The sequence below is a fragment of the Dysidea avara genome, chromosome 1 (genome assembly GCF_963678975.1).
Source record: "Dysidea avara chromosome 1, odDysAvar1.4, whole genome shotgun sequence".
Lineage (NCBI taxonomy): Eukaryota > Metazoa > Porifera > Demospongiae > Dictyoceratida > Dysideidae > Dysidea > Dysidea avara.
This window is the reverse complement of record NC_089272.1, coordinates 15,678,873-15,823,051: the sequence shown is the minus strand read 5'-3', so window position 1 is coordinate 15,823,051 and position 144,179 is coordinate 15,678,873. Positions and strand designations below refer to the sequence as shown.

The 144,179-nt window shown below is 37.4% G+C and overlaps 2 protein-coding genes across 2 annotated transcripts; both read left to right on the top strand.

Moving 5' to 3' along the window:
• The first annotated feature begins 34,003 nt into the window (after window positions 1–34,003).
• On the top strand, window positions 34,004–94,524 carry LOC136241690 (mucin-like protein). Its single transcript, XM_066032956.1, has 25 exons — window positions 34,004–34,087; window positions 36,640–36,924; window positions 37,740–38,028; window positions 45,981–46,196; window positions 47,774–47,983; window positions 49,023–49,082; window positions 50,479–50,516; window positions 53,275–53,397; window positions 55,275–55,559; window positions 58,188–58,458; window positions 82,227–82,360; window positions 83,804–84,151; window positions 84,272–84,944; window positions 84,992–85,188; window positions 86,634–86,976; window positions 87,030–87,281; window positions 87,330–87,695; window positions 87,753–87,905; window positions 89,269–89,394; window positions 89,463–89,585; window positions 89,639–89,758; window positions 89,811–89,930; window positions 90,031–90,147; window positions 94,278–94,448; window positions 94,511–94,524. Exons 1-25 carry the CDS (start codon window positions 34,004–34,006, stop codon window positions 94,522–94,524), a joined length of 5,118 nt encoding a protein of 1,705 aa, XP_065889028.1.
• Window positions 94,525–95,813: 1,289 nt separating this feature from the next.
• On the top strand, window positions 95,814–98,384 carry LOC136248727 (inter-alpha-trypsin inhibitor heavy chain H2-like). The gene is made up of 3 exons (XM_066040520.1): window positions 95,814–95,836; window positions 97,418–97,933; window positions 97,984–98,384. Exons 2-3 carry the CDS (start codon window positions 97,426–97,428, stop codon window positions 98,223–98,225), a joined length of 750 nt encoding a protein of 249 aa, XP_065896592.1. The 5' UTR covers window positions 95,814–95,836; window positions 97,418–97,425; the 3' UTR covers window positions 98,226–98,384.
• The last annotated feature ends 45,795 nt before the right edge of the window (window positions 98,385–144,179 follow it).

Genomic DNA, 144,179 nt, shown 5'->3' with positions numbered 1-144,179 from the left:
GTGGCATTGGCACAGTGATCACAGTCTATAACATTATGCATACAGCCATGCACAACATACAGGAGATAGTTACACATTGTTGTATATGCAGCACTGCATCGGCTTCTTGTTTAGCTATTACAGACTCACAGTAGACTAGTAGTTAAGCCGAGTGGAAAATAATTCCAGCCGCCAGCAAGCCAGATGTATCACTAGAGGTCACAACAAAAGATTTGTTACAATATCTTCAACAGTTAATAGCTATAAGTACAGTTTTTTTCCACGAGTAGTCCCTCAGTGGAATGCTTTACCAAGTGTCACTGTCAATGCACCAACTCTACAACAATTCTCTACACTTGTACACTAGTGATCTCTTCAATTACTTAATTACTTATACTTAATTAATTTACTTACTTATTTACTTACATTCTAATTTAATTTGTAACTAATCATTGTACTATGCTCATGCATATGAGTCTTACAATTATAAAATATAATAAGATGAAGGTGCCGGTATAATGAAAATAATTCCAGCCGCTAGCAAGCCAGATGAAGGATGAAGATGTAGACCTATAATACAACTACCGGTACAAGTATTACATTACTCATTACCTTGCTGTTCCAGCTGGTTGTTTATGAGCGCATCAGCTGGTATCCCAACAGCTGGTCCTTCACTGCATGACGCCTGGAGCGCATATCCTGCACACAAAATACACAGTTACAAACATTTAAACATACTTGTAATGTTGTTGCTTACCAGTAAAGTGGCGCCTGGCCTCTCCGCGGACGTTTACTAATCTTCTCCATCGAGCAATCTGTAATTAAACAAGGGCGTGGTGCCGGGCGTTATATAGAATTACACGTACGGTAAGGTCATCAGCACGAACAGGCGTACTTATTATACGGTTGTGCCTTCATTCACAGGCGAATCTATCCCCGCTTAGTTCATGTCTCTAGGCCTCGTAGTTTTCTCAAACATTATTTATTATTTATTTATTCATTCATATTAATGACGTAATTTTAACCGCATTTCGTATTATTCTTACTACTTGGTTGTATAATTACTAGGACCGCATCACATACAACCAAACCAACCAGAGCCTAGCAAGCTAGAAAAATATAGAATACAACACATATGTACATTACAATACAAACAAACATACCTGTCCTTGTGCAGCTGGCATGTCAAACCTATTCAGGTGTCCTGCAGCCATTCATACACGGAGCGCATCCACTGGCATCTGGCATGGCGACTTGAGACTTAGTGTGCCAGCTGGCAACACTTTCAAACACAATTGAACAGCAATTCACTTGTCTATAGCCATTTGAATCTGCTCGATTGGTAGTGGGTATGTCATGTGCTGTTTTGATCAGCATTAAATAGAATTGTTGTACCATTTCTATCTCCTCCACGGAAACCTTCACCCATTATACGATTATCTCTTCATACAACATGGATTCTATTCCCGGTGAGTGCGAAGCCTTAGGCCTTGTAGTTTTCTCAAACATTATTTATTAATCATTTATTTATTCATTATTAATGATGTAATTTTAACCGCATTTTGTATTATCTTTAGTACTTGGTTGTATAATTATTTTATTATTAAAATGGATGGATATACAAACAGGGTTACAAATATAAAGTTTGATCAAAAATAAAGTTTAGGCAATAGGCCTTTGTCCATATCCATATCCTATGTCATTCCAATAATTATCAAGACTTGGTTTGAAAGTAGAGATTTTTGGTGCTAAAACAGTTTCTGCTGGCAGGGAGTTCCATGTATTTATCACTCCACCCTCATCTAGTACCCATACCCACACACAATGCACCATACACATTCATATTGGTATGTAGCTGCCAAGCACGGCTACCAGTTTACTTAATACCATGTAGAAAGTACCACTAGCTTACAAACCACAATATATGAAACTATACCTACTACAAAACAAAGTCTAAAATATAATAATGTATGACCTAGTAGAGGGTGGGGGCCTGCACAGTGCAAAATTTTAGACTCTCTGTGCCCAAGTGAGCCTAAGGGAAAAAACCCAATGAGCTTTACACTTTTTTTTTTTTTTTTTTTGCCCATCAGGAAAAAACCAAAGTGCAATTCCACCCTCTAAAACAACAAAACTGTACTGTATGCGTCCAGTCAACAAATTCAACACCTTGATAATCATGATGGTCTCCAACTGGTAAGGATTCCAACAAACATGTCAATCACAAGTACATTCATCACCCCTTGCAAGGGTGGGTGGGTGGGGGTAGCCTACACTTTGAAATATGCAGCGTAGAATTGACATACATTCGCACCTTACACATTTAAATACCCTACTACCCGCTCGTGCAACAACTTCCGATTCCGGTTGGAGGTTATTTTCTGTCTAATTCACTTTGTTCAACCAACAGAAAATACACCTCCACCCTCATCTAGTACCCATACCCACACACCCTGCACCATACACATTCATATTGGTATGTAGCTGCCAAGCGTGGCTACCAGTTTACTTAATACCATGTAGAGTAACAAAGAGGGGGAAGTGTTGACTTAAAGCCAGAAACTCTGTTGAAATACCTATGTATTGCATCAACCCACACATCAACACACACGAATACTCTCCAATATGCCTTTTATTTATACTGTTACTTACTGCACTTTAATAAGGCTATACAGTTATGAGGGACTGTGTATGCAACTCCAATTATGAAAAGGATATAACTAGAATCCCAGGTAACAGACAGCCTCTCTGACAGGGAGTTCTAAAAGAAATCCATCCTTGGCTGTTTCTGATTTTCTGCAACCACGGTCCTGATCAGGGGCACTTGTGGCTGCCGCAGTGGTTACCTGCCCTTAGGCAGCTCCTTGAACCTGCTGTGGGATAACCCTCCTGATCCTCTCAACCTTTCGCATATTGCACTGGATCCCTGCTTAGCTTTACTAGTCTCCCAAGTACTTCCTTCATGGTAATGTGCCTAGTTACACATAATTGCCAGTCTGGGTCTTGTAGGTCCTCAAGTGCACTTCAGTGGTCTATTCGTGAATACAACTAGGAAGCATATGTGAAGTTAACGCAGCTTTTTTCCCAAATACTAGTACTGAAACAAATAACAATTTTTACTGTTCACATAGTTGTGAACAAAACAACTTAATATTCAATTATTCTTTAATCATGTTTTTCTGTTCAATAAGCACTGAAACCATTGTTAGGGAACACGGTAAAGCCTGAGAGTTTCTATCTCTTCTGAAATGGAATTTTTACAGCATAAATATGTCACTTTGTTCAGAATATTACATTTCTAGACTGGATTTATTCATCCGATCATGCACAGCATACAAGGGTGCTAATGAATATTCAACTAGTGTCTTAACAAAGCAAATTATAGTATCATGCTGACCGATTACCGAATAATTGTTTCAGCACTACTAAAGACATATTCCAAGTCAAAACAGCACAAATAACACTGTCAATACTCGGACTGACACAATTATCACTGTCAGTAATCCCCAGTACTCAGACTGGCACAAATAACACTGTCAATACTCCCCAGTACTCAGACTGGCACAAATAACACTGTCAATACTCCCCAGTACTCAGACTGGCACAAATAGCACTGTCAATACTCCCCAGTACTCAGACTGGCACAAATAATACTGTCAATACTCCCCAGTACTTAGACTGGCACAAATAACACGGTCAATACTCCCCAGTACTCAGACTGGCACAAATAATACTGTCAATACTCCCCAGTACTCAGACTGGCGCAAATAATACTGTCACTACTCCCCAGTACTCGGACTGGTACAAATAACACTGTCAATACTCCCCAGTACTCAGACTGGCACAAATAACACGGTCAATACTCCCCAGTACTCGGACTGGCACAAATAACACTGTCAATACTCCCCAGCACTCAGACTGGTACAAATAACACTGTCAATACTCCCCAGTACTCGGACTGGCACAAATAACACGGTCAATACTCCCCAGTACTCAGACTGGTACAAATAATACTGTCAATACTCCCCAGTACTCAGACTGGCACAAATAACATGGTCAATACTCCCCAGTACTCAGGCTGGCACAAATAACACTGTCAATACTCCCCAGTACTCAGGCTGGCACAAATAACACTGTCAATACTCCCCAGTACTTAGACTGGCACAAATAACACGTTTAATACTCCCCTGTACTCAGACTGGCACAAACAACACTGTCAATACTCCCCAGTACTCAGACTGGCACAAATAACACTGTCAATACTCCCCAGTACTCAGACTGGCACAAATAACACTGTCAATACTCCCCAGTACTCAGACTGGCACAAATAACACTGTCAATACTCCCCAGTACTCAGACTGGCACAAATAACACTGTCAATACTCCCCAGTGCTCAGACTGGCACAAATAACACGGTCAATACTCCCCAGTACTCAGACTGGCACAAATAACACTGTCAGTACTCCCCAGTACTCAGGCTGGCACAAATAACACTGTCAATACTCCCCAGTGCTCAGACTGGCACAAATAATACTGTCAATACTCCTCAATACTCAGACTGGCACCAATAATACTGTCACTACTCCCCAGTACTCAGACTGGTACAAATAACACTGACAATTAATACTCCCCAGTACTCAGACTGGCACAAATAACACTGTCAATACTCTTCAGTACACAGACTGGCACAGATAACACTGTCAATACTCTTCAGTACACAGATTGGCACAGATGATACTGTCAATACTCCCCAGTACTCAGACTGACACAAACAACACTGTCAATACTCCCAAGAACTCAGGCTAGAACAAAAATAACAATGTCAATATATACTCCCCATTACTTGGACTGGCACAAATAAAACTGTTAGTTCTCCCCTGTCCATACTCGAACTGATAGAAATAACACTGTCAGCACTCCTCAGACCAGTACAAATAATACTGCCAACTACTTCCAGTGCTCAGACTGGACAGATAACACTTCCACCTCCCTACACACCCTTACAACTAATACTGACAAAATTCCCATACACTTGTGCAGTCATAAGCACCAATTTCCATTCCTTAACATGCATTATAAACACATGCAGGAACATTAGCAGTAACATAAAATCAACTATCAGCCCTTTCCAATGTGTCAATTCTCGAAGTTCTTGTAAAGCTTCCAAACAAATCTTTTGAAAATGAGTTCAATGCCTGTTCTGGCATACCTGAGTCCTGTACTTGCACCAGGAAATCTATTGCTTCCATTGCATGCAAACTGTTAGTTGGGGCCTGTCCCCTGGGTTTGAACTGAAGCAACGTTGAAACCGGGTCACTACTGCTGACCCGGATGACCCACTGACCCGGATTGACCTGGATTAATTAAAGCCGAGACGTGTTTCGGCTAGTCTCGAGCGAGCGAACGAGTCTACATTTTGAGCGTTCGATTCGTGTTGAGTAAATATTGCAACTTCAGCCTAGCTGTAGGTTGAAGACAAAAAAAAAAAAGGTCTTCACCTACTGACAATAGCTACCCCTCACCATAAATACCCTCAGTTTCGTGCTACATACTGCACTTACTAGCAAATGGGCGTGGCTGAGCGTATGTTGGTAATGCGATAAGTGGGCGTGGCTCACGAAAGAGCTACGTGATAGCGTTTATAAGTTTCCACGTCGTCAAACGAACAATTTCGTTTCTCATGTGATCCAATCCGGGTCAAACCCGGATAAATTGTAAACCGGGTCAGACCCGGATGACCCGGAGAAAATGTGACCCGGATACCCGACCCGATTTCAACGCTGGTTTGAAGTAAGGGAACTGGGATTGTCATGCTGACAGGATGCTGTGGGAGTTGAGAACACAAAGGGTTGCTTTGTCACTATATATCAACACCTATAAGCTATCACAAGGAGAAGCCTTCTTGGTAGACCCGTCTGAGCTCTGCATGCTGTTAACACCATGCATAGGATACTTATGCTGAGATATTCACCACAGCCTTTGCAAAATCAGAGCAGGGGTCATCAGTAAGGCATGCAATATCAACACATACAATAGGCTGACACACATTGCATAGTTAACAGTACATATTACCACATGCTTTCTCTTGACCATCTATCACATGATGTCATCCCACATACAATACCTGATCTTACTTTAAAGGATACTGTGGACTTGTAGCCAGCTTAGGACAATTAGCCTCAAGTGACCTTACTCAATGCATTTAAACATGATCCTGGTGGCCTTGCATCCAGCCTGGCCTGCTTCCTTTATTAGTTGGTCTCCATTGCCCACTATACTGGTCAGTCACATCTCTCTCTATCCCTTTCACCTATTCTTCTTTGCTGATTCCATGCCCGACTTTAAACACCTCCAATGTTCTCCAGTGGAACCGTTGCTGAGTCTGCTTCTTGCAGCACCTGGATGGTTTCTTTAAAGCATACTGTGGACTTGTTCCCAGCTTATGGAAATTAGGCTCAAGTGACATTACTCAAAGCATTTAAACATGATCCTGGTGGCCTGCTTCCTTTATTAGTTGGTCTCCATTGCCCACTCAGTATACTGGTCAGCCACGTCTCTCTCTACCCCTTTCACCCGTTTTTCTTCTTCGCTGATTCCTTCCCCGACTTTAAGATGCCTCCAATGTTCTCCAGTGGAATCGTGGCTGAGTCTGCTTCTAGCAGTTTCCTTAACGAGCTTCCGACTCATTCATGTCCACATCCGGCGGTACATGTAGCCTCTTCACCTTCTTGGCGGCAGCGTCGGGTTAATCCTTCTCGCTTCTCCTTTGAGCTTATTTATTTATTTATTTATTAATGCTTTACAGTACAAGTGCTGAAGGTCTGTAGGACACCTGGTCCTACAGCCTGCTCAAAGACTTTAGCTACTTAAGATGTGTTTGAAAAGTTGGAGAAAGGAGAAAAAATCCATGACTGGACCTAGGTAGCCTCGAACCTGCAGCCATCCAATTTACGCTCGAACGCTTACAGAAGTCTACCAGGTGGTCAGGATGTTTTCTCCTTGTTATTTTCATGTAATTATATCCATAGGAATTCTAGAGAGTAACTCTATCTCTAAGTACCCCAAGTAGAACCAAATGGACACTAGTTTATTTATTAATGCTTTGTTAAATTGTTCAGGTTCTCTAGCTCAGACGTGCTGTCTTGCTTCGTCCTCGTAAGGGGACGTTCAGTTGCATCCTCATGTCCTGGGCGGCTCAGCCGTGTCCTGCTCACGCTTTCTTCCACTTCGCATCCAAGTCACATTGACGCAGTATTCTATCAACTTTGTCTTCGATTGACATCGCGCAACTGGTAGCCTACACTTTGAAATACGCAGCGTAGAATTGACATACATTCGCACCTTACACACAAATACCCTACTACCCGCACGTGCAACAACTTCCGATTCCGGTTGGAGGTTATTTTCTGTCTAATTCACTTTGTTCAACCGACAGAAAATACACCTCTCTGGGTGAAAAAAAATCAACCTTAAAAGTTACCATGGTGGTTTTTTGAAAAGCTTCATGTGGTGTCCTCTTGTGTGACTCACAGAGCTTAGAGTAAAGTACCTTGTCCAGTCAACATCATAGTGGCCGTGTAAAAGCTTGTAAACTTCAACGAGATCTCCTTGTTGCCATCAACAATTAAGAGGATAGAGTTCAAGTTCTTAACTTTTACTCATAAGGTAGTTTGACTTGTCCATTCACAAGTTTAGTGGCCCACCTTTGTACATTTTCTAGAGTATCAATGTCCCAGGCTAGATATGGACACCAAAGCTGGATGCAATATTCTAGCTGTGGTCTAACATAAGTTTTATACAGGAAGATAAACAATTATTTAGAGAATATTGTAAATGTTATTTTAAGCATTCCCAGGATCCTGGGTGCAGCAGCTGCAGCTTTGTCACAGTGCAAGGAAGGTTTAAGAGAAGATGTTATCCATATGCCTAGATCATCACTTTGCACTTCTCTAGGTTACAGTTCAGTAACCAGATTCCATTCCATTCTTGCATGTTCTTCAGTTAAGTCTCTTCAGACTTTCGTCACATCGCGTATGCTTTTAATCTTTATTCTTTATTATTAATTACTAGGCAGGCAGCACAGCTGGTTTGCCTAGGATGTAAATCACAGAACACGTTACAATCAATAAGTTAAAGTATGTATGCTACAATGTGTATGTTACAGTTACTAATAATAAACAGTGCATGTGTGCTTTAATCATTGAAAATATCTTTGTGTCATCTGCAAAAACACCTAATTCAGACTGGATAGCTTCAGCAATATTATTTATATATAACACAAAAAGCAGTGGCCCCAGTACTGGTCCTTGAGGAACTCTGTTAGTTACCCCAGACCATTGAGACACACTTCCATTCAGTACTACCCTCTGGAATCTATCAAGTAGGAAACTCTTCAACCATAACAACAGACTGCCACCTTTCCGTATCCCTTCAACTTTTCAATGAGCCTAAAATGGGGTACGTAGTCAAAGCTTTGCTACAGTCCAAGTAGATTACATCAACATCATAACCAGAGTCCACTGCATCCATCCAAGCTTCAAGTGTTTCGAGTAAATTTGTAAAACAGGATTTTCAGGGACAAAATTATGTTGGTAGTGAGTAACTATAGCAGCATTATAATTATCTGTTAGGTATTACATTATTCTGGCCCTAATCACTGATTCCAATATTTTAACTAGGGGTGATGTCAGACCTATTGGTCTGTAATTATTGCTATGTTCAAAGACTGAGAGTACAACAAAAATAATGGTACTGGTCTTGTGAGGAATGTAGCACAGTTCTTCAGTAGGTGCGGGTGCAAGCCATTGGGTCCTGGTGCCTTATTAGGATTCAAACTAAATTATCAAGTGATCATGTACTTCTTCCTTAGTAATACAAATCTCATTCAGTGAGAAATTGACTTTAGTTGGAAATTCAGGAACAGATAAAGGAGTAAATACTGACTGAAAATACTTGTTAAGCTCTTCAACTACCTCAATGTCATTGTTAGTTAAAGCTTCTCAAGTTGGCTGATGGTTACGTTTTGTTTTTTACATATCCATACAAAGCTTTGGGATTAGAAGTAAGGTTTTGTTTTAAATGTTGCACCTTTGCAGAGGTTATCATGTTTTAAACCTGATTCCTTTTAATAACATATGCAGCATGGTCAGCTTCTAGACAAGTTGACTTATATTTGGAGTACAGATTCTGTTTTTCTTTAATAGCTTTGCAAACTTTAGTAGACCACCACGTTGGTTTGTTGGTGGCACTCTTCTTTGTAGCTTTAGAGGTATACTTGTTGGAATTTTTTTCAACTGCGCTTTTGAAAATGTTCCAGTTGATGTCTATTGATTCATTACACAGTACTGAGTCCCACTCCACCTGACTTAGTCCATTTCTTATTGATGAATAATTGGCTTGATACCCAAGTATTTAGCATTTGCAACAGGATTAAGTTTTTTGCCATGGAGGGTGTATTCTGCAATGTGAGAATTGTGATTGTTATTATCATACATTCCTCTATATTGAATTTCATCCCCCAAGTTTTTTCCCATATTTCCAGTTTTCTCAAATCTTTGTTAAGCATTTCAGCATCAGCAGGCGTATCAATCTTTCTGTACAAACTGTAGTCATCAGCAAATAAATGACAGGAAGATGATAAGTTGGTAGTGATGTCATTGAATATAATATTATGCTAGAAATAATAGTGGCCCCAACACACTTCCCTGAGGTACACTGCTAGTTACATTAATAGGTTTAGAGGTGGTACCACCACATACCACATATTGAGTACGACTGTCTAAAAAGTCAGTAATCCAGTTCAAGATGTTACAACTTACACCATAATATTGAAGCTTAGTGAGCATAAGTGATGCAGAACTCGGTCAAAGGCCTTACTAAAATCTAGTGACACAGCAACAGTTTGGCCTTTGTTGCTTAGCCAAAAGCAAAATCATGAACTGGTTTCATTAACTGAAATTCAGCTGAATATTTTTTTTGCAAAATCCAAATTGGGATTCGGAGAGTACACCATGTTCAGAGAGGTGAGACATGATGTTTGTGTGTATAATATGCTTCAAAACTTTACAGTATATACATGTACAGTAAGTGATATTGGTCGATCATTTGAGGGGTGGGATCTATCACCTTTTTTGAACAAGGGTGTCATGATAGCCTGTTTCCAAACTTGTGGAATGGCGGGAAGCAGAGAATATCAGCTTCAAACTAGAAGAAATTTCAGCAGCCATGGATTCAGCAATCTAGCAGGTATCTCATCAGGGCCATGAGATTTTGATGATTCAAGATCATTTAGCAAGTGATTCCATCACAATATTGGATATGGGCTGGGTCCCATATCTGGGGGTGGTTGAAGATGTTCATCATACTTTAAGATATAATACTGTAAACAAACAATGATTTTCAGCTAAAATAGTTTTCCTGTCTAATAGAACAGGATGAATACCACTCCAAAATCTTTCTAAACATTATAACTTGCAAGTTGAATATCTTTTTATAAAAAAAATTGGAATAATTTTAAGAATAATGAGTTCATTTTGGGAGTAATAAAAGCATAATGATAACTTTTTTGGAGAAATTCGGATAGAATAATGATATGTACAATATGTTAGGGGTATAGATACGTTTTGCTGGATATAGACAATTCCATGAATTATTTTGTACATCATTATCAATTATTAGCAAGCGTATAAGTGCTGTACTGGTTTGTTGTTAGTAACTATGATAACATTTCCATATCTGGTTGTTTCCTCCATTGATTGATGGCTATTAACACCATTCTCTGGTTGTTATGATTTCAGTAATCTTGGTGACTCTTTTTAATAAGCTAGCTAACTATCACACAATGCCAGAGCAGCTGTAGCTATGGTAGTTTTCATCCAGTGCAGCATATTGCACTACCACGCACTTGGCAAGATGCTTAGTTACTGTTGCAATTGAGTAAAGATTATTCCACTAACTGTTCTTCTAGAGTATATAGGTGACTACTCTATTAGAGTATCTTGATCTCACCTTTTGTATAATTATGCCAATTATGCTCTCAAAATGTCAGAATAATTCCCAATTTTTTAAACCCATCATTATGCTCAAAATTATGCAAGCATAATTCCCTGACACCTACATCCAACTAGCCACTAGGATTGATTGTTACAAATGTTCATTTTTCCATCAACGATTACTATGTGGAACAGTTTACCAATATCAATAGTTACACTGTAAAAATGGAGGTGTATAATTACACCCTACATAGGGTGTTATATTACACCCACACCTTTAGGGGTGTTTCTCTGCACCATTAGGGTGTTTTTGTCAAAATTGGTGGAAACCCACAATCAAAAGTGATGCTTGGTTGTTAGATTATTAATACAAAATGCTAACTATTATAAGCAAGGTATAAATAAAAGCATGTAGCTGTGTTATGTATTGTACATGTGTTATGATTCTATTTCAATAGGTAGGTTTCCTTTGACATCAGAGATGGTAATCCTGTTAGCAACCTGTGACACCTATCCCAATACCCTCCCATCAAAGGGTCAGGCTTTTTAGTATTCGGTGTTATTTAACACCCTAGTGGGAGTTTTGTAACACCTTGATGAAGTGTAATAAAGTACCCACAAGGGAGCCCCAAAGACATAGTAGTTAGGACACCCAAAAAGCTGCTTTGGAACACCTTTGTTTTTACAGTGTATAGGTTAATGAATTCAAGGATAATCTTATCTCTAATAAATTTGTACGTTTATGCCCATATTTGAGTTCTGCACTTTAACAACTATACACTGTAAAAATGAAGTGTGTCTGACATACCATGAAGTGTGCCCTGCACACTAAAATGTTGCAATGTCTACACACACCAACTTGGCAAGTAGTGTGTAGACATTTTGGTGTGTCAGACACACCTCATTTTTTTAGAATGCAATAATACTAATACCAAGAGTGAATAATAAAAGAGAGAGTGTCTATAACTCCAGTATGGGCCATCAAAACTGACAGCCACAAGTCCACAGGTTTCCCTTGAATTTACAGGAAGGGTGTTAATATGCCTTGGCTTGCATATACAGTAAGTTTCAAGAGGCTACTCAAAGTCACCACCTCCTAAAGTATCAAGTTACTCAATCAGCACTTATATCATAAGTGTGAATTTGCTATGATATACAGAAAGACTTGTGGCTGTCATTTTTGATGACCCCATACTGGAGTTAGACACTCTCACTTTTATTATTTACTCTTGCTAATACTAATAATAATAAGTTACAGAAGAGTGTCCTGCTTAGTTCCTGCCACATTTTGAAAAGATTCATGACTGAACATATCTGAATCTATGGAATAGACTTAGTCCAATTTATTCTCATGTACGCGTATATAATGTACCGTATAGTAAAAAACTTTGGCGGTAAAAAGTGTGACGAAACTCCTCTGTTGAAAAAATTGGCGGAAAAACTTTGGCGATTGAAATAATATTCCCCGAAGTTTTTATTGTACGGTACGTAAGGATTTCGGTAAGGATAAAACGACAAGGTGCCAACTCATCAGTTAAGTATAGTGTAGTAAGTGTATAGGTAGCTAGTGTTGTTGTTGTAGCAGTACTTTTATTTATTTATTTTATTTCATTGCTTTACAGATACACAGCAAAATTACAAGGATGGTAGGTACAATAATAAGACAGTATGATTGGAAAGGTGATCTGAAGGACAAATGACAATCAATGCCAGATGCCTATAAAACTAACTACTTATACTTATACTTTTGTAGCTACTGATCTAACGACGTGCTAGCAAAGGCGTGCTTCTCTATCTCTTGCGATGCCGAGAGCGACAGTATTTGCTTCTCAGTGAACTCCATGCAGTAGCAGAGGTTATCACGCCGGTATGTCAAAGTATTTTGCCAAAACCATCACGAGACGACGAACTAGCTAACTGGCGTGTGAATGGGAAGCTGGTTGGAAATGCTATCCTAAGGAGTGCTTACAACTAGATTACCTTTAGTGCAATTGTATACGAACTCACTTTTATTGTTGTGCAACCATGTACACCTGTAACATTGCACTATAAAGCTAATAATTGAAGTGAATTGAATTGAACTGTGGGACACATTCTTAGGAAGATCAAGATCTCCAAAGTCAGCTCGATCCTTATTGCGTGGTGGTACGAGCAGACCTTCATTTCAAGTTTTAATTACTCAATGCGAGACTCAATGTGCTCGTGTGATCATCTAAAATAATTGGCGAAAAAGCACATGTTGCTGCAGACCTTCAGTGCTGGTCACTGTAAAGCATTAATACAATAAATACTTTAGGATTAAGGAAGAAAATCCATCCCTCCTGGAGGAGACTGAGTGTGGCCCCGACTAGACATTGGGTGACCTGCAGTTCGATTCCTGGGGTTGGAGGGATTTTTTTCCTTACTTTGGCCCCTTTTCTGTTACACCTTTTCAGCTATAAGTCACTACGTCTAAGTCCTTGAAATTAGGTTAGGTAATCCTAAGGCTACAGCACATGTTGCTGCAGACCTTCAGTGCTGGTCACTGTAAAGCATTAATACAATAATACAAAAACTTCGGCGAATTGAATGCTATTCGCCAAATTCGTCAAAGTTTTTTACTATACGGTATACACTTGTACACATAGGCGGCGGAAAGGGGGGGCTAGGGAGCTAAAGCCCCCCCTCAGAATGATATCACACCGAAATTATCTTTCTTGGAGTGGGGCTGAAAACCGTGATAAAGATCGAGATACTCTAATAGAGCAGTCACTCTAATAAAGTAGTCAGTGTGTAGCGAGCTATGGAAGGATTTTTATGTTGTTTATCAGCTAGAAATAGTAGCTGGTGAGGTGGAAAGCTCTTGTCAGTTGGTTGTGACCTTTTTTTTTTTTTTTTTTTTTTTTTTTGGTCTCACCTTGCCAAACTATAGAAATAAGTCTCGGTCAGCTCAGCGGAGCCCCCCCTCATATCAACTACTTCCTCCGCCGCTGCTTGTACATGATGTGTTTCCTACATAATACTAATAATAATGATTTGTATAATCAACATAATTTAACTTACATTGCATAGGTAGCTAATAAGCACTTTTAGCTAGTTACAAAAGAATTCAGGAATTAAATTAACTGTAATCTTTGAAATGTTACAAGAGGCCATGCAAATTTTATTTTCTTGACAGTATAAAAGTACAACTAGCTAGCTATAGATATTATCATGCACAGATACAATGATACTGTTTTGGACTATTGGAGCACTGATAGTGCAGTTCTGTTTTTGTGTACCATTGGAGAGCTTTTATCCATTTGGTGTCAATGAAAATGATTTAACTATGTCACCAACAGCTGAGTTTGAATGCTTTATTTTGTCGGAAGATTTCATTTTTTACAATGAAGTTCGCCGAATACTATACGTACGTAGCAATGTTTAGGTATACAATATTATTAATGTATGATTATAGGAACTATCTGTTATAGTTAAAGTATACCACCTCGCGAGTCGAATGTACGGAAAGCACGACTTATAGGAACGCGTCGAGAGGCTAATACAGCACGTGACGAGTCGCGAAGACGATTGCTGTAGCTAATTCAGTTTCGTTTGACAGTGGTTACTGAACCGAAAGTCGGTTCAATAACCTGTATCAACTTAGATTAAAAAGGTTACCAGCTAAAACGAAAACGTGCAGCATCCTGAGTTCGACCCCTAGACCATCGGTGTTACACTGTAAATTGATGGAATAACTCCTGCGGTCACTTAGTATGATGATCATACTTTAAAGTGTGATGCTCAAATTCTGAAGTATGATGATCACACTAAGCGACCGCAGGAGTCATACCATCAGTATGAACTTCACAATTCTGAATTTACAGTTCAACTTGGGGGTTTGGGGAACCCTCAAGTTGAACTCCATCTTCTCCGAAGTTGTCTGGGTGTTTGTAAACTTAATCATCTCTTGCGTACTATTTCCCCAAATTGTGTTATTTCTCAACTTGAACGTTTTGATTATAATCTTCGATCTGCTTTAGGTCGTATTTGCAAATCTTCTATATCTGACTTATCTTGGCTGCAGGCCACTCTACCGTGTTCTATGGGAGGATTGGGTTTGCGTGAAGCTACCAGTACCTCTTCAGCAGCCTTTTTAGGCTCTTGTTTCAGCTCCCAAGAATTGTGTTATCGTCTGCTCCAGTCTTTTAGTGGGGGTCCTGACGTGTTTCCTTCCATCCCGGATCAGGATGTTGCTACCTCAATTCTGCTGCCCTTGATTAACAGTGATTCCCTTCCTGATCTTATCCATCCAGCTTGTGGGCAGCGTGTTTTCCAACATGAACTTGATATTGCTCGTCAGACCCTTTTGCTTAATTCACTTACCATTCGGGACCAAGCCAGAATTCGTTCAATTTCTGCTGACGCCTGTACCAGTTCATGGCTTCGGGCCATTCCTTGTGATTCTTTAGGCCTATCCATGTCCTCACAGGAGTTTGTATGTTCTCTTCGATACTGGCTTGGTGTCCCTCTCTTTTCTGCCACTTCTCCAGTTCGCTGCCCATGTGGTAGTGTTGTTGATCAATTTGGTGATCATCTGCTGGGCTGTGGACATGGACCCATGCGTATACGTAGGCACGATGCTTTATGTGATGTGATATATCATGCTTTACTTCAGGACAACACCGGTTGCCGTAAAGAGCAACGGTGTGCTGGTTCCCGATTGGATCGCCCAGGTGATGTTTTTCACCCTGACTTTGTGCATGGGAAGCCTGCGTACTTCGATGTTACTGTACGTTGTCCATTACAAGAATCTCTGTTGGGTCGGTCTGCAGTTTCAGCGGGTGTGGCTGCTGCTAAGGGAGAAGAAGATAAGGATGCTCACCATGATGAGCTTGTACAGGCTGCTGGAGGTGTTTTTGTCCCCCTGGTGGTTGAGTCCTTGGGTTTGTGGTCTGCTGCTAGTCGTCCTGTTTTGCAGGATATTGCTTTGAGGACAACCACCGGAAGTGGCATTTCTCGTGGCCTAGCATACCGCCATCTGCTAGAGCAACTCTCTGTTTGTCTGTGGCGCCACAATTCCCGGACATTTTTACATCTATTTAGCCTGTTGCCTGGCAGTCCTTTGTGGGAGTTGAACTCTGTTTTATGCTCCCACCTCCTGCAGTTTGGCCAGTAGACTGCAGGGCTTTCTTGTTAAGGCCCCTGTCCGGGGGTTTTGCTGTGTGTATGCTGGCGGTCCATGCGGTGTTTTTGTAGGCCTGTGTAGGCTCTGTAGGTTTAGCTGCTTTTTCTTTTTTCTGCTTTTTGTCATTTATAAATTAAATTAGGTTTAACTTCTAGCTAGAGATCGGGGAGGATGGGAGTGCCATTAGGGCCGGAATAAAAAATAAATAAATAAATAAATAAAAAAGAAAAAAAAATTACAGTGTACGACTCCGCGTATAGCTACTACCAGCTGTGCTACCGCTGGTAGCTCCCAAATTCCCTTACTTTTCTATCTTATAAATGTGGTTCAAGAAGTAAGCTTAATATAGTAAAAAGGACGCAACCTAAAGGTGAAGAAGAAATCAATGCAGAACCCGACCCTAACGCTAATATTACTTGCTGCGTGCCCTAATAGATGCGTTCCCTAAATAAGAAAGTAGGCTCCGCAATCCAAAAAATCATATTTTACAAATCGATCCCCTATTATTGCGGGATGTTCATGGTAGTATCCCATTGTTAGGTCCACCATGAAACCGGAGGCACGCTTCACAGAAATGTCGATTCTACTTCTAGTAGCGATTTCCATTTTTCACACATATTTTTGCTACTTAAATTACACACCTTCAATAAATGTTTCACAAGCTTCCGTTCCAATTAATGGTAGTACTTCGTAATGCACTTTACTGGATTAAAATCCATACGGTATTTATTGAAATATGTCAAATCAAAGTTGGAGAAATAAAAAATCCCCATAGGAAGCCCATACAAATAATTGCAAACGTAATTCTAGAGTAAGCCACCGATGTTCGACCACCATCGGTTCGGACGCGATTTTTCTTCAAACCCGCAAAGAAAATTTCTGCTCTTGCTATGCTTTTGAAGAGGTCTAGGCCATAAACTATTGCATGCAAAATTTCAGACCTGCAGCTTTCTTTGTTTGGCTGCAGGAGCTGCAAAAGTGACCTGTCCGAATGTTCTCAATTCTCGGACAAAAATATGTATTATCGGTCGAGTGGCAGTAATGCTTGAAGCTGATCAAGTCTTTCTTGCTTGATATGAAAGAGCAACTCTTATACTCTCCAAGTATATGCAGATATTTTTCTTAGTCCTTATTGGCTGTGAATTACAAAGCTCCAAAGTCTATTATGCGGTTTACCAGATCATTATCACCAATCATTTTCAACTACAAGCTAAACAATCACAACTTGGGTACATCAAACCAACACTCCTACCTTGGTGTTATATTGGACGACAAACTATCATGGTCTCCACATATTAGTAATATAGCTGCTAAGGCCAATAGAACACTAAACTTCTTGAAACGCAATCTGAGTTGCTGCTCGTCTAACATCAAAGCAACAGCCTACCTTACGATAGTATGACCGTCAATGGAATACGCTGCAGTCATACCACCCATACCACCATAACAATATTCAACTGCTAGAGAAAGTACAGCGTAGGGCAGCTAGATGGGTCCTAAATGATTTCGATCGATTCATTTCAGTAACAGCTACGTTACAGAATCTTTCTTGGCCAAGCCTTCAGCTGAGACGTAAAATATCCAGATTACAAGCACTTTTTAAACTTATACATCAAGATTATTCACTGTCAATTCCTCCTCATTTTATTTCAATGACAAGACCCACCAGACTATATCACACACATCGTTTTATTCTACCAAACTCATCCACCTATTCATACCAACAGAGCTTTTTCTCCAGATCAATTAAGGATTGGAACAACTTACCATCTTCCATCATTGAGAATAACAATATTGACTCTTTTTCAGCGGAACTGCAAACATTGTATAGAACTCAATAACTGTAATCTTTGTAACTACGTAGCTAAATTCATTTTATTATTGCTTTTTTTCCTGAGCATATCAGCTGTGCTGTCTGCTCAGTAACAACAATAATAAAAAAAAGTCACCTCTGTCGCGCAATCTTAAATCCGGCCACATGTGAAGCTCGTGCAAATCAAATAGTTACCTATATCAAATTCATAGCTATTTTTTATGAACATTGAGAGCATCAGCTATCGTTCAATAGTAAATAGATACATGCACAATGACCGTACCTTGATTTTTGTCCGAATAGCTACATTGCATTTAGGCTTTTCTGACAGTAGCAGCCTATGGAGCATTTTCAACACGTGATCTACATTACGTAACTTCAAATATCGCCTACGCGTCCGCCATACTGGTGAACCGTATAATAGTTCGCTCAGTATTGCGTGTTTACAGTATTCTTCTGGCAGTGGAGAGAAGTCATGGTTGCTGTGGAAGAGAACTGCATCTTTGGCAGTGCTTTAGTAGGCTTGGAGGGTGATTAATAAGCACGAAAGGTGCCGGGACTGAACTGAAAGAAGCCGTTCTTTATAAAGAATCTCGAGGGAATTTCTCCGTGTTAAACACCCGTTTCTTGGTATCCCTGACAAGAGTGATCATTCCAGTGTGTAGTGGCTCAATGTCAAAGGACTGGGATGGTTCTTGAAGGCTGTTCAACATTTCCGCGTAAGGGAGGGCACTAGCTGTTGTCATATTATTATTATTATTATTGTTAATTAGCAAAGCCCACTAGGGGCAACACGCTAATGAGCATTACAATCACATATTATATTGTATTACTTACAGCGTTCTTAAATGTTTCAAGATCTATTGTGTCGATGTTAGGAATTTGAAGGGAGTTCCATTGAATAATTGTTCGAGGGAGGAAGGAGTATTTGTACACATCAACTCTTGTTTGCAATTGAGTTAGCTTGAGAAGATGTTGAGCACGGGTGGATATTGTAGTTGTTCAGCGAAACAACTCGCAACAACCTTGTTGGCCTTCTCTGCTCCATCTCTAGTTTGTAAATGTTTTGTTCATGGTACGGAGACCAGACTGTATACAGGCATATTCAAGAATGGGAAGAACACATGTATTAAAACAATAGCATTTAGCTAACTGCTTAAATCAGACATTTTGCTATGTTCAGTTACATTGTAAAAGGCCCCTCACTGATTTGCCTTTGCAGTGATCATGTTGATACCTGTATGCTGTGCCCATTTTAGGTTACTGTCCAGCAATAACAACACCCAGGTACAGCACTGAGTATGGCTTAATAGGTGTTGGATAGGCTTGGATTGTCAGAACTAACATGAAAGTGAGAGAACTGTAATTATGACTGCTGAAATATTCCAAGCAAATGCAAATCTCAATAAGCCGGATTTTACTGAGTGCCACATGTGTTCTGTTCTTGATAGCTATGCCATGGTGGCATGACTAGACACTTTGTCTTATTGGACAATTTACAGATAATATAGTAGTTGTTTCTCCATGGTGAGTGCTGCACACAACAGAAGTTGCGTGAAGATCTTCTGCACACCTGCACGTAAACTCAAGTGTCATGATCAACTACATGCAAAATTTGAGTAGTAGACTAGATAGTACAGTGGAACCTCTCTTAACAAACTCCCCGAATTAAGGACACAATAGAAAAAACCTCCATAATAAGGACAAAAATTTTGGTCCCAACAGGTCTTCTGATCAATAAATTTTTACCTCTAAGAACTATATTACAGCAAAAAGTGGCCAAAAATTCTCGATCCCTAAATGTCCATAATAGAGAGGTTCCACTGTAGATGTCCAGAAAATGTTTATACAACAGATGGATCAGTCCACACATTTGTGTCGTTTGTAAGATTTGTTGTTTTGTTATAGAAAAACAGCCATATTCTTGGACTCCATGCATGCACTGTTTACCAGAAAACCAGTAGCTATCTGCAATTTAATGTCGTAAACAGTACACACATCAGGGAAATCAATCACTTCTGATTAAATGTTGTCATGTCTGTCCATGTGTACCACAGCAGTAGTTTAACTTCTCACATCTATGTACACTGGATAAGCCACAGTTATGACAGTCATGTGAGAAAGGTTTATTGTATTAACCACCACTGAGACTCACCACTTTACAGTTGTGAAGTGGATCACCCAAAATTATAATTTTCATGAAGTTCTTGCATTTAGTATAATGATTATTGTACATGTTTGGTTTTGTAAGTTTTTGCATTTGTATACGTCTGAGGGGCAGAGACAATTAGTATAGTGACCCATCTATTATCCGAACCCAGAGTGTGTTCAGATAATTGGACTGAAATTGAAGTTCATTCATTTCTGTACAGAACTGTTCAATTAGTGTAATAGAATGCTCCCTTATTCTAACAAAACAATCATTTCTACAGTTCATGTATGGCTGTAGGACCACTAATAAGTCATCAAACATAAAGGCACTTTAAAATATTCATTCTCATCACCTCAGCAGTAATACTTAAAAGCATAGCATTGATTGCAAGGTCTGTGAAAGACACCTCCCAGAGTCTTCATTTCAGCCGAATCCCATTTGCAATATGTGCACTGAGTATTTCTAGGCATAGGCGGATCTAGGAGACACTGTCAGGGGGGGCCAAGGGGGGGCAAGAAGTTTTAGTGCACAACAGTGTTTATTCTACTATGAGCTATGGGGAAATTCTAGAACACAAGTTATATTCATTTGCATAACCTTATCCAGCATATAGGTGGATGAACGATGGACATACAGTTTGTAAAACTGTAGTTGGAGAAAATTTTAAAAATCAGACCTCCCAGGTTTGAATTTCAGAGCATTTTTGATAATGCTTAGCTTAAAAGTGTATGATTTGCAATGCGTACAAAGATTGGTTAGCCTATCTGAGATAACTTGTTTGATGGTAAAGTGTATACCAAATCAAAATAAGGAGTAGCTAGCATTGTTACGATTTGTAAAATTTGTAAATTGATGACATCAGAATTGCGACTATTCTATTAGAGTAGTGACTGCTCTATTAGAGTATCTCGATCCTTGCACAAAATTCAAATTTATTTGCCTCACTTTCTTTACAGTGTACAGTTTAACTATAAATGTTAGGCACATTTATAAGCGTTGTCTTCTATTTGCCAATTGGCTTTCTATACTTCTAAATGCAGTGTGAATGCATGATTCTAGTTTCTGGTATACATATGGTACTGTAGGTCCAAGGGGGGCCAGAGAAGGGCCAGGGGGGGCACAGCACCCCTTGGCCCCCCCTCAGATCCGCCTATGTTTCTAGGTGACAGCTGGCTACATATACAATGGAGCAAAGAATCATAGAACATCATAGCTAAGCATTTTCTATCATGGAACAATTAGTATAACATTTACAAAGACATAAAGAGCTTATATCTCACTAAAAATCAGGCTGAGCCTGACCATGCACTCAGTAGCTCGAACTCAGCTACAGTGGATCTGCTGAGTTAAATCCCGGGCGTTACTCAAGCCAAGCCAATACCTTTAGTAACAACAGCAAACAGAGTAACGAAACTTGTCCGGAATAACCTTTAAGAGAAATTCCGACTTGTTGAACGGCTCTATTTTTAGTCCACCCCTTCGTGCAGTTACTAATCAACCTTGTAAAGCCGGTTACCAGAGGTGTACTTCCAGTGGCGTAGCCAAGGGGGGCAAGGAGAGGCATTTGCCTCCCCGTCACTAAGTGATATTTTTTTTAACTTCCGTCACAAGCCTTCGACACGCATCCCAAATTACTGTTTATTATTATTATTATTAGTGCTTTACAGTGACCAGCACTGAAGGTTTAACAGCAACATGTTTAAGATTTAAGATTAGGTACTGGGCACAGTCAGCTCAGCTGGTTTGCCCAGGGGGTGAAAACCCCAAATGGTACAATCAAATACATACATACATACATGCAATTTGATAACTACGCGAATTTCAACTCATTTGTGAATGGTGATAATAATACGACGACTTCTTGCGCGTTACAAGCAATTAATAAAACGATGCGCTAAAAATAAGGTATGCCCTAATCCCCAGGGGTTCCCCCGTATAGACACTATTATTATTATTATTATTATTAATTAGCAAAGCCCACTAGGGGCAACACGCTAATGAGCATTACAATCACATATTATATTATATTACTTACAGCGTTCTTAAATGTTTCAAGATCTATTGTGTCGATGCTAGGAATTTGAAAGGAGTTCCATTGAATAATTGTTCGAGGGAGGAAGGAGTATTTGTACACATCAACTCTTGTTTGCAATTGAGTTAGCTTGAGAGGATGTTGAGCACGGGTGGAGGACACTGGAGTTGGTGACGGTAAGCAATGATCAGGTATTGCTAGTAAGTTCCTGGCAATCTTGAATAGGAAGGTGAGTCTAGCAATTGTTCTTCTGTTTTGAAGTGTAGGCCATTCAAGACTGGTTAACATGTCTGTGATGCTATGCCTTCACGGAACAAAAATATTAGACACAATTCTATATTTAGCATACACTACTCACGTGATAGTGCATTTTTCGAATCTAAAGACAGATGACCCGCTTTAAGTGACTTCGCAAGAGTCGCAACTCAGAAGTGACAAGTGATATGTAATGATGTTACAAACCTACGAGGTGACAAAGCGTTAAATGGACCAAATTTATTTTCCCCGAGTTAATCACACTGGATCTTCGTAAAGTATAGTGGCATACCAGTTTAATTTTTTTCACTTTGTCAGTCAGTCAGATGATCCGTCACAAGCTTACAAATTCTGCTAACAGGAAAGATAGAGTTGGGATTTCGTGCCAATAGCTACATGGCGTTTGAATTTAGCTGGCTGAAGTGAGTGAGCTCGTCATACTATGCCAATGTGCTAGGACTGCAGCACAGACTGTGGCTGACGTGAGTAACTGTGACACATTGTATTTGTACTAAAATATTCACGATACAGTTCTATTGGATTGTGGGAGAATTTGTTGGAGTACAGTTGTGGCACGTGCGATGATGCTCGACGAAAATATTTCCATTGATAAGTGATAACTGGTAGCAATCAGTAATGAAGTAGTTATGTAGCTAGTTACATAAGCTGTAATAATACACCACCGTATGTTGGCTAGCCCATCATTGGGTCATTAGCCTTTTGTGCAATTATGAACAGTGTCGAGTGTTTTGTGGGGCATGCCTGCCCCCCCCACCACCACCGTCTGGCTAGCTATGCCCCTGTGTACTTCTCTTCCACTTCTAGTAGAGCAGCTCATGTATTTTCGACCACCATGACTCTTCGGACGCGATATTTTCTAGAAGAGCAATGTGATCCGATCATTTATGGCACTATTATGAAGACCTATGAATATAATCTCCATGTATAAAATTTGAAAGGATTTGGCTTTATCGTGTGGCTGCAGTGACCTTCGAAATCCACTGTCCACAAAAATGGATGCTCGGACAAAATAACGTTCGTTCGGACTCCTCCATCTCTACCCTTCCCATGCAACTTATATGCTATTGTGTGGTAGTGATTGGTAGAGCTATCCTTGAGCTATCCCGTGATATAAGCAGATTAGATTTTTATCAGCTACAGTTGCAGCTATCGCCTTTTTCCCAGACGTGGTAACTTGACGAATCGTTGGACACAAAATTGCAATTATAATTCCGGACACAGCAAGTTATTTCGATTATTTTGGCATTTTTTGAGTTTAAGTATAGTATTAACTAAGAAACATTTGAAAACAGCTATTTAGGCACCTGTGTAGAGTGATTTTTTATCAATTCGAGATAGAAATAGTAGCTATCTCATATAGCTACAATACATTAGGTCTAGAATAGCTACATAAAATTCCTCACACTTAATAATTTTATATATTTGAACTTACTTGAGACAAGGGAGGTAAGAAATAAACCACAACAATAAACAGGAGGTCGCCACTGCTTTATAGCCTTAGTGACTGTTCTATTAGAGTATATTAAATGCTATATTAATTAAACTTAATTAATTGCATCCATAGTATAATTTTATGCATATGCAGACTATCTAAGGGTGCATTAGTGCGAAAACCAGTTTAAAAACTGCGTTAAATTAATATACTCTAATAGAACAGTCACTAAGGCGATAAAGCAGTGGCGACCTCCTGTGCATTGTTGTGATTTATTTCTTACCTCCCTTGTCTCAAGTAAGTTCAAATGTATAAATTATTTTAAGTTTGAGCAATTTTATGTAGCTATCCTAGACCTAATGTATTGTAGCTATATGAGGTAGCTACTATTTCTTTTTTTTTTTTAAATTATTATTATTTTTTTTTATTACTGTGCAGCAATCAAAAGATTATAACGTACAGGTGTGATCATAAAAGTTACTTAAGTTATTACAAAACTCATTAGGGGTAAAGGAATTAATTACATCAGCAGGGAGTTGGTTCCATAATTTGATGGTTGATGGAAAAATTTCTATCTCGAATTGATAAAAAAATCACTCTACACAGGTGCCTAAATAGCTGTTTTCAAATGTTTCTTAGTTAGTACTATACTTAAACTCAAAAAATGCCAAAATAATCGAAATAACTTGCTGTGTCCGGAATTATAATTGCAATTTTGTGTCCGACGATTCGTCAAGTAACCACGTCTGGGGAAAAAGCGATAGCTGCAACTATAGCTGATAAAAATCTAATCTGCTTATATCACGGGATAGCTCTAGGATAGCTCTACCAATCACTACCACACAATAGCATATAAGTTGCATGGGAAGGGTAGAGATGGAGGAGTCCGAACGAACGTTACTTTGTCCGAGCATCCATTTTTTGGACAGTGGATTTCGAAGGTCACTGCAGCCACACGATATAACCAAATCCTTTCAAACTTTATACATGGAGGTTATAGTCATAGGTCTTCATAATAGTGCCATAAATGATCGGATCTCATTGCTCTTCTAGGAAATATCGCGTCGGAAAACTCATGGGGGTCGAAAATACATGAGCTGCTCTATGAGTTCTCTTCACCGCCAGAAGAATTCTGTAAACACGATACACTGAGCGAACTATTACACGGTTCACCAGTACAGTGGTTCACCAATATGGTTTTTTTTCCTAACCCGGGCTTGATGGACTGCCCTTGCCTACCACCCCCAGCACAAAGGCACGTGCTGGACAACTGTAAAAGACAAAAGAAAAAGCAGAGTAACACAGCCAGCATGTTGCTCTGACAAGTGGGACTCCACTTGCACTAAATCCATTGGTGGTGGAGCCCTAGTGTAAGCACCAATGGATGAACGCGCACCTCGAATGCACTGAATAGCCGAGCGGAGCAGAGAAAAGCCAAGACAACACCGAAGCCAACCCAGGACTACAGAGTATTCATCACCCCACTTAGCCGATAGGAGGGAAGCCAGACGCTTATAGAAAACTGTGGCTTCGTGAGCCAACTCTCCTGTTGCCGACATGATGATAGGTGTAAAAGAAGCATGCTCAACCTCACGAATTCTCTGACCATAAGCTCGACGCTTGATATTCTCATTATTATTATTATTTGTTTACTGTACAGAAACCTCCATATGGAGTATATAGTACAACAGATTACAGGGGCGTAGGGAGGGGGGGGGGGGGGGGTTTCCGGGGGGTTCAGGAACCCCCCCTGTAAAGTTTAGACTTCTGCAAACAGTATCCTAACACACCATTTAGTATGGCAGGACAAAATGAGTGAGCAATATAGTGTAATGGCACAGCACCACAATTGATAAAACTTACATTTATCTCTCAGGGAAGGATTTACAGAGATAACATGAGCCCTCTTCAAAACTTGTTAAAAAGATCGATATACTCTAATAGAGCAGTCACGTATATACTCTAATAGAGCAGTCAGGTATACTCTAATAGAACATGCCTGTAAATATCCATGTCCATATGAAGTTTTTCAGACATTCCAACATTAAATGCAAAACTTAGCATGACATTATACTGCTATAGCTTTGGTGTGCAGTGTTTAAAGATATAGAGCTCAAGTAATTTATCACTTGTGTTATGCAAAATGAATTCATGCTATGCATATTTGTATAGTTATATTGTTTTGATTGTCATTTGTATCAGTGGATTCATGGCTCCTATACCACAGTGAGATATAACCATCACTTACAGATTACTATATGTGTCTCTATGTGTTATGCTGTCTGTTTCCACTAGGTGACTTTATCTAGTACTACCTTCATCCCAGGGGCATTTAATGCATCATAATTAGTGTACTTTTTGCATAATATATAGCAATTTGCTGAGTTTTGATTTATTAAAATATTGAAAGTCTCTCAGCTGCTGGGGGCTGCGCCCCCAGACCCCTGCTTCTAGTAACTCAATGCTGCTGCTGGAACCCCCCTTCAAAAAATCCTGGCTACGCCCCTGGAATATCATAGCACAAACATCCCACAGTGATAGTGGATCGATTTGTAAAAATGGATTTTTCAGATTGCGGACCGTACCTAAAGTCGAATTCGAATTCTTGGGGCATACCAACCCTAGCAAGTGTACTGGATACTCAAAGACTATCAGTAAATGTTTGTTATCCTCGAAATAAAACCTTTATGCTCAGTAACCACTTCTTTTCGTAGATACACACAAGCATAGGCGGTTCTTTAAGTGTTGTATTGTTGCTTCTTCCAGGTCTTCTTACTCTGAGTGTTCATATTGCCATAAAGTATATAACAAGGGAATAGAAAACTATCACGTGATTTATTAAAGGCAATTGCTACAGAGCTTGTACCGGTTCCAAAAAGAAAATTCTATAGAGCCTACTTTTTCCCTTGGGCTAGATGGACTGCCCTTGCCTACCACCCCTAGCACTGCCTGTCTAGTGCTGGACAGCTGGAGGTACCAGCTAGCTACTGAAGCAATTCACTCGTGGGTGCCAGACTCAAGGCTACCCTTGGAATAAGCCAGATCGACCATAGATTGTATAATCATCATCATCATTATTATTATTATCGGATGACTAGTCGATGACCCTGTAAGCACATCACAGCAGAGAAAAACACAACCGACATCAAACCCAGATTAAACAATGACTGTAATTCAGTTTCCATTTCTCAGCCAACGTAGAGGCAAGATTCCAAAAGACAGTAGTTGCAGTAGGTCCCATTCCTCCAGTGGCTGCAAAAACTAAAGGGGAAAAAATAAGCTCTCTCCACTTCAAATCCATTCATCATATACACAACCTTACTCCTGTTCAGGGGTGGATCCAAAGGGGTTCAAACCCTTTTTGAAACTTTCTTGAGATACTATAATAGAGCAGTCAAATCAAGATACTCTAATAGAGCATTCACAGTAGTCCATTGAGAAGCAGTGTAGCAAGCTATGTGTTAGAGCTCAGCGGTATTGAAATTTGAATACACGGTATTAGTAACAGGAAAATATTGTGGTATATGCGGTATATAGTTAGCTTGTTGTTGAAACTATTGCATCATTTCTTGGGCCTAGTATGAAGCAGTATCATTCCAAAAACCAAAAACTATAATAGTTCAGTACAAGTAAGCATGTGTTGTAATGTGACAACCTCAAGTTTTGTTTAGGGGACGTGTCTGCTAAACCATCAACAAATTGGATAATTAAACTCCAAATGCTGGGTTAAAAGCAATCCTATACCGGTATTCATCGATATACCGGTATTTTGATATATCGGTTATCAAATGCTGTCATGGTATGATAATCGGTTACAATAATTTATCATGATAAATGGTACTACCGGTATATCGCAGAGCTCTACTATGTATCTACTTATAAATAAGGAAGTATAGTTGGTGAGGGAATCTATGGTGAGGGGCAGCTGTTGTGAGCAGGTGATGACCTTTTTTTTGGTCTTCAACTTACAGCTAGGCTGAAGTTTAAATTCCAGAGTGAAACCCCCCTTTTCAAAAGTCTGGATCCGCCCCTGCTGTTCATGAATTTGGTAGCACCTTGGTAGTGGGGAGTGAGACTATAGAGCCGACACTAGTTTTTAGTTTTGCGAATAACACAAACTATAGTATCAAACACACTATTTGTATGAAGGTTAGGATTTTGGTGAGTAAAACTTAAACAAAAATAGTTTCTAAAACGAAAAAAGGAAACCGCAAAACATTTGGGGCTGGAACCCTGGACTACCAGTGCGTTAAGCAGGTGTGCTACCCACTGTGCTACTGCTTCTAGCTACACACTTTCCCTAGCTACTTTTCTGTCTTATAAATGTCAGTAAAGAAGTAACCTGTATATAGTAAGAAGAGGTGTAGAAGAAACCAAAGCTGAACCTGACCCTAACGCTACTTGAGATTTGTCTGTTAAGCATTATGATGTCAGCCCTAGCTCACCTCGAACTTACCTACATGCAACTAGTGTGTGTGTGATACTAGAAGAGTAGTTTGTGTTATTCACAAAAATAAAAACTAGTGTTGGCTCTGTAGATTTGTTTCTTTTGAGAACCAGTAGCAGGCTCTATAGCGACTGGGGTGTCCGACACCACCCAAAAATTGCATGTAAGATTCTGAATCTTACCTCTTTTATTTGTTGCAAAGATTCCAAGCCAAAATTCCAGATTCCAAATTTTAAATTTTACATAGCTAGCTACACAAATAGTAACACTTTTATGCACTCGGCTGGCTTCCAGACTAATTGGATCACTTGCGAGACTTGTACAAATGTGCTGAGACACATGCACAGCGCTCATGAAACTAAACTGATTGCACAGCACATGAGATATAAAATGCAATTTACAAGAATTCTATGGAAATAATAGGACATTGAAAACATTAAACATTTGTTGAGAAAAATTTAAAAACATTTGTTGAGATTCCAGATTCTTGCCCAAGATTCCAGATTCCGTTTTTGGATTCCAAGTGATTTGTGTTGGATTCCAGTTGGGGTCGGACCACTCGGTAACAACTATATACCTTCTTTAAGATTAATTTCGTTGTTAGTAATTTTTGTGATGGTCTGCTCTAACACCTTAATAACTTATCTTGAATTGTTGATAATATAGTACAGTTCTTAGTATAGTCCTTAGTATAGGAGTGCTATGTGTAGCTTTGTATATTATTATGGTGTTGCTATGCATGTAGAGTAACTCACCTAATATTGTACAGGGTGCAAAATTGGACGTGATTACTTGAGCTACAACAGGAATTTTTGAACAACTTATATGTCTTTAGATAGTTCAAGGCTGTGGGACTTCACACACTAAGTATCAGCTTTCTCAGCTTCTTTGTCTGGTGACAACAGCCCTGCAAAGTCATTTCTGATTATTATGTATATTCCAGAAAAAGTCGATTCATGGACACCTGCAGTTTACAATTTTTTAAAACTCTACTACTACAATTACAGTACCACTACTACAACGTACACATGTGAGCTAAAATAATAATTATACTAACTATACAGTCAAGTTGGAAGGAAGACCCTGGGAATAGCGGGGAAGAATGAATACAGGGTAAATGGGGGAAAGTGGGAACCGGTAGGTACTAGTGGATTGAATGAAGAGATGAATGGATGGTAATCATTGGGGTAGTGTGTGGCATTAAAGTCAGAAGTCAGTTCGTAAACAAATAGTTTGTAAATCAGACTTACATCCAATCAACTGTTTTATATGTTCACATTGTACATCAACTCATCTACTTTCTAAATATCCCCAGGTTATTTAATCAAATCATTTTAATCATGAATTACAAATGAAATGAGACATAGTTTATTTTTGTAAGTACACCTTCCTTGCCATGTCCATGCAAGTTCCTTTTGTGGCCCTATTTGGTCGCATGCATCTGAGGATTTATTACCTGCCTTTAATTATTTTTGTTTTTGTACACTTTCTGCATCATTTAATAATGATGGTTCCTTCCTCACTGGAGTAATAATCGCACCATGAATTTAAGTCTACGGAAGTATATGGTGTTTGTAAAAGTATACAGTGCACATTCCATAAAATTATCTCAAACAATGTATACTTAATCAAGTTTCCGTGTACTTAAATTTATGGTGCAGTGACATCTTATTCTATTTGGTTTGTAATTCATGAGTTAAAGGATTGATTTAATAAACTGAGAATACTTAGGAAGTAGATGAAATGATGTACAACATGAGCATATAAAACTGTTGATTGGATTTAAGTCTGATTTGTAAACTGTGAGTGTCCGTGAATCGACTCTTTTCTGGAACATATGTATTAATTGGAAATGACTTTGCAGGGCTGCTGCCACCAGAGAAAGAAGCTGAGAAAGCAGATACTTGGTGTCCAAAGTCTTATAGCCTTAAACTATCTGAAGACATATAAGTTGATCAAAAATTCCTGTTGTAGCTCGAGTGATCTTGTCCAATTTTGGAGCCTGTCTGATGTTAGGCGAGTTGCTCTATGCGTGTGTTTTTGTGTACTCCAGTACAGAAGAACGGCTTTGCTGAGTAAGCTTACTGTGAGTTTAAATAAATAATCAATCGATCAATTATTGTAATCAGCACTTACATGATTCTTTGTCACAAACTAGTGTAGTGCCATGAAATGGGGGTTAGTGTAAAACCGGGACAGGGACCAAAAGGGGTAACACTGGGACGGGGAAAGGGGAGCAACAGGACAGTGAAAATCAGACAGAAATAAGGAATAGCAGGGTTACAGTCAGGACTCCTACTGCATGTAGAGTGACTGTCACAGTGGATGGACAAGGCCAACTCAAGGATGGTTTTTGAGTGGACTGGTTTATGGACAATTAGCTAGTTTAGTAGCTAGCTAACAGCTAACTATTTCAAGTTCCAGCAATGGTTCTGGCTGTGTGCATCACATGGATATGTTTGTTATAGGCAGCAATTCTTAACAATTCTTAACTGATAGACTAATTTCATCTGCATAACAGGTCTTATTTCAACTGAAACTATGTAGCTGCTTCTGATAAAGATATCGCCAGCTCTAAGGCCATTGGACTTCCACTGCCTAGAAATCTAACATATATTCCTGTAACTGTTTAATAGCTAGTGTAGTCAAAGGGTCACAACTCCTTCATACAGACTCTAAGTGCCTCTTTGAAATCTTGAAAAATTGCAAAATCTCCACATAAAATCTCATCAATATAGTAGCTATTTTAAATCTCATACACAGTTTTGTGAATTTGCAGACCACTCGAGTGTAGTGGTGTAGCTAGAACATGTAATGGTATTATATGTTGGACAACATAAACTTTGAGCTACAGCTGTAGGAGCAGATCCAGGGTTCAGCAAAGGGGGTGCACCAGGGTAGTAAGCATATGGAGTAGCTGGGATCCAGTCCCACCCAGACGCTATAGGTATTTAACATAGTTAAAGACTGAAAATTTTGATTTAGAGCGGTTTTATGCACAGATATGCAGTGGCAGATCTAGGATCTTTGAAAGGGGGTTTCTGGGAGGTGTATTATAAAGCCATTGCATTAGTAGCTAGCTGTAACATTAGTATAACTATGTAGAGTCTAGCTACACTATCGTGCTACCATTTAGACAAGCTTACTTGCTCTATCTCTTACATCAAAGAAAGATAATTCCTTGCTTTAAGTTCTCATCAGCATATTTTCTCTTTTGTATTCTTATTTTGAACTCACACAGAAGTAAGCACTTGAAAAAATAATTATCGAGTGAGCAGACGAGCTGCTGTGCAATTGATCTCAAGTGATGAAAAAGAAGACATTCTGTAAGTTAAATGTTACTGTTATGATAAAGAGCTATTCACAACAGAAGAATGGCTCAATCAGCCAGTATCACTTTACAAGTGAAATTCTGAAAGGGGGTTTCTGTTGAAACTACCGAAACCCTTCTAGATCCACCACTAATAATATTATGTGGATAAATTTTGGGAAATCACTCTTATGGTCACACCTGAAACACTTAAAATATTTTGAAACTAACATGGTGCTGTCAATACAAGGAAACATTTTTCAAATATTTCTGAAGATTTTCTTGTAATAGTCCCATCCATCATAGGAACAGATATGCAGTGAAGCCATTAAGTGAGCAATTAAGAAGAAACCACTGCACTTGGAGTACATCTTTACAGCAGTTTACAGGATTCTCAATAGTAGCTATTAGAAATTTATGTAATTTTGATTGTCAATTACTCACAAATGCTACCGTATATTCTAATAATACAAAACCCACAGGAATGTGAATCTTTTGTCTCTGTTTTAGCAGAGGTTGCATGAAGGTAGGACAAAGCAGCTGAGAGTTATGGCATAGAGAATAGAGTGCATTTTAAACCTATCACAATCGCAGTAAAGAGTCATCTGGGTACCCAATTTAGCATACAGGGGTGTACCATCTGATAATACAGATGACCAATATGTACTTCAGAATTACATCTTAATAAGAAGCAATAGGCATCTATAAGCACTACCTTAATCTGGTAAAACAATTTTTAAGTGGGTAGATATATAGTTCAGTGGGTGATTTTTTAGAATTTGATTGAAAAAAACAGTAGTTAGACTAAGGACAAATGCCCTGAGCAAAGACTGACTGACAGACTGACCAACTGATTACTATAGTTGACTGACTTAGCTGGATCATCGAATTGAGCTGAACAGATGGCTTGATTAACTAGCTCAGCCCGTTGGTTGGTAATATTGTATATAATATAATAAGCTTGCATGGGAGGATCAAAGCAAAATAGGATTTTATAAAAGCCATACAAAATGCAACTGTTCTACATTGGGAATTTATAGAACACTTTGACAGACCCACATTTCAATATCAGGTAGTTTATAGAACTACAGGCCCGTAACCAGGATTTGTGAAAGGGGGGTTCTACTTTCACACGGTAGGTGTTTACAGCAGCGGGGTTCTGGGGGCGCAGCCCCCAGCTGCTGACAACATTTTAATATTTCACTTCTCCTAACTGACCTAAAATTGATAGTACACAAAAATGACTCCAAAGAGTAGTTGTAATTAGTGTATAATTCTGACTAATCCCTTGAAATCTGACATTTACTTTGAAGTTAATCTCAACTTCAGTATGTGCAGCAACTGCATAGGTTAATTTTAGTATATAGCCATATATAACTATAGATAACTAGTTTACAGAACCCTATGCACGCCCGCCCATATACAGCCCTGCACATCAGTGAAAGAGCTAGGGCTTTGCAAATAATCATGCAGATAGTGTTTACCGTGAACTTCCTTGCTATATAGTTAGCTGGCCAGCACTATCCCAATAACTATTACATGCACATAAGCATAAAAAGCAATAACTACCATTTGTTGCCTAGCAACTATATAAAACACAGCTACATCAATACAATTCATTAAGGAGCTACAAATTAATAATTTGGGTTGTCTACGCTTTACTAATAGTAATCTCATGATTAGCCATGACTACACATCTGAAAAATAGGTATAGCATGCAGTGTTAAGATACACACATTATAGAAGAAGTTCTTAAAAGTATTAATCATGCATGATTAAAGTATTTGAATGACTTTTGTTAGAGCATTTTAGTGACTGTTGTATTAGAGTATTTTAGTGACTGTTCTATTAGAGTATATCGATTTTTAGCGAATTTTCATCCCCACCCAGATCTTAGCTGTGTAGAGGTGGGGCTTAGCTCCACTTTAGTTAACACCTCAGAGCAGCCTACATTGCGCTACATATAGTCCTTCTCTACCTTTCGGGCCCCGCGTCTTATACGCCAGCTTATAAAACTTTATTTTAAAAATCAGTGGTAATCCTGGAAGGGGGTTCGTCCAACCACTCGAAACCCCCCTGGTTACGGGCCTGAGTAGAACTGCCAGGTCTATTTGCAGGCTAATAGCCTGCTTTGAGTGATCACTCACTCACTGTTTCTGGCCAGTACAACCAATCAACCAAGCCAGTCTAGGCCAATAGCCTGTACTGTGCTGGCTGACCAGTCAACCCAACCTGTAAGAGTAGAACCACTTGATTTAATTTTATAGACATACTTGAAGATTTGATGATGGTTGCTTGTATTCAGCAGCAGTGAATGTACTTACTATATACATTCTGTTCACATAAATGGACAAGTCCTTGGAATATCACAAACATAACAATGCTTAATAAGCACCACAATTTAAAACTTTTAGTCATTCAAAAGATGTACTTGACTCATCCTCTCGCTCATCCTAGTCTAATACAGGTGCAGCACAGGTGTAATGCCTATTCTACTGATGATAAGACCGTGAGTTTCTAACTGATTTGTGTGTTTTGTGTGTACCTCAAGTTGATGGTTCTCTATACAAGTTAAAGCACTGCTAGGCTCATGCTATATGTCAAACACAGCACTCGAAGAGTGATCTCAAGATGAAATATAGCACTCGGCTTTGCCTTGTGCTATAATTGTCTGTCGCGCACTCTTATGTGCTATATTTTGACGTATAGCACTCACGGCAGTGCTTTTTATTCTTACATGTACAGTATAATATATATGAGAACCTTCAAATTTTGAGGTACACACAAGGCACATGAAACTGATGGAGTAGTTTATCATCAGTAGAATAAGCATTGTGCCTGTGTATATGTGTTGTTCCTGTGCCATACCTAGAATGAGCGAGAGGATGAGTCTAGTATATCTAGATCTTCTCAATGACTAAAAGTTTTGGACTGTGGCACTTAATAAGCACATGTTTGTGATATTCTTAGGATTCTTCCATTTATGCGAACAAAACATAATAAGAACATTTACTGCTGCTGACCACAAGCAGCCACCATTGAAATCTTAAATTACGTATGTCTATTAATTAAATCCAGTGGTTTTACTCATGCTGGTTGGGTTGACTGGTCAGCCAGCTATTAGCCTATACTGGCTTAGTTGATTGGTTGTACGTATACAGGCCAGAATAAGTGATTAATCACTCAAAGCAGGCTAATAGCCTGTAAATACAGTATGCCTGGTAGTTCTATAGCTACCTGATACAGAACTGTGGATCTAACAAAGTGTTCTATAACTGCCGAATAGAGAACAGTTGTGTTCTGTATGGCTTTAATAGAACTACTTTTTGCTTTGATCTTCCCACATGAAGTTATGGTCAGATAGTTCATTGGTATATAATCATTCAGGATTTCCCTTAGTTGGTTCTAATTATTTACATAGATTTTATGCAATAAGAAAGTTACTCAGTGGGTGTGAAATTCAAATTTGGTTACAAATGCAACAGTTTTGTAGCATTGTTACATGATCTCATTGCAATTGAATGTAAAAATTGGATGCATAAAAGTATTTTAATTTGATCATAGTGTCTGCCAATGAAAATTGTGAAAATCACATTACCCAAAGTTGTAAACATTACAACCAGCCACTTACTTATTACCATCTGTGATGAGTGTGTTAAAATGGCTTGAGTGTAAATGTGCATTGGTGTACAAGAAAATAACTAGAAATTGAAAAAGAGTTGATACCTAGTGAGACCAGGAATGAACAAAATTAATACAAACAATGAAGATTATAATTTATCATTACGTCAACTCTAAGAAACGAATTGTGTTTAATGGGAAATTGGTGAAGCAGAGTGACTTCATGCTCTGCAATTAAATTCTAATCTTAAATTAAGTACATTTATGACACATTCTTGGTCACACAATTTAGCAAATCCTTTAGTCACCAGCTTTCTTGAACATATGTACCTATTTTCCACCCAGTTGTTTTTGTTCTATCATCATTAATTAATACATAATGTGTAAGATGCACAGCAGGGAATAGCCAAAACCCGGGCCACAAGGCCCGGTCATCAATAATTGTATAATCACTAAGATCGAGTTACTCTAATAGAGCAGTCAATATTAAGATACTCTAATAGAGCACTCATTCATCTAATAAAGTAGTCACAGTATTTACAGGTTTTTGCAATTGAATTCGTCGCCTTTGCAATTGAATTCGTCCCGTTTGCAATTGAATTCGTCGGTATTGCAATTGAATTCGTCGGTATTGCAATTGAATTCGTCGGTATTGCAATTGAATTCGTCCCGTTTGCAATTGAATTCGTCGCTTTTGCAGTTGAATTAGTCGGTTTTGCAATAGAATTCGTCGCGTTTGCATTACAATTCGTCATAAACAAAACGGCTCCAAGAAACCAACCCGTTCATTAAGAGATGAACTATTTATGCCTTGGAGAGTTACACTTGAGACACTAGAAGGTAATTGAAGCTGGTAGTACGCGAAGTTGATAGCTGTCTGACAAGTTAATTAGCTTGCTCGCGAGTGACCACACCCATCGCGAATGGCGTAGTAGAGTTTGGAATGTTGTTGGAGAGGCTGTAGAGGAAGAATTATTGCCTTATAAAGAGTTGTTTACTACTGTTGTACTTGAACAAGTTCTTGTAGCAGCTGCTACATCATGTTTTCATGTTTGCTCCAGCTGCTATTCTTGTTATGGACGAATTTAACTGCAAAAGCGACGAATTCAATTGCAAACGGGACGAATTCAATTGCAAAACCGACGAATTCAATTGCAAACGGGACGAATTCAATTGCAAACGGGACGAATTCAATTGCAAAAGCGACGAACTCAATTGCAAACGGGACGAATTCAATTGCAAAGTCGCCGAATTCAATTGCAAAAACCTGTAAGGAGGTGAAGATCAGCTACTGTTAGCAGGTGTTACCTTTTATTTTGATCTTGCTATACAGCTATAGGCCCTGGCATCACCAAAAGTCTGGCTACGCCCCTCATACATAGTTACACTGCCCTTTCATTTTCATAATGAATCACAATAATTTATTGTTAATCTTTGCAGGTCAGTGCTAATGGAATTATCAGCTTTAATGATCCATTCACTTCAATTGTTCCTTCACTATTTCCTTTAAGCAGTGATGATGAGCTGATTGCACCATATTGGGCTCATGCAGATATTTTCTCAGCTGGCGCAGTGTTCTATCGTGAAACTAATGATTCAGATATACTTTCCGTTGCTAATTTTCATGTAGAATCCTTTTTTCCAGAATTTTCAAGTTTTTCAGCCACCACTGTGTTTATAGTAACGTGGGAAGAGATAGGCTATGCTTTTGAAGGAGTTGACAAAGTAAGACTTTATGTGATTATATATGACAACTGGCTTATATAGTAATGCTTTCTCAGTTGTATACTGTACTGCATTTGTATATACATGAGAAAACTATAGTATGTAACTATACATCTTGCATACATACAGTTTAAGCGTGAATTACGCTCCTGTCAATCACAATGGCATAAATTTTGGGTATATTAGGTTCCCGAGGCATCAGCACAGCATAATAGGATGAATATTTATTATTGTTCATAAAAACATGTAGCAAATTAATATTGAAATACTTTAGTCAGTAATTCTAATAGAGCAGTCATACTTTAATCATGCAGTACTGTCTCATACAGTACTTTAATACTAGTAGTGATTACCTCAAAATATGGTTCCCCCAACTGCTGCCACAAAATTAATATAGAAATGCTTTGAGCGATGAACAGCACCTTTACAAAAGAATTTTAGCATTAATTTTAAAGTTAGCCAGCCAACCAGCCAGCGTATACCTACCATAACTATATGGTTTTTCTTAGGATAACTGCTAATGTAATTGATAGCAGAGACACATAGTAGGGTACTAGGTACGTTGATTTCTATATAGGCTATTATGTTCATATGTATATAGTAAAATTTTGATAATTATAATGTACAGAACCTAAGTTTACTAGTAGCTATACACTTAAGATTTAAATCAGTGGCCTTGCTGTTTATTGTTTAGGAAATGCTGCAGATGGCAAGGTTTATTTATCATTTATATAATGAGTATACATTATAACTAAAGCACATGTGTTAGGTGTAATACTGGCATTAGAAATTATTGCACTCATTTTGCAATCTAGACAAACACATTTCAAGCTCTCCTCATAACTAATGGATTACAATCATTTGTTGGATTCTTATATGCTGATGGATTAATACAATGGACCACTGGTGATACTGCTGGAGGTGTTAATGGGACTGGTGGATTGGCAGCACGAGCAGGGATTAATGTTGGTGATGGGATAACTTTTCTGACTATTCCAGGATCAGGGACTCCAAATATCATCAACATTGACCAAACTACCAATGTGAACATTCCAGGTGTTTGGGCTTTTCAAGTAGATTCATCTAATGACTTTGATAATTCAGGTTTGTTTAAATGAAATATCATGAATCACTGCTGCACTGCAGAATATTTTAATGTATATATATATATATATATATATATATATATATATATATATATATATATATATATGTATATGTAATATGTATGTAAAAGCCCCATCTAGAGATGCTGGCTTGAGGACAAGTGCACATAATTTATCATGTGGCTCACAGGCTTATGTATATATCAGACAAAGCACTTGTACCTGTACCCCAGCCTATTATGCTAGCTCATAAATCAAGCTTATTATGCTTAGAGTTATGTTTTCAAAATCAAAATTATGCTCAAGAACTGACTGTTTTAGAGTATCTCAATCTAATTTCTGCCAAGTGCAAATAACTGACCATAAAACAGTTAATTTACATGTTTTCAGCAGAAAGAATATGAATTGTGTTCATTAGTATTAAGGAACATTACAATATACAATTATAGGCTCAAGGCCTTTGAGTTTGTCCATATCCTGTTATAGTCCAATAATTATCAAGTCTATTCTTAAAATCATTAAGATTGTTGGCTGTCACTACATAATTTGGGAGTTTGTTCCAAGGGTTAATCACATAGTTTGAAAATACTTCTGTCTTATTTGTAAAATTGAGAAAGATTTAGCTAAACAGTTTAAAGTTGTGAACTCTGGTTGGTAAAAGAAAAAAAAAGAAAAAAAAAACAACAACCTTTGGTTGGTGTGTCTTTGTTTAGGGTAAAGAAGAAGTGTAATTAACAATCCTCTCATTATTCAATAATTTGTACGTGGCAATAACATCTCCTCACAATCTTTACAATAAAGGGAATGTAAGCCAAGCTGCTGTAGTCTAGATTCATAGGGAAGATTTGCAGGAAAAATTGAAAATTCCAATTTTTTTGTGTACTTGTAATAGTAGGGACCGCAAAGGAGTAGGCATGGCCCACAAAATAACATCACCCAAAAACCAGCCTCAGTTTTCCCAGATGACGTGAGGCAGTATTAGTCAGGTAAAACTAAGCCAAAACAAGTTTTCAGATCGACCCGAAACGCTAGTTGCTACAGAATTTAAAAAAAAATTATTTAACAGATTTTTCTACTGACTGAGTAAGTGACTGACTGACTGACTGACTGTTGCTTTCAAACAAACATAACTCAATAACGGCTAAGGCTACGGGCTTGATTGTTTACTGTTCGACTTTGCTTTGGCCCAAGAGGTGCCTTTTGGCGTACCGCAGTACATAAAATGTATTCTTCATGGACTTACCAGTATCCTTCTTTGTGTTCCATTCATCTTTGCTGACAGCGAAAAGTGTCCATTTGGTGGTAGCACGTAATGGCTTCCCTTCGTAATGGAAATCATCTGTATTTTTCATAGTGGCTATTTTGATTGCAGAGGTGTTTTTTGAATGGTTCTTGATTCATACTACTGTGTAACGGGTTGAACATAGCAGACAACGAAGCGTAATGGATACTTCACTTTTCAGACAATAATTGATATAAGTGGGGTGCACAGCATCATTTCAGATGTGGTATGCGTGGGTTCACCAGTCATAATAATTATTTAGAAAACATTATCAAACAAACAAGTACATGTAAAACATTTGGACCAGAGTAGGGACCATAGCACATCGATATTAAGTACTGAAACAAGCTGGAGTAGTGCACGATATTAGATCACAGCAAAACAATAGGAAGTGTTATATCCCTACTGTGCATTTTTATTATGGTATCTAGAGCACAATAGGGATATAACACTTCTTATTGTTTTACTGTGAATTAATATCGTGCACTACTCCAGCTTGTTTCAGTACCTTTTATCAATGTGCTATACAATGTAGCTGTTGGTTGGCCATTTGTGCCAATCAAATTTTCACAACTGTAATTCTTTATTATTAGTCCTTATAACATGTGTTATTATTGTTGTCATATCGTTACCTTTCCTTACCAAAGCTATTTAATTGCTACACGAAGTCTTGATCCCGTTGAAGCATCGACTTGATGTGTATACGTAAGCTAGAGAACTGCACCTCATGTTTACCCCAATTGTCGATTGTGAGTTACAGTTGGTGTTGTGAAGAAGCGATCACTACACTGACTACTTGAGTGGCACTGTCTAGGAGAAGAAAAAAGTAATGTTTGCGAAGTGGGGGTACGATATTAAGTATAAGATGACCTTTCGTGGTTAGAATAATTATGTAGAGAATGCACTGGCTGGAGAGAGTGGAATGAAAGTCAGGTGATAAGAGTGTTCTATACATGGCAAGTTCGAGAGTACATAAGTTTTGATCTATTGCAATTTTAAGAGAAACTTTAGCAATAGCTAATTGGATACTTATAATTCAATCTGTGCTGACTCAACACCACTTGTAACAAAGCATTTAGCCCAGCTAAGTCTACAAACTGGCTGTACAGTACATCGATTAATTAATTTTTTTTGTAAAATATGTATGCAGCAATCAGATTCAACCTCAGAGTGATCCTTTTTCAAAACTTTCCGAGGGGGCATGCCCCCAAGACCCCCTTGTGTTTCGCACTGTGGGGTGTGCTTCGCATACCTGGATAGTACACCTCTATCTTATGGCCATGCAATTTCAGAAATAGCCAATCAAATTTACTTTTGATTGGCCATTCTGTCCAAGCAATAATTTTCCTTTATATTCTACACTATATATATACTAGTGTAAAAGTAATTTTAAAAATTAAAACATGGAAATAGAGATTGCTGAAAAAAGTAAAGAAACAAGAGACAAACAAGCCAGCATGTTATACAAACAGAGATCTCTATTTGGACTCAATGGATATGGTAGAAAGTAGTTTCTCCCATAAATCAGGGACAGATAAGTACTGAGAATGCTTCTATATAAATGTTTATTTGAGTCCATATAGAGATCTCTATGTGATTAGCATGCTGGCTTGTTTGACTCTTGTTTCTTTACTTTTTTCAGCAATCTCTATTCCCATAATTTAATTTTTAAAATAACTTTTACACTAGTTTGTTTACTTTTTATAAATCCATTTATGGATAGCTAACATGATAATAAGATGTGCTGGTGGTGCTTGATATTACACAGTACTAAACTTGTATATCAAAGTCAGTCATGTACAGTTGCTGTTAAGTAGTCAGTTAATATAATCAGAGGTAGTGTGTTGTTTCCATACTATTGAATGTACTTTGTACTATATAACTCTGACATATCCAACTGTAGGCAGTGTACAGCATGCTGTGGTCAGCAATAGTATTGATTGAATAGATTGGATACTAATTAACACAATTAACACGTTGGTTACCCTTGCAAACACTAAGTCAGAAGCAGTGGCAAAGTGAACCTACAAGAAGCAAATTTGCTTGAGAATTATTATTATTATTATTATTATTAGTACTTTACAGCGACCAGAATGGGTTTTATCATTGTAATATACATTTAAAAATAGGTCATGGACATGAAGAATGACATAGGAAGGAAAGTTATGTAGTTTTTATCCCCAAAAAGTACTCACATTTTGCTCTAGCCCTGTGGGGAAAACAAAATAATAATAATAATAATAAGATGAACAAAATCAAAATGGCAGATTTCAGTTCTTTAAAAAAGTACTTTTATCAAGTCCTTTTGATTTCATCTTTGCTAGTGGACCTGAACTTCTTCCAAATTAACTTTCTAAGGTTTCTTTTGAGATTGGAAAAGGTTTCTAAGGTGGTGTTTAATTGAGTGTTCTATTAGGATTTTGGAAAAAAACATAGGTGATCTCTATTATGAACCACTACCGTGGTCCATGACACTACCATGGTTCAATATATATATAGATTAAAGCAAACACAGTAAAAACAAACTAGTGAAGGTCACTACTAAAATGTAGTGATGGTCACTACTAATGTCTGCCACAATACTCACTATTAATTTTATGTAGTGGCATTCACTAGGCTTGAGCCAATTTTGGTTTTAATAGTGGCCTATTATACTTTTGAGCAGTGCTCAAAAATCCACCCTATTATACTCAAAACTATGCTTGCAAAATCAAGATGATGCTTTAGAGTTGGTTGTTATATGACAGTATATCAGCTCCTGACTGTAGAACAAGTGACTGCTCTATTATCAATTTTATTTCCAAGAAACAAAAACAATAATAACATTGCACATTTTCTTGATATGAGATGCAGTAAAATTGGGTATATAGTGTGTTCATGCATTCTTTGCTTACATTTGGTGTGTGCATTGCACAAATTGTCCATTATGCTGGCATAATGCTCGATACTTTTGCTAGCTTATTATACCAGTGTTGGGAGTAATGCGTTACATAAGTAACGCATTACGTAATATTATTACTTTTGCGGTATCTAAGTAATATAACAAAATACGCTATAAAAACGGGTAATATAACTCAAGTTAGACTATGGTACAGCTCATTTAGAGGGTTACTAAATCACTTAGTCACCTGACATGCTCATTTAGTCACCTACACATGTTCATTTAGTAACCCACCCTCAGGCAATTTTGTACTTGAAAAATAATTATAACACGAAAGGTGCACTGGAGTACTTGATAATACTGTAATACAATTCTTCTCCGTGTTCTGCGAATAATTCTGGACAAATAGTAGACTAAGCGGCGTATCTACTGTAGCTCTAGCCATTATTCTGGTTACCGGTCACTGTAAAGTGCTAATAATAAATACTTTAGGTTTAAGGAAGAAAATCCATCCCTCCTGGAGGAAGACTGAGTGTGGCCCCGACTAGACATTGGGTGACCTGCAGTTCGAATCCTGGGGTTGGAGGGATTTTTTTCCTTACTTTGGCCCCTTTTCTGTTACACTTTTTCAGTCAGTCAGTCAGTAAGTCAAGTCATTAGATCTAAGTCCCTGAAATTAGGTTAGGTAATCCTAAGGCTGCAGCACATGTTGCTGTCAGACCTTCAGTGCTGGTCACTGTAAAGTGCTAATAATAATAATAAATAAAATAATACCGGTCAAATAATTATTTTTGTGGGCGCTGTAAGGACTTTAGGAAGAAACCGTTCTGCCGTTCTACGTTGCTCTTTCACCCCATCCTAATGCTCTGGGTATAAAGGTATGTACTTTAAACCATAGTCTAAATAAGTTAGACACCGCGACCAACGGGAACTAAGCAATTTAGTAACCCCTCTGGCCCTTAGTAGCGCCCTCGCTGCGCTCGGGACACTACGGGCCATTGGGGTTGCTTAGTTCCCTTGGTCTTGGTGTCTAACTATTATTTACTTTACTTACAAATGTAATGCGTTACCTAAGTAACATAGTTACTGTAATGAGTCTAATATTATGTAATATTATTACTACAAGTAATGAAGTCGTTAGTTATCCTCTGAGTAACACTTAGCCACAACGAAGTAACGAAGCCTAATGAATGAAGCTTATTCACCAGCTTCTTACTTATAACCAAGATTTGCACATTGTCCAACAACGCAATCATGTCACGTGATAAAGTGGTAGTTTCACACGTGACAGCTTAAGGCTGTGGACACAAAGAAATATAATATGTAATATTATTATAGTTACTTTATTTTATGGGTAATATGTAACTGTAACTAAATAGTTCAGTTGCAAGTAATAAATTATGTAATATGTAACTAGTTACTTTTACAAAGTAACTTGCCCAACACTGATTATACAAGAAATTATTTGCAAGACTAACATTCACCACTACTTTTTTTAGTGACCCTCACTACCATGCATGTAGTGAATGTTACTACTTACAAAAACTATTGTGGCAGAAATTAGTAGTGAAATTCACTACAAACTTTTGCAGTGAAGTATATGATTGATGGTATAATACCTCCATCTGTTGAATTCCAAATTAGGGATATTTCCACAGAGCTATATTGTATTAGCATCACTCTTATATCTTGTGTCGTACAATTGAACATGCAGTTATCATGCAATAATGCAATTGAACAACACGCCACTTTGCAATTGAAGATGAAGGAAAGGCAAACTGCAGAAGGCATACGCTCGTCAAAATCAGAAGAGGCGCATGCCACAGGTGAGGTTGTTATAGTGGCATGAAATGATGGCAATGTGCTGCTTCAGTTAGCCGCTAGCCTTGTGACTATGACAGGTAGACAAAAAAAATTGGTTTTGGTGCTGTTTTTAAAATCCATAATCAGCTTTTTGTAAGCATTTTCTTGCTTTTAAAACTCTCTCATTGCCAAATTTGTAGAGGCTCCAATCTACTGCTTCTAAACTGCTATAACTTATAAACCATACCATATAATCCTATAAAATTACATACAGTATGACATAACTCATTATAGAATAAGGAATTCGATTATCAAGATGTTGTTTACACATCAACAACCGCAAAGCCACTATATAATTTCAAAGTTCAAAAATCTGCCTAAGCAAACTAATGTAAAATTTTACTACTTACAGTCTAGCACTTTTTATTTTAACCATATAAACTTTGCTAACCTGCTTATGGTTGAAGCGATTATCTTCTAGTCTGGTTTTCAGACATTTGAGCAAGTGTTCATGTACATATTGACACGAGGTCACTGGTTCAATGCATTCAAAAGCAGCAACATGCCTATATAATCCCTGTCCTTATTGTTTCTCTTCGTTAATAACATAAATCAGGAAACATTTATCATCAAAAAGTTTTTGTCGCTGGCTGTATTGACAAAAATTAAAACCACGAATTATTTTTAACTGTTACATGGATAATTTACGTATGTAAATATTATCGTATAGCTAGTTATTCCATCAAAAAATTTTGCCAACTATACAAGCGACGAAAATATGTAGTGTCAAAATTTTAATAGATGAAAATTTTCTACATCAAAATTTTCCTGATTTATGGTAGTGCCATTGTCACTTTGAAGAATCGTCTATAATGGTTGTTATGGACCTTCTGTAACCGTGCAGTGTGACATCATTTTCACCTGCAATAGTACACGAGGGACCGGCTATCCCTGTTCCCATTCACTTAAGGGCATGACCATTATAGGATAAGTGCAGGGACTACTAAAATGCTCGACTGAAGTTACAGAGTGTTGAGAATGTGATGCTATAAATCAAAACCACCATATGGCAGTGGTGGAGGTGAGAGGATAGGATGCTAAGACTCTTATGTAAAAAAGTGCCTTTACCACACATGATAGTTTTATACTGTAGGCTCCAGATATTAGGTACACATGGTTATTAAGTGCATACTGCCTGTTAAGCGCATATGGTAGACTTGTGCTAGACCCCCATTTGTTAAGCGCATGTGGTTGAAATTGCCTCTGCCACCTTGTACTACATAGAATTGTTGTCAGAACGAATGTCAGAACGAATGAGACATGTCACAGCACACTCGATGCCTCATCAGGCCTGTGTCTAGCAGATACTGCCGTCTGTGATAATGATAAGCTGTAGCTGCTACCTGATTTCTAAAGATTTCCATTCCACAACTGAAGCAAATTATTTAGCTATTGTTCAAATCACTTGAAAACTGTAGTGGGCACAACTAATGCCCTCCTAGCAGAAATTCCTTACCGTAATTTATAAGCGCATGCGCTTAACAAGCATAGTAATAATTGCTCCGAAAATTATAAGCGCATGTGTCTAATGACTGGAGTCTACGGTAACTGAATTTAATGAGTGCCATTTTTTAAAGGTTGAATCCTACTATTGTACTGTTTTGACACCATTGCACAAATACATATGTACGTTTGAATAATAATAATAATTTCTTTGTCAAATGGCATTCTCTTCACTATCTATTCAAGCATGCATGTTCAGTCTCAATACTTTAGCATTGCTTGAAATGACACAATATCCAATCTCACAATGACTCCGCTATGCACCCATATAAGGTACCCAGATGGAGACCACTGCCTCAAATCTTTGTATTTTAAAACCTCAGCTTTGCATCAGTTTTTAAGTTCATAAAGATCCTTGTGCTAGGTTTCTAACCTACGGTGTACATATATGAGCTGTGATGTTTTGTTATCTTTTGAATAGGATTTGGATCTGGATTCGGATCTGGATTTGGATCCGGAGATTCAGCAATCACAACTTCAACAACTGTAACACCAACTACAATAGTTATACCTCAAATTACAACACTGGTTGCATCATCTACACCAGCTACAACAAAGGTACCATCATCTACACAAGTTACAACTCTCACCACAGTATTTTCTACTGGTACTATGTCACCTTCACCAACTCCCATTGGTATGCCAATCATAATTACAGAACATAAACATGCTTAATTAGAGGAAATTGTATTTGTGTTACCCATTCACTGCAAGCAATAGTTATAACGCACCCATGAGAATTGTTTATAAATTGCCAGCAGTTTTTGAACTTCCCACACATATGTGATCGGATTTAGCAAAATCAACCATATGGGTGCAAAAGCCAAAAGTGAGATAACACCAGCATGAAGTTGCTGCACTATCAGGGTAATAAGTTCCACATCAAACTCGCCTTCAACTTGTAGGATCTGCTTTTGGTGGACTGTTCTTTGGCGGCTTGTATAACCACACCAGACATCTGTACAGGTCTGTGAACAATAGGGAAGTACTTTGTGGGGTTCATACGCTCTAGATAGATGAGCAGGGAGCTGAATGTGGGATGTATGTCTGTTTTGTGAGATTTCAGTCTATGTCCTGCCTCTGACAGGCTGTTTTGTGGTATGGTGTCTTCAATTACCATTCTCATCCATTTTGTAGTCTATCTCTTGCCTGCCCCACTACCTCCACCCTCCACCCCTTTTTGAGGACTCATGATACTAGCAACACTGGTGAAAATACTTATCTAAAATGGCGGGAAACTCTATAGGGATTACCTTGGCCACTAGCTTCTCGTAAAGGCTGTGAATTGCTCCATTTTTGCTAAAAATTCCATACATGTAGCTGCTAAGGCTGGTGAGTAACAAAGCTGAAAATTATCATACAGTACGATAGTAACTGTATAGTAGGGACCACAAAAGAGTAGGCATGGCCCATGAAATAATATCACCCAAAAACCAGCCTAAATTTTCCTTATTAAAATACGTTTTTCTCTGAATCAACAATGCACCCATAAGGGTGATTTTCCAAAATCCAGTCACATATGTATAAACAGAATACATTGGTCATTGGTAGGTATTAAGTTTATTATAAAGTCTTAATAGTAACACAATATCCAATCTCACAATGACTCCACTATGCACCCATATAAGGTACCCAGATGGAGACCACTGCCTCAAACCTTTGTATTTTAAAACCTCAGCTTTGTAGTGGCAGATCTAGGAATTTTCAGGGGGTTTCAGGTTCAGGAAGTTTTCAATAACTGTGATCCCACTTAGCTATAGTCCAGCTGGGGTTGTTAACTCAGTCTTATACCTCAGTGGCCTATAGCTACATAGATCTATAGTGAATCATATAAATCACTCCAAAACAGTTGAACTAGGCTTTCACAAAACAGTTTGATAATTATTTTTAGAGGTGCTTAACATGCGTCAATGCCGTAATGTTATTCTTAGTGATTTCAAAGGCAGAAGTATGAAGTTTGGCCAGTAGAAAAGTTCCCAATGTGATAAACTATGCATAACTGTTGGTGATTCTAACACTCACACGAATCGTGCATAAAATAGGGGCGCGCACACTTTTTCAGAGGGGGTTTCAGCTGAAACCATTGCAACCCCCCTCTATCTGCCACTGCTTTGCATCAGTTTTTAAGTTCATAAAGATCCTTGTGCTAGGTTTCTAACCTACACTATAAGTGTACATAATATATGAGCTGTGACATTTGTTATCTTTGAATAGGATCTGGATTTGGATCTGGATTCGGATCTGGAGATTCAGCAATTACACCTTCAACAACTATAACACCAACTACAATAGTTATACCTCAAATTACAACACTGGTTGCATCATCTACACCAGCTACAACAAAGGTACCATCATCTACACAAGTTACAACTCTCACCGCAGTATTTTCTACTGGTACTATTTCACCTTCACCAACTCCCATTGGTATGCCAATCATAATTACAGAACATAAACATGCTTAATTAGAGGAAATTGTATTTGTGTTACCCATTCACTGCAAGCAATAGTTATAACGCACCCATGAGAATTGTTTATAAATTGCCAGCAGTTTTTGAACTTCCCACACATATGTGATCGGATTTAGCAAAATCAACCATATGGGTGCAAAAGCCAAAAGTGAGATAACACCAGCATGAAGTTGCTGCACTATCAGGCTAACAATTTCCATATCAAACTTGCCTTCAACTTGTAGGATCTGCTTTTGGTGGACTGTTCTCTGGCGGCTTGTATAACCACACCAGACATCTGTACAGGTCTGTGAACAACAGGGAAGTGCTTTGGGGGTTCATAAGCTCTAGACAGATGAGCAGGAAGCTGAATGTGGGATGTATGTCTGTTTTGTGAAATTTCAGTTTATTTCCTGCCACTGACAAGCTATTTTGTGGTCTGGTGTCTTAAATTACCATTCTCGTCCATTTTCTAGTCTATCTCTTGCCCACCCCACCCCACCACCCCCACCCTCCACCCCTTTTTGAGGACTCATGATACAGCAACACTTGTGAAAAAATTTATCTAAAATGGCGGGAAACTCTATAGGGATTACCTTGGCCACTAGCTTCTCTCAAGGTTGTGAATTGCTCCATCTTTGCTAAAAATTCCATATGTGTAGCTGCCAAGGCTGGTGAGTAACAAAGCTTTAAATTATTAAAATGCGTTTTTCTCTGAACCCACAAGAGTGATTTTCAAAAATCCAGTCACATATGTATAAACAGCATGCATTGGTCATTGGTAGGTATTAAGTTTATTATAGAATCTTAATAGTGACACAATATCCAATCTCACAATGACTCCACTATGCACCTATATAAGGCACCCAGATGGAGACCACTCCCTCAAACCTTTGTATTTTAAAACCTCAGCTTTGCATCAGTTTTTAAATTCATAAAGATTCTTGTGTTAGGTTTCTAACCTACACTATAAGTATACATATATGAGCTGTGACGTTTTGTTATCTTTTGAATAGGATCTGGATTTGGGTCTGGATTCGGATCAATTACGATTACACCTTCACCAACTCCCATTGGTAAGTCAATTATAATTACAGTACGTCAACATGCTTAATTAGAAGAAACTGTATATGTGTTACCCATTTACTGTAAGTAATAGTTATAACACACCCATGAAATTTGTTTATAAATTGCCAGCAATTTTTAAACTTCCCACACATTGGTCATTGGTAGGTATTAAGTTTATCATCGAGTCTTAATAGTGTCTTGTTTAGCAACTTATTATTATTAATTATTACTAGGACCGTGTCACATACAACCTAGTGCATACACCAACACCAACGTGACAGCCTCCTGGTGAGGCTATTAGGTGGTGAAGGCACGATCCCCAAATCATCTCAATATGTCATAGTAGTGACAGATACAACACAATAGTGGCATCGTAACTAAAGGCCACCAGTAGCTATGTGCCAGTACATCATTGGTGTGGTAATGGCACAGTGATGCAGTTTTGTACACAGTATATGTAATTATGTATACAAAACATACAGGAGAGAACTATACATTGTTGCAGTATTGTATGCTGCAATACATTATAGGCAACATCAACAGGTAAAAATTATTAGCCAATATACAGTACAGTATCAACATCAACTAGACTGAGCTAAATAAGGTTCATCAGTGGTGTAGCAATGACACAGTGACAGGTGACACACTATAATTATGCATACACAACTTGCAGGAGATAGCTACACAATACTGTAGGAGTATGCAAGCCAGATGAACCAGATAAAGGAAGACAACCAAGCCAGGTGAAGGCAAAAAGATTAAGCATGTATTGAAATGCCTGACAGTGGCTGACACCAACACAAAGGAAGTTTGCCATGCCAGCTGCACAAGACAAGATTGTTTACTTGTATTTTATATGTAACTGTATTGTAAAGAGCATAGCATCATTGGCATGTGTTTTAATGTTTTCTTGTATTGTTAATTAATTACATATTTTATGTGACTGGCAGCTGGCATGGAGACTTGAGAGTTACAAACATAAAAACTTACTTGTAATCTTCTTGTTTACGTGTAAAGTGGCCTCTGGCTCCCCTGCAGTCACTCCACGGACATTTGCTATTCTTCTCCTTCGTGCAATCTGTAATTAAACAAGGGTGTGGTACTGGACATTATATAGAATTACACATATGGCCAAGTCATCAGCACGAACAGGCACAACGATTATACATTTGTGCCTTCGTTCACAGGCAAATCGATCCCCGGTTACTTTATGTCTCTAGGCCTCGTAGTTTTCTCAAACATTAATTATTAATTATTTATTTATTAATATTTTTATTTATGATGCAACTTTAACCGCGTTTCGTATTATTCTTAGTACTTGGTTGTGTAGTTATGTACAATAATGTGTATGGTGTGTTGTATATAATTGTTTACAAACTGTCACAATCAATTTTGTTGTTTCAGTAAATTGTAAACCAGAAATGGAAACATGCTTATCTGAGGTATGTGCGCATATCATAATACAAGTGTGTTTAGATCTCAAGTACATTAGAAAATTACTTGTACTGTTGTTTTCTTACAATGCTGCAATTACTGACTTCTAAAATTCATCATGCTTAGTTAACACATGACTACTAGACAATATATACTTCAAGATTGTTCATGCACACAAAAAAGTGTCAGTGTCAGTTAATCATGATAAATAGAATAGTTGCTAAATGCTACATAATTCATCTACAAATGCATATCCACTCTTACACTTGTGGACATTTTTTTGTGTGGAATTAAATGTAGTTTTTACTACTCTATTAAAGCATCCATCTTTTGTGTTTCATAATACATTGTTAGCCTTGTTCTTTCATGCAAAGCGACTTCAAGGTTAGTTTATGCCACAGTTGTTAGACAATTATTATTGTGGAAATATACAATAGGAATAAAACAATCATTCCAGCATAAATTTCAGTACCTGAGGAGGTGCATAGGTGTAGGCAATGTAAACAAGTATAAGAAAAATAGGAATTTTAAACTAGAGTAGGGACAATGTAGTACCACTGCAATAAAAATCCTGAAAAAAGCTGGATTGGAGTGGTATGTAATGTCCAGATACAGTAAAACAATTAGAAGTTAATATCTCTACTGCACTACAAAGATTCTACAATCAAAATGCACGGCAGTGATATTCACTTATAGTTGTTTTACAGTATCTAGACATTATGTACTACTCTGATCCAGTTTTTAGTACTTTTATTGCAGTGGTACTACATTATCCCTTCTCAAAATTCCTAATTTTTTTCATATAGGTACTCCTTTGTGAAGTTTTGGTCAAATCATGACCACTATTAAAAAGCTACTTACCATCACATATTATGTATTATGATTATAATATTAATCGTATTTACGCAAGGGGTCAGCAATGAAGCGTAAATCTCGTAGGCCATTGAAGAGAATCTGTAAATCTTAAATCTCAAAATTAGTCCAAATTTCTGTAAATTTCTGATTATTTACATATGCTAACAGCATGACAAAATCATTTAGCTTTTTGACAAGGTTTTCAGCATAAATTTAACCATTACTATAAATCTCTGTTTAAATCTTAAAACTTGTAAATCCAGTAAATCAAATTTTTTGTTCGTTGCAAACCCCTTGTATTCATGAGTGAGATCATGATCTGCAACAATCATGAATCTAACAATTATATTCATAAAAGCACAAGGGCTGTCCACTTACATTCCAGCTGCACCTACAATTATACTGATAAACACCAATGGCACTAAAATCTGGCATAGTTGCCAAAGGACTAATTCACTTACATGCAGCTACGCCAAACTAACGCACAACAATAATCTACTTTCATACATATGCTTGGTGCATACCATTCCACATTTCCTGGTAGCAGGAAAAATCTTGTCTACAATGGAGAACAGGTCACTGAAGTATCTGCACACATATTCCAGTTGGTGCAATAACATAGTGAAATGTACATGCCCGAAGATCAAAGCCATACTATGCTATGGCCGCTATAGTATAATTATGGAAGGATTTGAGTAAGACAATAGTGCACGTATTGTATGGCTATCAATATGCCAAAGATTTCTTCTTAAATGGATTCGAAGTGTTTTGTGAAAGAAGTAGGATCTTAGGTGTAGCCACTTCTGTGCTATGCTTGACTGAATGCATCAAGTAGGCATGCAGGCAATAGAAAATTCCATTGAATATTATTTTTATAATTCTGTAACAACCTAATGAAAACATTTCAAGTCTATCTGAAGGCACTTTTGCGCTAGATTTAACCCAACCAATACTGTCATGTCATCATGAGGGAAATTAAGGCAGGTTTTTGGGTGATATTTTATCACTGGCCACACCTGCACCCTTTGTTGGCTTCATTAAATCCTAAACAAAATTGCCATCAAGAAACTACTCTTCACTCTCCCTCCCACCCAAATGCACACTATAAAAAATGTTGATACTATACCAAGAGTTTATCGTGTGGGAGGCAGAGTATCGAACTTTGCTATACCCAGTGAAAATGAGCCGGTAAAGTATTCTGGATATCACATTAAGTTTGCATAAACTCACCGGTTGTTGATTACATGTATTGGGGATGACTTTGAGCCTGCCCGCATGTGTCCACTTGAAGCTTCATGATGGATGAAACTCATTCAAGATGAGTGTCCTTTGCTGGTGAACTTTGTTTTTCTCCAGTCCAGGATATCTCAGATAACTCTATGGAAGTGATAATGTACTGTGATGCTGCACCCACCATTTGGCTATACATCATGAATCCAAGTACCAATTGCAGAATTTGAATATGAAGTACAAAGAAATGGGTGGGTGGGCGGGCGGGCAGGCAGGCAGGCAAGCAGTCAGTCAGTCAGTCAATCAGTCAGTCAGTATAGAATTCCATTGGATATATATATATATATATTTGTAATTTTGTAGCAACCTATTTGAAGCATATCAGGTTGTACTGAAGACATTTTTGGGCTAGGTTATGATAATTAACCAATACTGCCAAAGCACCATATAGGAATTGTTAGGCTGGTTTAGGGTGATAATTTTGGCCAGAAAATTCCAAAACTTCATGACCCATGATCCCTAATGTACTGTATGATTCTTGATTTTTTTGCATGTACACTCTGCAATGATCAAAATTGACTTTACATTTTGTTGCAATATAACTGTGTAGTACATACATGTATTGATGTGTCTCAAATCTTTGAAGTGTTATGTGTGATACATTCTCATTCTTTCTAATAGTTTTACCCATTTGGGTTTGACAGAAGTGATGATATTGTAGGACCAACTCTTGATGGCTCTTCACCACCAGTTGACCTGACAGAAAGCTTTATCTTTTTTGACCGAACTTTCAGAAGATTATTTGTAAGTGAATCATGATAATTATAATGACTTATGCAGCTGTGTGTACTAGCATACAATGGGGTTTCATATCTTTTATTTGAATCAATAGTTTTTTGTAATTTTCTATAGAAAAGAGATTCTCTATCTTAACATAGCTAATCACCTATTTTCATATATAGATCAAGACTCACGGTAGTGAGTCACGTGGCCAAGGAAAGTAGGATGCACAACTACCATGAGTTATTTACATGAACGACTAACTCTAATAGAATGCACACCTAAAACCTATCTTTAAAACTATTCTTTTGTAAAAAAAACAAAACAAAAAAAAACTTTGCGATACAACAAAACCTTTGGTATATTGTTATAGTAAGCAATCCCTGTTATATTTTAGTAACACCACATGAAATTTTGCTGAATACTCCATATTCTTCTCCTTCTCCTTCGCATACTCGTTAGCACGAGCCTCCTCATATCTAGACTGTGATAGTTTCACAACCTTGGATTTACTACGTATCACAAGTTCTTTGGCTAGTTAAGTTCCTTCAGTACAAATCTTGGAACTCCACCTCTCTTGCGAGAGCCACCATAAGAGATTTTCTCAAAGTTTGACTTGCGCTTCATGGGACAATCTTTGATATGTAATCAAACGTTTGGAGTAGTTTCGCTTGATTATGACCTGCCGTTTTTCTGGGAAGTGGTGAGTTGATTTCCATAAGTGCGCTCATAGGATAATAACATTGCCTATGCTAATTGCTGATTATTTTTGTGGTCTTTTAGAACCCTATCTTAAATTTAAGACACCTCTAATTACAGTAGCATTTACAGTCAGTGATGATCTCAGTGCAAATTCAGCCATAAACATCAATGCTAGGTGAACATGATCAGCGTGCATTATGGTGAACTCAGTGAACTTGTTATCCTGTGCTATTCTTGTAAGTGTTTGTTCATGGGTCTGAAGTAGCCATGTAGCCACAATACACTTTTTTGTGCATTTCAAGGGATAATCCAGTATAATAAGAAGTTTGGGGCACATTCTCACCTGCTGGGGAAATGGCCTTATCCAATCTGTTCACTGATGGTTTTAATAGTGCCTAGAAGCCATACCTTATTGAGGTTGCAACACCGACAAGTACCTGCCTACTTGGTTTTGCCACTTCATGTCCCTGGCTGTGATGCAATACACACAATAACTGTTGAAGCTGTTGTGGTAACCAAAGGTGCCTTGTATGAAACTATTAGCTTTATGTATTAATTATTTTCTTGTTCAGTGACAAAAATGTGTGATATCCTAAAACAAAAATAGCCTTGGGGCTGTAAAAAAAGGATGCTGAATAATTCTAATCGAAGGAAAATACGTAGAAGGCACAAATTGTAACAGAATGGCTCTATTTATACTCCTACAACATTCTAAGACCAGCAAAATGCTGAGGTATAAAAATCAAATGAACAATCAACAACGTTCAGTTCTTGGATGGCTTCTGGGCCTGTTCAATCTTGCTCTTTCACAAATGTGTCCGCTTTCTATGATCATGTAATACTGCAAAAAGATGCGTTTCATGATGTTTCTATACTGCAATTTAAATAAAATTTTCAGAAAATGTATACGTTATCACAAAAATTGTCATAATTCATGTACATTCCTGAATGGGAATTCGACTCATTACTTTATAAAAATTACCTAAATATAAATTAATTGTAACAATTCCTTAAAAAATTCCATTTAAATTACCTTTAAACCAGGAATTTTGCACATTCCTGACAATGTATTTCTGGAAATCTCAAGGAAATTTCAAACACATGAAACCCCAGTAAACACAGTTTTTTTTTGCACAATGTATAGTGTTTATAATCAGTAGCTACTATACATAGTTATTGTTGATTATTACATTATGCAGGTCAACAACAATGGAATAATTAGTTTTGGAAATAGGTTTAGTCAGTTTGATCCTAGCAGATTTCCTAGAAATTCTACAGATGCATTGATTGCTCCATACTGGGCTGATGCAGACACCAGAACAAATGGGAGTGGAACTGTGTTTTTTCGAGAGACCACCAATCTTACTTTACTTCAAAGAGCTTCAAGAGAAATACAGGATGGGTTGTCAGTATCATTTTCCCCGTCCCACTTATTTATAGCTACATGGAATTCTATTGGTTACTATAACAGAAGAACTGATAGGGTAATTGTACATGTATAATTATATGTAATGTATTTGTGTTGTTATTGTTGCTGAATAGAATAATGGAGTCTGCAAAACTGAAAGGCTAATGTGCTTGCTTGAAACACTTTTGTTTTCTTGTATTTATTTACCAGCTGCTAAATGTTCAAAATTAGGCTTAAGGCAATTCATGCTTAAGATGGCTTATTATCTGGTGCATCCATTTAATGAACTGTACTTGGAGTGGACTACTAGACTCAATATTATTTTCTTTCCTTTTTACAGCTAGATTAAGAAATCAATACAGAACTTGCTCATATTTTGCAGAAACCACTTGAAAACCTCTGTGTGGTTCATTATTGAAAATAATTTACTTACTGCTTGCATGACCATTCCACTATAGTTTAAGCTATGTTCCACCTGTTACATAGCATCATAAATGAAGAACGGTATGAGATCTGCAATTAATTCATTCACATGATGGAAATAAAAGCACTAAAGCCATCATGCATTACCATGAATCAATGACTATGTGGTAGTGGAGAAAGAAATAGGATCCACTCAAAAACAGCCAAGCTGTAAAAAAAGAGTGCAGCCCTCAATAGCCTGTGTGAAAAAAGTTGTGAAATCAAAGGTGGTGGCCAAGAAATGGCTGCAATGATCTTAATGCTAATAAATTTTAACAATGCACACAGCCATTATTAATTTTTTTTAGCATTAAGATCATTGCAGCCATTTCTTGGCCACCACCTTTGATTTCACAACTTTTTTCACCCAGGCTATTGAGGGCTGCACTCTTTTTTACAGCTTGGCTGTTTTTGAATGGATTTCACTTCTTTTTGTATTTTCAAAAACAAAATCCTGCACCTTTTTACTGGGATGTGATTTCCAGGCTGTTGTATCACAAGTTTTGCTAGCATAATAGCACTTATTATGATAATTGTGATGATGCTGATTGGCGTGAGTTGGTCATATTAGTCTGCTTGCAGACCGCCTGGGGGCAAAACTAAGTTAATACTACAAATATACTACTGATCGATACGAAAATGGCTCTGATTTGATGAAATAGCTACTAGATTGAGCCTCAAAGTGTTGCAACAATAGTATGGTGCTAATGCTCTAATAGAGCGCACATTTTTGCTTTTGCTGAAAACATCTAATAGAATGTTCTAGAGCAATCTAGATTTTCTATTGGTAGATCAGTTTTATTTATTAAGCTAGAAATTTCATTTATAAGGTAGAAATTAAGTGAAGTGCATCAGCCGAGATAGCAGTGGTTCAGTGGTTAAGGATGTGGGCATTAGGTAAGAAGGTCCTTGGTTCGAACTCTGGTCATGATGAGTTCATTTTTTTTGACATTTTTATGCACCTTTTTTGCCCCCCAGTGACTGCTCTATTAGAGTATCTCGATCCTGCGATTTTATACTTGCTCGATTTTTGCTTTATAACTTTGTAGCTGTAAGTCTGTTGCTGTTCTAACCACCAAAAGGCATTCCTACGATGATCAGCCTACGTATGTACACTCGAATTTTCAAGTTATTCCTCTACTTGGTTTACCCTGTAGCCGTGACAAAAGTTTCATCTTTTTTTATGTGAGTAAATGCTCATAACTCCTTGGGTATTTATCAGATTCATAGCAAACTTGGTATGTGAGTGTACCTTTATACGCTCTTTATTTGTGCCAAATATTGATACAATGTAGTTACAAGTTTGCGTTTTATACCAATTTTTGCAAAGTGTGCAAAAGAAATCGAAGCCCCCGTAGCCCCCTTATGGCGAAGAAAAAAAACGAAGAAATTAAAATGAAACTTTGGCCACTCATATCTCAGAAACGGCTAGGGAGATTTCCTTCAAATTTGGTATGTGGCGTGGCCTACCTGGTGGGCACCTCTGTAGTGAGACTAGTGCCAATTTGATACGGGATCATGGAGCTAAAAAGGTGTGAAAATCGTGTTTTCTTTCTTCCTGTAAATATACTCACGGTGTGGCGTGCCGGCTTCTTGGGGCCGCACAACACACTGCTATGTGTCTTGATACAAAGTAGGACAAAGTTTAGTCCATGATGCATGCATTTTAGCTGCTGCAGTTGGTAAAAAGGGACATCTTGGGACAAAGCGATATTCAATAGACAAGCCCATAGCCTTATCTTCCATAGTTGAGTTATGCTTGGCTGGAGTCATCATTTAGTCAGGTAGTTTATTAGTGGTGGAAAATTCAGTTAATAGATTTTTATATATATAAAAGAAACTTGTTGAAAAGGTTGGGTCACTCTGAAGGTATTTATGGGCTTGGCTATGCCTAAGCAATACTGCCAAGTTGTTGTGAAGAAATAATGAGGGTGGTGTTGGGTGATACTGTATGTGTGGGCAAGAAAGCCCCAGCCTTTATTTTATGATCCTTACTATACTGTAGTACTGTATGATTACCTTGTAGATTTAGGTCACTTTTGTATGATATTTTATTATTTCATGTACATATTCATACCTACGTGCATGTGAATGACAAACAAGTATAAGAGAGACCTATTCATACAGCATATTGCATAAACTGTACACCCTGTACACAACATACAGTGGTTAATAATTTTTGGTACATGATTGTGCCAGTGAATTTACATTTCAAAAAATGTTTGTGCTTATTTGCATGTAGAGGAACACATTTCAATGTGTGCTTGCAACTGATGGAGTACGGTCTTTTATAATCTTCCTGTATGCTGATGGACTAATACAATGGACTACTAGTGAAGTTTCTGGTGGAGTAAATGGACTTGGTGGGAATGCAGCAACTGCTGGATATGATGCTGGTGATATAGTCAACTTCTTAAACATCCCGGGATCAGGGACTTCAGAGATCATTAATATTACTCGAACAAGCAATGTGGGTAATCCTGGAATGTGGATATTTTCTACTACCATACAAGGTGTGCAATGCTTCTATAATATGTATGTGAATGCTGATAATATTGTATGCAAATCATGTAAAATTTTAGCCTTTTATTTTTATTTGGCACTGGTTATAACTTTTAGAATATAAATAATAATGTTAAGTGCCATGGCCACAGTTTATTCAAATCAGTTCAGAGTGTGGGCAGATGGGATGGCATTATTAAGTAGTCTTACTAGTGTAAAAATAGTTTTGAAAAATTAAAATATGGGAATATAGATTGCTGAAAAAAGTAAAGAAACAAAAGTCAAACAAGCCAGCATGTTGAACACCGAGAGATCTCTATTTGGACTCAATGAATATGGTAGAAACTAAGGAAAAAAACAATAGTTTATCCATAAATAAGGGGCAGAAAAGTACTGAGAATGCTTCTATATAATATAGAGACTTCGGTGTGTTTAACATGCTGGCTTGTTTGACTCTTGTTTCTTTACTTTACTCAGCAGTCTCTATTCCCATGTTTTAGTTTTTAAAATTATTTTACAATAGTTTGTTTACTTTTTATAAATCCATTTCAGGGGCGGATCCAGACTATTAAAAAGGGGGGTTCCATTTTGGAATTGCAACTTCAGCCTAGCTGTAATTGAAGACCAAAAAAAAAAAAAGTCATCACCTGCTGACAACAGCTGCCCCTCACCATAGATACCCTTACCAACTATATTTCCTTATCTATATCTAGATACATAACTTGCTACACTGCTCCTCAAAAGACTACTGTGACTGCTCTATTAGAGTAACTCAAGTAAGAGAGGCTCTTTCAAAAGGGGGGTTCCATGGAACCCTTGGAACCCCCCCCCTAGATCCGCCCATGCATTTATAGATAGGTAACATGACAATAAGAGGTGCTGGTGGGGCTTGGTATGACACATGTATATCAAGTCAGCCATCATGTACAGTAGCTGTTAAGTAGTCAGCTAATATCTAATCCAAAACAGCCAAGCTGTAAAAAAAGGTGCGGCTCCCAAAAAGGCCATGGTGAAAAAAGATGTGAAATCCAAGGTGGCGGCCAAGAAATGGCTGTGATGGTAGGTTAATGGTTACATTTTAATAACAACAATTCAGGTGAATTTGGTGCCAAGACCAAGTGGCACAAAATTCACCTGAATTGTTGTTATTAAAATGTAACCATTAACCTACCATCGCAGCCATTTCTTGGCCGCCACCTTGGATTTCACATCTTTTTTCCCCATGGCCTTTTTGGGGGCCGCACCTTTTTTTACAGCTTGGCTGTTTTGGATTAGATATCACTTCTTTTTGTATTTGTATACTGCAAAGCCGGCATATGGCTGGCTTTGGGGCTTTTTTAACCCATGTGTTTTTTTCTTTACTACAGGAAGAAGAAAAGAACTTAAAGAAGAATTTTAGTACTTCTATTATTTTTGATTTTATTAGTAATTATACAAATTATATACATATATTTATTACATGCCCATTATTCCCCACAGGATATTTTTTTGCAGCTGATCTCTCTACTGGGTGACTTGAAATGTAGCTGAACTATATACAGGATGGTTTCTTTGTAGCTGAACTCTCTACAAAGTAACCTCTTCTAGCTGGTCTCTCTACAGGGTATTTTGTTTCTAGCTGAACTATCTACAGGTGATTTGTTTGCAGCTAAACTCTCTACATGGTGGTGTCTTTGTAGCCGAACTCTCTACATGATGGTTTCTTTGTAGCTGAACTCTCTATAAGGTGACTTCGTCTAGCTGAACTCTCTACAGGGTGATTTTTTGTAGCTGAACTCTCTGCAGGGTGATTTGTTTGCAGCTGAACTCTCTACATGATGGTTTCTTTGTAGCTGAACTCTCTACAAGGTGACTTCGTCCAGCTGATCTCTCTACGGGGTGATTTGTTTCTAGCTGAACTCTCTACAGGTGATTTGTTTGCAGCTAAACTCTCTACATGTTGGTTTCTTTGTAGCTGAACTCCCTACATGATGGTTTCTTTGTAGCTGAACTCTCTACAAGGTAACTTCTTCTCTACAGGGTGATTTGTTGTAGTTGAATTCTCTACAAGGTGGTTTGTATGAGGCTGAACTCTCTACATGGCGGTTTCTTTGTAGCTGAACTCTCTACAGAGTGATTTGTTTGCAGCTGAACTCTCTACATGATGGTTTCTTTGTAACTGAACACTCTACAAGGTGACTTCTTCTAGCTGATCTTTCTACAGGGTGAATTGTTGTAGCTGAACTATCTACAAGGTAACTTCTTCTAGCTGATCTCTATACAGGGTAATTTGTTTGTAGTTGAATTCTGTGCAGGTGGTTTCTTTGTAGCTGAACTCTGTACAAGATGGTTTCTTTGTAGCTGAACTCTTTACAAGGTGACTTCTTCTAGCTGAACTCTCTACGGGGTAATTTCTTTGTAGCTGAACTCTCTATATGATGGTTTCTTTGTAACTGAACTCTCTACAAGGTGACTTCTTCTAGCTGATCTTTCTACTGGGTGATTTGTTTGCAGCTGAACTCTCTACATGGTGGTTTCTTTGTTGCTGAACTCTCTACAAGGTGAATTCTTCTACCTGATCTCTCTACAGGGTGATTTGTATGTAACTGAACTCTGTACAAGTGCGTTTTTGTGGGTGATCTCACTGCAGGTTGCAATTGATTTGTTTGTAGCTGAACTCACTAAAGGGTGATTTTGCTTGTAGCTGAACTCCTTGCATTGTATCTAGTTTCTAGCTGATCTCTCTACAGGGTGATTTGTTTGTAGCTGATCTCTCTACAAGTTGATTTGTGTGTAGCTGATCTATCTGCAGGTTGATTAATTTGCAGCCGATCTCTCTACAAGGTAATTTGTTTGTAGCTGAACTGTCTATAAAGTGATTTATTTGTAGCTGATCTCTCTGCAGGTTGATTTGTTTTAGCTGAACTCTCTACAGGGCAATTTACTTGTGTAGCTGAACTCCTTACATTGTGTCTAGTTTCTAGCTGATCTCTTTACAGGGTGATTTGTTTGTAGCTGATCTCTCTACAAGTTGATTTGTGTGTAGCTGATCTTTCTACTGGTTGATTTGTTTGTAGCCAATCTCTCTACAGGGTAATTTGTTTGTAGCTGAACTCTGTACAAGGTGCTTTTTTGTAGGTGATCTCACTGCAGGTTGATTTGTTTGTAGCTGAACTCACTAAAGGGTGATTTGCTTGTAGCTGAACTCCTTACATTGTGTCTAGTTTCTAGCTGATCTCTCTACAGGGTGATTTGTTTGTAGCTGAACTCTCTATAAGGTGATTTGTTTGCAGCTGAACTCTCTACATGGTGGTTTCTTTGTTGCTGAACTCTCTACAGGGTGTTTTGCTTGTAGCTGATCTCTCTACAGGGCAATTTGTTTATAGCTGATCTCTCTACAGGGTGATTTTTTTGTAGCTGACCTCTCTTCAGGGTGATTTGTTTCTAGCTGATCTCTCTACAGGGTGATTTTTGTAGCTGACCTCTCTTCAGGGTGATTTGTTTCTAGCTGATTGCTCTACAGGTTGATTTGTTTGTAGATGAACTCTCTACAGAGTAATTTACTTGTAGCTGAACTCCTTACTTTGTGTCTAGTTTGTAGCTGATCTCTCTACAGGGTGATTTGTTTGTAGCTGAACTCCTTACATTGTGTGTAGTTTCTAGCTGATCTCTCTACAGGGTGATCTATTTGTAGCTGATCTCTCTACAAGTTGATTTGTGTGTAGCTGATCTCTCTGCAGGTTGATTTGTTTGTAGTCGATCTCTCTACAGGTAATCTGTTTGTAGCTGAACTCTCTATAAGGTGATTTGTTTGTAGCTGATCTCTCTACAGGTAATCTGTTTGTAGCTGAACTCTCTATGAGGTGATTTGTTTGTAGCTGATCTCTCTGCAGGTTGATTTGTTTTAGCTGAACTCTCTACAGGGTGATTGCTTGTAGCTGAACTCCTTACATTGTGTCTAGTTTCTAGCTGATGTTTCTACAGGGTGATTTTTTGTAGCTAAACTCTCTTCAGGGTGATTTGTTTCTAGCTGATCTCTCTACAGGTAGATTTGTGTTGATTTGTTCATTGCTGATCGCTCTAAAGGTTGATTTGTTGCAGCTGAACACCCTGCAAAGTGTTTTGTTTGTAGCTGATCACTCTAAAGGGTAATTTGTTTGTAGCTGAACTCTCTCCACAGTGACTTGTGTGTAGCTGAATTCTGTGTAACTGAATTCTCTAGAGAGTGACTTAATTGTAGCTGAATTCTCTACACAGCGCATGACTTGTTTATAGCTGAACTTTCTTCAGTGTGACTTGTAATGTTCTGAATCTCTATAGTGATATATTTGCTTAACTCTCCACATGGTGACTGTCTTCTTGCTGAACTGTCTATAAGATTAACTGTTTGCAGCTAAACTCCCTACAGAATAACTTGTGATGTAATAAAATTCTATAATGGAATAAATAAATTAGCCGAATGCTCTATTAGGGTGACTGTTCTATTAGAGTATCTCGATCTCGCATTTGCTACACGGAGTTGGCTTTGGAATCATAACTCAGTGGTTTGTAATCCGATTCTTCTGTACTACTGCAAGGACTTTCTATGAAGATTATTCCAGCTATACACCGATTTTCAGCTCATTGCTCTAAGCGGTTTGCCTAGTAGGCGTGAAAACTAATACTTTTTTATTCATAAAAATCGATCGCGTAATTGTGACACAGGTTGGGTTTTGTGTCATATCTCCGTGGTCTTTATCTCGATTCCTTTCAAACCACCAAAAGGCACTCCTACGATGGTTACTCCATCTACATAGCAATTTACAACTCATTCCATGAAGCGGTTTACCCTGTATACGTGACAACAAATCGATCTTGTTTTACGCGAATAATCGGTCATAACTCCTGAACCATTCATCGGATTTGTACCAAATTTGATGCTAGGATTCGCCTTTGGACTCCCTTTCTGTGTGCCAAATTTCAAGGCGATCGGAGTACGCGTTTGCATGTTATAGCAATTTTTGCAAGTGTGCGAAAAGACGAAGAAGAAGAAGAAAAATAAAACGAAGAAAAAAATACGAAACTTTGGCAGCTCGTATCTCGAAAATGGCTGGAGCGATTTCCTTCAAATTTGGAATGTAGACTCCCTTGGCTGGCGGGCAACTGTGTAGCAAATTTGGTTCCAATCAGATAAGTGATCACCGAGATACAAAGGTGTGAAAATGACGTTTTCGTTCTTCCTGTCAATATACTCACGGTGTGGCGCGCCGGCTTCTTGGGCCGCACGACACACTATCGTGTGTCTTGATCAAAGTTAGCAAACACCAGTGTACTATTTCCTTACTATTGAATGTACTTTGTACTATTATAGCTCTGACATATCCAACTATAGCCAGTGCATACCATGATGTGGTTAGCAATAGTATGGCTTCTGATTTCATATACACATAAACACTTGTGCTGCTATATGATCACAATAAGTCAAGTACCCAGTGGTACACTACAACATTGTTGCTCTGGTATGAACTTCATATATTGTGGTTAAATATAGGTACTAGATAAAGCACTGCCGTGAGTGCTGTACGGGAAATATAGCATGGACAAGAGTGGGTGAGAGACAAATATAGCATGAGGTGAAGCCTGGTGCTATATTTCATCTTGAGACCACTCTTTGAGTGCTATATTTCCCATACAGCATGAGTGAAGGCAGTGCTTTATCTGGTATAGAGAACTGCTAAACTTGAGATACACACAGGCACATGGAACAATTATAATGTCACAGAGTAGTGTTATCATCGGTAGAATAGGCGTTACGCCTATGTTCCACCTGTGTTGCACTGTGCTGCACCTGCTTAGTCGTTTAGTGAATCTAGTCTGTCTTCTCAACAACGATATGTTTTTGATTGCAGTACTTTAATAAGCATATTTCCGTGATATTTGTAGGACTCATCCGTTTATGTGAACAAAACTTAGTAAGAAAGTTCACTGCTGCTGACCACAAGCAACCATCATCAAACTCTTCAAGAGTGTCTATAAATTAAATCCAGTGGTTCCTCCTACTGGTTGGGCTGATAGTCAGGCTATCAGCCTACACTGGCTTGGTTGATTGGTTGTACTGGCCAAGAGTGAGTGATTACTCACTCAAAGCAGGCTATCATCCTGCAAATAGGCCTGGCAGTTCTATAACTACCTGATATAGAGCTGTGGGTCTATAAAGTGTTCTATAACTGCCCAATATAGAACACTTGTGCTTGTATGGCAAATATAGAACACTTTTTTGCTTTGAACCTCCAATGCAAAATTCTTTATGTAACGATATAGGGTTTCTAAATGAATGTGTTAACATGAATAGATTGGATACTTATTGACACATATTAACATGTTGGTTACTCTTGCAGAGACTAAGTCAGAAGATCCATGGCAAAGTGAACCTACAAGATCAGCAAAATAATTTGCTTGAGAATGGGCGTTATCATTGTTATGCATTTAGTATTACTCCTAGCTTTTGTCCTTCTCCACCACATATGTCTGGGCACACGGTAGAATCTGGAGGATGCTAGCACCCAGTCAATGATTGGGTGGTGGTTTGGTAGGTCTACAGGAGGTTCCAGCTGCAGGGGGCCTATTGAATCAGGCAAGAAGGGGTAAACTGCCTACCCAGCAGGAAAGGAACATAATGCTTAGGTGCAAAACGGGCTATTTTGTGGATTTATGTTTCATTTATACCAAAAATAGGCCAATGTAGAAAGCCACAGAAAGACAGTCAACCTATAGTGAGCTGTCTTTCCATGTTCTTTCAAGATTATTCTACAGGTATATACCAAGTGTATAATATCTAACCTATTTTGGTGACCTCATCAAAGGACCTAGGGCACAAGATCACTGAAAGTAAGGGGGTGGGGTTATATTGCTTCTTTTTGTTATGCATTTGTGGCTATCAAACAGTCAATCAAATCACAAGATTTTAGCATGGGATGATCTCAGTTTATGGTACTTACTTAACTTATGGTGTAGTTTTAAGATTAGCCTTGTACTAAGGGCATCATGGAGACACACATGTAGGTTTTTTTTTTCCTTTTCACAACTCAACATTTAAATATTCTGTACGGTGTAAAAGCTTTGACACATACTGTATACACTAAAATCACTAAAACATCAGGCTACCAGTCACGTGTGAACTATTATACTGTAACTAATAGTTAAACCCTGGTAGCTAAATCTGATGTTATGTGAAGCTCAGTCAACTGATGAGTACGCATGTAGTAAGCACCATTTTTTTATAATACATACTACCAAAGCATATAATATCCGACGAGTTTTGTTTGTGGGCCTTTTCTTTTAAGTGCACAACTATTAATGCTCAATGGTAGTAAAAATTTAAAAGTCCCTTCACAAATATCACTATACTGAATAATTATACTATCCAAATAGATGGTGAACTATTTTACCATGTGGATGTTCCTTGCGATAGCCAGGTAGCATAACCATAGTTTGTTCCTTATAAACCCTTCTATGCTTGTTTTCCCTTGGTGGTATGGCCCTATTGAACAACTGAGACAATAGGATACCCCTAAAAATTATTTTAAGGAAATCCATGATTATGCAGATAGTAGGCATACATACATTATGCGGGAATAATTTTTGGAATAATCGGTGGTAAAAAGAATCAGGAATAATTCCGGAATAATAGGGTGATCTTCCGGAATAATTACTTATAATTCACACTTTTTCGTGTAGTATCGCAGAAAAAATCGTAAAGGAACATACACAATCATTGCTGATACAAAATTGGGCAAAAAAATCGAGATACTCTAATAGAGCAGTCACTTACCCTAATAGAACAGTCAGACAGGTTTAGTTGTGACTGCTCTATTAGAGTATCTCTATCTTTAGGTATAGGTTTTATGCTTGCAAGTGGTTATATTTCCAGCTGCAGAAGAAAATCCATCTGACTTTTACAATTCCAGGAATTACTCCAGGAATATTTGGGAATAATTTTGGGAATAATAGGTGAATAAAAAGAAATTGCCAGAAAGAATAATAGGTAATTTAAAAAGCATAATGTACTCAAGCCTAGCAGATAGCAATTGTTGCTGTATTGGCCTATCAATCTTTAATGTAAGAGACTTCCATCAGTAACTCAACAGCAGTTTTGCATAGACTTAGATGGCTTCATGAACTGGATTGTGGACAAGAAAGCATTGACATGACACTGCTGATAAAGACGTACAGGCTTACATCCTTTTAACATGAATCCAAGCTTACCATTGCTCTCACCATAGTAGTGCACTGCTCTCGCTTTTGCTGTCCTGAATGAGAATATCACAATACGTTGCATACCAATACTTGGCTGCCACCTGGTGACTACTGAGGGAGATAAGTTAAAGTTAGTTAAAAAGATTATCTAGATACTTAAATCTAATCAAAAACAGCCAAGCTGTAAAAAAAGGTGCGGCCCCTAAAAAGGCCAAGGTGAAAAAGATGTGAAATCCAAGGTGGCGGCCAAGAAATGGCTATGATGGTAGGTTAATGGTAAAAATTTTAATAATGACAATTCAGGTGAATTTTGTGCCAAGACCAAGCGGCACCAAATTCACCTGAATTGTTGTTATTAAAAATTTTACCATTAACCTACCATCACAGCCATTTCTTGGCCACCACCTTGGATTTCACATCTTTTTCACCTTGGCCTTTTTAGGGGTCGCGCCTTTTCTTACAGCTTGGCTGTTTTTACTTAGATATCACTTCTTTTTGTATTTGTATACCCCAAAGCTGGCCATAGGCTGGCTTTGGGGCTTTTTTAACCTATCCTATTTCTTTACCACAGGAAGAATAAAAAGACAGAGCAGATTTTTAATACTTCAACTGTTTTTGATTTAATCAGTAATTATATAAATATATTTATTACATGTCTATTATTCCCTACTGGATAACTTGTTCGCAGCTGATCTTTCTACTAAGAGACTTGAAATGTAGCTAAACTCTCTACAGGTTGATTTGTTTGTAGCTGCACTCTCTACAGGGTGATTTGTTTGCATCTGAACTCTCTACAGGGCGATTTGTTTGTAGAAGAACTCTCTACAGGATAGTTTCTTTGTCACTGAACTCTCTACAGAGTGGGTTCTTTGTAGCTGAACTCTCTACAAGATCATTTCTTCTAGCTGATCTGTCTATAGGGTGACCTGATCTCTCTGTAGGGTGACTTTTATCTAGCTGAACACTCTACAGGGTGATTTGTTTGTAGCTGAACTCTCTACAGGGTAATTTATTTGCAGCTGAACTCTATGCAGGATGATTTGTTTGTAGCTGAACTCTCTACAGGATGGTTTCTTTGTAGCTGAACTCTCTACAAGGTGACTTGCTTCTAGCTGATCTCTCTACAGGGTGACTTGTATAGCTGAACTCTCCACAGGGTGATCTGTTCATAGCTGAACTCTCTTGGTGATTTGTTTGTAGCTGAACTCTCTACAAGGTGACTTCTACTACAGGGTGACTTGTATCTATAGCTGAACTATCTACAGGATGATGATATGTTTGTAGCTGAAATCTCTACAGGGTGAATTGTTTGTAGCTGAATTCTCTACAGGATGACTTGTTTCTACATATAGCTGATCTCTGTATAGGTTAACTAGTTTCTAGTTGAACTCTCTACAGAGTGGGTTCTTTGTTGCTGAACTCTCTACAAGGGGACTTCTTCTAGCTGACCTCTCTATAGGGTAACCTGATGTCTCTGCAGGGTGACTGTTATCTTACTGAACACTCTACAGGGTGATTTGTTTGTATCAAAACTATCTATAGGGTGACTTTTTTTATACCTGAACTTTCTACAGGGTGATTTGTTTATAGCTGAACTCTCTACAGGGTGATCTGATCTCTCTACAGGGGGTGATTTGCTTGTAACTGATATCTCTACGGGTAGATTTGTTTGTAAGTGAACTCTCTACAAGGTGATTTGTTTGTAGCTGATTTCTCTACAGGGTAATTTGTTTGTAGCTTAATTCTCTACAAGGTGATTTGTTTGTAGCTGAACTCTCTACAGGGTGATGTGTTTCTAGCTGATCTCTCTACAGGGTGATTTTTTTTTGTAGCTGAACTCTCTACAGGGTGATTTGTTTGTAGCTGATCTCTCTACAGGGTGATGTGTTTCTAGCTGATCTCTCTACAGGGTGATTATTTTTTGTAGCCGATCTCTCTACAGGGTAATTTGTTTGTAGCTGAACTCACTGCAAGGTGATTTGTTTGTAGCTGATCTCTCTACAGGGTGATTTGCTTGTAACTGAATTCCCTATATTGTGTCTAGTGTCTATATAGCTGATCTCTCTACAGGTTGATTTGTTTGTAGCTGAACTCTCTACAGGGTGATTTGTTTGTAACTGATCTCTCTACAGGGTGATTGTTTGTAGTTGGTCTCTCTACAGGGTGATTTGTTTGCAGCTGAACTCTCTACAGGGTGATTTGTTTGTAGCTGAACTCTCTACAGGGTGATTTGTTTGTAGCTGATCTCTCTAGAGGGTGATTTGTTTGTAACTGATCTCTCTACAGGGTGATTTGGTTGTAGCCGATCTCTCTATACAGGGTGATTTGGTTGTAGCTGCTCTCTCTACAGTGGGTGATTTGTTTGTAACTGAAATCTCTACAGGTTGATTTGTTTGTAGCTGAAGTCTCTACGAGGTGTTTTGTTTGTAGCCGATCTGTCTACAGGGTAATTTGTTTGTAGCTGAACTCACTGCAAGGTGATTTGTTTGTAGCTGATCTCTCTACAGGGTGATTTTTTTTTGTAGCTGGACTCTCTACAGGGTGATTGATTTGTAGCTGAACTCTCTACAGGGTGATTTGTTTGTAGCTGATCTCTCTACAGGGTGATTGTTTGTAGCTGATCTCTCTACAGTGGGTGATTTGTTTGTAACTGAAATCTCTACAGGTTGATTTGTTTGTAGCTGAAGTCTCTACACGGTGTTTTGTTTGTAGCTGATCTCTCTACACGGTAATTTGTTTGTAGCTGAACTCACTGCAAGGTGATTTGTTTGTAGCTGATCTCTCTACAGGGTGATGTGTTTGTAACTGAACTCTCTACAGGGTGATTTGTTTGTAGCTGATCTCTCTACAGGGTGATTGTTTGTAGCTGATCTCTCTACAGGGTGATTTGATTGTAGCTGATCTCTCTACAGTGGATGATTTGTTTGTAACTGAAATATCTACAGGTTGATTTGTTTGTAACTGAAGTCTCTATACGGTGTTTTGTTTGTAGCTGATCTCTAATTTGTTTGTAGCTGAACTCACTGCAAGGTGATTTGTTTGTAGCTGATCTCTCTACAGGGTGGTGTGTTTGTAGCTTAACTCTCTCCAGGGGGTGATTTGTTTGTAGCTGAACTCTCTACACGGTGATTTGGTTGTAGCTGAACTCTCTAGAGGGTGATTGGTTTGTAGCTGATCTCTCTAGAGGGTGATTTGTTTGTAGCTGATCTCTCTACAGGGTGATTTGGTTGTAGCCGATCTATCTATACAGGGTGATTTGGTTGTAGCTGCTCTCTCTACAGTGGGTGATTTGTTTGTAACTGAAATCTCTACAGGTTGATTTGTTTGTAACTGAAATCTCTACAGGTTGATTTGTTTGTAGCTGAAGTCAGGGCCGCCCACAGGGGGGGGGCAACTGGGGAATTTTGCCCCGGGCCCCAGCCTGAAAGGGGCCCCAGGAGGCCCCATGAAGGGCCCCCTGAATACCTGTTTAAAAGATCGATATACTCTAATAGAGCAGTCAGATCTAAATACTCTAATAGAGCAGTCACAGTATTCTTCAGAGGAGCAGTGTAGCAAGCTTATAGGTTGGTGCTGGGTAAGTATTGTCATTGCCAGCAGGTTGTGACCTTTTTTTTTTTTTTGGTCTTCACCTTACAACTTGGGTGAAGGGCCCCACTTTAACTCTTTGCCCTGGGCCCCCTAATTTCTCTGGGCGGCCCTGGCTGAAGTCTCTACACGGTGTTTTTTTTGCAGCTGATCTCTCTACAGGGTAATTTGTTTGTAGCTGAACTCACTGCAAGGTGATTTGCTTGTAACTGATCTCTTTACATGGTGATTTATTTGTAGCTGAACTCTCTACAGGGTGATTGGTTTGTAGCTGAACTCTCTACAGGATTGTTTTTTTGTCACTGAACTCTCTACAGGGTGACTTGCTTTTAGCTGATCTCTGTAGACAGTGACTTCTTCTAGCTGATCTCTCTACAGGGTGACTTGTATAGCTGAACTCTCTACAGGGTGATCTGTTCATAGCTGAACTCTCTACAGGTTGATTTGTTTGTAGCTGAAATCTCTTGTTTCAAACTGATTTCACAGTAGGGTAACTTGTTTGTAGCTGAACTCTCTACAGGATGGTTTCTTTGTAGCTGAACTCTCTACAGAGTGATTTTTTCTGTAGCTGAACTCTATATAGGGTGATTTGTATGTACCTGAACTTTCTACAGGGTGATTTGTTTATAGCTGAACACTCTGCAGGGTGATTTGTTTGTAGTTGATCTCTCTACAGGGTTTCTTTGCAGCTGAGATCTCTACAGGGCAACTTCTTCTAACTGAGCTCTCTCTTGTTTCTAGCTGTTCTCTCTACAGAGTAACTTGTTTGTATAGCTGAACTCTTTACATGTGGTTTTTTGGTTACTGAACTCTCTACACTGTGACTTGTTTGTAGCAAAATTCTCTACAGAGTGACTTGTATGTAGCTGAATTCTCTACAGAGTGACTTACTTGTAGCTGAACATTGTATAAACTATAAAATGACTTGTCTGTAGCTGAAATCTCTACAGGGTTACTTGTTTGCAGCTGGTCTCTATAGGTTATCTTGTTTGTATAGATTAGTTTCTTTGTAGCTGAACTCTCTCCACAGTGACTTGTTTGTAGCTGAACTCTCTAGAGAGTGTAGCCAAACTCTCCACAGGGTGCATGACTTGTTTATAGCTGAACTCTCTTCAGTGTGACTTGTAATGTTCTGATTCTTCCGAATCACTACAGCGATATATCTGTAGCTGAACTCTCTATAGGGTGACTTGCTTCTTGCTGAACTGTCTATAAGATTAACTGTTTGCAGCTGAACTCCCTACAGAATAACTTGCAATGTAATAGAATTCTATAATGGAGTAAATAAATTAGCTGAATGCTCTATTAGGGTGACTGTTCTATTAGAGTATCTCAATCTCGCATATGTTACACGTAGTTGGCTTTGGAATCATAACTCAGTGGTTTGTAATCCGATTCTTCTGTACTACTGCAAGGACTTTCTATGATGATTATTCCAGCTACACACCGATTTTCAGCTCACTGCTCTAAGCGGTTTGCCTAGTAGGCGTGAAAACTAATAGTTTTTTTATTCATAAAAATCGATCGCGTAATTGTGACACAGGTTGGGTTTTGTGTCATATCTCGATGGCCTTTAACTGGATTCCTTTCAAACCACAAAAAGGCACTCCTACGATAGTTACTCCATCTACATAGCAATTGTTAGCTCATTCCTTCAAGCGGTTCACCCTGTGGGCGTGACAGACCTTCGACCTTATTTTACGAAAATAATCGGTCATAACTCTGTGAATGTTCATCGGATTCCTACCACACTTAGTATTGGGATTCGCCTTAATGAGCCCTTTAAGTGTGCCAAATTTCAGCCCGATTGGAGTACGAATTCGTGTTTTATGGCGGATTTTGCAAAGTGTGCGAAACTGAGAAGAAGAAATAGAAGAAAAAAACGAAGAAAAAAAACCCAAACTTTGGCTGATATATTAAATACAAAATTCTAACTAGCTTAACTACCAAACTAAGTACTTTAACTACAAAACTAGCTACCTTAACTACAAAACAACCTTAATTAATAACTTAGTTCAACAAGTCTATGCCATCTTCTGGGCATAAGCCATAATGCCTCAGGATCATTTTGGCATTATATCGCCAGAGAGTAACTTTGGCTGATCGTATCTCGGAAATGGATGGAGCGAGTTTCTTCAAATTTGGAATGTGGACTCCCCTACCTAGCCGGCACTTTTGTAGCGACTTTGGTTTCAATCGGATAAGGAATCATGGAGCTACAAAGGTGTGAAAATCGAGTTCACTTTCTTCCTGTAAATATACTCACAGTGTGGCGCGCCGGCTTCTTGGGCCGCACGACACACTACCGTGTCTTAATTACCTATTGTAAATAAGTTGTTTATTGAGATAATAGTAAATCTTTGTAATCTATTGTAAATCAACCAATAGTAAGATGGAAAACTTGTAAAAAGGTGTCATACTAGTTGGGGAAGTGATGAAAATTCTTCCAATACTTGACTAGTGCTCTGTGATATATCAGTAATATCGTTTATTGTGATAACCGATTATAATACTGTGACTGCGTTTGATAACTGATATATCGAAATACCGGTATATCGATGAATACCGGTATAGGACTGCTTTTAACCCAGCCTTTGGTGTTTAATTATCCAATTTGTTGATGGTTTAGCAGACACGGCCTAAACAAAACTTGAGGTTGTCACATTACAACACATGCCCACTTGTACTGAACTATATATATTTTGGTTTTTGGGATGCATACTGCTTCATACTAGGCCCAAGAAATGATGCAATAGTTACAATAAAAAGCTAACTATATACCAATATACCATGCTGTTACTAATACTGTGTATTCAAATTTCAATACCGCCGAGCTCCATACTTGACTTTGTGTCAACAAATAATTATGTAGATTGCTTTTACAGGACAATCCTATATTGTCACTTCATTCTCAAATTATCAAGGTAAAATGACAAAATATAGGTTTTTACCATTATCACACAGCCCTAACTGACATGCATTATGGTTTTTGCACTAGCCCTGCATGGGCTATATACCAGTGTTGTTAGTAAATTGTAACATTTAAGTCAAATTGTTTGATACTGCCTGTGTAATCCAATACCATCATACCATCTGGGCATTATGGCCTCCCTGTAGGGATGTTTTATAGAAGGTAATTATACAGATATATGATAACGTTGGTAGTTTCACTACTTTTTAGTGCTTGGGTTTTTAAATTAATATTTTTATATATAGGTTTAGGGTATTTCATGCTATAGATTGTGATATATAGTGGTTTATACAGAGTGATCTGTTCTCTTAAAATAATTCAGTGATAAAAGGGATATAATTATATAATATTATATCATTATTAATTAATTAATAGGCAGGTAGTGATGTAGCCCACTATATAATCCAACTATGTACATATGTATAGTTGCTGGGCTACCATGGGTATTTGGTGCTTTTATTGAGGTAAATGGCTGTTACTGTAATACCAATGGCTTTGACATTAATAACCATGATGATGATTATAGTTTTTTCAGACGAATTTCAGACTTGATCTGACATGCCTGCAAGCCAATCAGCCAACAACAACACTATTTGCATCAAAATACTTGTTTACACTATAATGATGGTACTGTGGACCCACCTAGCTAGTTTGTAATTCTCTTAGCAACACAACATCGTTATCATGTCAACTAGTGTAACTACTCAGATGAGAGCCATAGCCTATACCCAACCTTACCTGACCTGAAAAATGCCAGAGTGAGCAAGGACAAATGCCAGACTGAGCAAGGAAATGGGTGGCAATCTTGCTAATTGGTCAGCAAATAGCGAATGGCCGACTATAATCACCCCAGAAACACTACCGTGATATTTTTACTGAAGGTATCTATTTGTTAATACCACTTAATTCCATAAAGTATCCCAAATCTTGTATATGTGACCGGATCTTGGAAAACCTACCTTTTGGGCACAAGCTAACTTTTTGGGAAAACTCAAATGGAAATTTCAACATTATTTTTTAAATTAATGTTTTTGCACATTTGGATAAAGCAACTATTAAACCTTCTTGCTGTGATATATTGGCATATACTAACTAAACACGATTTAAGATGCTAAAAGTGATTATTAAGCATTTTTTGCTTATTTATGCCAACACAATGGTATGCTTATTAGTATTGAAGTGATGGCCAATAGTAGGCTTCCTGCAGCTAGGGTAGAGTGGGGTGGGGTGTAGATGGATGTCATAACAAGAGTTAAGATTGTACATGTTGACCATGGACACGAGACATGTTATACGTTACCTGTTCTATTATATATACAGAGTTGGGGTCGTTACACTAAAAATGTAACTAGTTACATATTACTCGTAACTTTTACGCGATGTAGCGCGCTACAGTTACATATTACTTACTGAAAAATGTAACGAGTTACATATTACTTGCTACTCTGAGGGCTGTAACTAGTAATAATATTACATATTACATTTGTTCGTTACAAACTATAAAGTAAGTCTAACCTTCTAAATACAAGCTACCAGCCTACAACTACAAGTGACACGAGTGAGACACGTGTTTCTCTGGTGTAGTTCAGCTACAAATGTATACTTTGTTGTTGTATCTTGTCCTCAAGGGCACTCCCCATACACTATTATTCTTTGTCCATGCATATAACGCTATCTCCAGTCTTGTCTGGACCCAAAATGCAATCAATCACGTGCCTGGACACAATGCGCCTTAAAAGAAAGTAACATGTTAAATCCGTTACAATTTCCGGATGTAATATCCATTACATATTACTTGCTACTTTGTCACGTAACACGTTATATTACTCGTTATTGTAAAAGTAATATTATTACATAACGCGTTACATTTGTAATGTGTTACTCCCAACTCTATATATATAATTACCAATTACTTTAATATCATTCTTTAAAATCAATGAAGCCTTAGATTATATGAGGAATGTTAGGTATATCATTAACCACATGTAGAGGAATTAACTTTTGACACTTACCATCATTGATAATTGATTGTGATCAAGCAATACAAATAATTCTTTTTGGAGCCACAGTACTACACTAGAAAGTATGGGGATATTATTACACACTAATGTGCCTATGCTGTCTCCCTGCAATCAATACAACTATCATGTCTTCATGTCTGAAACAAATAACTATTATGTCTGAAACTAAAGCAGTACTAGGTGCTATTGTGTGATAGGCTTGAAACCATGTAAGGTTAGACACAATGATTTCCTATAGGGTTAGTTGTGGAAGAACTTTGGCTCAGTGTGGTCAGCATAGTTAATGGGAACCTTAACCAGAAGTATGTGGTTTAAATTTCACACCTGTCTGGAGGGGCAGTCCTTGGAATTTAGTCAGTCAATAGTAATTAATTGCATGGCTGGCCGATTATTTTCTGTTCAATGCCAAGCATGAACAGCTAGTCTATGAAGCCTTATCAGACTACTACATGTAGGAACTTTTTCCGCTCCTATGTACTGTGATCTTGCATACCAACATTCATTGCATGGGTGCTTACATTCCAGTACCATGGCGTTTAATCATGATATTGGCCTGATTTTTGGTCTCCAAACTGCCATCCTGATATGGTGAGGCAAGCATTTTAACAGTAGTAGCTATAATATAAATGAGGGTATTTCTAGACACTCTTTGATTAAATTACTCTAACACTGCACCCACAATGAGTTAGCACAAACTCTAGGAATCATTTAAAAGCTTATCGTATGCATCTGCAGTAAAAATTTTACTTTGGTACAATCAACTGCTGAGGAGGTATGACCTGAAATTTAACATCATGTAAAATGCAACATGCGGCTAATTCCAGACATTTTGAATAACAAACAAGTAGTGCATTCTATGGGTTACCAATCCTCTTTAAAAGTATAGAGACTAAAGTACCACTCATCTGCAGCTTATAAATCAAGTAGAAAGTGGGGAGGAAGCAGCAGCAGTGTACATTTATGTATTTCACGAATATTTTCTTTGTATTTTAATAGAACAGCTGCTGAAAAATTGACTACCACTCTGCCTGTGCTGCATAAATTCTTATGAGTTTTTCTATGTAATTACCTGAGGGTATGATCGTTTTATAAATATTTGAAAATTGAAAATATGAGCTTGGGCTACCTGAATTTTTGAACAAAGTTACCTGTGATTATGCTACAAATTCGTGTCAAACTTTGCAATGTAGTAATGGATTTGCTTCAATTTTAGTTTGTAGATAGGCCATAGGACACTGCATTAGCATACCAAATTATAGTCCCAGGGATTCTACCACTGTTGAGAATGACCTAAGTGTCCGGAATTAGCTGTTGTCTGGAATTACCCACACTTACCTTACTGTACAAGTGTAAGATGTAGCTACACACTGGCATCACAAGTCACTCTCAATTTGCTTTCTTTTTCTACAATTCCATCACTAATAACTAAAATTTTGCAAATACACAATCACATGCAATTGAACTTACGTATCTGGCAACTTTAACATCTCTTTCCCTGACCACCTCAGTCCTCAGCAGCTTGTTCAGTGGTGAGCAGCCAAACAGTGAGACAATTGGAAACCAACTCTGCTGGCAGCTAAGTGTCTGTATCCAACTGCTATAACCATTCTGCTGTCAAATCTCACAATTCATTATGGTGGATGAAACTCAAGCCACCATGTCAACAAATCATGGCATGATCAACACTAAATGAAGTTCCAGACTCAGAGTGACTTGGAATATTTGCTAGTTGCCAGTCATACCTCAGACACAGTGCATCTCTATATTTTTGTTGTTCAAATAAAGCCCCTGCTCTTGAAATGGAAGAGCAGTTAACCAAAGTGAAGAGGATTTAACATTGATTAATTCAATGGTTCATTGAAGCTGAGAATCTACGTGAGACTTGATATTAGCTAAGCTAGAAGTCATTATTAGTTGTCTGGACTGACAGATGGTAGAGTGAGGCTGTTGAAGGTAAGGGATGTGAAATGGCTCAGTTTGCTGTTGTATCATAGCAACTAAACTACAGTAGCACTCAGCAACCTAGATGATGAAAACTGGGAATCACTACAGCAAGTAGGGTTGGGAATGTTCAATCTGCCAAAATGATAAGGAAGTGAAAGTAGTTCTTTCTCCACCTCAGAACTGGGAATTCAACCTGTCAAAGCAGGAAGGAAGTGTTGGTGAATAGCTTTTCAAGTGGTTAAAAGAATGCACCCACTGATTCAATGGTACGCATTAAATAATTCCAGCAATGCCTGATACTGTGGGTAAAAGCACTGTACGCACTATGAGGATGAGCTTCAGCAATGTTTGATAAAGTTAAAATCTCCTCAGACCACATCTTTACTTTCTTATAGAGACATAGTTTCCTGTAAATGAATGATCTACAGCACTGCCCAGAGGTAACATTACACTTGAGAGCAGTTGACACTCGTGTAGCCAATTTTTGACCTGTGATTTCTTTGGCATGTGTGTGCTAACTAGCTCACCATGTGTAACCATGACATGCGAGCTCCCTTGGGTGGCTGCTCCAGTAACCGCGTGCCTTTGCATGTGATGTATTTCAGTCGTGCATTGTGTCGAGTCATGGCCTGGATTTGAACACTCGCGAGGGATTACCTCTGGGTGGTACTGTAGCTCCAATAGCAGCACCCAAGTGACGTTGACCCTCACAAGATATCTGTATATTAGTGCCATTAAACAGTAAGGGGTGGTCCACAATTCTCTGCTTTTTTGCAAGCGTACAAAGAGTACTCTTTTTTCTAACCCCCTCCCCCCACCCCAAAGTGTACTGTATAAATGTTGACACATGGATGTATTGTATAGCAGAACAAACACATGGATACTTTTAAAAAAAATCATGTATGGTATTTGTTTTGTCTTTTAGGCATCTTATCATTTTGATGCTTTTGAAGCTAATACCCTGAAAGAAATGTTCCTCCACAGCAGGCATTGGTACCTGATGCACATTTGCAAATGTGTACATACACATCATAGAAACAGTTCTTGGCTATCATCAATATGTTCATACAAAACCATTCCACCACTGGTAGTAGCAACAGTAGTACTAGTTTGTTGGGTATTCACCATAGTCTGTAGTCGGGAGATGTGGGTACACTCTGCAGAGACAGGTTTTCTCTATGGGCAATCCACAACTATGTAGTGTAAACAAATTAGTATCCACATAATCCAGCCTCCCATACCCAATAGTAGTTTTCCTAAACCCACAACAACACCTTCTCCAGGTAGTATATAAAGTCTGTAGTACGTGTTATCACACTGATAACCATCTTACCTGTAGATTCAATGAGCTTCATCTTTATCTTTCCTTTTGCTAATAAAGCTTCTTTTCATTGGCTAGCTTTCCAGAGTTCACCAAAGCACACCATTTTGTCCAATCATGTGTTGGCTTGGGCCCATGCAATAGCAGCATCAGCTTGCTGTAGTCCACCATTTAATTGGACACTGAATTACATCAATTAAGTAGCAGTAGAGGCTTACTACTACAGCCATGCTAGAACCTTATCACTGCGTTCGGATTTCTTGCCAACTCACGCGATTGGCATTATTAAAAAGCGTACATGCAATTTTACTCCCTCCCCTTAGTGTACGGTTTGTACACTCGTGAAAAAGCAGAAAGTTGTGGACCACCCCTAAAGAAGAAAAAGATTTAGAAATAAATATGAAGAAAATAAGATGAACGTAGAAGGCACACATCTCAGTGATGGATAGGTGGATTCACCTTAAATTTGGAATGGGATGTGCCCTACTCTGAGGGAGTTTCCAGAGAAAAAATGGTTAATTTCTGTCCTACCATTATCAAGCTATGTATGCATGAAAATGGCATTTTCTTTGTTCCTGTAAAATACACACTTGTCTGTCGTGCACCTGCACTAGCTGTACATGACACACTATCATGTGTCTTGATAATAAGATGAACAAATGGCTCAAAATGGTAGATTTTAGTCCTTTACAAAGTACTGTATCTGGTCCTTTTGACTTTATCTTTGCTGGTGGACCTAAACTTCTTCCAAATTAACTTCTAAGGCTTCTTTAGAGGTTGGAAGAGATTTCTGAGGTGGTGTTTAGTTGAGTATTCTTGGAAAAATATAGGCAATCTCTATTATGAATAGGCTTGAGTCTATTATGTTTCAAAATTTACCTATTATACTTTTTTGAATTTTCCAAATTTTCTGCCTATTATGCTTATTTTTATGCTTTTCAGAAATGCATTATGCTTTTATTTTGTGTGTTTTTTTCTTTGTGCAGAGAAGTTCTTTATACGATACAATGTAAACGGAGAAGTGTCACTTCAACTGCAACATACAAAATTAATAATAACAATAACTTGAAATTGGATGTGCTCCAGAGTTCATAGGCATAATAGAGTAGGGGGTCTGGGGGCTTATCTTATAGTCCCTCAGAAGCTATAGACATTTTATTATCTAATATTTTTGTAGTTTTGTATGCAAATAAAATAAATTATGCATCGTTTCTGATTGATCTTCTGAGTTGTAGCAATTGGTATTCAAAGGACAGTAATTGCTCAGTATGAGATGTGACTTGCATTTGCATCAACATGCCAAGAACATATTAGCCTCCTGGTGATAAGCTCTTAATGGTTCTCATTCTCACTGTTGCATGCGATGACTGTTCTATTAGAGTGTTTGACTGTTCTATTAGAGAATCTCGATCTTAAAATACTTCCCTGGTTTTATATCACTCCAGACCTCATGCACTATTTTCAATGTCCAGACATTCACTAGCTATCTGACTCAACACTAACCTTATTATTATCAGAGTTTCTATTGTAGCTATTGTTTTCCAATCGAGCTTCCAATATAAATAATCATCATATCACATTTTATTCAAAATCAGATGATGAGATGTGTTACAGGTGTATATAATACCAAATTCAATGATTGAAGCTGAGCTAAACTGCTTTGCCATGCTTTGGTGCTAGTTGGCACATGACTGCATGTGTCCAATAAAACTCAAACCCCCATTGAAAAACAGTCATTTCATCGAGGGTGTAAACATGTAGTAGTGCATTTTTTTATTCGTTATCAGGATTCATTTCACCATCCAAAACAGGTTAGCCCTTGTCTTTGTGACTATTACAGCAGAAATTATATTTATTGTGGCAGAAATTTGTCCATTATGCTCCTAATTATGCTCCATTATGCCAGTATTATGCTTTATTCTTTTCATCCCCTATTATGCCAAAAATTATCTCAGCATAATTGATACAAGCCTAATTATGAACCACGGTAGTGGTTCATGACAATACATGTAAGATGAACAAATGGCATGTCAGTTATTTAAAAGTACTTTCATTGATTCCTTTTGACTTCATATTTTCCAGTGAACCTGAACTTCTTCAAGATTAACTTCTAAAGCTTCTTTTGTGGTTGGGGGAGTCTCCTAAGGTGGCGTTTAGGTGTGTGCTCTATTAGGAGTTTGGCAAAAACATGGGTGATCTCTATTATGAACCACTACTGTGGTTCATGATAAGACAATATAAATTGATCTATTATACAGTGTAAATGCACTATTGGTACTTACCTGTTGGACCATGAGACTGTTTTGTTTACTAAAATCGAGAGCCTATGTAGCCAGCATATATAGTTCTGGGCAGTACTCATAATATCACTTACAAGGAGAGTCCATACATTACTCCCCACAATTTTTTCAATAATTGTTGTATTGGATCATTTACATTGATGCTGTGGTTTTCTTTTGGTTAGTGTTATATTAGAGCATTTATATCATTATACCAGACAGCCTTAATAGAGTTACTTTATTTGTGTGACTGTTCTATTACAATTCTTGAACAGTCCTCAATCTTTTGTAATAAAACCATGCAACTTGCGTGTTTTCTTACTTACGTTACAACTGCTTCATAACAAAATGTGTGATTTTCACAAATACGTACAGTATTTTTCTAGAAAGTTTTCATTTATTTATTTGTCATCTAATTTGTCTCAAAAGACATGGTTGCACCAAAAGGCTCAACTCATTATAAACCTGTGCTACTTCTAAATACTAGGCATCCAGCAAATACTATTCCTTGAATTAACTCTTTATAAATTAAATGAACTACACAGTATGCTATAGCTTTGTTTCTTACCTTGCTTTGTAACAATACATGTAGTACAGTAAAATTAATTGTATTTCATATTCGCCAATTAATTCATAATTCATCAATTATGTTGCTATGCATCACTAAGGAAGTGTAACTCAAGAAAACTACAAATTATGCACAGAAGTAACTTCTTAACTGTTTTATAGTTTGTCTATCATGTTTTCATATGTAAATTCTCTACACAAAGCCTCATGGCTGCTCTTAATTTTTGTTAGTGTACAAAGGGGATACACCCCTTTTAATTCTAGAAGATAAGCCATTCCTGGTAGCTTACCAGGCCCATTATATTGTTTTTCAGTTGTTATATGTCTGTTACAGCATGTAGGTTAGCCCTTAGCTAGGTGGATCATTCAACTGGTTTCATTGCCGGCCACACCCCTTCAAGTAAACATGATGAAAACAGAAAGCTGGGCTTTAATACAGTACGTAAACAGACTTTATTTATTGAAGGAAGGTTTATTTTCTGTAGCTCAAAGCCTGTGTTGCTCACATGCTGGACGGACATGAAGACACACAGGCACATGGTTTTTGCCAAACCAATTTTAGTAAACCAGGTTGAGCAGGTTCACACCTGGTTTTAAAAAACAATTATACCGCAGCTGATGTCAATTGTTCTATACCGTTACAGCTCCTAGTGAGTAGTGACCTAGCACAGAATGTCCTAAGGGTTAGTTACAAATTGGCTAAATTATTTTTGCTTCTAGTTAGGAGTCCTTAAATTACTGTAAGTCCCAATATTAACATAAATCCTAAATAACAAAGTACACCTGTATTGAAACATTTATTGTTCTAGGAGAGTATAATAATCATCCATGCCTGTTTCAGTAAATTCGATCAATTGTAATTCTTCACTAACAGGTCCCATAAGATTTCTGGAATTTGGTGAAAATAGAAGATATATTACAAATCGTGATGATTCAGATGCAACTTCAGAACCAATTTTATTGCCTTTTGGATTTCCTTTTGGTTCAGAGGTTCACACTTTAGCATTTGTAAGTTTGTAAATTAGTATTAATACTTGTCTATTTCATGTGATATGGCATAACAATGAGAATGAGATACTGTACATAAGTATAATACGACTAAGAGATATCAAACCATTGGATACCGACCCCAAGATCCAAACTATTCATTCATCTTCTAGGAAAAATTGAAACCATGATAGGGTAAATCCATAGTAAACACTTTATTAGAATGTGTATGCTGTTTGATAATTTGTCATTGAGTAAAGCATAGCTACAGTATTCAATAATACGTATCGGTGGCACACTACAGATACTGTGCTTTTTTTGTAAAACTTGCAGCGTAGTGACATGATTTACTTTCAACTTAATACAAGAGACCAAGGTTTGCTCTATCCAATCTGAAGTGCTTGTAATGTTGTGGTATGAAAGTATAGGTGTTTATTTAACTGTGCTTGATAATTAGTGACTTATCTTGCAGGTATTATATTTTAATGCTATTTAGGGACCCATCGATTATGCTGGCATAATAATGAGCACAATAGGTGCCTGAAAGTATTGAGCATAATGCTAGCATAATAGGCAGAACACTTGTGCATTACCATAAATTCTTGGTTATCAAAATACATATCACAGAAAAAGATTGATTTACTATAATAAAACAGTCAGAGAATAATCAGACAACTGACTATTCTATTAGAGTATATTGATCTTTTCTCTGACAAGCATTTTGACAAACAAGGATTTAGAGTCTGTGCTTCAGGAACTTACTGTTTTTCCATAAAAGGCAAATTACTACAAAAGCATGGGAATTGAGGTATAAATATTGAGCATAATTTGAGCATAATACCATATAGCAGATTTTTATTGCAAGGAATTAATTTTAGCATTTGGGGTCATTCACTAAAATTTAATTTGCAATAATTTTGGCACCATGATAATAACATCATTGCATGATTTAGTCTAAGGTCACAGCTTTATCACCAAGCACTCTGGAAAGAAAAGTTTCCCCAGCTAAAGCCAGGGATAAAGCTGTGAACAGTTAATGTTATTGCAAGTCAAAGCAAGAAGTATGGTTAAGGAAAGGTAAGGAAAGGCGCATGTGACCTGAACTAACTATTTGGCTTGAGCTAAAAATGATTGCAATGTAACCTGCAGGCTTGCTAGCACGGACCAGTTCTCTATTTTTGCCCATGCAGAACTATGTGTAATGATGAATACAACCGGGGATGTGAAAGACATCTGACAAAGCTATGCACGATTGCATGTATTATGCCATGCACCACGAATTGCTTTGTTTTCACTCTGCTAGTTGGAACAATACTGGTTTGGTTTGTTACAAGTGTTACCATATAGGATTTTTGCATGTATCTGTTATATGCACTATGCAAATACAATATTTGAATTGTCTTCAGATGTTTAGTTTGGTGATGGTGACTGGTGTTTTGTCATTCCTTTCATATATACTTTTAGGTTGGGACTAATGGAATAATCTCATTTGGTCAGCCATTTTTATTCTGGAATCCTGAACCTTTCCCTGGTGGCACAACCAGTAGCATAAGAAATATCCATGTGGTTGCCCCTTATTGGTCTGATAATGACATTCGTAGAGAAGGCAATGTATCTTATGAAGTGTTTCAACTACAGACTACTGGTGCATATGGAGACCAATTACTAGATGATGTCAGTAGTTTTATAAGAGAACGCAGTATGTCTTCAGATTTTCAAGGAAGTTTTATGATATTGGCAGAGTGGGAAGGTGTACACCCTTATCCTCATGGTGCTAGCAATTCCTCAGATGATGATCCATTCCTTGCACAGGTATATATTAATTTTATGCATTATTTTGGACACAAAAGTTACAACCATTATTAAATATCTACAGTGAATATTTACCATTCTTAACATGTGTCACAAATGTAAATTTTTGTACCTTCTTAGACCAACACTTACCAGGCAGTAGTGATTACTAACTTGGAAGAATCTTATGCACTTTTTATATATGAATGCAATTTGATTGAGTGGGCTGGTAGATTTACATTTCCTACAATTGGATTCAACTCACCTTCTACTGCTACATTTATCAATCATCCCTTTACTGGACAAAGCAATGCCAATGAAGTAGCATGTAGAGATAACAATCTACTATATCAAATTGGTGATTCTCTAAGTGCTATAGTGGAACAAAGACGAATGTGTATGGAGTGGTTTTTTTCAGATATAGCACGCTTCGGTCAATCTATAGCTTTTCTGGACAGTATTACAATATCTTGTCCATGCAGTATTTCCCAAGCTTTTGTTGACCGTAGATTCGTTGTGAGCTTTTTAGTGTCCCAAGTCAGATTTAACACAGTGTGCTTTCTTTTAAGATTTTCTCGTGGCAATGATAGGGAGTGTTGTTATACTTTGGAATCATCTATGTTTGGATCATTGATTACTGATCCTATGGATGGAGGCTCTCTATTACTGTTTGATGAACGTACAATTGCATCATATGAAGAGAACAATTTTAATCCAAAGTCATATTGTTGCTCTGACTTTGTTGGATTATGTTACTTGTATTCTGAACGACGGCCATCAAATGATTGTGCCAGATACAGACCGCCAAGAATAAGTGAGTGACTATACTTAAATTAAAGTATTCATACTTACTTTTGATAGGGTGGTTTTGGGGTGATCCTCACTTTACTACTCTTGATGATTTCACATACACCTTCAATGGAATTGGTGAATATGTACTACTAAGAACTATGGGAGAGGTCAATGTAGAGTTTCAGGGTAGAACTGCCTTAGTACTTAGCTCCAATGCCACTGTGTTTTCTGCTTTTGCTATACAACATGAAGACATTACTGTTCAGGTACACCATATAGTATACTGATACATAGCTGTTAATGTAGTATAAAGTTTAGCTTATTTTTGTAAATTTAATTTTACTCATAAATTATATAGTGGTAAGAACTAATTAACAGAAAGTTTTGAGACACGAAATTACAGTTCTCATATTATAGTCAAATGAATAATTGTGACCAGATTTGCAAAAAGGGATCTTCCACACACATCCAATTCTATGAATTCAGAAGACCATAACTCAGTGCTCAAGAAACATATTGACCTGAAAATTTCTGCATTTACTAAACTAAGGTGGCACGCGCTACGGACCACATTTCAAGTCAATAGCCTTTTCCAAACAGTAGTTATGAGTCATCAAAGTTTGCATATAGAATGTGTGTGGAAGACCCCTTTTTACAATCCGGTCACAATTATACAGTAGTACATGTGACCAGATTTGTGAAAAGATACCTTTTTCACACATTTTACATACCAGCAAACAAAATGGTGTAACACTTGACTCCTTATACTGATTAACTTGCTCTTAGTATCAAAATGCAGTCAGATACAGTAGCTAGACTGACGGAAAATTTTAAACAATTATGTGCCATGATCCATATAAATAGGTTTGAGTAAATTATGTTTTTAATTACCTATTATTTTTTCTGGCAATTCTTTTTTATTCACCTATTATTCCCAAATTATTCCCAAATATTCTTGAAGTAATTCCTGGAATTGTAAAAGTCTAATGGATATTCTTCTGCAGCTGATAATATAACCACTTGCAAGCATAAAAACTATACCCAAAGATCGAGATACTCTAATAGAGCAGTCACAACTAAACTTGTCTGACTGTTCTATTAGGGTAAGTGACTGCTCTATTAGAGTATCTCGATCTTGTTGCCTGATTTTGTGCTAGCAATGATTGTGGATGTTCCTTTACGAATTTTTCTGTGATACTACCTGAAAAATATGTGGATTCTAATTAATTATTCTGGAAGATCACCCTATTATTCCAAAATTATTCCTGATTCTTTTTACCACCGATTATTCCAAAAATTATTCCGGCATAATGTACGCATGCCTATTTATAAAGCTTCAAAGTTCAAAAAATGGGTCAAATTTTGTGTGTGAAAAGGTACATTCCATAATTTTTTTTTGTCAGCAACTCCTAGGACAGTGTTGCCAGTATAATACCAGAGCTCAGTAATCAGTAGAAACTCAATAGAAAACTATTAAGTTTACAAAGATTACACTGATAGAAGGCTTGTTGTTAGGGGTGTAATGATTTGCTGGTAATTTTTTTTTAGGATGTTATAGAGCAGTAAACGTGGTATATAACTGACCATAGTTTGGAGCATAATAATAAGTTTGGTGCATTGCTCAAAAGCACAAAAAGTAATTTTAGAAGTGTATTAGGCTCAGACCTCTCAAAGATGACACATATACTTTTCATGTTTTTCTTCCTATTAGTTGGGTGTTACAAATGGAGAATTTGATGTACTAACAAATGGAAGTGATGTTTCCACTCAATTGTCTATGACTGGGTCTAACATTTCTGAATCTACTTATTTCCTTGAGAGAAGTGCAAACAATTCTGTGTTAGTGCAATTTCCTTCAGGATTTGGACTCACTGCAAACTATTCAAATGGAATACTCAGCTTTGTCCTTAGTTTACCTCCATCATTTAACAGCACAGCACAAGGATTGCTGGGAACATTTAATGGCAACATTTCTGATGACCTGATCTTCCGAAATGGAATTTTGTTATCAGTTAACTCATCTGATGCAGAAAAGCATGTATTTGGACAATCATGTATGGCAAGTGTAATAGTAATATTCATCAATAATTGCACTAAACTTTTTCAGGGCAAATCACTGAAGATGAAAGCATTTTCACATATGCTCCTGGTGAAAGTGTATCCACTTTTTCAGATCCTGACCATGTACCACCATTTTTGGATGAAATTAGATCCAGTCTGGAAGGAAACAGTAGTCTTGTTGAAATCTGTGGGAATAATCCACAATGTTTGTTTGATGTAGAACAAACTGGTGATGCAAATGTTGGTATGGATACTCTGCAATTTGAAGAAGAAGCAATGGATCAAGTTGCAACATTAGGTATTAAAAAGATTCTATATAGTATAATTATTATGTCACCTTCCACAGACACCTTTCCACCCAATATAACTGCTCCAGCGGTGTTTATGGCCACAGTTGGCATCAACTCCACATACTCATTTCTGGTTACCGATAGTATAAGTGTTAGTATCATGGTCAATGGGCAATTTGAATTACCTTCAAATGTGCAACTCACTAATATGTCAAATGAAGATTATGTACTTACATGGATCCCATTAGATGTGTCTGAAGAGTTAAACATAACAATTGTGGCTTTAGGATCAAGAAATGTGTCATCGGTATTCAACCCTCGTGTGCAGTTGTGTGGTTGTATGAACAATGGAATCTGTACTGAAGCTGGTGTTTTAAATCTTCAACTGCCTTTTATTGTACTGAACTGTGAATGTCCTCCAGGTAAAAATTACTTATTTGTACTATATCTGGACTATTGTATTATGTCTGTGTATGTAGCTTATGATGGAGGCTTTTGTGAAAATGATGCCGATGGTTGTGCAGTGACATCTTGCCTTGAAGGACAGATATGCACTGACAACCCTGCACCAATGTCTGGTGCAGAGTGCACTTGCCCTGATGGATACATCACCATTGACTCCAAATGTGATGGTATGTAAATTGTATAGGTAGAAGGGTGGGTGACTGTTTCAACACTGTGTGGACATAAATGATAAGTTCTGCATAGTAATCTCAGTGGTGCATTGATCAAAAGCTGTAGGGATCAGTGACAATCATGAGAAGTTCAGATGCGAGCCTAAAGTAAATGTTATTATACAATGGCATACAGCACAAAGAACCATATGCATTTCATTTGCAAAAAAAATCCTAGCAGGCTATGGCCAAAACCTGCAATTGGTTTTGTTTTTGGGAGAGACGGGGGGGCTCATGCCTCTGTGCCCTCCCCTTGCCTTAGATCAGAAAACACTACCGTATAGAAAAAAAATTTGGCAGTAAAAAACTTTTTGGCAAATTTGGTGAATAGCGTTCAAATTGCCAAAGTTTTTTTTGCCAATTATTTTAGATGATCATATAAGTACATTGAGTGACTATGTTGAGGTTGAGTTGACATTGAGATGAAAGTCAGCTTGTACCACCACGCAATAAAGATCGAGCTGACTTTGGAGATCTTCCTAAGAATGTGTCCCACAGTTGTAAGCACTGCTTCAGATAACATTTCCAACTTCCCGTTCGCACATCAGTTCATCGTCTTGCGATGGATTTGGCCAAATATACTTTGATATATGTGATAAAACCTTTGCTACTGGAGTTCACTGTAAAAGTAAATACAGTCACTCTCGGCTGGGCTCTTTGCATCGCAGGAGATAGAGAAGCATACCTTTGCTAGCACGTAGTTAGATCAGTAGCTATTACAAAGTACTGCTAAAACAACAATGCTAGCTACCTATATACTTGCTTTACGCTACTTAACTGATGAGTTGCCTTGTTGGTATCCTTACATACCGTACAGTAAAAAGTTTGGTGGTAAAAACTTCGGCAAATATTATTTCCATCACCAAAGTTTTTTCCACCAATTTTTTCAACAGAGGGGTTTCGTCACACCTTTTCATTGCCAAAGTTTTTTACCATACGGTATGAAATCTTTTCTAAATTGCAAATTTCAGTCCTGAAACATCTTTAGCTTGTGGGGGCTGCACCCCCAGACCCTGCTCCTACTACCTGGTGCACCCCCTTACTGAACTCTAGATCCACCCCTGGATTCTTAGCACATGATGGCTTCTCTATATTTTCCATAATGACTGCAGAGATGCTTAAGTCCTGTAATAATTATTTTCTTTATTTGTAAGGCTGTGTAATAGGCTGAGAATGTAGCATAAGGCCACTTCTTTTTTCAATAATTGATAATTTATAGGAAAGCTTAAAAGTCCTAATTTTATCTTATACTTGTGTATTACATTACTCAGTGCTTATACAGTTTGAAGATTTATTCCATACATCATGTACATGTACACAGACATTGATGAGTGCATGGAAGACATTGACAATTGTACACAACTACAAGAGTGTATAAACACAGCTGGTAGTTTCACCTGTTCCTGCATAGCTGGTTATCAGTTCTCTTCAACATTACTCTGTGAAGGTAACCACTATTATTTTGTCCAATGGTAAAAATGTAGATGCTAAAGTTTGTGTACTTGTGTTCTACAGATATAAATGAATGCACTGTGCAAAGTGATAACTGCCAACAAGATTGTATCAATACCATTGGATCATTTAGTTGTAGCTGTAGAATAGGATTTGTATTGAATCCTGATAATATAACTTGTAATGGTATGTAATAATACTTTCACTAAAATATATTAATAGCGTGTGATATGTTACAGTTACAGATGTATGTTCTACAAGCCATAACTGTACTCAGTTGTGCAGTGCTGCTAGTGGAATGGAAATTTGTAGCTGTCAGCGAGGATTTCTCTTAGAAAATGATAATGTATCATGCATTGGTAATAACTGTGTTATAATTCTCCACATATTGATGCTATTAATTTTGCACAGATGTTAATGAGTGTGATATTGATGGGGCCTGCAGTCAAAACTGTACTAACATTGTTGGCAGTTTTATATGCTCCTGTAATAATGGTTATACATTGGACAGTGATGGCAGGACTTGTAATGGTAAATTGAGATGCTGATTAATAACTTTATACATTACAGCTTATTGGCCTCTAATCTATTATTAGCGTATGTTTTCACTTCAGTGTTATCTTTTGTTTAGATATCAATGAATGCTTAACCCTCCCATGCACACAGAATATGCTGTGTAATAACATTGATGGTAGCTTTGAATGTCTGTGTCCTCCTGGTACAGTAATGAGTGACAATGAATGTTCAGGTAAGCTACAGGAATAGTTTTAAAAATACCATGAAAAACTTATGCAGGCATAAAACCAATGTAATTGTCAGTTTTTAATTTAATGGAGTTTAACTAGGTAAATAAACAAGGTTAATGTTAAGAAATAATTGCGTGTGTATGTAATAATATCACTTACCGATAGCTAATAGTTGATGACTGGGTGGATGCACTATTGTAAATGAATTCCACAATGCCAAACAGGCGAAAGAAGGGTGAGCGTTAATCAGTATGACTAGAAAATGCATGCGCCAGAAAGAGCGTACAGATAGGTAGGGTTTCCAATGTAAAAATTCAACTTCTTCAAAATAATTTGCTAACTGTTGTTACATGTTGGACTAACTCTCACTTGAATATAGATGCAGTGGCAATAAATTCCATTGCTTCCTTGGGATAGAAATCGATCGAAATATCTCCAAAATCCGACATTACAAGCTGTAACTCTCAGAATTCTTGATCCTCTATTGCAATACTGGAGTTCAACCTTCCTCTGCGAGTAAACCTTCACCTAAAAGCATCAGTAGTTTGATTGGCAAAGTAGGTTTCCTGTCACTGCACCAATTGAGCACAATTTTGGGCTCCAAAAACAGGTTTTCGTCTACAGGCACCAAATGATTGACAGCCCTAACTTCCTCACACCACTGACAGTAGTAATCATCCATCGACAAAGAAGTCACATAATTCTGAAGTTTGGTTAAGTTGTGACATCTCAAACCATCTGGGTGAGTGTGATATAGGGAAAAATTTGCCAGTAATCACACATTTACTACATAACTTGCGCACTCAACTGTTTAAAAATGGATATCTCAGTGTAAAACAACTGTATGATCCAAAAGTATAACTAATAGTGAAGTTATCGTCGCTGCAATTCAGCTACAAACGCACTTAGCCTAGTTCAATCAGGTTCATGTGACTAGGCTTGGGTGTGATCAGTAATGATACACTGCCTACATTTATTTGTTTATTGTTACTGGGTAGGCAATATTTGTATTAAGGGATAAAATCACAGTTTTCGTAGCACTGCGTAAGACATCAAGTGTTTAGATGGCAGAAATCACACGAGTTTAATTGTAATTTCCTTAATTGTAATTTCGTATCCATTGAATTCTGGTATTCTGGCAGTGCACTTTTATCCTTTGAAGGTCACTATCTTTTAGTGTTCAGCCACACATAGTCTATTTTTGTCTTGCAGTGTATCCATGGCATCACGTGAACATTTTATGACACATGGCCCAGTGCAAATACAGCTCAAATATCACTTGTAGGTGTCAGGCAGTCGAAACATTCTGTTACATCTCATCTTAATCCAGTGCTCTGATCCAGTGCCATTTCCTCATTTAAATACCAGGAATCATGTGAGAATGATCATGTGACACAAACTGTTGACAACTACATAAATATCCAAAGATTTACAGACTTTTTGGCTCTAATACTGAACATTTTGTGAAAGTTAAACCGCATTGCTTGTAGGTGTGAGATTCAATACCTTGGGCGTGAGAATGTGAGATTGCACTTCTAATAGTGAGAATCATGCCAGAGGCATGACAGTTGAGAGGTATACATCATGGTGTGAGAAATTCTGTCCATGATGGGGAGAAAGAACAATGGAAAAATATGCACACAAATAGGGAGAAAGAAGAACGAAAAAGATGCTTGGCATAAGAGACAACTAGTCTCGTGTGGCCAGACCACTTTTTTCATGTATTGGGTGGAGAAAAAAGGGTCTGGTGCAACTCCAATAGCTGTTTACTTCTAAGTTATCCTAGACACTGAGGACGCTAATGGAAAGTGGTTTTTAGGTGTGTATTTTATTAGTGTTTTTTGCAAAAAAAACATGGGTGATCCCTATTATGAACCCAGTATCATGGTTCATGATAGACACAACAAAATGTATACACTTAATAGTGACTGTATTTATTCTGTCTATATTTTAATGTTGGAACTAATAGTACAAAAAATTTACCTATTAAGCTCTAGCATAAACAGACCACAGGCCCCAATACTGAATGCCATTCAGGTCATTTATAGATTTGAGATCTGTTTTGTCTTGTTATAGTGACTTTTTTGAAATTATTGTTTCAATACTGACTACTAAAGAAAGGGTTAGTATAGGTAGTATTGGAACAAACATTATTTCTGCTGGGAGAGTGCACATTTTTTGAGGACTTACAAATAGAACATACATAGAATGTTCTAGAACAATCCAGAATTTCCATTGGTAGATCCATTGCATGCTTTACTTAAATATTTGGTAATATTATTGTACTATATATTCTGATAGAGTACACATTTTTGAGGACTTCTAATGGAAAATACATAGAATTTTCTAGAGCAATCTAGTACCGCTTTGGTAGATCTACAAAATTATAAATGCTTATTTATAGCTAGAATTTTCAACTATAAAGCATAATTTAAGTGTGGTGAGCAGCCAAGATAGCAGTGGATAATGATGAAGGTGTTAGGTATGGAGGTCTCTGGTTTGAACTGTGGTAAGTTGTTCTTGACATTTTTGAGCATGTTTTACCTGTGGTGACTGCTCTATTAGAGTAGTGAGGAACTGTGCAGAATGGTCAATATAAAAACTATATATGTGACCAGATCTGAGAAAAGGGCTAGGGACCTGTCAATTTTGCCAGCAAAATTTTTGGCAAAATGGGTAGGTAAAAGCAATGAGCAAAATGCTGGCATAATAGGTGAATTTTTGTGAAGTGCTGGTCACTGTAAAGCATTAATACAATACAATACAATACAATAAGTGGACATAAAAATTGCACAAAAGATCGAGATACTCTAATAGAACAGTCAGACGCGCTAAAATATCGACAATGCATAGCTAATTGTTAGCAAGTGACAATCGAGATACTCTAATAAAACAGTCACACATGTTAATCAATATTAGCTAGCTTCTGGCTTACATGTTAGAAGTAATTGCTGATTGAGATACTCTAATAGAACAGTCACTTTAAGGCGAAAGTGTAGCTTTGCAATTGGAAATATTCAATCAGTGCTGAGCAAAATTTATATTTCTTGAGCAAAATATGGAGCATAATAGGTGAAAAATAAAAGAATTGCTGGAAAGAAAAATAGGTGAAAAAAAGCAAAATAGACTGGTCCCTAAAAAGGGCCTTTCCAATAGCATGTACTTGGCAATCCATAACTTGGCTTGTGTATGGTACCTTGGTCACCTTACACCCCTAAAATAGCACTATTCCTGGATGTAATTTTAATACATTACAATGGGTTAAACACGTGATGAGTTATGACTCCTCAAACTTAGAAATTTGGAAGGGCTATATATAAGACCCCTTTTCACAGCTCCGGTCACATGTATGTATGTATGTATGTAAAGTCCTCCTATGTATGTGTATACTCCTACAGTACATGGAAGAACTGCTATGCCGAGTATAGGAGTTTTAAATCAAATTCATCAATTCAGGACTTTTTCTTTAAATGTTATTGTTTGTTTTTGTTGTTGTTTGTTTTGAATTTATTTTACTTTAATTTCTCTCCTTTACATACCCTCCTATGATTTTCCATGTTGTGGTTGTGTGCCCAAGAACACACCACAATCATTTTCTGTATATTCTCATCATCAATGGTGGTCTCTCTCAATCCAATGATTTTGCACTTGTTTGTTCTTTCTTCCTGTCATTATATTCACAGTGTGGGGTGCCGGCTTTCTTGGCTGCACGACACACTACAGTGTGTATTGATCAACATACTCACGGTGTAGCATGACAGCTTTATTGGCTGTGCGACACACTACGGTGTGTATTGATCAACATACTCATGGTGTAGCATGACAGCTTTCTTGGCTGCACAACACACTATGGTGTGTTATGACAAAATGCTATCAATTTAAGCTTTGTTACAATTGCACACAATAACATACAATACATACTACCACACAATCTTACTACATTCAGTTGTATATACGTTGCACAGCTGTTGTATGAATAACAAATGTGGTAATAGCTAGTTAATGGAGAATACCCATTTTACCTGATTCTAGTAACAATTTTAAGTCAGACATAATACAAATCCTGTCATAGCTACGTACTTACATGTACATAGTTTTGTGTTTTTGGTATGTCAGTTTGTCTAATTTTCAGCTGTGAATTGCAGTGAGGGCATGGTATATCAACAGTGTGGTCCAGCATGTCCTAAAACATGTAATGATGATGATAATGTTGACTGTCCTAGTGGATGTGTTGAAGGATGTTTCTGTCCAACTGGAACGGTATTGTCAAATGGACAGTGTATAAATGAAAGTGATTGTGAAGGTAAAGTTAATACTGTACATGCATACATATTGATTATTCTTTGTATGTTGTGTTGTAATAAGTATTAGAAGTGTAATGTTACAAGGTAGACGGATCATATTGCTTAAACAAAGGGATCATCACCTGAAGTGCAAATTTATTTCACAATTCAGGTTATGGTCCTCCTTGTTTACACTGCACTTTATATCCCCACTAGCTTTTGGCATTTATATTTTTTGCTTATGCTTGCTTGTTATTGTATATGATTTTAAAACAAAATTCATCATTGGTGACTTTTTCTATAACACTACATTAAAGGAAGAATGGTGCCAGACATAATTATAAGTGCACACCCCATAATTATATTGATTGCTTATAAACAATGTAGTCATTTCACATAGTTTTTGACACGACGCTATCCTACATATAGAGACCGATGCATGAAACTTTTGACTATTGGAGGTACAGCATTAAAATTACAAGCGGTTTACATTTTATTTCTTAATATACAAACCATTAATGTGCTGCCAATGCTCTGTCAGGAAAAGATTCTGGATGCTAAGAAGGAGAAAGGTAAACCCATGATGCGTACGTCGTACGTACTGCAGTATACCATAAGGCACCTGTCGGGTCTAACAATGAAAAAGTATTACCAAATTTACTGACTGACTGAATGCCTGCCTGACTGACCACACGACTGACGATGCCTCCAGCCAAGTATAACTTGACTATGGATAAGACTATGGGCTTGATTTCTATGCTGTTCAATGTTGCTTCAGTGTCTTTTCGCCAACTGCAGCAGCCACATGACATGGATTATGGACCTGACCTGACTTTGTCCCCTTTACTACTGCATAGGTATTGATCAGCAGTAACCTGTGGCATGGCTTCAGTGCTTTATTTTTCATAGTGTGACTTGATTGAATGCAGAGGCACTTCTTCTACTTTTCATTGTTTGAAATGTAGGAACATAGCTGGAACCGAAGCAAAATGGCTAGTCTTTTTGAGTATCTTGATATGGATATCTGTGCTAACTGCACTCTATAAATTGCTTCATATTGTCTGAACAATTCTCAATATTTTTTATGCCATCGTTAATCCTGAAATCATTCAGAATATAATTCATGCCTCCCTATTATGTATTAATCTGATAAGTAGCTGTTATGCTGAAAGATGTCTATGCTTACTGGAAATTTTTGAGGGACAAGGATTAATTACCTGTGATTATATTTTTGTGAAGCTGTCATCACTCATGAATTCCAACTCTACTGTAAACCATGATTTGTTAAGTAGCAATATTATGTCGTGTAAAAGTTTTTTCTTGTAAGTCACTTTGTGTGTATTTTTGTTTTAAATGATTTCTTCAATCAACACTACCTCTGATAAATGATTATTTACAGGTCCTACTGGTAAGTGGCATATTTTGTGTGCACTGTATATTTATTGATATTCTCATATTTTTATTCATTGCAAGGTGGGCTCCAGGAAGTTTGGTGGCAGGCTTTTCCAAACTTTCTATTGCATGCACACTTAAATCTAGGGGGTTTTGGGCATGCTTTCCCAAGAAGTTGTTTGAAATTATGTATTTTGAGAATAAATGTGGTAACAATTTTCACCAAAAATTGACAGTGCTAAGAATTGATTGATGTAGGCTGCTTCTGCTTGCTTCTGCTGGCATAGCCTCAGGAGCAGGCTAAAGAAGTGGCGTCACGTGAAGTTTGATGCATACAACAGACATGGATGCAAATCTAAGGGCATCCCCAGGAAATATTTCAGGTTTTAAATTTTCTGAGATACGATTTTATAGTGTTGGTAAAGGTAAACTAAGTAACTTTTAAAACTACAACACGTGACTATTCTATTAGGGTTGTTGACTGCTCTATTAAAGTTTATACCTTTGAGAATTAATGAAACCTCAATTTTATTTGCCTGAATATGCTTAACCAGTTTCCGGAAACCTCAGACCCCCTGTATGTTGTACTCTTGCCTTGTACCACATAATAAAAAACTTTAGCATTAAAAAAAAGTGTGGTGAAAACCAACTATTGCAAATTGACAAAAAAAAAAACTTTGGCAAATGGGGCTTTGCCTAAAATATTTTTAGCTACCACATACTTTACCACTAAATGCAATATCCTTGACAGCATCGCTACATGCGAGTGCAAGTCATTAAACAACTCACCAATTAAGGGGAGTGGCAGCCTTTTTGATTGCACATCTTTATCTCTCGCATTGAGCAATGATGACTCACCATAGAAATGACTGCCACACCCTTAATTAGCAAGTCTTTTAATTGTTTGCACTTGTGCATAGTGACATTGCATTCGAGTGGTAGTTACCATACAAGTGTAAGCATCGTTTGCTGGTTCTTGTTATGTTGAGAGCAATATGTTTGGATTTTGTGAGCTTTTGTGGGACAATGAACCTCATGACAATCAAAGGAAACACTTGGAAATACCCATGATAACTGTCATAATACTTTGATACCTATCCTTTCAACATGGCTAATCTGCTCATGTGATCGCTAAAATAATTGATGAACAAAACTTTGGCGATTATAATACTATTTTCCAAAGTTTTTTTTACCATCGCAGTTTATTTTACTATACAGTATTATAAAAGTTGGTCCAAGTTCAGGTAATACATTTTTGAGGAAATATCTCTTAAGGTTATTTTGGTCAATTAGAGGATATTGAATATGATACAGTACAAAATTACCTATGTGCATATAGAAATACCACAGATTTTATGGTCTCCTTGTTGATCAGGGCTACAGATAAAGCAGAAATTTTGAAAATATTATCAGTTTTAAGTGTAGTAATAAGCATGGGAACTATTGTAATTACAACTTGCTGAGCACTAAATTTTCTTACATTGCTATCCAAAATTAGCTACCGATGTTACTGTAGCTCTGTTAAAGATTGCACACATAAATAATTAATTAGTACAGTTTATGTAGTATGTGTACTGTGTGTTGTGTACCTACACAGGAGTTGGAATGGATCCTCATTTTGCTGTGCCTCTCTCCAGTGATCACAACTTGTGCTACAGCTTGCAAGGAATTGCTCATTTTGTGTTCAATTTAATCTCAGATCCTCTTATCAACATAAATGCCTATTTTATTCCTCCAAAAGTTGAAAGTAATTTGAAAGAATATTCAACATTCTTAGGAGATGTTGGAATTATGGTTAAGTCACCTAAATGTCTGAAGAACAATAAGTGTACTACGGAGGACATCATTAAAATAAAAATTTCTGCTGAGGACAACACTGTGCTATTGGGTGCTAGCAAGACAGCAGTTATTGACCAAGCTGTTCATGTTATGGTTGCAAATAACACAACCACAGTACAATTGGGGCGGAGATTTAAAAAGAAAGAGCAGCGTTACCTAATAATCGAAGTCAAGGAATCACATTTGGCCTTTAAGTTTCAGTTTATGAATGGGCATCTTGATATGATCATTTTGGATCTCACTGGAATAAATGACACAGCCCATGGGATTATGGGTAAGTGATAAATCATATAGTATTGCTACTGTATTAAACTCTATTTATAGGTCAGTTTTTGCACAGAGATGTAGCAATTGATTTAGACCACCAATACTTAAAGATTAACAACAGGGTGATGAAATTTGATATCTTACCAGGGTGGGATTTTCTGAATCATGATGATCTATGTTTGCATGTGAAGTCAGAATATGGTTACCAAGCTGAGGGAATCATTGAGGGAATGTACACTGATTACCTTGTGGATTCCCTGTTCTCCACCAAGTTTCAGTACCACCAATTTTCTGGTTAACATGGACCTGACTGTCAACACAGTTTGTTATACTGTAATATTCTATTGTATTGTAAGACACTTTGTATATGCACTGTAGCTATATTGTTTGTATTGTTAGGAATGCATTTTTTAGTTAATGATTGTGTCTACATTAAAAGTGACTAAGAAAGTATTATGAAGTAGTACAACAATTTGCATTGTCTAGTAAATTCTGGTCTGATTATAAAACTATACTGGTAACTTACATATCTAGCTCTTCCTTTCCACACAGCCTATGTTTATGTTGAGTTAAGCTCAACAGCTCAACATGTACAGTCATCACCACATAAGCCATTAATATAAAATTACAATTAAAAAAAATCACCTGGAGAATGCATAGTCATTGCGTGGTCTCCAGGAACTCAATAACAGGAGATGACAATACAGTCCTAGCTATAGGCCCCTAGCACCCATGCGAGTTTATTTAGTTTAAGCATATATATATATATATATATATATACACCCCGTATATAATGTGTACTCTAGATTGCCAGTTATCTGCAAATATACAATATATACATATTATACGAATGTAATAGGAAACTACAATTGCAATCCTCTGATTCCAATTAAAAGGCTACTGACAGTAATTCGCTTGCAGGAGTTGCAGCTATCTAGTTATACTATAAATTTCTGTGATGTATAAGGTATTCAAATGTTCTTGGTTGCTAGTGTGTAATCTTACATTGTAATCCTACACTGTAATGTTGACATAAGAAACTATTTGTGGATGCATATGTGGCGGTGCGTCCTACGTACATTGTTCTATATAAACTGTAGATTTGTAATGTACAAGTCAACTAGGGATCCGCCAATTATACTCATTATTTTACCTATTATGCTATGCTGTACTGCTCAATATTTTTCCTGTTATGCTTAAATTAATGCTCAATGTTTAGGTCACTCCAAGTCATACCTTAGTTTCTGGTCACTCCCTAGTCCAAAGAAGGATGTGGGCGGGCGGATGATCAGAACTTCAGGACTATAGACTCTTACATATACACCAGTATTGTACACTGTGATGACACACTGTTATTTTGCTCAATTTAGCCAATTCAGGGGTGAATCTAGTTGTTGAGTTCATTTCTATTGAGATAGGATGTCTGGGTCACTTTATGCCAGAAACACTTGCTCAAGTGGCTACTGCTTGTTGTGTGTCGAAGAAAACTGTCCAGTCACTGTTTCAGCAGGCTGCTCATATTGTCGGAATTTTCAATTCTAGAGCTTCCCCAGAGTGGGATCTATTGGACCTCTTGACCTGAACTTTGTTACTGTATAGTTAATTTTGTACTGTAGTTAAGTAATGTAAGTCTTGCCAGGGCTCCTGCTTTGATCACTCTTTGGCTGTCAGTGTACGGTAACCCTGAGTCTAGGCCCCTGTTTGTATATTATATATTGTCTTAATAATCAATAAGACGTTTATCATCATCATCAACATGGATACAAACTCTAATGTCTGATAAACAAGTTGTGAAAGCGTGCAGAACCGTAAGTTCCCTAGGGATGGCATTTTAAGCAGAAATCTTTTAGATTCCAATTAGTGCTACGCCCCACGTGAGCATTTATAATCACTATGTCTTATAAACAAGGTGTGAAGAGTGTTTATAATCACCAGATGCCTTATAAACAAGATGTGAAGAACAAAGTCATTAGGGAAGGTGTTTTAAGCATAATTTCAATTTCTCTTTAATTTTTAATAGATTGACCACAAAGGTAAGGTGAATGCAAAAGGCAACAAACCTATAGGGGTTACCACCTACCACCTCTATGTAGTGTGCACCATGGAGCTTGTGTTGTGCCTTCCATTAATCATCATGCACATATGTACCATGGTGCAACAGAATTTTGTATTGGAATGTGGTTTTCCGGTGACTGTATATGAGCTGGGGTTGTTCCACACAATGCACAATATTCAAATTTCATGGATAAGGTGGCCATGAAATACATGAAAATTTCTTGCCTTATGGTAAACATACAACAATGCTATTACAACATGTAACACAACTGTAATCAACATCAAGACATTCCTAAAAATAGTTTAACACCAATGTTGATTTCTTGGATGTCTGCATAACGACACAAGACTACAATAAGTGAAACCTGTAAAAACACTGGACTTTACCTTAAGCACACATGTAACTAACCTGGAACATCGGTCGCAACGCCAAAGACACTTGCTTAGATATCTGGCAACACAATCAGCCTACAAAAATCAACAAGTGGACATTAAAATTAATACAATATGCCTAAAATCTGGATAATGGAAGATATCTTTTATAAGCACGGCATGTAAACTGACAGGGGTATTAGTTTGGTGCTATCATAACAGTACCCCTGATCCAGAAATAATTAACAACCATAATTCCTTAGTACGTACATAGACCAACCTGGACATTCACTACACACTTGATGTCACTATAGTTGATCCATGTACAGTTGACAATTGATAACTATAAAAACAACACACAAGATAATACAATTCCTCTGTATGTAAACTGACCTGAAATTCACTACTTCCTATCTGGTCTCATTAAGTTATGTATGTATCATGCGTACCACATCCAACTGCTACTGCATACTATGACCAGATTACCTGTAAAATCCGACAGGCAGGCATTAAATACAACACACCCAAAATCTATGTCACCTTTTACACAAATGACACATTTGAGCAGTGGCTTTACTACACAGTGTCCTGATTAGACAGGTTTCACTATAAATTTAATTATTTACACAGCATAATTCATAAACAAATACTTCCTGTATTTATTCCGTCTATGTTTTGGTGTTGGAACTAATTTTACCTATGCTCAGACAAAATCAGACCACAAGCCCCTATACCAAATAGCATTGGAGACATTCATAGGTTTGTGGTCCATTTTCTCTTGTTATAGGGACTTTTTTGAATTAGTTGTTTCAATACTGACTAAAGACGGAGTTCATATAGGTAGTATTGGAACACCATCTTTGCTTTTTTAGACCAGTATGCAATGTGAATGAGTATTTGTTTGTACAAGCATCATGTACATTAGTTTACTTCTTCCACATACATTTCCGGGACTTCTAAATTGGCACTAGAGTGACTGTACTGAAAGTTGTTTGGTCTGTACGAGTACACTTTGTTGACAATCCATCCATGAGATAATTCCAAACTGGATAATACTGGTATTTTGTTGCTACTCAAGTTGGTACCATCAGAAGGTTTCAGTATGGTCTCAGTGAATCTGCACAAGTCAGTGCAGACATCTGACAGTCTAAAAACCAATTGCATACACAGGGTTAATCAGTGCAAGACGATGTGGCACTTTACCTTACACTTTCACTGCTTGAAGTTTCTGAGTTTACTAGAGTAGTATATCCCCAGTATATGGAACAATTAATTGTTTGTTGTTTTAGTAGTTTTTCAGTAAACCCGCATTCACTGATGTTTTACTGAGGGTTTAAAACTTAGTAGATCAATTATGTTCCATATACTTAAAGTTACTGACATTTTACTGTCAGTATAACTGGGTACAAATGCAGTATAACAGCTTAACAAATTAGTAAACTAAGAACCTTCAAGTAGTGTTTATTATTATTATTATCATTACCACTTTACAGTGGCCAGCACTGAAGGTCTGACAGCATTACATACTAACCTCATTTTTCTTCACTCCTCCTTTCGTTATTGAACCTCCATTCCTCTTTTTATTACTGAACCTCCACAAAGTGCTGAGTCTTCCCGACTCTTTAATATCCATTCGACTTCCTTAAGTGGTGTATGTATTTTAGTTTCAAAGTACACTTTACCGCTCCGTTGAAATCCAGTTAAAATATGACAAATGCTTATCATGCACACTTCCCTGTCCAGACATGGACTTCCATTAATAATAGGCTGTTGCTATTATTCCATTAGTCACGTGAATAAAAATAAAACTTAGGTCCTTGAACGAAAAAAAAATACAAAATCCTTGATCGGGAATCGAACCCGAGACCTTCACTGTTTGAGCCCAGAGACTTACACATTGTGCTATGTGGCTCCCAGCTACCCAACTCCCTTAGTTTCTACCTTATATGTCTCTGAGTGGAGTAACTTCTATATAATAATAATTATATATTATATTGAAGACAAAGATGAAAAAAAAACTAAAGCTGAACCCAACCCTAACCCTAACGTTAATACTACTTTTTGCATCCCTTAAGTTAAATGCTAGGGGCAACCTACAATACGCATCCCCTAAAGTCAAATACTTGAGGGAAACCTACTAGATGCACTAAAGTTGAATACTCGGGGCATAGCATACAACTTGTGTGGACTGCCGGAACAATAGCCCTGACAAAATACTTTCAGCTGCCAAAACAATAGCAACTTCATGATTAATATAAACCGCATATCACATGTGTTCACCTGAGGTGTTATAGGGACTTTCCAAGAGATATTCCCTAAATAGGTCACGTGATCATTGTCAGTCAGGTGGAACTTGTTCTTAGTTATGGCTCTACAATGCGGTACAACTACTTTATATATTTTAGTATAAGCTGTGCGCTGCTGAAGTTCTTTGTGTTTGTGTGCTGCTGAAGAAATGTTTAATTATTATTCATACTGCCCTCTCAAGACATGGACTGCCATCAATAATAATAATAATATAAATCACGCATCACATGTGTTCACTTTTCACTTGAGGTGTTACTGTACAGGGACTTTCCAAGAGATTTCCCCTAAATAGGTCAAGTGATCATTGTTCGTCAGGTAGAACTTATTTAGTGCATCATGGAGCTTGTGTTGTGGCTTTCATTATGCGCATACCATGGTGCAACAAAGCTTGTAACAGGCTTGAATGTGGTTCATGGTTTGCCTGTGACTGTGTATGAGCTTGTGTTGTGCATGGCTTTCAACTTTTGTAATGGATTGCTTGAATGTGGTTATGGTTTGCCGGTGACTGTGTATATGAGCTAAGGTTGTTCCACACAGCTTGCAAAATATTCAAATTTCATCAATGTCTGCATGATGATACAAGATTAAGTGAGACCTGTAAAAGAACAAGCAGGCACTGAACTTAACCTTAAATTAAATACACATGCAACTAGCCTGGAACATTGGTTGCAACATCAAAGACAGTTACTTGGATATCTGACGACACAATCTAGCAGGCACTAAATTAAAAAGAGAACGTACAAAAAATCAATATTTCTGGCTGGTAGATCCTCATGGCTTAACTATGGAGTGACATGTGTAATAAATGGGCACTAAACAGAATGCACAACACAATTTTCTTTTCTGCAAAAACTTTTTAACACCTAGTAAGGGCACTACCAGCTAACCTACAAGAGCATTTCAAGACATGTGATATTAACTTGTTTACATCAAGTACAACCAATATGTGGTGTATGTGTGTGAACATGTGTGTATAGTGTTTGCACATTTTGTGTGTGTCTTGTGCTTGTATATGCTGTAGGTGTGTGTTTGTATATAGTGAAATAAAAATAATAGTATGATGTTTGTGATCTCTTTCATAACCCTCAGCAAAGCATCTTATTCTACGAGTGGCAAACCAAGTTGATAAGTTGTCCTCAGGACACTACGGCCACTATGGCAGTGGCCATAGCAGGTTTTATTCATTGATAAATACAGAATGATTGATGTGCTCTAATAGAACAGTCAGGCAATAAAATACTCTAATAGAACAGTCATTGAACAATATAGCTGAATACTTACATCTCTGTCTGAAAGCACTCCCACACCCCAGATGCAATCTCAGAGTTGCCATTTCAAGATGGTGGCATTCCCCAAGATCACCTAGAAAAGCGCTTTACACACATCTTTGGTAACCCTGACTGTAGCCATTACTTGGCCTGACCAGTAAATTGCAGTAGTTTCCACTGATCCTTGTCCTAATAAAAGTTAACAGCTACTATAGGATTGTATGTTATATGCTCACACTTATCAGCAGATTTGTGTTTGGTCACAACACTTCTACAAGGCAGAATTCATCATATACCCCAATGGCTTGAACATTGAGTCTGTAAATTATATAGCTGACAAAAATTTGTGATATCCCCCAAAAAACACTTTGCTGTAAAAAAGGCGCATCCAAGAAACTGCAAGTGTCTGTAACCCCATGTAAAAACAGCTCAGCTGTAGAAAAGGACTCCATGAAATTAACAACTAAAAGAGCTGATATCTGGAAATGTTAGTACAACTGACTATGATTACCAAAGATTTATGAAGTCCACGCAAGAATACCTTGGCTGTAAAACAGGTAAATAAAGGTAATTGGCAAGCAAAACAGCTGATATCTGAAGCGACCAAGAATAAAAGTTAAGTTGATACAAATAACTACAATTATTAACTTGCAACATTGAATCTTAACCATTCAACTGTGTTCTATACATTCTCCCTTGCTACATCCTAAGTTAATTACCTCTACTTTGCTGGTAATTTGGCCGCCTTTTTCAATAGTCAGTCTAAAGAAAAAAAGGTGGCCAAATTACCAGCCAATTAGAGTATCAAAGAATTAATTTAGGATGTAGCAAGGGTGAATGTATAGAACACAGTTGAATGATTAAGATTCAATGCTACAGTTAATAATTATTGTAGTTAGTTGTATCAACTTCGTTTCAGATATCAGCTGTTTTGGTTGCCAGTTACTTTTATTTGCCTGTTTTACAGCCAAGGTATTCTTGCATGGATTTCATAAATCTTTGGTAATCATAGTCAGTTGTAGTAACATTGATTCTTGGCCGTTCCAGATGTCAGCTCTTGTAGTTGTTAATTTCATGGAGTCTTTTTCTACAGCTGAGCTGTTTTTACATGGGGTTACAAATACATGTAGTTTCTTGGACGCGCATTTTTACAGCAAAGGTGTTTGGGAGGGTATATATGTTGGGGGTTTAGAAAACCCGGACCGGATCGGGCGAATTTTTTTTTGGACCGGCACTTCTGACTTAGAAAATTTTTTCATGTTTTGTGAACTTACCGTTTTTCTTTGTTTTAAGGAAAGCAACATTGTTTGCGGAGGAGGAAAAGGTCACACTGAAACTATTAGCCCCTCTGTATTAAGTGTGTTGGTCGTCTTCAAAGATGTTGTGAACAACGGACGAGACCTACCTGGATGGACATTTCTTCCCTACCGCCCGCCTGTCATCTCACAACACTGGCGTGACTCGATCGCTTCAAGTGAAGGCCAAGGTGAAGGAATGAAAGGATAGAAGGGCACTTATAAGAAGGTGTCACAAGTAATAAACATAGTTGGAAACTGAATGTGTAGTATGTGACTATTGAGAGCTGTAATAGTAGACTCTGGGTATCTAAATGTTTATGTTATCTTTACAGCAACCAGAACTGAAGGTCTGCATGCATGTCACTAGTTTTACAATATGTAGTTACTCAGTGGATTTGAAAATATTGTTACTTGTGTACTATAGGAATAGTGTTTTTTTGCTATAACATCTGTGGAGCTCCACTACACAACACATCTGTTATCCAGTAGTCTAACACTGTACTGCCTGTTCCATCAATCATGAAGGATCAGTGTACCCAGGTTTAGGATACAAGAAACAAGGTTAGGTCCAGAGGATTTAGGAAAAAATGTGTGGGGCCTTAGGCCATTCCAAATAAATTCTCTGTTTCCCTTGATTATAATTTTAGTCCAGATTTTGCCTTAATAAAATATACGACCTTTTGAGCATCAGGTTATAGAGGTTTCACTGTACTTGTGTTAGCATTTATTACACTATTGATGCAACAACTATTCAAACTTGACCACTGCTCAGTATAAAACAATGTTTTTTTATATTATGACACTGCTCAAATTTGGCCATTGTTAAGGTATGGTGGTGTTTAGCTACGTAAAAATGGTACTTATATTATGCATAAAGTATATAATTATACTTTAGCTAAGGCTTGGGACCTAATTAACATGGACGTTATATCATGAGGTGATCTTTCAACAAGGTCTTAAAATACACATGAGCTATGTTTGGGACCTACTTGAGTTGGTCACATTAAATGAGATAACCTTATTAATGAGTTTGTCGAGTATACCTTAGCTATGTTTGGGACCTAGCTGCTTAAAATGGTCACTGTAATGAGGTGGTCTTATTAATGAGGTCATGCAGTACACCTTAGATCATGTTTGGGGTGTACTTGACACTATAATGAGGTGGTCTTATTAATTAGCTATGTTTGGGACATATTTGACATCGTCACTATAATGAGGTGGTCTCAATGAGGTTGTCAAGTACACCTTAACTATGTTTGTTACTCAACGTGAGTATTACTATATTAAGCATTATAAGGTATCACTGTGTATGTATGTACTTGTCATGTTCACGTACTGGTTTGGCTTCCACGAACACAAAATCAAACTCATCTTCTGGATTGCTGGCTAAATAGACCACCACATTCATTCTGCTCTTTGTTTTATGGAACTGGAGAGTCTGGTTTCTGCAGCTTTGGCACTTCTATAGCCATGGCTTTATTGGAAATGATGTTTAGTGAGGTGGAAAACCATGAAGGGCCAGTCACATATACACAAGAAGCCAGTACAATACTTACGCATTACTGTATATGCATACATGAGACAAACTTGGAGTGTGTGTATGAGGTCTACAAAATAGTGTACTAGGAAAAGTAAATGCTATCACATTGTTTTAAAAAGCTGCTAAAGAGTATACTACATAACTATATAATGATGTACATAATAATCACTGACTCGTAGAATATTCTTAACGTCGCTGTAGTAATTAATATATGTGACTAGATCTGTTAGCTCCCGTACGTACGTACGTACGTACATGCTTGTGAAATTCTCAGGTATCACATTAAAGTGTTCAATAATGATATGTCCATCTATACCTTCAAATCAACCAGGCTGCTTGAAGACATCTTACGTTTAACAGCCTTGTACAAAGGCAGCTGAATGTGTTGCTAAAGTGGAGCAAGGAAAATTATGTGTGGATCTAGCAATCAAAATGCGGGGTAGTATACCAGAATTGCAAGTTGTGCTAACTAGTTAGATTAAATCAGATAATTATTGCAAATCAATATATGGACAAGAAATTTATTATTTTTAAATCTATAAAAGTAGTGTGGGCCAGTAAAACCTCAAGTAAATATCAACTTGGTAGATGTGCAGCATGACCTCAATACCTAGCCAATCATTAATGGTCATTACAATGATGTTCATCTTATCTCCAAATGTGTATCTGAACTCAATGTGTATGCACACGGGGCTAATTGACAGATGATTACATTTTTTGGTCTCATCGTTACCCTTATATGTTTGATTATTGGGTGGAAAAGAGATGGACGTGGTAGTTCTTCCTTTGTTGGTGAAATAGCCAATACAATGACTTGACCGATCCTTGCCAATTATATTGATAGTTCATATAAATTATCAAACCAAGGCCTTCAACAATAATTACATGTGTTCTAAAGTATAACTGTGTGATTTAAATCTAAATTTTGAGTAGTAAAGTTAAGTAGTTAGGACTAAGTGTTACTTTTCTTCAACATAAATAACAATCTTGTTCCATGGTGTGGTCGATGGCTGACTTGTTTTGGTAGAAAGCCAAAGCAGTTATAATTTCATGACCACGGTCAGCCTAAGCAAATTACATTCCCAGCTGTACATTTGAATGCCCATTATGTGACCACATTGTGAAATAGGTCTTTCAAATTTGATGATTCATAACTGCAGACTGGATAGCAATAGATAGCTATTGGCATGATGTTTGGTCACAGGTTAGTATTAACATACGTTAATTTGATCATGGATACTGCAATAAGTCTGTGGATCAAGTCACTACCTGGTCTGAGATTTATTCCTGGTCATTCCTATAATTACTAGCTAATTTGTGGTCATTCCAATAATTATTCAAAAGCGGATGAGACCCACTAAACCTGGACAAATGTAACCCAAATGATGAAGGCACTTACAACGTTGGTAAGAATGACAGCATCAGTAACATGAATTCACAAAGCAGCATTCAAGGGTGCAGTGCAATTGTAGAACAAAAACAAAATTCTTCTGAGAGCCAAAGATGTGGTACAACACAATATTTAAAACTCTTACAGTGTGGATCCCATTTGTATTTTGCAGACTTTGAATGAAGCTAGTAAGGCCACTCCAAATAAATTCTCTGTTTCTCTTAGCATGCGGGCAGGCGGTCCATATATTTCTATTATGAAATTGGCAGCTTTTCAAGTTATCATTTGCCTAGGTACAGCCATAGCAAACAACGTAATAACATTTTCAGCTTGTACCTTCATTGTTTACATTGCAAGAATAACACAAACATGAATAGTGATAACATTCTTACATGTGAACTGGCAAATCTTACAAAATCAATTTTATTAAGCCTGTACAGTATGCAGAAGATAATGGAAGAATATGGAATAATGGAACATCTTATAATTAGAACTGCGAATAAAGAGATGCAGGTGGTGGATGTGAAACCAGCAGAATTTATTTGGAGTGTTTTAAAGCGAGTGCTAGCCTTTTCATACCCTGGCAGTTGTAAATCACACAATACTACGGTACATAGCGTAATGAAAATGATGCTAACTTTACATACAACAAACTACTGTGGTCACAACCTGGATACATACATAATGAAATTTAATTCAAGTACAAGATAGTAGCTATATAGTTTCACTCTCAGAATGTATACAGCAAACAAGGATATTACAGTCACACACTACACATTCAGTTCCCAACTGTGTTTATTACTTGTGACACCTTCTTATAAGTGTCCTTCTATCCTTTCATGCCTTGACCTTGGCCTTCACTTGAAGTTTTCAGCAATCGAGTCACGCTAGTGTTGTGAGATTTATTTATTGTTACTGGGCAGACGGCAATTGCCGATGCGCCCAGATGACAGGCGGGCAGCAGGGAAGAAATATCCATCCAGGTAGGTCTCGTCCATTGTTCACAACATCTTTGAAGATGACCAACACACTTAATACAGAGGAGCTAATAGTTTCAGTGTGACCTTTTCCTCCTCCGCAAACAATGTTGCTTTCCGTAAAACAAAGAAAAACGGCAAGTTCACAAAACATGAAAAATTTTCTAAGTCAGAAGTGCGTCCATAAAAAAAATTCGCCCGGTCTGGTCCAGTCCGGGTTTTCTAAAACCCCATATATGTTAGAGATTATGAAAACAAACAAATTTTATCTAAGAGTAGGATAATAGTTAAACCTCATCATGAGTAGGATATCGTTATCAATCCAAGGCCCTGTTGAAGCAAAGCTGAGGCCAAAGTGTTGATAACAAGACATCCTATCAGTGCAGGTGTGGTTTAACTAGCTTCTATCCCACACTTAGGCTTAATAAAGAATGTGACAATTACTGTGAATCAAGATGTTGATAACAATGATATCATAGATGTTATAACACACCTAACATATCTTTTATCCCACACTTTTAAGCATTTGACTTCATAAACAATGTGACAGCGAGGCTATATCAACAAGTATAATTTGTATGGTTTCAATTTTTTGCTGAGCTTAGAATATACTATGGTTTCACATTGCCTTTGATCCAATTTATGTGTAAATCATGTTGTCTTTCACATTAAAGATTCTCACCTACTGGTTTACTACCATATATTACCTAGTGTTTTACTAAGGCTTCAGTGAGTAAGATACTGGTAGTCAATTTCTGAATCACCGGTGGTTCTGGAACATGACGTTCCTCGCATTGCCATGGAATTTTTTTGAAATGATATAGTACTGGCTGGTATTTAGGCGTCAATATGGTTTCAAATCCTTATGGTACCAACTTTTCTTGTTTAAGTCATACTGGATACATATACGTACACAAAACACACAGGTATGTAATCCAATATCTTCACTGGTATAGAACATGATACATTGTTCAGCCATATGATATATCATCAAGAACACAAGACAAAATGCCATTACTGATTTTAAACTTCCTAATGTAGTTGTTCCCTTATTGTGTACAAGAAACTGACTCATAATTACAGCTATGGTATAATAGTAGTGCCAATAGTCAAAGCGCTCAAATATTTAAGAGCTGTCCTTGAAAACCTCAGTGCCAGAGTTCATTAAAATAATTATTTTTATGATTGTGAGTTATTCTAGTTGTTGAGAAAGTCATATATGCCATGAAATAATTACATTAAGATCTAAAGGAGAGTGTTTAAAAACCAAATACAATATGAATTATGATTGGGAAGATAAACAATGCATGCATGAATTATGGTAAACAAAATTATAGTTACAAAGCTGTTTCTGTGTGCACATGGGCAATGCAAGCATAAGAGTCTTAATTCTATCATTTATCTTGAATAGTACATATGAAATTTAATTTGTAGTCATTAATAGATTATTGATTTTTGTGGCATTTTTATTAAATTATTCTTATCAACTCTCACAGCAAAATAATACATATTTGTGTGTGTGTGTGTGTGTGTGTGTGTGTGTGTGTGTGTGTGTGTGTGTGTGTGTGTGTGTGTGTGTGTGTGTGTGTGTGTGTGTGTGTGTGTGTGTGTGTGTGTGTGTGTGTGTGTGTGTGTGTGTGTGTGTGTGTGTGTGTGTGTGTGTGTGTGTGTGTGTGTGTGTGTGTGTGTGTGTGTGTGTGTGTGTGTGTGTGTGTGTGTGTGTGTGTGTGTGTGTGTGTGTGTGTGTGTGTGTGTGTGTGTGTGTGTGTGTGTGTGTGTGTGTGTGTGTGTGTGTGTGTGTGTGTTAGAGAACACACATGATCACAGACAATCTAAGAGCATGATAACATGGTATGTAAGATTTTATGGTAGTGATATTGATTCCACCTATTTTCAAAGCACGTGATATTTGCATAACCATGGCATTTTAGTTGAAATGATACTGCCTGGTACTGTTATTTTATGGTGCCAACTTTTATGTTTTATGTGTAGGTCATGCAGGATGCATGTACACAAAATACACAGGTATGTAATTCAATATCTTGTGAATAGTCCACTAGTATAGAATACCATTGTTTGGTCATATGATACAACATCAAGAACATAGGACAAAAAGTATGAACATACACTTAGTTTATGTAGTTTCTCCCAACTTGTGTACAATAAACAAATACAGCTACGTAGGTATGCTATAAAAGCGCCAATGGTCTCAACAGGCAAATACTGCATTTTAGAGATAATTACCTGAAATTCACAATCAGTGCCAGTACAAATACAGTTCATTAAACATCCAATGGTATACACATGGATTCTATGGTCATTCTAGTTGATGAGAAAGTCACAAATCTACAAATTCTATATGCTAAACACAGCAACTTAACACGATGTGTTTGTACAGGCTGCATTGGCTGTTAAACACTCTTCCATAGATATTAAACACTCATGCATTTTGAATTAAAACTCAAATGTTGTTTGTGTGGCTTCTTGAACCAGTTACCCACAGATAATTTTGTTATGATGCAAGACTTCTTGTGTGCGCTTTACATAATAAGTTAACAACACTGTCACAAGAAAAGCAGGAGCATTTTCTAAATGAAACTACCACCGTTACTTGAATGAGACTATAACATCTCTAGCTTCTTAGTAATTTACACACTAGAGCAAAGAAAATTAAGTTTAACAGCAATTTACAGTACAGTATGTACAACAACTGAAAAACTGTAAGTTAAGTTTTACTGGGCAGCAAACGAGATACCAGTAGTTACAATTAGAATTTACCTACCGATAAGGTCAAGGAATTTTGGCCCAAAGGTGACCAGCTTAGACAGGTTCCACTGTAGTCTGTGTACATAAGTACATGGTACATGTAGGTGGATTATTTTGTGAATTTCTCACTAAAGAATTTTGGGAGTTGGCCTTTTTAGGGAGGTGGTCTTACTATATAGGTAGACGATGAGACCGGCTCCACAGTACTTCTAACAATTAACAACCAAAAATATGCATTCTCCAATGGCTATCATGGTTATATAAGTGGTATTTAGGTTGTAAACTAGTTATTATTATGACTACCTTACCCACAAACTGCTATGCACTGTAACAAAATGCACACACATGTAATGTATAAACACACACATAAATGAATTACCTGACTTCCACTTTTATTTTTTTACTGTATAACCAAATACCTCATGATATTCTGCTTGGCCATTGCACAATGTACAAATGTCACATTCCATGGCAGTCAAGTTGTTGGATACTGTACCTTATAATGAGTCAATACTGTATAGAGATTTGGTGCAATTGTGATAATCAGGCCCTAGTAATAATAAACAATATGTGATAATTTGTATACTAATGTTACTTAAATTACATAATTTAACTTAGCTACCGGTATTGCAAATGACATACAAGTAATAAACACAATAGGCATATAGGAATTCCCCCCATAATTTGGTTAGTTATTTCAAGTCATGTCATATTTTAAGTACTCAACTGTCTACTTTTACCACCAATGTTTCAGATTACTCTATAAAGTCACCTTTGTATGATCAATCAGCAATTCATGATTGAAGAATTTATGAAACTATCAGCTTGCACAGTGACTCCTCAGCAACACTTCAGATCAATGATTGTAACAAGCACCTCTAAATTAACTTTCGTAGTGACATGGAAGTAAATAACGAATGCTCTGTTGGAATGTTTCAAGCATGTTTTAATCTCAGAGCATAAATTCCTGAGGGGCAGGCCCCCAGACCCCTATGCTTTGCATGTTTCGCTTTTATTTTATCCTTACCATTGTTTCTCCCAACCACGAGGTGCTTGCTACCAGGGGCGGATCCAGACTTTTTAAAAGGGGGTTCCACTCTGGAAAACTTCAGCCTATATAAGTCGAAGTGACCAAAAAAAGGAATTACCTGTTGACAATAGCTGCCCTCCACCAACTACATCTCCTTATATTTATAACTAGCTACGTACATCACGAGCAGTTAACGCACCCTCGTTGAATGACTTTAAAAACTGCAGGGGCTGGTCTACTTTTTTGTATGATTACTAATTATAGTTAATTCTTAATTGTTGTATAACCTGTGCGATTTTTATGTTGTAAATATTAATAGGCAATAATTTTTTTTGTAAAGATCAGGCTTTACAGGCTCCTTGAGCCTCCTTACCTCTCCACCTAATAACTACATATATACGTAGGTAGCTTGCTACACTGCTCCTCAGAAGAATACTGTGACTGCTCTATTAGAGTATCTCGAATTAGAGGCTTTTCCAAAGGGGAGTTCCATGGAACTCTTTGACCACCCCTCCCCCGCTGGATCCGCCTCTGGCTACGCCGGTACGCCTATGAAAACTTACCCTAGCTAGTTACAAAAGAGCCAGAAATCATTAGCAGGTCTTTGAAATAATAGCTAGAAGAGGCCATGCAAATTTTAATTTCTTGATAGTATAAAAGTGTAGCTATAGCTATAGATGCTGATATTTTCATGCGCAGACGTAATGATACTGTTTTGGACTATTGGAGCACTTATTGTACATTACTGTTTGTGTCTACCATTGGAGAGTTTTTATCCATTTGGCGTCAATGAAAGTGATTTAACTGTCTCACCAGCAACTGGGTTTGCAAGCTTTCTTTTGTCGGAAGATTTCATTTTTTACAGTGAAGTTCGCAGAATACTATACGTACGTAGCTATAATACTGTTTAGCTATACATAATAATGTTTGATTATAGCTAGAGCTATCATACTGTGTTATCGTAGTAAAGCACCACCGCGCAAGTGTACGCAGAATGTAAAGCAAGAGCTATGGGGCGCGTATAGAGGCTAATACAGCACGAGGCGTGAAGCCGAGTGCTGTGTTTTTCGTACACATGTACAAGCATATAATATAGGTAGTGTTATATTGTTGTTACTTCCTGGCGAGGGATTATTATTATTATTATTATTATTATAATTGCAAGACCTCGCACAGCGAGTATAAATGCAATATACAAATCAAAATATGTGACCGGATTTGACAAAACCAGGCTTCCACATACATCCAGATTTGCGACTTTGAAGAACCATAACGCACTTTGGGAGTAAGCTATCACTTTCAAATTTTGATCAGTTATTGCACCATGCAGTAAAAGAATTGTTTGAAAATTGTAGTTCAATAGCATATTTGGTGGCCAAGCTACAACTGGTTAAAGTTGATGAATTGGATGTGTGTGGAAGCCTGGTTTTGTCAAATCCGGTCACATATATAGCTACAGCTAACTAGTTACAATTTTACAGTTCGGGATCCGCCAAATCCTCGAAGGGTGTACGAGATTTCGAAGTCACAGTGATTTCTCTGAAATCAATGATTTCATGATTTCAATTGTGATTTCGTGATTTCAATTTTGATTTCGTGATTTCCGTGATTTCACCATGGTTGACTCTCATGGAGCTAGAACAGGTCCAGAAGCTTCGTCATCAGTAAACTGGATGGTAAAAGTTATATCATCACTAGTTGGGAAGCAAAGATTCCCGGCTGGCTGAGATCCAGGCGAGGGCGGATCCAGGAACAAGTAGCGGTGATGGTTTGTGCTTGTGGTCGTACGGTAGTGCTCATGATTAACAGGCAAGCTAACAGTATAAAGAGGCTGTCTAAAAATGGATTTAATTTGCTAGAAGCCGTCCCAGAACTCCGTGCATAAGTTATATTCTAACAAGGGTAAAAAATAGCCTGGGCGTTGATGAAGGGATGCTGCACTGGCCTGGTTATAGCTAGCATTTTTACGAGATTTTTTACTAGGCAATCCACAATTTAATTAGCTATCTTCCCTATCAATACCATTATACTCTTAGCCACACAATGTTCAACTAGACACCACTACCCTTACCACTTCATCCAGGTACGTAGATCTAGCTACATGAAACGGCATTCCTTCTTTCCAAGAGCTGTCATCGACTGGAATAATTTGCCAATTTCAGTGATTGAGTCAGAAAGCATTAGCATATAGCAACTACTACTAGGCATTCCAGTATCCGAGATTTTTTATAAAAAAAATCTCCGTATATTCCCCAATAGAACCCTGGCACAAAATAACAACTCGTGTTTAACTTGGGATTGCTCCGTCGTACGAGCTCCAATGAGGATGAAAATCGCTGTGGGGTTTGTCCACATGCTGATCATCATGAAAATCTTAGTTTTATCGTACGCGTTACATATAAGTAAGTTTTGTGTTGTTTTGTAATCTTTTCAAGCCATGCAATGTATGTAGAATACTTTAAAACTTTTAAAAACGTACTGTTGGATGGAAGGTAGTCACTGGTGCTTACTTTAAAGTACGTAGTTACTTCGCTCTGGTTAGCGATTTTCAGCTCCAGAGTAATTTTCTGATGGTTGTGTCATCAGCTCAAAAGTATAAACCACTTCAAACTCGGCATAACAATGCCATAATTGAAACCACAACTCCACCTTAAGTATTGTTGCATCATTGTGGTACCTCCACTTTAGTTATTTACCTTTATAAGTTGTTAACTTGATGATTTTACTTACTTGAGATAGCCACTTGCCTGTGGGTATACACCATTGTATTGAGAAGTGTGCAGTGGGTGAAACATATTTGCTCACCACAAAGCATACAAAGATCACTGAGATCCGATACGATCTGAAGTTACTCTCATTACATGTACAAACTTGCAGCTAGAAGCAACTGCAGTTTCAAGCTAGTCCAGATTGCTAGATGGCTTCCTGATTCAATTGTGCCATTTTCCCCTTTAAAATGTATGGGGAGCCCCGGAGAAAAAACGTACCTTTTTTCAGTTTTTAAGCACTGTGCATGCCAAAGTAGCTAATTCCAACTCAACAAACTATATATTTCTGAGATCAGCAATTAATACTCTATCTAGTGAGCATATAAAAAGCCCATTTTTCCAAAATTTAAAAATCAGGCTGGAATGCCTACTACTACATACTTGTGCTGTAAAGTAATGGTATAGGCATTGTCTTTACCAGTAGATATAATTAAGCAGTACTGTTGTTAGGCCATGCAGGCAAAATTGATTGCTAGTTTCCTGTTACCGCCCACATGCCTTAATAGAAGTGCCACAAAATTTTCATTATATGGCTATTTCCACCGCATGGATTTTCGAATACTTTCATTATTGTAATAGTGAGTTTATTTTAGTGTTTTCTTCAAGGTTTTAGCCATAATGAATAATGACCTTCTGCCCGCATGATATTCTGAAAATCTTGAAATGGGAAACTTATAGCAATCAACTTTGCCTGGCCTTATCTTGTGTAATTTTTTTCTTCGGAGCATTACTCACCCCTTGGAACATCGGCATGCCCATTAATAATAATAAAAGTAGCTGATGGTGATTAATTAAGTATATATATTGGAATTGGTTACTATTACATGGTTGTGTGTCATCCGTGGGTCCGTATGATTTCAGTTACACTTTTATGACTGGGTCATGATGAATTTTAAAACAGTATCTTTGGCAGGTAGATAGACTTGGACTCATGATTAGGTAAGTATTCTCAGCAAAATTTATGTGCTATACACTGTTATAATAATAGCTCCAATGCATCCTGCGTTATCAGTCCTTCAGATAATATAATAATGCAAACCAGTATTTATATGATGCATTGCCAGCAATGAATATACCTGAAAAATTTAGCAGAACTTATAAACCTTATACAGCACAATGATTGTATATTCACAAAAATAATAGCTATTAGTAAGAAATAAGAATGTATACCTCATCTGATCAATATGTGATGTACTTAATCTGCATGCAATAGCCAAGCTGACTTATGCAGAAAGATATAGCTACTTGTATGTACTAGCTACCAGTTTGATAATACACAATAGATTAAATCACACCAGAAAGTTGACATGAACAATATCTCTAGATCTGCTAACATCAGTACAACGTGCACATCCCTTCCTTCACAACGGTATTGAAAACTAGAATGGCTCTCACTTAAGTACACAATTGACTGATCTGGATAGATCCATAGTCTTCATTGTGTATGTCAGTATGATTGTTTTATATGAAATGTTTGCTTGCGAGTTGTGCAAAGATGTTAAGTGGGTCAGCTGAACAAGCACGCAGGGGCGGATCTAGGATTTTTTGAAGAGGGGGGGGGGGCTAAGCTGGACAGGGACATAGGTAGCTAGCCAGACATTAGAAGATACCAAGCTTTCTCACAAGGCCCTAGTGGTAAGATTCATGTAGTATCCATGGTCAAATCAGCTATTTGGAATAATGACTACATTAGCCAGCCTACGGGGTCTGGGGGCATGCTCCCCCAGGAAATTTTTGAAAATTAGACCCTCTAAAGGTGAATCTGAGAGTATTTTTAGCAGTTTTTCAGTGGAAAATAATGGAATTTCAGTTCATCAAAACACTTTTACTTTTCCATTAAATCAAGACTGATTGCAATATGCATTGAGTAGCTATCATGCATGCATGATAATCTTTTCATTTGTAGCTACGAAGCATTTAGATATAGCTAGCTATATACCAGCAGCGGAGGAAGTAGTTGATATGAGGGGGAGGGGGGGGGGGGGGCTGGGCTGACCCAGACTTATTTCTATAGTTTGGTAAAGTGAGACCAAAAAAAAAAAAAAGTCTCAACCAACTGACAAGAGCTTTCCACCTCACCAGCCACCATTTCTAGCTAATGAACTACATAAAAATCCTTACATAGCTCGCTACACACTGACTACTTTATTAGAGTGACTGCTCTATTAGAGTATCTCGATCTTTATCACGGTTTTCAGCCCCACTCCAAGAAAGATAATTTCGGTGTGATATCATTCTGAGGGGGGCTAAGCCCACCCTCAGCAGACCAAGGGGGGGGGGGGGCTTCAGCCCCCTAGCCCCCCCCCTTTCCGCCGCCTATGCTATATACCATAATGCATCAGCTCCTCTTCAACAGCCTCAACTATCTATTACTGGAAAATGATGTTGGATCCCACTAGGTTGGAGTAGATTATTTCACACATCATGAAGTTGGAAGAATTGTGGAAAATGCTTACCCCAGCCTCAACATAAACATATTCAAAGCAGACTCTCATTATGGAACACTAGACTATCATCTTCTAAAGACCATCTGGGATTCATCAACATTGGGTGACTATGACTACAAACTACACAAGTTTGACTGCGATGATTTTGCAGTCTGCTTAAAGGATGCTGTTTCTAAATACTCTCATGATCAAACAAAGCCAGACAATAGGGGAAGCCTTTGTGGGATAATGTGTGGAAGAAACATGTATAGCTAAACAGAGGCAGAAACATGTATAGCTAAGTAGTACGTCACAATCATTAGTATGCATGCTCCTTAGCCTAGTGACACTTTGTTAGCCTTAGCACCAATAAAGTGTACTGAAAAGCAGAATGCAGTGAAGGGTACTAGTAGCTATTAGCTAGTCCACTGGAAATTCTTAGCAAATTGCAACTATAATTGCATTCATGGGATTTCTGAATTTGCTGTTGTGAATGTGATAGTCAACTTATTTTTAGATCTGCTGGGTTATGAAGACTGATCTATAGCTAGCTACAAATACCAGCACCATAACCCACAGCATGCATGGGGTCATATCAGAAGGTAACTGATACAGATTTTACATTCATAGACAAAAGTGCTATAGCTGTCTTATAAACTTGCCAAAAGACTACCGTTTGCTAAATGGCTGAGTTGGTAGCTATATACATATTATACTAAAGCTGATAACTCTAACCAATTAAACCAACTAACACATATAATAAATTCTTTTTAAAATATAAAAAACCACCTTATAGCCACAGTGTAAAACACTGCTAATTATTTGAATTAAACAAAACCCACAATTAAAACTTTTGTAACTAAAAATGCAACCCACAATCGAAACCTTTTCTTGAAGAACTGTTGAGGAAAAGGAAGCTATACTCTCCTGGAACAGAGTTGAATGATAGGTATAGTTACAGTACCTATAGACATTATTTGTGTTGTTAGTGATGCATAGTTGCTGAAATAAGTCTACTTTTGATACACATAGAAGATTTAGGGTTTTATTGACTAAATACTAACTTAGAAAGGAAAGGGGGGGCACAGCCCCATTAGCCCCCCCCCCCCCCCCCCCCTGCCCCTGAGCAGAATCATATTATGTGAGCTAATCTTTGATTAGTTAACACCTAGTAGCTAGTTACTAACATACATGTTTTCTAGACAAGCTGCATATTTGTCCTGAAGCTAATGCTGGGAACTGCTTTCTTTGCAAAAGTGTTCTTATAGTTTGCAGCCCATGTTAACCGTTTCATCATTAGCCCATGCAGTCATGTACTGTCACTTGTGGCTGCGAGTAGAGCCTAAATTGCTAGTTAACACTGAATAGATTCCGAGATAGATTCTCAGATCACTCATGTGGCTCCAGTAATGGAAGCTTTTGACCATTAGTGGACTCAGCTTGGGCTGTAAAATTCAAGAAATTGGCACCCTAACCAGTATCAGATCAAGTGATTCGGGCCTTAAATCACTTCTGTTAAGTTCTGATTAATAATATTGCGTCATTCAATGCGTCAGTAATAGCGATTCCGGAATTCCGTAAATTTAGCATAAAATTTTCTCCGTGAATCTTCCATTGGAGAGTTGGCACAATCAATTCGCTGCCGTAAGAGTGATTGGTCAAACAATTGGATCGTTTCTAGGGTTTCTGGGGGCACGGAATACGATGGTGCAGTTAGTTTCCTGCTACAAATATGTTTGTGTGGAGTTTTATGCCAATTATAAGATTATTTTGCAATATAGCCACCACAATGTTATGTTCTCTTTGCAAGAAACGACCCAGCAAATGTTAGTTACACCAAGGTGAGCATTTTTTTCCATGTAGGTTTCAATATTACCATGCCAAAAGTCAGCAAATTTGCACCACAAATAGCTCACCTCTTTGATGCACTATTTTGGTAGCTGTCAAGGAGTTGTACATTAGGAGAAAAATAATCATATAAGCAGCTATAAATCAACAGCACAACTCCTTGCTTTGCATGCACATTGTATTTTTGAGTGGAGGTGACTGGTACAGACATACAGAGTGGTTGCACTTCACCATGTGTATGCTGTTTTGCCATCTGCAAGATTCTAAATGCATGCACCTACCGTATAGCGGGTTATTTTCGAAACAGAAATTTTCGCACAAGAAGCAAAATCTGAATTTCGAAAGATTTTAATTTCGAAGAGTGCATATTTCGAAGTCCGGATGGATTTCAAATAAACGGAAATTCGTGTCACAATTTATGAAGATGCGTGAATGCCGGTTTGCCGAAAACTGACTTACTGATGGATTAATCTCCGTTCCTGTGCACTGGAGAGAAGACTGATGGAGTCTCGAGTGGAGTGAATTCACTGGCACGATCACGCTCGATCATAGCTAGCTATCCTACCATAGATTCTAGAGCAGACGGCATCAATTCCCATTCTGGATCACCAGTTTTCTGGTTATTGGTACAGTAATGATACAGTTTACCCATTATCATCAGCAATACTGAGCTAAAACTCGAGGAATACACGAACGAATCGCCGAAAGTTGGACGATTGCTTTCACTTGTGGGAATTTATTTTCGAAAACAACCGGACGTGGGAATTTATTTTCGAAGAGAAGGGCCTCTTATTATTATTAATGCTTTACAGCACAAGTGCTGAAGGTCTGTAGGACACCTCTTCGAAATATCCGAAAATAAAAACCTTTCGAAATTACCAGCTATACGGTATTTAGTGGCTTTCTATGGAGGTGACCTTTATTCAAAGGGTCTTACAAGTACGATTACACTGTGGTCCATGTATTAAGGTATTTATAACAGAAAACAGAAGTTCAAAATATTGTTGCAAAGCTCACTTATAACCATTTATTCAAAAGTGCCATTTTTAGGACTATTTTCAATGGAAAGATATGGAGAAAATTTTGCCTATTTTCAAGGACAAAATTGCTTATATTAAACTCCACCATCCTATGCTGGATTCTAAAAAACTATGTGTTTATGAGATCCTCAAGGAGTACTGTACAAGGCTATGCTAAATAAAAAACTATATACATTCAGTAATTTACGGAAATATACGGAGTTTTACGATTTTCGTTTTCAAAAAGTGTGATTTCATGATTTCAAAAGTGATTTCTGACGAAGCGTACGAGATTTCAAGAGTGTCGGACCACCCACTTCCTGGTCTTTTAGTTTGTTCGGAGCATTCATCTTGCGCTTCGATATTCGGTGATCACACTAGCTGTAACAAGAAGTAGGCACCGGCCGATTATGCCGGCATAATTTAAAGCATAATAGGTTACCAAAAGCATCAAGCATAATGCCAGCATAATAGGGACGATGTTTGAAAATTTAATTAAAATGCACAATACGTGCACCTGAAAGAAAACAAATATTCACTGTCAATAATATTATTAGTGCGTTTCATATTTAAAAACACGTAATATAACTTATTAAACCGTTTCTTTGTTGGTTATTCACACTTTGCAGAAATAAGATCGAGATACTCTAATAGAGCAGCCACTTACTCTAATACAGCAGTCAGGAAAAGCTGATACACTCTAATAAAACAGTCAGTTCTAGAGCATAATCTTGATTTTGAATGCATAATTTTGAGCATAGTAGGCTTAATTTTTGAGCAATGCTCAAAAGCATAATAGGTAAAATTTTGGGCATAATAGGCCGTAGCATGTTAAGATGTTTTCTTGATAGACTCTGCCTGTTCGACTTTTCAGCTGTTTCTGGTTAGGGGAAACACCTTTGACATCAAACTTGGTACTGGGGGGCATGCCATGCAAAACCTAGATCCGACCGATCTCACAGTAAAGATTTGGGATTTTACTGGATTTTAGCTAGTATTTAGGTATTTTAAATCTTCATAAACACAGTAAAACTTTATATGTAATTTTAAGCGTGTTAAACATAACATGATATAGCAGCTATGCACACATCACAGTACCATAATTTTGTGTCCACAATTGCTTGTTCAATTCAAGCCACATGATTCCATGTTCCACATCGATCACAGCAGATTATTTTTTTCACCAGCATCTTGTCATCAACATGTGCAAAATATGTTAACAGTTATACTGTAACTTTGGAACCTGATCTCTTATGTTAACAGTTATACTGTAACTTTGGAACCTGATCTCTTATTTCTCAAAACGGGAACATCTTAATAAATGATCTCTCATGATACGTTGATCATAGCAAACAGTTGAAGGGCCTTTCCCATAATTTAGTATGCAGCAGAAAATAAGTCACACTCCTTTGTTCCTGACTGGGTATTCACCTCTCTAGCTTCAAATTTAAAGAGCTGTTCTTGCTGTTCACCAATTAGCATGAGCCACTCGCATTGCAGTGGTAGCTGCATTAAGTGAATCATACACAGCAACATCAGCTTTGTCACTCTCTAAAGTTGAAGCCACAAGAACCTGTTGGTACTGGAACTACACTGGCTGACTGTAGAACAATAGTATTTCTTAAGCCTCCGATATGGTTGAATTGGGTTTTAACTAAATACTGGACTGCACTTAAATGTAGGTCATTCAAACAGTGATTGCAGGTTAACATTTCCTAACTGAGGTTGTACTTTCCAATCCGTATCCATTCCATGGACTTCTACTAACTCTTTCTGGTTATCTGCAATATCATTTATCACCACAATTTCTGCAAACATCTATCATTTATGAATTGATTGGAAGTAGTTGTTGTAGCATGTACGAATATAGGGTTGTTTAAGTCTTACTCGGAATAAACAGTCAGATGAAATTCTTTCTGTTTCCAGGAATAACCAGAGTGCTGTTATTTTCCTTATTAGCACACTTTGTCCTTTGACAATCACTTGCACGTGTACATAAGGTGTAAACACATGTGGACATTTGGAATCTCAGCATTTTGGTAACCATGCTTGTACTTGTATAGGAATTGTTTCTGACGGCAATTTTTCAACAGGTAAATTATGACAACTTTCTTAACAAAATTACATATTCGAAGTTGAAGTAAACTGAAATGGTAAGCCAGAGCAGTTAGGACATATTCCAAGACTTGACTCAGGGTCCTCTCTGTACCTTTCATTAACGTATTGTTCAATTGTACTGATTGAATTACCTTTATTCTTTGTAATGTCCATAGCCTGGATGACATCTTTCTCATCATAGCCAGATAGGAGAAGGCACCTCATCACATATGGGGTAATTAATGCTGCATGAGTGTAGTGTTATCAAGGTCATCATGGCCATCTGTTGACGATTTGGAATCCCTACAATGAACTTAATATCATAGTTACAGATGCTAGCACATAATGCATGACATACGATTAAAATATGTTATACTTTAATTGTACTTGTGTCTTACATTTCTGTAGGTACTTGAAAGAAGCAGTCGAGAGGAAAGATAATCACATTCACCTTTTGTTGGTTGGTTACATGACCTCTTCACAATGAAAGCAAAATAATTACAGTACTTTATGTAAACACATTGCATTACTGCTGAAAGTAGAATTCATTTGCAACTATTTAAAGAATAATTATTTTCTGGGGTGTGAGGCCAGTAAGAAGCAAAGTGGCTAGACAGAAAAGAATGGTTAATGAAATTACCTACTTTACACTGCCCTTGTTTTCTGCACATGAGCTGTCATGCATTTGGATATAAAGATTTGTGATATGCATGGCTTTCATTAAGAGACTGTTATGTAGCTATTTTGCATACCAGTGGCCAAAAACTCTGATTGTTGGCCACACACAAAGCCATTTCCACCAAGCACAACTAACACAATTAAACTCAGCTAGACCTACTGCTGAAAAAGCTTATTGCTAGAATCAAGAGTAAATAATGGAATTCCATTATTTACTCTTGCTAAAATGCGTGACGTATTGTGCGTGACTCACCAACTTGAATAAAGCTGAACCAATGCGCGAGATGTGCAGTATTGAAATAAAGGATCTTGACCTTGGTCTTGACTAGAGGTGGAGAATTCTTCAGGCTCAACTGGATGGATGGCATGATACAGCCCAGTATCAGTGGTAGACCAATATTATACGATACAATTATCCAATTACAATAAGTAGAGCAAACACTATAGCCTGAGAAGAACCTGAAACTGAATGAACTCATTATTATTATTATTGTATTGTGTACTGTGCAGGAATCCTGTATGATTATAATGCACAGGTGTAATTATAAAAGTGTCCAAATCATTACAAAAACTCAGTGTATGTGGGAACGTTAACAATGTTCTGGGGTAGATTGTTCCATAGTTTAATCACTGAAGGGAAAAAGGAAAATTTAAAACTGTCCACTCTAATATTTAGTTGATTAAAATAGCCACTTAGTAGAAAGGAGGGAACGGGAGTTAAACAATCACCTGGAACATCAACTAAATGATGAATGATTTTATACAGCATTTGCAATTTTAATTTGTTTCTTCTGCTCTGCAGGGTGGGTAGTTCAAGATCAGTAAACATTGAGGAAACACTGGAGAATCTAGAAAAGTCTCTATAACACATTCTTGTGGCAGATCTCTCTACACCTTCTAATCGATTGATGTTAACACATGTATGTGGGTCTCAGACTGTGGAAGCGTACTCCATAATAGGGCAAACCATTGCTTTGTAAATGTTACATTTCACTGTGGGAGGGCATTGATAAAGATAACGATATAAGAATGCATTAATTGTGGTGGCTTTACTAGCAACTTGTTTTATGTGTGTTCGTTCCAGTTAACATATTGATCATTGACTACACCCAGATATTTAGCATGAGTAACTTCTTGGATTGTAGAGTTGTCAATGTGATAAGTGAAGGGTATGACGTTTATCTTGTTTAAAAATTCACATTTATTGGATTAAAGGTCATTAGCCACTTGTTTGTCCACTGTGTTAAAGAGTCAAGATCACATTGTAATTGATGGCAGTCCTCCATGGAGTAGATACTTGAGTAGAGTATAACATCATCAGCATAAAGTCGAACTTTACTTGAGACATGTAGAGGAAGGTCATTGATGTAAATCAAAAAAAGTAATGGAGCCAGAACAGTTCCTTGTGGTACACCAGATACACTGTAGCACGTTACATGAGTCATTTCATTTATTATCTAACACTACTTGTTGTGATCGATCAGAAAGGAAGTTTTTAATCCAGGTCAATAGAGGTTCCTTAATACCATAAAATTGTAATTTGTAGAAGAGACAGGAGTGTGGGACCTTGTCAAAGACTTTACAGAAGTCAAACAGCAACACATCACACTGCCCTCGTTGGTTTAAGCATTGTACAAAATCATGTATAGTTGTAATTATTTGTGTCTCACAACTCCTATGCTGCCAGAAGCCATGTAGTTCATTTCTTAAAGCTTGATGATGATTCAAATGTTCAAACATACTATATAGAGTAGATAACATGTTCCATGATTTTTGAACATATACATGTCAGTGACACAGGACGGTAGTTGGCAGGGTCCTTCTTACTGCCCTTCTTATATACTGGAACTATCAGAGTAGATTTCCATATGTCAGGTATGGCTCCTTGGTTCAGTGATGCTTGGAAGGGCTGGGGAAATTTTATTTGCAACCTCTTTGAGAAAGTAAGATGGAAGATTGTCTGGGCCTGCAGCTTTGTGGGGCTTTAAGTTGTGAAGCAATTGAGATACCCCATCAGAGTGTATGTGAATTGGTGGAATTTCAGGAAGAGGGTTACTTTCTAATACTGGTACATTAGTAGTGTCTTCTTGAGTAAAAACCGATTTATTTATTTGCTTATTATTACTGAGGAGCCAGCACTGCTGATGCGCTCAGGAAAAAAAATCACACATGTACATTACTGCAATAATTAGAAATGTTAACTGAGAAAGAGTCAGAGTCATTTAGGAATTGTGGCAACGAGTTCAAGTCTTGAGCTGTTCTGGAGAAAAAAACTTTTTGGTAAGCTGTAGTAGATGTTGTAGGGAGTATGAAATGGTACTGATGATATTGCCTGGTTTCTCTGGTCATTGGAAGATAATCGGATGGAATAGATAACGGAATTTGGTTGTGAAGTGCTTTGTAAAATGTCTGCAGTCTGGATATCTTACGTCGAGTTTTAAGTTCAGGCCAGCAGAGATGTTGGAGCATGGAAGTAACTGAATTATATCTACTGTAATCTTCCAATACCCATCTTGCTGTTCTTCTTTGAATATTTTCAAGTTTATGTACATCACTGTTATAAATAGGGTCCAATACTACTGAAGCATATTCACTTGTGTAGAACAATTACTTAGGTTTCTCTTAAGAAAGTTTAATGTTCTGGATGCTTTTCATGTTATTTTGGATACATGAGGTGACCAAGATAAATGTTTATCCAAGAGTACTCCGAGGTATGTATGTCTATCAGTAATTGTTAAGGTATGGTTGTTCAGTTCATAGTTGTGTGAATGATAGGTGACTGAGATCTGGTGCATCTTATTACAACACATTTTGGATACATTAAACCTAAGTTGCCATATGTGTACCCATTCTGATAGTCTGTCAAAATCTTGCTGAAGGATGGAAGCATCATTCTGGGAATCAATTACTCTATATAACTAGCAGTCATCAGCAAACAGCTGTAGTGGGGATGAAATACTTCTGGTAATGTCATTAATATACAACAAGAACATCAGAGGACCAAGTACTGTTCTTTGTGGTAACTGCTACTGGGGTTGAGGATTTACCATTAAGAAGTACACATTGTGTCCGATTGGGGTTACAATGTGTAACCCCAATCGGAGGGGGTTAGGGGATGTAACTGCTACTGGGGTTGAGGATTTACCATTAAGAAGTACACATTGTGTCCGATCAGTTAACCATGTTTCGATCCAGTTAAATGTATTTTTTCTAATGCCATAGTATTGTAATTTCGTAAGTAATCGCTGGTGTGGAACTGTGTCAAAAGCTTTAGCAAAATCAAGCAATATGATGTCAACTTGTTTCTGATGGTCTAGAACATGTAGAATATCTTGTGTTAGGGTAATGAGTTGGGTAGCACAAGAATGACCAGCTCTGAAGCCATGTTGGTTTTCTATTAGGATGTCATTGGCATTAAGGTGGCTCATTATGTTGTGAAAAACAATGTGTTCCATTGCTTTTGAACATATAGAAGTAAGGGATATTGGTCTATAATTACTTGCTTCATCACGCCTACCTTTCTTAAAGACTGGACAAATGTTTGCTTTTTTCCAATCTGATAGTAGTAAGCCTGAAGATAGTGATTTTGTAAAAATGACTTGTAAGATAGGAGAAATTTCCACAGCAAACTGTTTAGGGATGAATAATGAAATTTCATCCAATGAGAAATATTCAGCTAGAACATTTGCTTTAGACAAAGGGTCGGTGTAAGTTGTTCCTTGGTGTTCGAGTGTACTAATACCAGTTCAATCTTGTTTTTTATTTTAAATAAAAGACCAAAGTTTCTTTGTAACATTATTATTACGCTGTGCCTAGAGTCACGGAACCGTGAATGGACATTTTGCTGCTAAAGTCATGGCGCAGTCTCCCAGAATTCACACACTAGTTGTATGAAGGTAAGTTTTTGTTGAGCTTGAGGCGAGCTAGGGTTGGCATGAGTCTAGTATTCCCCAAGTATTTGACTTTAGGGCACGCGCCTAGTAGTATGCCCCTAGCATTCAACTTTAGGGGATGTGCCTAGTAGTATGCCCTGAGCATTCAACTTTAGGGGATGCATCTTGTACTTTAGAGTTAGGGTTAGGGTCAGGGTTCAGGTTTGGTTTCTTTTTTACTAGTGTTATTTATATAGGCTTCTTCGTGATTGACATATAAGGTACAAACTAAGGGAGTAGGGTAGCTGGCACCGCAGTGATACAGTGGTAGAGCACTGGACTAGAGTATGGGAGGTCCCGGGTTTGAGCCTCGCTTTAGCCAATTTTTTTTTCGTTTTCTTAGGTTTTTTGTATAAGTCTTTTTATACACGTGATTGCCGTGGCTCTAGGCCCAGTGTAAAACAATATTTCTCCCATTGCATTAATTGCATTCTACTGCAAAATTAGGCTTGCGCTAACATATGGGATTTCTGCAGATCCAGTCACAATTAGTCTGGAAGCCAGCCAAGTGCATAAAACTGTTAGTGTGTGTGTAGCCAGCTATGTAAATTTGGAATCTGGAATCTTGGCTTGGAATCCAAAACTTTTGCAAAAATTGGTGAGATTCAGAATCTTTATGCAATTTTTGGGTGGTGTTGTACCCCTCGGTCACCATACTCCCTCTTCTTCTGCATCTCATGATGTCTGTAGACAGATGGTATTGATACATTGCATGTAGCTCTTTGTGTTTGGGTAAAAACCCTTAGCTCCATCGAAAAAGGAACTTTGCCGCCGCCCCCAAAAACCATGAGCGTGAATGTCAGCTCTTGCATCATCCTGTCAGTTAGCTGATCCAGGAGTAAGTATTAGTATTATAGTGTTACAGGTGAAGAAGGATCAAGGAGCCTGTGAAACCTGATCTGTACAAAAATGAATTAATAAATTTGCAATTACATAGCAAAAACTTATAAGTAAGAATACAACAAAATAATTAACTAATTAATAATCGTACAATAAAGTAGACCAGCTACTATCGAGAAACTTTTTAAAATCATTAAGTACTTCTTCACTTAGAGGTTGAAGACGTGGTTCGATAGCAACATCATTACACACATTTGAAAGCAGTTCAGCTGTAATATCACACAGGTTGTTGTGGCGAACAAAAGTCAAAGTCAAGTCAACGTACCGTGAATTGGTTGCTTACGCTGATCACCCATCTCAACTTGGTACTGTTACTACCAATGATCCTTAAGTTATGCTAATAAGCAGTCACCCATATCTCTTCTGATTGATCAATTGGATTTAGCAGTGCACTTATTCTAATCAGTTAAACTCTCCTGCTGTTCTTTCCAGTCATGGAACTCTAGTGCTCACTGACAACTCTTCCACACATAAGTAAAATCATGATATTTATATAGTGCAAAGGGTGCTATAGCTAGCACTAGTTGCTAGCATGCTAAACTACATTCACTTATTTAAATGTATTGATATAGCTGGTAGTGCATGCTGTAAAGTCTAAATAAATAGCTAAATAAATTTAAAACATTGCTACGTAGAAGTGGGATGACAATAATGTTTTTTTTCTGCTTGTACATCAAATAATCCTGTAGAATTACCCAGCATACAGGGGGTTTATCGTCCGATAATGGAGATGACCAATATTAGAGTGTACTTCAGAATTATGTCTCATGCAATAACAGATACTATCAATAGGTATCTAAATAATCTTAATCTGCTAAGACAATTTTTAGTGGGTAGATCAGTAGGTGATTTCTAGAATTAGCTTGAAAAATGCAGTAAATAAGCAAGTTGGATTGAGGACAGATGACCTGAGCAAAAGAGTAACTGACTGACCGACTAACTGATTAGTTGACTGACTGAGTTGGATCATTTAAGTGAGTTGAACAGATGGCTTGATTAACTAGCTCAGCCAGTCAATCAGTTGGTTACATGTGACCAGATTTCACATAACCCAGCTTCCACACACACAAAATCAAACTTACGTTTTCACCAGAAATGGATTGCTGGTCTAATACACTATCATATTCCACTCTGTATTCCCTTCAGGACTGGCAGGTCTGGTTTCTGCAGCAGCTTTCTTCCAACCCTGTCAAAGCCATGGGTGGAAGATTGGTGCCATTAAATGGTTATGGCTTTGTTGTAATGGTGTGTAGTGAGCTGGGATTTCACAGAGAGCTCGCCAATAGTGTTCTCAATCAATTTGGAGTGACTTGAGGGAGAGCCCAAACTTGGCCTCTGGATTTCATTCATCTTCTTGCTCCATTCTACACTACTATATTAAGCCCACCCGCTGCCCCCCACCCACCACCCTATTACTACCACCTGTGATATTATTACCCGCTCGAATAAAGCTTCCCAAAACAGGGCAGAGTTTGGGCATCAGTAACTTATACACCCACACAGTGATAGCTAGTAAATAGATGAATAATTGGTGCAAATATTATTTGCACAGCTGTAGGCACTGGAAAGTTATTACACAATGATTACTTAAAATCGCCATAACTCCTAACGAAGCTTTGTGCGTCGAAGCCGGGTTTGTCAAATTCAGTCACATATTATTATGGCTTTCACTTGGCTGGATGGTTGATTGAGGTTTCCCTTTGTTGGTGCAAATTAATGAGATTTTATGCAATAGGAAAGTTCATCAGTGGGTGCCAAATTCAGATTTGGTCACAACACATCAGTTTTGTAACATCGAATTCTATGCAATTTGTCATCTCACTGTTACATGATCTCATTGCAATTTGAATGTAAAATTGGATGCATAAAATATATTTTAATTTGATTATAGTCTGCCAATAAGAAATTATGAAAATCACACTATGCAAAGTTGTAAACATTACAAACAGCCACAAGTGTTGCCAAATGTGTTAAAATGGCTTGAGTGTAAACGTGCAGTAGTGTACAAGAAAATAACTAGTAAAACCAGCAATTGAATCTAGTGTGACCAGGAATGAACAGATGTAAATACTGAAGAATTTTTTATCATTTCTTCAACTCTAAGAAGCAAATTGTGTTTAATGGGAATTATTGGTAAAGCAGATTGACTTAACGCAGATTGCAGGTCAGCAATTAAATCCTAATCTTAAATTATAGTAAGTACTTGACCACAGCAGAAAACAGATATTTTAGTTACCAACTGCTATTACTTTGTTGAACATACCCGTATTACAGCCAAGCTGTTTTGTTATTTCATCATTAAAAATTTAATTAATGCATGACACAAATTATATTGTACAGTATAGATACACAGTTAGACTGCCTTTGCAATGAATTACAATATTACTGATCTTTGCAGGTCAGTGCTAATGGAATTATCAGCTTTAATGATCCATTCACTTCAGTTATTCCTTCACTATTTCCTTTAAGCAGTGATGCAGAGCTGATTGCACCATATTGGGCTCATGCAGATATTTTCTCAGCTGGCACAGTCTTCTATCGTGAAACTAATGATTCAGATATACTTTCCAGTACTAATAGTTATGTGAGATCCTTTTTTCCAGAATTCTCAAGTTTTTCAGCCACCACTGTGTTTATTGTAACTTGGGAAGCGATAGGCTATGCTTTTGGAGGAGATGATAGAGTAAGATTTTATGTGCTTATGATATGTATAGCAAAGTGTTCTCAGTAGTATACTGATAATTGTATGTGTATGCATACACTGTATGCATGTGTACTAACTATACATTTTGCATACACTCTATAAGCATAAATTTAACACCTGTCAATCACAATGACATAATTTGTAAGCAATCATTACCAAGTTAGGATGGACATAAGGTTATGATAAAAAAAGAAAAAAGAATGACATATGGAAATGCAAATTTAATTGCCAAAAGTATAAAGTGTAAAGCTACAGATGTAGCAGCATAATAGGGTGAATAATTGTGTGTATGAAAACACAGTCATGTGACAAAAAATTGGCATACTCTAGTCAACAACTCTAATAGAGCAGTCACACTTTTTATCACAAGTACTATTACAGTAGTGTTGTATAGTAGTGATCACTCCAACATTATAGTAGTAATCAACCCAAATTAAACACAATGGTGCCCACAAGCTGCCACCAAAATGACCATAGAAATAGTTTTTGCTACAAAAAGTAAATTGACTATCAGTCTTGTACCATGAAATTAATGATTCAGACATACTTTTCAGTGCTAATACGTAGTTATGTAAAATTTTGTCCCCAGAATTTTCTAAATTTTCAGCTATTACTGTGTTTATTGCAACCTAGGAAGAAATAGGTTATGCTTTTGGAGGGATTGACGAAGTAAGAACTGGCTTGTATAGCCACATGTTCTCAATTGTATACTGTACATATGTGACTGGAGTTTGGAAAAACGATCCAAGAAGTTTTGAGATAAACTGTTTCAAGCCAGCATCACTCTCCAAGGATAGCAAGCACATGTATGAAATTTACACTAAAGATGCATCAATCTGTTACCTTTCAGGCCACTTCCAGTACTTGTACTGTAGCTGCTCATAGAGTTTCCCACCAAATAAGATAGAAAATCTGAGCAGCTGGATGAGTGAAGTAGTATCACGAGTGCTCACAAAGGGGTGGAGTGTGGGAAGTGGTAGGGTGGGCAAGGGGTAGACCTCAAAATGGAGGCAGACCATGATTGGAGTCCAGAGACGAGATTACAGGGCTCTGCTGGCTCCTTAGTGGCTGATATGTAACAAAATCAACACAAAAAATGTCTGGACAACATTATGAGGTTGTCCACCAGTAAACCACTGATTCTTGCTAAGCCATGTCCTTCACAAGGCCTAAAACTACCATTCGAGCTCTACACACCACCCAGAAAAGACGTCTGTTGAAACCAGTCCCGAGTAGTTTGAGTAGTACAGAGTGTCAAAACTAGTAGTATGATAGTGTGGCTATCCACTGGAGGTGTTAGTTTGATTTTGCCCGATGTGCGATTTGGATTGGTCTTGTAAAATCTGGTGACATATACTGTATGCATGTGCATACACATGACAATATTATGTAACTATGCAATTTGCATACAGTTTAAGCACAAATTATGCTCTTGTCAATCACAATGACATTAATTTTAGCATATTAGATGCCTGAAGCATCAAGCATAATGCTAGCAGGATAATATTATATAATTTATTTTCCGTGAAAACTTGTCACAAAAATTGACATACTCTAGGATTGTTAAAACTCTTTCGTAAAGGTGCTGTTAATCACACAAAATATTTCTATAGTGATGTGGTGGCAGCAATTTGGTGCACCATTTTGTTTGAGGTGATCACTACTAGTACTGAAGTACTGTATATATGAGGCAGTACTGTATGACAAAAGCCATGCCTACTCTATAGAATTAATGACTAAAGCTAGCTAGCCAGCCAGCCAGTGTACCAGCCACCCTGGCCACAATTGCAACGCTAGACTCTAAACAATGCATCATACTGCCGCAATTTTATGCCAAAATACCTAACACATATCTGACATGTGGAATTCCAACATGTGTCTGCCCTTTCCTTTCCTTAGCAGGGCATAATAACCATCTCCCTACACAGTAAATTCAAATGGATCAATTCAACCTCCATGGGTAAATTTAAACTACAGAAATTTTGGTAAAATGACCATCTAAAAGTGGCTGTATATAACCAGGGTTGGCATTTAAACTAAATAATCAGGGAAGGTCAATATAACTGTTTACTTATGATGTTAAATTGTAATTATAACATTTGCAGTTAATACTATTACATCCCACAATCAAAAGTAAACATAGAGAACATAGGTTTCATATACAATTTAAAAGCTCTATAATGTCAGGTGTGTTTGAAGTATTAAGATGTAGTATGTAACAATTATCATGAATATTCATCATAGATAGATAATGTTTGTTATTAATAGTTGATGACTTATTGATTAATGTAAACAAATAGATAAACAAGTAAACAAACATTTTGTGACAAAAGCTATTTTTACTATGGGTGATTAAAATGACCATGATAGTATGGTTATTTCAAACACTTAGCTAGAGGTATATATCTTACAAAGTTAAAATAAACAAGTATATCCTTGGGTCATTACTACCAAAAAACTGGTTGCTTGAATTGCAGGTAAGACAACCCAAAAATTTGGGTAATTTGTACCTATTTGAATTACAGTGTAGATAATCTAACTGGATTTAAGATAATTGAACCGGCAACCACACCTTTATATGATCTAGTTGCATGTATAGAGATCAAGCATGGCGACCATACCCTCAATAACTCTTAGAAACTGCACCCTTACTGATCCATCTGCACTTAGGCCATTCCAAGTAGTAATCCTGTTTCTGGTCCCGACCCACATCAATTATTGGACAGGCCATTATTGGTATTATACATGAATGATTCTATTTAATGCACAACATGTAAGCAGGTGGTTGCTGTTAGAAGCTGTGTTAATGTTTCATTTGTAAAACTGTGCCAATGTGGCATTTTATGCCTAGCTACATGCATGATAATTCTCAGAGGCTTTGTAGTTTGAATAGATTTTGAGTGCTAAATATGGTGTCTTCCATGTTTATAGCTTGTACAATAAACAATGGTGTAATGACCAAACCCTCCCGCCATCATTTTTCATTCAGCCAGGACCAGAAACAGGAATACTACTTGGGATGTCCTTATTGAATTAATCATGGTGACCATGTCCAAGTCCTTTTATTGGTGTGTAGCTATATAATTGCACTTATAATGATAGCATGGTAAAAGAACAAGGCATAGCAACCCCACTAATTGAAATATAATGTAGGCCAAATAAAACAGTCACCCTACTACAGCACCATGTATGATATTCTAATAGAACAGTCACATGTGCATATCTGTACAAAAGAAACTTAAAAATATTAAGTACTGTGTAATGAGGTGCATCCTAGCAATAAAAGTAGTGAAGCAGAAGATGTGAAAGATGGTATTTTACAACATAGCTCTGTGGGAAATCCCTACTTTGACATAAATGTGATAACATGTCACTGTTCCATAGATGCATTTTGCAATTAATAATTTTAAAATATACTATCAATTTATTTATTATTAGACAACTATCCCTCTAGGGAGCTGCAAGGAGGCTAACAGTAAGCCTGTGAAGCAGGGAGTCAAAAATCTGTAACTGAAAACTATGCTGAATGCAGAACAAAATTCCAGGACAGGCAGTGACTTGATCCATAGACAGTTTGCAGTCTAGGGAAGTGCCTGAGGAGCCACACAACCTGGGATTTGGGACTTCCTCCACATTCAGCCAGTACTCAAATTTGAAATGACAATTTTATCAATTAAATACTTCATCAGGAGTGCACAAGCACCTTGTGACACTTATGCCAGTACTCCTGGCTTTAAAAACTATTTAAATTGATAAGAGTTTGTATTGGCCACAATATTTTGCTTCAGACATTTGTTTACAGGCCAAAAGTTATATGGAAGGTTAATAACACATTTAAGATTAACCTTTATCTCTCAGTTCCCATTTACAAAAGGATTATGATACTCTAATAGAGTAATCACTGAAATCTAAACTAGCCATATGTGCAAATTGCAAAATTAAATGTAAACTCTTTCATCTTCATGACTATTGTCTTGATCATTGTGTTGATCATTGTGATTTGGTATCTGTAAGCAATAATTACAAGGGTTGTAAAGCCAGATAACCATAATTATAGTACATTCTGAAGCTTTGCAAATATCATGATTGTGGTAACTACAGGGTTTTACATTTTTACATTATAACTATATTCATTAAGTATGTACATAGCCACTCGATTTTAGGGTAATGCAGTTGATAGTTGATGTACTTGGCTATTTGTGACCTGATCTGCGAAAAGAGGTCTTATAGCCTTTCCAAATTTCCAAGTTTGATTTATTATAACTCCTTGTGTTCTTAACCCATCACCTTCATATTACACCCAGTAGTAGTGGTAGCTACATTACGGGTATAATGTAACCAAATTTCAGGATGGTAACATATTCACAGGGCAAGTTATGAGTTGCCAAGTACACACAATTGAAAAGGCTATAAGACCCCTTATTGCAGATTCGATCACATATTTGATAGCAGAGACACATACATAGGTAGGGCCTAGGTACTTTGATTTCTAACTTATTATGTAAAAGTTTACACCTTTTGTTATAATGTACAGTATTTAAATTTACTAGTAGCTATACACTGAAGGTAAAATTAATGTTAACTCAGTGCTTTTAAAATAACTGATGAAACATCATAGCCTAAAGCTTCCTATTTTGGCATGTTTAGCATGTTATAAGATAGCTAGAGTGTATGTGATTCTTATAATATTGTTAGAAACTCCTAGATCTGCTTTTGCGGGCTGATGACTGGAATAAACAGTAGCACTTATACATCCAAAATTGACCTTGCCGTATTGTTGCAACTACTATTTAGGAAATAGATGGCCATACCATATATTTATAGCTTTGAAATACATTGCATTACACAGAGTTATATATTTTTCTGAGCCATAGAGCTAATGTTTGAATGTATGCTTTTGCACGTGTGTTTGGTGTGTAATAGTGTAATTAGAAATTATTGCACTTGTTTTGCACTCTAGACAAACACATTTCAAGCTCTCCTCATAACTAATGGATTACAATCATTTGTTACATTCTTATATGCTGATGGATTAATACAATGGACCACTGGTGATACTGCTGGAGGTGTTAATGGGACTGGTGGATTGGCAGCACAAGCAGGGATTAATGTTGGTGATGCTACAACCTCTGTCACTATTCCAGGATCAGGGACTCCAGATATCATCAACATTGATCAAACAAGCAATGTGAACTTACCAGGTGTTTGGGTGTTTCAAGTAGATTCCTCTGGGGAATTTGATCTAAATAACTCAGGTTTGTATAAATAAAACTCTATGAATCCCTGCTGCAGTTATGTGCAGAATGTTTTTAGCATACATGTAGTATGTTAGGGCCTTACCTAGAGATGTTGACTTGAGAGCAAGTGCATGTATATCATGTGACTAAAATGCTCATGTGTTTTGTATATATCAGGTAAAGCACTCGTACCTAGACCCTGGCCTATTATGCTCAAGTTTTTACTTGTTATGCGTTTGAGCAGTGATCAAAAATCAAGCATATTATATTCACAATTATGCTTTCAGAATCAAGATAACTGACTGTTTAATTAGAGTACTTCGGTGTTTAGTGACTGCTGTATTAGAGTAAGTGACTGTTCTATTAAAGTATCTCGATCTAATTTCTGCAAAGTGTGAGTAACTGACCAAGAAACAGTTAATTTGCATATTTTCAGCAGTAATAATAATAAATAATGAGCTGTGTTCTTATTATTGGCTTTCCTTCTGGTGCACCCATTACACATTTTTGAAAATCATCCCTATTATGCCGACATTATGCTTGATGCTTTTGTTTACCTATTATGCTTTTAATATGCCGGAATAATCTGGGGGGGGGAGCATACTCATACCCAGAAAGTAAAACTAGTTACTAGTTAGTCATTACTTTTATCCCATGTAAAATAGTTACAGTTAGCTTTTTCCTGAGCAAGGAAAGAAGAGAACCATATAATAATTATGTGTATACTTTTGAAAATAATGATTCTGTGGCCATTTCAGCTCAGTTTCAGCCGTTATGTCTGTTACTCAAGCTCAATCATGAAGAACAGTACACAGAAAGTGTCTACTTAATGTGACTATAGCACAAAAATTGAAGTGCTCTTGCTTTTAAAGCATGTAATATTGTAACTTAGTTACTTTTCAGACAGTTACTCCTCCAGTAGTTGCAAGTTAGTAGTTACAAAGTAGTTACTTTTAAGTAACTAGTTACAGAAATTAGTTACAAAGTAACTAGTTACCTCCAACTCTGTACACTGGTGTGTAAAAATGAAAGTCTTCATTGAAAATTAAGTGATGTATTACATAATTATTTGGCACTACCCAGCTGTCTAGTCATAACTGTGATCAATAATGCTTTGAAGTTTCATAAACTACAGTTAGCCATTGTTTTGATAAATTGTACATACTTTACAGACTGGGGAAAAGAGTGGACCCAAGGTACAAATTTAATCTGTAGTTGAGTATCTTAAAAGCATATTTCACAGATTTAAACTTAAAAGTAACTCTATAATAATATATTCTTTGCTTCATTGTTTATAGCACTGCACAAAATTTTTACAAGTTACAACTGCACTAGACTTACATATGAGACCTGATTTTATTTGAAATGTGGCATTTATTTCTGTTATAATGCTGTATACCCCCAGTGACTAAATGGGTCAGGCATTTATATGAGACTGGCCATTATTTAATACAATAGCTACAGAATTTAAATTGGTCTACAGATAAATGCAGTTAGCTCAAACTTTTTGTGGCTTAAAAGAAACAGGAATATTAACTACAAAGTTATATCAAACATGTACAGTATAATGTATTATAGAATTAAACTAATAGAACAGTCACCCATAATGAAATACATGCATACAAAAACTGCTCGATATGTGCATAGATAGTGAGGAGAGAGTTGTCTGATGTTGCAGAATGTAGGTGGTCAGATGGTTTTTCAGCACATAGATGATAGATAGTGCAATGATACATAATTAAATTCATTTATGTATCTTATATCAATCAACTATTTGGTACTATTATGCTACTATTTTATAACCATGTTAGGAAATGTTATCATCATTTAAGAATGTTGCACCTCAGTTAAATTAATATTTAATGAAGCAGGAATGCAACATTAAGAAAATATACCTACACTGTATGTATGTGCCTTTTGAAGAATAAGATTCAAAAAACCTTAATAGTACCTGCCCTTGCATGGAGTATAAAATTGAAGCTGGTGCTCATTATAATATAGCCTGACATTTTAATTCATAGATATCTCTGTTGTCATTGTAAGTAATCTTCCTGGTAACCTCATTGATGATGGTAATAATACTTTTGAACACCTGATTGGATCCAACATCACTTTCACCTGTGAGGTCAACTCTACACTGACATTTAATGATAGTGATTTTATTTGGGCTTGTTCTACTGGATGTTTTGCTGACATGGAAGTGGAACAAACTATTAACATCACTGAAATAGAAGTAACTGACGGTGGAATATTAAATTGCTCTATTATCATTGATGGTGTGGAGTATACCAGTGAACCATATAACTTGCAAGTATCAGGTATGTGTATAAGCTATAAATAAGGTTCAAGACAAGTGTTGGAAGTTTTCATTGTTAGCTATTTCATTCCTTAATAGTGAACTTCTCTAACACCACATCAAAAGAAAGAACTATACACTAAACATAGCTATGAGGCTATTATTGTACAACAAAATGCGTGCCCTTTTGCCCAGCAATCCGGCCATTAATTTTGTGTAGTTTTCAACTGTGCTCTACTTGTTTCATAGTCTACACTCGGAGAATGATACATTAAAGTAGTCAACAACTAATCTGCCTAATTTGACTGGTGGAGGTGTGGTGCAAAAATTACAGAAAATTGTTGCTTTACTCTTAATAGCTAGGCAACACAGAGCCATTGATATCATACAGTATGATTGCACAGTAACTGTACAGCTATTAGGGATCATGGAAAACTATATCACCCCAAACCAGCATGAAAACTAAAATGGCTACAGCTTCTGGGGCCCAGACCCCCTGCTGCCAGAAATTATATACTTTGGTCAGCCCCCCTCACATCAACTACTTTCTCTGCCACTGTTGGCAATACCTGTAGCTATAGCTGTATACTATTATACTTGTTCATTTTGCGTTCCTGCATTATAACCAATACTAACGACATAATTAATCACTTGACTTTTAAATCATTTAAAAACTACAGTGTAATAAGACATTAACCATTTAAATGTAATTCCTTATAGCCATGCAAACAACAAGACAAACTTGTGCATGCATTAGCGCATCAATCACTGGCAGAAACATGCAATACAGTTCAAATTGTATCGTCTTAATTCATGAAAATTAATGTCAATAATGAAAATAGCTGTTCTATGATTGAACCAGCAGCTGACATTCAGTTTGTACAACCTCATCACCTCTTCTTGCTTTTCCACGTGGAAATATAGTTTAATACACATTTTTGACGTTACTTAGCAAATTATCCTTTTCAGTTGCAAAACTTTGCTCAAAACTGCTAATTCTTCTCCACCTACAAAATACCAAAGCAATCATCAAATCACAACATCACATAGTTAGCTATAGCTACAAATTATGAATCATACAAAAAATTTTAAGCAACTCAACCTACTCTGGCTTTCCCCATGATGTTATTAACATCTGTTTAGTATGGTACAGTATGTCAGGCACCATTCTTCCTTTTGATGTGGTATGCGTGGGTTCACCAGCATTAATTATGAAGTGAACAAACAAGTAGAAGAAAAACTAGGAAAAGTAAAGTTGGATTAGGGAACAAAGAAAAAAAGTAGTAAAACAAGGGGATACTGTAGCTACAAAACATGTTTGTTTCACCACTTTGTTATAGCTATTCCCTTGTTTCACTACTTTTCTTTTCTTATCTCAAATCCAACTTTAAACTTTTCCCTTCTACTTGTCAATGATATGCTATCATGAATCAGTACCTGTCAGTCAGTGAAAAGAAATGGGGTGTAGAGGAAGGTTTGTGATGCATGCAGTGCAGCACTGTACACACTGCATGCAGTATCAGTCAAACAGATCAGTCTGTAAGTACATGGAATTTCACAATATTTTTTACTTGTCAGAAGCATTATATGTTGCACTGAAGGCATGCATATATATATGTATATTTGGGCTTGAGTATATCTAACCAATACTACAAAGGCACCATAAATGTACATATTTGTGAAGCTGGTTTCTAGTCATCAGGAAGGTACAAACACCTTCATGATCCCTACTATACAGTACTATCATACTATTTGACAGATGCTTGTGTAGTACATGAAACTACCAAGCAGAAAACGCTGTCAACTTGATTATTCTATATAATTGTGAGCATAACAAATAGAAGGTGACTACAGTCCAGTATTTCTTTTGCAGAGTTTATTTCAACAATTACACTACAACCATCTGGAGTCATGCAAGCAATGGTTGGCGGTATGCAAGACATTCTTTGTTCACTAGCAATAGCTTTTGGGACAGACATGAGTGAAGTAACTCTTAACTGGGTAGGACCTGATGGGGTTATAATAGAAGATGATAGAATATCCATTATTCCAACATTTGCTGATGGTAATGCTTACACAACAATCCTTCAGTTTGACTATCTGATGCAAGGTGATGAAGGAGTGTACACTTGTGATGTAATGATTGGAGGCAATATTGATTCATTGTCTGTGGAACTCCAAAGTATTACTAGTAAGTTTAAGATGCAGACACATAGAAACATGTGAATTTGCATAGACCTTATAGATACTGTGTAGCACACTAAACATTTAATTTACATATGGAAGTAATCCTTAAGGTATGCACCGCATGTAAGTAAGCATTCATCAGGAATTCAATTCAGCTGCATTATATCTATACCAAGCTCTGAAAAACAGTGCTGCCCTTTAAAAAGGTCATGTGAAAAAGGTAGTGCAATCAAAGGTGACGGCACTGCAATAAAGCAAATGCCAATCATTTTTAATGACCACATCTTGAAACTGATAGACATTAGCATCATTGCAGCCTTTTCTTGGCTGCCACCTGTTATTGTACGACTTTTTTCACCCTGGCATTTTTGGGGGGCCACACCCCTTTTCACAGCTTTGCTGTTTTGGTATAGATATCACATCTTTTTGTAACTGTCTACACAGGATGAATTGTGATGTTAGTAGCTGAACTCTACAGGGTGACTTGTAAATGTAGTTTGTTGCCTCAGCAACAAACAAAAGTTAACAGGCTAGCTTCCTGGAGTGGTGGGTCAGGAGCAGAAGTCAAGTTTTAGCACCATCTGTCATCTGGTTGCACAAGTGCATGTTATAATTAAATTCCACATTCCCTCTATAGCAATGGAACTGAGTTGTACCTGCCACAATTGTCTATTTGTGTCATCTGTGCACTTGGTGCCTGATTTTAGTTTCTCAGCCCTTAGAGGTCTAACTAGAGAAGTTTAACAGGATAATATACATCATCATGTGTTATGTTTTTTATCACTGTTAACAACTATTTTGGGGGAAATTGGGTGCAAATTGTTGAACTTAGTTAAAAGTAATTCAGTCCAAAGATGTGTGTGTTATCACTAATGTGACTTACCAATAAATGCTATATTCAAACCGGTTATGTTTGTTGTGGCTAAATGCGGTTATGTGTTGTGATTATATGTGCTTATTATGTTGCGATTATATGTGCGATGTTTGTTGTGACTAAATGTGGTTATGTGTTGCGATTATATCTGGTTATTTGTTGCAATGTGCATAGCATTTGTTGCGATTCAATGTTCGTAATGTTTGTTGTGACTAAATGTTTGTAATGTTTGTTGCAACTTTATGTTTGTAATGTGTGCTGCCACTGAATTTTGGTAATGCTGGAGTGTTGTAATGTTGGGTATGGGTACTGTGGGCTGTGAGTACTGTCGGGTGTAGGCACTATTGGGTGAAGTTACAATTGGGCATAGGCACTGTTGGGCGTAGGTACTGTTGGGTGTAAGCACTGTTGGGTGTATGAACTGTTGGGTGTATATACGTTTGGGGATTATTGATGTCTTGTAAGTTGCATCATCAAAGATAACATTAAGCATGACACAACTGGGACAGTGATAACACATGATTCCCCTTCAAACAAATGCGCCTCACCTCAGTTTCCCTACCTCCCCCAAAGAGTTGTGTGTAGTATGTGTATACATGTATGTGAAGTGATGTTTCTATGTAGTTATCATATGAAGTAATGTGTTTAGAGCTTGGTGCGGTAGAAGGGTGGTTTGTGTAGGGCATGCCGTAGCATGCCGTGATGTGTCATGAAGGTAGCATGTTAAGATGGCTTAACTCTCTACAGGTTGACTTGTAAGGTAACAGAACTCAGGGTGACTTGTTACATAGCTAAACTCTCTACAGTGCGACTTGACATAAATGTAGCTGAACACTCTACATGGTGACTGGTTATATAGCTTAATGCTCTTCATGGTGATTCAGGAAATTTGATAGCTAGTTTCCAATGCAGGAATTTTGTGATTCCAGGATCTAGCTACATATGTAGCATTGCTGGTAGAAAGGAAGGCACACCCCTCTACCTTATTCTTTCAAAAAGTTTGAACTACAATAGTTACTTCATGTATAGATTGATTTTTTAAGTTTTTCACAGACAAGTGGTTCACCCAGTAGACATGACAACAAATCACTTTTGCATTATTTAATAATCACACATGTGTGGCCGGATTTGTAAAAAGGGGCCTTCAGCAAGCATCCCATTAGTCAACTTTGACAACTCATAACTTCAGATTGAAAAATGCTATTCACTTGTAATTTTGTCAGTAGTGAGTATTAACACACTGTAGCTTAGTGGATGGAGAAAATTAAAATGTTTCTATATCATAGCAGTGTCAGAAATCTCTATCCTTGCACCATATAGTGGGTTATTTCCAAGGAAGCAGAATAGTTGCTACCTATGAAAATATCTCTGCTGGAAATTTGCAGATTGACCAAAGTAGCATCATAAATGTGACTGAATTTTGGAAAATCACCCATATGGTCGCACCTGAAATAATTAGAATTTTTGAAACTAGCATAGTGCTGTTAATAGCAGAAAACACTTTTCAAGTATTTCAAATTTTTTTCTTGTAATTCAATGTATCTATAGTCTATTCTGCCCTTTATGGGTAGGACTTTAACTTATAATGATGTGTTTCAGAACTAAATATTTAATGTGTTAAATGCGAAATTCGGTCACAAATACAGGTGTCTTAAAGAATTGAAAATTTCCACCCTTGAAATTTCAATGGTAATTATCTATGAAAAGTTTACTCTTGAAAATAGCCTATAATTATGTAACTTTAATTTATTTAAAAATATATTTTACACTAGTGTGTGTGTACTTTACAGCTTGGCTGAAAAAGGGCATGTCCAAGAAAATAAAAGTAACTGTCTACTAAAAAAAGCTGGTATATGGAACAGTTAATAATTTTGTTAAGAAAACAAAAGAAACAAGAGTCAATCAAATCAGCATGTTAAACCATTCTAGAACTGCAATGGAGCATGTTAAACCCATTAAAGCCCAACACTTGGAATTGTCACACAAATATTCTATTTTATGCTTAATGGATATACTGTAAGTTCTATATGTCAGGAATTGATAAGAAATGCAATTGCTTCGGTATAAAGGTGTACTATTTTTAGGTACTATAGCCAGTGTCGTAGCTACCATTGAGGCAACCGAGGCAGCTGCCTCGGTACTAATGCTCAACAACAGGCTGAGCAGGCCTGCATGAGTTTTGGCACCCCGGATTTTCTACTCAAACGTTACTAGACAGCATTACTGTACCACACATAATAGAATCTATGACTGTAGCACTAAGCAGGGCTGGAAGGCCATGGTG

Coding starts and splice junctions, on each gene's coding strand:
- LOC136241690 (XM_066032956.1), top strand. CDS start 34,004: ATGTACTTGACTCATCCTCTCGCTCATCCTAGTCTAATACAGGTGCAG. Junction 49,083..50,478: donor ACCTTCACCAACTCCCATTG/GTAAGTCAATTA, acceptor TTGTTGTTTCAG/TAAATTGTAAACCAGAAATG. Junction 84,945..84,991: donor ATACAGACCGCCAAGAATAA/GTGAGTGACTAT, acceptor TACTTTTGATAG/GGTGGTTTTGGGGTGATCCT.
- LOC136248727 (XM_066040520.1), top strand. CDS start 97,426: ATGGATCCTCATTTTGCTGTGCCTCTCTCCAGTGATCACAACTTGTGC. Junction 97,934..97,983: donor CACAGCCCATGGGATTATGG/GTAAGTGATAAA, acceptor CTCTATTTATAG/GTCAGTTTTTGCACAGAGAT.